Source organism: Dunckerocampus dactyliophorus, chromosome 1 (assembly GCF_027744805.1).
Source record: "Dunckerocampus dactyliophorus isolate RoL2022-P2 chromosome 1, RoL_Ddac_1.1, whole genome shotgun sequence".
Lineage (NCBI taxonomy): Eukaryota > Metazoa > Chordata > Actinopteri > Syngnathiformes > Syngnathidae > Dunckerocampus > Dunckerocampus dactyliophorus.
The window spans coordinates 23,080,985-23,219,006 of NC_072819.1; the positions used below are offsets into that span (position 1 = coordinate 23,080,985).

The following is a 138,022-nucleotide window of genomic DNA, read 5'->3' on the forward strand; positions in this document are numbered from 1 at the left end:
GATCTTGTCCATCAGAATGTAGGCCATCCTCTCGGAACTGTCCTTCACTCTGCCCAGGACCTTGCAGATCTCTTCTCCATAAATGTTGTTCCCTTGAAAAGGGGGTAGTAGAAGCCAAACACTGAGGCTTTTTTGTGATGCCACAGCAGAAGTGAACCAGAGATGGCAAATAAGAAAAGTGTGATGACAACCACAGAACCAGAAATTCAACCTATTACACTGGAAACATTGGAAAGCATCTGGCTTCTCAGCACAGTGTGAGCAATGAATTCAATATAAATTACATACACAAATAAATTTTTCCAAGCAGATGCTAACATAATAGCATGTAGCTGCTTTAACATTGTGCCTAATGACTAGCATAGTAATGACCAGAGAAGCACATTCTTGGCATCTTCAAAGAGTTTCTCTTTACAGTGAAAGCTCTGTTAGCGTGTTTTTCAGTTTACGTTGAAAATTTATGCCACAATTGCGCCTCGGCTTGCATGCATTCTACAATATGGCGTGTGTTGTTAATCAGTCCAGGGTGTACCCTGCAACGATGTGGCAGCGAGATCAACAGAAAACAGCACCTTTGTGTTTCGTCATGAGTCATTTCTTGAATTCAATGGTGTTTTTCACCTTCTTTATCAAATCATGGCAATTGCAACTTTCTTTGGCTCCATTTTGGGTTATTTAGGTGTGAAATACTACTGAGTTAAAAAAATAACTCACTGCAAAACAGGAAGGTTTTTGGGAACAGTCATGTCAAGAATCATGTCTTCAATGAAGGTAAAAGTAAACAAAATGTTCATTAACCCCTTTCATTTCCCATTTATATGTATTTATATACATTTCAAATTGTTTTCTGCATGTGAAACTATAATTGTAAAACTTTAAAAATGTGTTCTCTGTTAACATTAACGGATTACTTTGATTTACATTATTTCTTATAGGAAAAATTGATTCTGTTAGCATCCATTTGCGTTAGAGCCGGACCTTCTGGAACAACTTGACGCCAACCAAGGTTCCATTGTATTTCATTTTAATTTATTGTCATTATACGGCAGTTAGGACTTAGAAAATGTTAATAAAAACATTGCCTGTACAATTTTATGAAGGACATAGTTTGACACAACAACAGATTCATTTGACTGTACCTCCTCCTTCTCGCTGAGGTTTCAGGACAAACCGGTCTGGTGTCGCCAGAGCCATCTCAACCGTTTTGTCACCCTCTGGTCCCTTTAACACAAGAAGTGAAAGGACTTGTCATCATTATGTAACAATGACATTTGCACTCTTCCTCTAACATTGCATGGGCCGATATTATCGGACATCCCTAATATGTTCTCATAAAAACAAGTATTTAATTTTAAAAATTCATACTTCTTTCAAAATCTTGTTTTCAATATTAGTGAAATAATGGTAGATTGCATTAAAATATATATATCTTGCTGATAGCTTGCAGTTGTTTGATGACTTTGTTTCACTGATCACCCTTTTCTTTTATAAATATTAGCATCTTAGCATATTAAATATTAGCATCATAACTCATTCTGTTATTTGCTAGCTTGCGAACAACCTTTGACAAACATTTTCCAGTGGGTCACTGTCTCTCCAAGTCACTGGTGTGTGTGAGTGATAAGAAGAAATTTCTCTGAGGGAAATTTCATGTCAACAAAGTACTCCACGTTTAAGTCTGCACGCCGGGTTCTGGTTTCCCTTGGGTCACGTAATTTTATATGTTGCCTTTTCCACAGGTGATTCTGAGTTGGAATTACAGTGGCAAATGCTGCTTCCTGAGAAACATAAATATCTACATACAAGTGGACACGGTTTAAGACTTTTTTCTTTGTTATGTTGCATATAAAGAATCGCCAGGCAACAATGCTGAGTGGCAGAAAAAAAAACATTGCAAAATATGGTTACTCACCATGTCTAGAGTGTAGAGGCCGGCAAAAGTAGCCCTGAGTTGCTCCACCGCTTGGGGCTGATCAGGGAAGAACCGTTCCAGAACTCCGGGTTTGGCGAGCACCTGCTGGACCTTCTTAGTTCCAGCTAGGTGGGTGCTGATATCTGGACACTTCACGGCCAAGGAGCGCTCCATCATCAGGCGAGCCTCCCACGTCTACCAATGAGAATAAGAAGAAGCTGGTAAACTACAAGGGAAAAATTTGTCCTGTATACTGACAAACCTGTCAGTATACACGACCTATTAATATTACAGTCGTCCCTCGCTACATCACGGCCTCACCCTACAGCGATTTTCACAAATTAATTAATAAATGATCACTTTTTTGTGGTTGAATATGCCCTATTATGAGTAAAACCTTTCCATTTTCTATGCAGTCTACGCTCTCCTCCAATGAAATGGTTTTCTCAACCGAAATGCATTATGGGAACACTTCGAAATGTTGGTTTTTTTCATATAAAACTAGTACCGATTCATGTTTCTATATTTCTGAGGTACAATGTTCCCTCGTTTAACGCTGGGGCTTTGTTCCAAAAAATACCCGTGTTAAGTGAAATCCTTGAAGTAGAAGTTTATTTTTTTTTCTGTTTTTTATATACGTTTTTTCGTTTACAGGATAGGTTTTTTCGTGTACAGGATATGTTTTTTTCATTTATTATATATGTTTTTTTTGTTTACAGTGCATGTTTTTTCATTTACAGGATATTGTATGTTTTTTGTTTATTACATGTTTATTTCCATTTAAGGTGCATGTTTTTTCGTTTACAGGATATGTTTTTTGTTTATTATATATATATTTTTCATTTACAGGATATGTTTTTTCATTTTTTATATATCTTTTAAGGTTGTAAAACCCCTCACCACACACTTTATACACTTTTGTTAGACATGAGAATATATATATGTTGCACATATAGAGGGCCTTGAAAGTGCGGATCACGTCTTGGTCCATGGGCTGAATCAGCAATGTAGTGTTTAGCGGCAGAAATTCAATTTCCACACCATCATACGACAAATCATCAGCGTGGCCTCCGGCTTTGTCCACAAGCAGCAGCACTTTAAAGTCTATTTGTTTTCCTCTGAAATAACGCTTGACCTCCGTGATGAAACACTGTTTGAATCAATCCATATTGATCACTTTTGTCATTCAAGCCTTTTCGTTGTGCATCCAGTAAAGGGGCAAAGTATTCTTATTTTAAAGAAACCCTGGTTTTATCATAAAGCCTGCAGCATTTCCACACATAACCAGAGTCACACGACCTTTTTGGGCCTTAAATCCTGCGCTTTTGGCTTCGTCCTGCATTATAAAAGGTGCGAGAGGGCATTCGTTTCCAAAATAAGCTTATACACTGGTGCAGCTTGTAAAGGAAGAAATCAGTTTTTTTCCTCTAAATTTAGTGGGTGCGGCTTATACACCAGGATTTACAGTAAATGTTTATTTATCCATTTCATTGGTAATTTATTTATACTCCTGATCAAAATCTTAAGACCAGCTGAAAAATTGCTAGAATTTGCATTTTGCACATTTGGATCTTAAAGAGGTTTGAAGTAGAGCTACAAAAGTTAGAAGGGAGAGTGAGACAAAAAACATTTGGAGCTTGTAATTTAAACAAACAAACAAAAAAATGAAATAGGTTGTTTATCACCTGATCAAAACTTTAAGGCCACAGGCTATAAAAGCCAAAATCTGCTCAAAATTGTAATTTTCTGTCAGGCATTCACACTGTCATGCCCTCCTGATGGCTAAAGCTAAGAAGCTTTCTCTTTTTGAAAGTGGTCGGATTGTCGAGCTGCATAAGCAAGGCCTCTCGCAGCGTGCCATTGCTGCTGAGGTTGGGCGCAGTAAGACAGTCATTCTACATTTTTTGAAAGATCCTGAGCATTATGGAACATTATGGCATTATGGCATCTGCAGGAAATGGGGTTAAAAAAACAAAAAACTAATTCAAAGACCTCGACCTTCAACGCCACAAAACTGCCCATTTAGACTTTGCCAGGGAGCATCAAACATGGGACATTGAAAGGTGGAAAAAAGTTTTATTCTCTGATGAGAAACATTTTTACCTTGGCGGTCCAGATGGCTTCCAATGTTACTGGCATGACAAGGAGATCCCACCTGAGATGTTTTCTACCCGGCACTGGAGGGGGGTCCATCATGATCTGGGGTGCTTTTTCATTCAGTGGAACACTGGAGCTTCAGGTGGTGCAGGGTCGTCAAACGGCGACTGCTTACATGCAGATGTTGCAGCGGGCATCCCTCATGACTGAGGGCCCTCGTCTGTGTGGTAACAGCTGGGTTTTTCAACAGGACAACGCTGCAGTTCACAATGCTCGCTTGACCAAAGACTTCTTCACGGAGAATAACATCATTCTTTTGGACCATCCTACATGTTCCCCTCGTTTAAATCCCGTAAAAACATTTGGGGATGGATGGCAAAGGAAGTTTATAAAAATGGCCATCGGGTCCAGACAGTTGATGCCCTTCGTGAAGCCATTTTCACCACTTGGAGCAATGTTCCCACTAGCCTCCTGGAAACACTCACATCAAGCATGCCCAAACTAATTTTTGAAGTGATTAACAAGAACGGTGGAGCTACTCATTACTGAGTCCTACTGAGAACATTTTTTATTCTGGTTTGGAGAGTTTTTATTTTTTGAACGATGGTCTTAACCTTTTGATCAGCTGATAAACAGCCTATTTCAGTTTGTTATTTTCAATAAGTTACTTTTTTTATGCTTTTTGTCTCACTTCTCCTTCTTGCTTTTGCATATTGTTGCTCTACTTAAAACCTTATTAAGACTTAAATGTGCAAAATGAAAATTCAAGCAATTTTTTTAATTGGTCTTAAGATTTTGATCAGGACTGTATATATTTCCCTTTGTTTTCTGCATGTATAATATAAATAGAATATAATTATTATCGAAAAATATGATTTTTGTTTATATTTCTGGGTGTCTACAACAGATTAATTGGATTTACATTACCTCGTAGGGAAAAAAATTGCTTCAGATGTAGTACTTTCACAAACTGAGGTTCCACAGCATGTGACTACCTGTTCAGACGTGTAGTTCTGAGGCATGTATCCATTCCTGAAGTACACCACTGCAACCTCCTGACCATCACTAAAAACAAGGTATTGACATATTTGTGTTAAAAAAAAAAACGCTGACACCCTTCATACTGATTTTCAGAGGAGACTTACACAAACAATCTCTTATTGTCGTCAAGCTTTCCAGATTTGGAGACCTCTTCAAAACGCTTTCTTATGGTGGTAATATTCCTAAAACGCATTGAAAGCAGAAAGATGTTCATTAAAAGAAAGATGCTTGGAGTGTATTTTCATGCAAAATTGACCTTTTCCACAATTCGTTCTCTATAAATCGTTGATCCAGGATGTTCCGCTGCATCGCCTCCACCAAGAACATGACAACTGCTCTGCAATAAAAACAGACGCTTCAATCAAGCATTCTCTACCAACACATAGAGGTATTCTGCACTAAGATTCAAAATAATGTTAGTGTATCTTTTGACCAAAAACCAGTACTTTAAATATATATTAAATCAAACTACAATAATTCATATATTACAGCAGTTAATTGGTAATGAGCTGACATTTAATGAGGTTTAAGGGTGTGTACCGATCTGATCCATAGAGCTCCCAGGCCTTAGCGATACCATCAGCCAGACCCACCGCAGGCTTGTTGTCTAAGATGCGTTGGCTCTCCTCCAGTCGTCCAGCCACCTTCAGGATGTGTCTTTGTAGCAGGAAAAAAAAACATGTCTTAAGTCTAATACTGTGTGGATTTTGATACATTTTCCAATGGGAAATAATGGGGAAAAAAAAAAAAAATCAGTCCGAGCGTCAAATTATGGCCATCATAAAACCATTAATAACCATACAGGTCATGTTAAGTTATGTAATATAGGTGAACAAATTAGGTATAAACGGCAACATTGCATTATTAACATCATTAATTGTTACAAGTGTAAAAAAGTTAACTACAATAAAATGCAAAAACACACTACTTTAAAAGGAAAACTGCACTTTTTTTTTGCCGATCATCCACGATCCTGATGTGAAACATGAACACATTTCTTTCCCTTTTCTTTGCGTTCTAAAAAGAGAAAACGAGTTAGCATGAGCCAGCTGTAACATTGCCCGTCACAGGAGGCACCTATTTCGACTATGAAGCCATCTACAAAAACCTCTAACAACATTTTATTGTTTTATATACTGTACATGCTGTGATCATGCATTAACAGGTACATTTATGATAACATGTAATACTTGGTGTCTTGCTGTATTTTGATTATTTTAAACATTACTGGAACTTCTTTTCTAGGCGCATTGATTTCACAGAGCTCAATGATCTGAACTTACACTACTTTCGTCAACAATGGTAGCATCGTGTGTGTGTGACTGCTATTAGTAATCATGGCAGACTTTGTGAGAGCTGCCGTCGGCGACTCTGACGACGACGACCTTTGGACAAATGAGGAACCAGAACGTTATCTTTTTGAGGATGAATATACAGAGGATTAGCTACAGGTTTTAGAAGATGAGATGAGAAAGTGAAACATCACAGCAGACCAGGGGCGAGAGAGTCAGAACCGTCATGGCTTGGTGGTGTAAATGTGGAGCTTGCCAAACCATGCAGACAGAAATTGAGTGTTTCTGCTGCACTGAGTGGCATACAGTGTTGCCATCGATGGAAAGGCTTTGTGTATATGGCGAGGAGGACATTGTTCCAAAACACTGCATCACAACAAAGGAAGAAGATCAGCTGGACCAGACGGACAACTGTCCATCAAGTAAGTCATCATGATATTGATTGTAATACATGGAGCACATAGTGATTGATATCACAGCTATATACACAGTCCATCTAGTCGTGTACGGACAAAACATGAAATGTGGGCTAATACTTCACCCATCAGTTGTCTATTCGTAGCTGTTCCTATGCTTGTTCTTGTTTCGCAGTCAATACTTTTCGGCCTATTGCCACAACCTTCTACAATATACGTTTTCTCTTGTTAGAACACACAGAAAAGGGAAAACAAATATGTGTTCATGTATCACATATGGATTTTACTTTAACATGTGAAATAATGACTTAAGTGTCACCAAAAAAACAAAGAAAAAGCAAAAATCCTTTGATGTTGACTGAGCTAATTATGCCAAGGTCTCATGAGTGAGAATGAATGAATGAATGAATGTTAATGATTGTCATACCGGTGCACATCAGGCGTGTGTGAGGCAAGGCCTCCAAAACTGGCAGAGATTGTATTGATCTCAATCTGCTTCAGAGATGTGGAGCCGTCCTCCCTCTGGTCCAGCATGTAGTCAGATCGATTCAGACCCAACACGATCGACTGTGAAGCGAGAGACACACTGGTGAAGAGGGGGCATTTGAGTAATTCATTTGAGGGAGTGTCTGCACCGTATTATATCTTCTTAAGATATCTTCTTCTTCTTACTGGCAATACTATAGAATTTAGGGATGCTCTGATCAGGGTTTTATGCTGTCGAGTCCAAAACCGATCATCCATGAGTGAGATCGACTGATACTGGGATTAACTGTTAATTTTTAAATATATTTATGATGAGTGCTACTGACCAGGGGCGGCGTATAGGCGGGAACATTTAGGACAATTACAGTCAGGGACCCCCAAAAATACATAATGATTACAAAATAAAAAGTAGGGACCCAACGTGATTTATTTTTCCAAAAGACCCAAAATTCCTGCACTCAGCTGCAACGTGTTTTTTGGACTTTGACGAGGGGCTCACACAGCTGACGTTGGTCCTGCTCCTTGCTACCTTGTTAGCAGTGCTGTGATCACGTGGGGTCTGCATGCACTGCTGGATAAAAGTGCTGGAGAGGAGCCTGGAATGGACTCCTTGTATTGGAGCGCTTACATTGGCGATATATATTGGCCGATATAATTCCATACTCGCTTTTTGCTGATATGAGACCGATATCATTATCGGATTGGGACACCCCTAACCACCACCATGCTTGAGTGTATGCAAAACACAATTTTCTTGGTACTAACTTTTGTTTCAGTTATTTTTCAGTGGGTAGTAAATATACACTCCTGATCAGAACCTTAAGACCAGTTGAAAAATGGCTAGAATTTGAATTTTGCACATTTGGATCTTAAAGAGGTTTTAAGTAGAGCTACAAAAGTTAGAAGGGGTAGTGAGACAAAAAACATTTGGAGCTTGTAATTTAAACAAACAAACAAAAAACACTGAAACAGGTTGTTTATCACCTGCGTTGTTTATCACCTGAGTTGTTTATCACCAAAAGTTTAAGACCACAGGCTATAAAAGCCAAAATCTGCTCAAAATGTTCATTTCCTGTCAGGCATTCACACTGTCATGCCCTCCTGATGGCGAAAGCTAAGAAGCTTTCTCTTTTTGAACGTGGTCACATTGTCGAGCTGCAAAGGCAAGGCCGCTTGCAGCGTGGCATTGCTGCTGAGGTTGGGCGCAGGAAGACATTCATTCAAAATTTTTTGAAAGATCCTGATCATTATGGAACAAAAAAATTAAGTGATAGATCAAAAAAAAAAAAATCACACCTGCGCTGAGCTGGAGGATCCAATTTGCTGTCCATCAAGACACAGGGCGGTCTTCCACCCAAATTAAGGCCCTTACTGGTGCCGACTGCAGCGCAATAACCATCAGATGGCATTTGCGGGAAAAGGGGTTAAAAAAACAAAAAACTAATTCAAAGACCTCGACCTTCAAGGCCACAAAACTGCCCGTTTAGACTTTGCCAGGGAGCATCAAACATGGGACATTGAAAGGTGGAAAAAAGTTTTATTCTCTGATGAGAAAAATGTAACCTTGACGGTCCAGATGGCTTCCAACGTTACTGGCATGACAAGGAGATCCCACCTGAGATGTTTTCTACCCGGCACAGTGGAGGAGGATCCATCATGATCTGGGGTGCTTTTTCATTCATTGGAACACTGGAGCTTCATGTGGTGCAGGGTCATCAAATGCAGGCTGCTTACGTGCAGATGTTGCAGCGGGCATCCCTCATGACCGAGGACCCTCGTCTGTGTGGTAACAGCTGGGTTTTTCAACAGGACAATGCTGCAGTTCACAATGCTCGCTTGACCAAGGACTTCTTCAGGGAGAATAACATCACTCTTTTGGACCATCCTGCATGTTTCCTGATTTAAATCCCGTAGAAAACATTTGGGGATGGATTGCAAGGGAAGTTTATAAAAATGGCCATCAGTTCCAGATAGTTGATGCCCTTCGTGAAGCCATCTTCACCACTTGAAGCAATGATCCCACTGGCCTCCTGGAAAAACTCAAATCAAGCATGCCCAAACGAATTTTCGACGTGATTAACAAGAACGGTGGAGATACTTATTACTGAGTCCTACTGAGAACATTTTTTGTTTTGGTTTGGAGGGTTTTTTGTTATTTTTTGAGCGATGGTCTTACAACCTATTTGAGTTTAATTGTTGTTTTCAATCAATTACTTTTTGTAAGTGCTTTTTGTCTCACTCCCCCTTCTTGCTTTTGCATATTGTAGCTCTACTTAAAAACTCATTAAGATCCAAATGTGCAAAGTACTAATTCTAGCAATTTTTCAACTGGTCTTGAGATTTTGATCAGGAGTGTATACCTGTATACATGCTGTACATTGATTACCTGTGACCTTCCTTCCTGAAGGATCTGCTGGTGGACCTTGAAAAGCCTTGCGGTGAAATCATCCACAACAATGGTACTAAAAGATACTGTATATTAATAATCATATTATATATTTGGAAAAAAAATTCACCTATAATATGTAGTATTTCAAAAATAAGTATTTCAACACTGCAGCACACCTGGCTAGAGCTTCTTGTAAGAAGTCAGGATCCTGGCTGATCTTATCCACCAGCGTGTTGTAGTGAGTTTGCACTGCCTTGGCTTGGAGGAAAACATCTTTGGGCACAGGCGTGGGGAAGAGGGTGAAGGGAGCATATGTCACCAACTAGAATACAAAGTGTAATGCTTTAGAATGTTATAATATTGTACAACAACATTAAATGCAGTTTTAAAATGCAAAAAAACAACAATCCTAAGAATGTGTGGGTGAAGAACTAGACATATGTATGTTTTCAAGTTCTTAAAGTTAAGGGAAATTCTCACCTCTGATGAATTGGGGGATTCTTTAACCCTCATAAGGACACCCTGCACAAGTGCTGCATCTTTAGCCACTTCCACCAATTCATTAATGAGGACTGTGTTCATCAGTAAGTCCTTTGGTATCCCTTGGGCCATTCTAATACATGCAAAATCTGAAAAAACAAGAAATTAATGGAAAATTCCAATGCTGCATTTAAACATACTGTAAATTCAGGTGTATAATCCGCACCCACTAAATTTAAAGGAAAAAACAGCTTTGTACATATATAAGCCGCACATGTCCATGTCATAAAATGGCTTGCTGTGGTGCACACAAGTCCATCTGGACCAGGCAGCCCTATATTTTACAGGAGCCAATTATGAGCTATGAAAAAACTCACGACAAGCTTGTCGACCCATTGGAAGTTGCAGGAGGTCATTACTCAATAACAGTCTGACTAACTGTGTCATCTTAAAAAAAGAATGCTAAACTCATCACACAGCAACTTAACACTAAAAAAAGTGTACCTACGAAACATACAAATCAAGTACCAACACAAGTTTTAAATGAAAAAAATATATGTGCATGGCTCAGATCAAGGGTACCCAAGTGTTACATTTTGGGTAAAATTTCAAACTCGTGGATAGACCTTGGTAATGTTATAAACACAAACTTCAAACATGGCAAAACACACACCCAACATACCACAGCTCGAGACATCTTCCATTTCCCATAGCAACCCTCCGAAGTTCACTCTTTCTTAAATGTAATGCACATAACTCAGTGTCGACTTTATGCTGTTATCTCTGCATAGATTTGACTTTTGTTAGAAAAGTAACATATTTATGATACTCTCTCAAAGTAAATAAAAACAAGTGAGAAATCTAGATCTTGACTTAAAGCTCTGAAAATATGGCAAAGAAAAATTGACCTTCAGTCCTTACCATGCCATTGTTGTGAGTGGTTCTTGAATTATCATGCTAAAGACAAAATTACAAGGCGATCTTTGACCTCCCATGAGGGACACGGCAATCGCTTCCGGGTTAAATATGGAGCAATTTATCAACGAACACGCTACAATTTATTTGTTTCGGATAAATGTCAACGACATATAATACGACCGATAAAAGTAAGTAAAATCCGACTAGTAATGATTAATAATTTTGCCCACTTCGCGTGTTTTTTTCGCTGCTGTGTGCACACGACACGAACGGCAACCTACGAGAGGTAAAAAAAAAAAAACGGCTGTCAAAACGGGTTACACTGCTCGATAAACACAAAATTTGTAACTCACCCGACGAAAAAAATCCTTTCAAAGTGCATAAAGATCTTCTCCAATATATATAAAAATGAAAAAAATCTTACCATAGACTTGACAATGGTTGTTAAATCGCCGATTGCTCGTCGAATTGAATGATGCTGCCGAGGTCGTGACTGTACATTACGCTAACACAAAATGGCGGACACAGTGAAACCTCGAAGTGTACGTACATAACGGGCCGGACATGAAATTTAGGCGTGTTAGACTTTTGTTCAAATAATCTTATTTTACACTTTTATACACAAAAAATCACTTTAGTTGCACAGTTGAGTAATTATTCCATGAATACAACCCCTGGCAAAAATTATGGAATCACCAGTCTTGGAGGATGTTCATTCAGTTGTTTAAATTTGTAGAAAAAAAGCAGATCACAGACATGACACAAAACTAAAGTCATTTCAAATGGCAACTTTCAAGAAAAAAAGATGTGGTAGTCAATAACAGTTACTTTTTAGACCAATCAGAGGGAAAAAAATATGGAATCACTCAATTCTGAGGAAAAAATTATGGAATCATGAAAAAAACAACAACAAAAGAATACTTCAACACACCACTAGTGCTTTGTTGCACCACCTCTGGCTTTTATAACAGCTCGCAGTCTCAGAGGCATGGACTTAATGAGTGACAAACAGTACTCTTCATCAATCTGGCTCCAACTTTCTCTGATTGCTTTTGACAATTTTTTTTACAAAAAGTTTGATTATCAAACTTCTTAAAGGAGGTAAATCATCACGCAATGTTGCAAAAGATGTTGGTTGTTCACAGTCAGCTGTGTCTAAAATCTGGACCAAGTACAAACAACATGGGAAGGTTGTTAAAGGCAAGCATACTGGTAGATCAAGGAAGACATCAAAGCGTCAAGACAGAAAACTTAAAGCAATATGTCTTGAAAACAGAAAATGCACAGCAAAACAAATGGGAGGAAACTGGAGTCAACGTCTGTGACCGAACTGTAAGAAACTGCCTAAAGGAAATGGGATTTACATACAGGAAAGCTAAACGAAAGCCATCATTAACACCTAAACAGAAAAAACAAGGTTACAATGGGCTAAGGAAAAGCAATCGTGGACTGTGGATGACTGGATGAAAGTCATATTCAGTGATGAATCGCGAATCTGCATTGGGCAAGGTGATGATGTTGGAACTTTTGTTTGGTGCCGTTCCAATGAGATTTATGAAGACGACTGCCTGAAGAAAACATGCACATTTCCACAGTCATTGATGATATGGGGCTGCATGTCAGGTAAAGGCACTTCCTCCCATTTGTTCCTCATTTGTTTTGCTGTGCATTTTCTGTTTTCAAGACATATTGCTTTACGTTTTCTGTCTTGACGCTTTGATGTCTTCCTTGATCTACCAGTATGCTTGCCTTTAACAACCTTTCCATGTTGTTTGTACTTGGTCCAGATTTTAGACACAGCTGACTGTGAACAACCAACATCTTTTGCAACATTGCGTGATGATTTACCTTCTTTAAGACGTTTGATAATCAAACTTTTTGTAAAAAAAAATTGTCAAAAGCAATCAGAGAAAGTTGGAGCCAGATTGATGAAGAGTACTGTTTGTCACTCAGTAAGTCCATGCCTCTGAGACTGCGAGCTGTTATAAAAGCCAGAGGTGGTGCAACAAAGTAGTAGTGGTGTGTTTGAAGTATTCTTTTGTTGTTGTTTTTTTCATGATTCCATAATTTTTTCCTCAGAATTGAGTGATTCCATAATTTTTTCCTTCTGATTGGTCTAAAAAAGTAACTGTTACTGACTACCACATCTTTTTTTCTTGATTTCTTTAAGTGTTTCTTAAAGCCAGAAAGTTGCCATTTGAAATGACTTTAGTTTTGTGCCATGTCTGTGATCTGCTTTTTTTCTACAAATTTAAACAACTGAATGAACATCCTCCAAGACTGGTGATTCCATAATTTTTGCCAGGGGTTGTATATACCATTGAAATCATCATGGGGTTTGTTTTTCCAAGGAATTATGTTCTTCAAAATTTTCATCGGCAGGCGGACACGAAGGTTATGTACTTTTCACTAATGATTACACAACAGTTATTTTTTTTTTTACACTGAGAATATTTGAATAAAACACATTAGAAACCAATTTCAGACATCATTCTTTAATTCTAAGTAGAAATCATGACAAAATTATCAGAGAAAATATTGTTAATTTCACAACAAAAGTAGACATGCTTTACATGTAACATTTCAATGTCCAAATATAGACACTTTTTTACAACATAGATGTGCTAGCGCAAAATAAAAACATGAACAGGCTTAATTTATGGTTTGGTAAGCTTCTTCACTCTATAAACGTTAGAGTGATAGGGATAGTACACATTGTTAGAACAACAATTTCAAATATTACTCAAGTGAAGTTGAAGACAGCAAAGGGTACCCTTGATCTGAGCCATGCACATATATTTTAAAGTTTGCCCATAATGCATTGCGTCTGAGCAAAGCATTTAATTGGAGGACAAGCGGCATAGAAAATGGATGCATGGATGGAAGGATGGATGGCGCTGCAATGCTGCCTCTGTTCACCAGAAGGAGCCAGAGGAGCCCAGAGGGAGGCTGACAACATTGCAGCGCTCTGGCAGGCACCAATGAGTGTTTTGCTCAGATGCAAAGCATTATGGGGAAACTTTAAAATACAGTCAAACCTGTCTTAGCGGCCACCTTTATAGAACGGCCACCTGCCTATAGCAGCCACTGAAAAATCCCACGCAGCAAATTTACATGTTATAGACCCTGTATATAGCAGTCACCTGTTCAACGCGGCCAGCGGCCACCCATTTTGTCTCCCTTGGTCAATATCTGACTGCATATAGCGGCCAAATTATCAACTCAAGTAGAAGCTTCATGCACGAAAAAGTTTCGTTTTTCAATCAATGAAGCCGTCGTGTGTAGACTTTAATTACTGAGTCCTAGCTCAGTCACAATCATTCACAAGATCCACACAAACTGTCAGTTGTTCCACATAAAAAAAGCCGTCTTCTTTTGAGCTTGCTCTTTCCTGGTCAATCATGTAACTTTAAGAGCATTTGCGCCAAAACATTACCGCAAAGTAGGCTGGGAACAGGACGTGCTCCCAGCGACGCTACAATAAAAAAAACAAAAAAAAAACATACGCTAGCATGCATGCGGCAGCGGGAGCAAAACTGACTTCGGTTGTACTTAATTGAAGTATTTTAGAATGTACTCACGTTATTTTTCATCAATTCTCATCCACAAATCCATCAAAGTCCTCATCTTCTGTATTCGACACAAACAAAACAGTCTTCTTTTCCGTTCGCTACTAGTGTTATTCAGGTCCGAAGCAAAGAAGGAAACTTCTCCTGTTGCTTCTGCCAACTTTTACTGAACGCGGCCACCAGACAGCAGCTCAGAACACACACACATCTCTCAACATCGTCTCTCCTTCCTGCTTGCCTACAAGGCAAAGGTTAAACAAGCCCCACTACATAGCTGTCCAGCCAATGCCTGTAAGAAATGACACCGTTTATTTCCTGGTGTGCACTGGTCAATACTGTAATGCCGCTTGTTGTGGGGAAGGAGAGACTCACGTCGCCGATGCACTTTAATGGCTTTATTGACAGCGGAGAACACTGCAGGACTTTACACCCACGCCAACATAAACACACTTCCCAACTCTCTCGAAACTCACAGCTAGCACTGAGCCTAGCTCTCCTGCTCGGGACGCCCACCGTCACTTCCCGTCACTTCCTGATGAACTAAAGCTGTCTGCCGTATAAAAAGTAAAATATTAAAAACAAGTGTAAGACATTACTAGCACAGCTTTGTTCTGTGGGTCGTGGATATATTCTATCAGTTATTATTAAGCCTCTAGCTTCCTTTTAGTAAGTAAAAACCTTGGCTATGATTGCACTACATTGTCATGTAGACCTACAAAGTACACTTGGAAGAACAAGAGGTGAATAAATGTATTGCAACTGATGTGAAACTGATGAGGGGTAGGATTAAATAAGCTTTGCTTCTTACTACTCCTTTTTGGACATGCAAAATTGTGAATTGTACTATGTGATGTGCTACTGTTTGACTCATGCATGTTCAGGATTAAAACCATGAACCACACTTCCAGATGAGCTGAACGAGTTCTATGCCCGCTTTGACACCCAAACTCCTGATGAGCAGAGAGGGTGGCTGAACCTGGGGAGCACACAGGACTCACCTCTCATGGTGACATCAGCTGATGTGCGCAGGGTTCTAAACAAAACAAACCCACGAAAAGCAGCAGGGCCAGACAACATCTCAGGACGTGCACTTCGGGTTTGCTCATCAGAGCTAGCTGATGTGCTTGCTGACATATTTAACCTGTCGCTTGCACAAGCATCTGTACCGACATGCTTTAAGTCCACCACCATAGTGCCCATACCCAAGAAGAGCAACGTGACCTGCTTGAATGACTATCGCCCTATAGCACTCACTCCTATTGTTATGAAGTGCTTTGAAAGAATAGTCATGACCCACATCAAAAAGAGCATCCCGGTGGCAACTGTGGACCCTCTACAGTTTGCATATCGCCAGAACCGGTCCACGAATGATGCAGTCAACACTGCCATCCACACAGCCCTTTCTCACCTACAGGGCCAGGACACATACGTCAGAATGCTATTTATAGACTATAGCTCTGCTTTTAATACAGTCTGCCCCCACAAACTCACAAATAAGCTCCTCACACTTGGCCTGTCTCCCTCCCTCTGTAACTGGGTGTTTAACTTTCTCACAGGCAGACCCCAGTCAGTCAGAGTCCACAACCGCACATCCAGCTCAAGAATTGTGAGCACTGGGACCCCACAGGGGTGTGTGCTGAGTCCACTCCTCTACACGCTCTTCACCTACGATTGCGTGGCCTCCCAGAACAACACCAGCATCATTAAATTTGCGGATGACACTACAGTCATCGGACTGATCACTGGTGGTGTTGAAACATCATACAGAAGAGAGGTGGCGGACCTCATAGCTTGGTGTCGTGATAACAATCTCCTTCTCAATACAGATAAGACTAAAGAGATGATCATTGACCCAAGAACAAGGGAAAAGGAGCCACATAGACCCCTGTTTATTGATGAGACTGAGGTGGAGAGGGTGAAAACCTTCAAGTTCCTTGGCACACACATCAGCGAGGACCTCACCTGGTCTCACAACACCCAACAAATTATGAAGAAGTCCCAAAGGAGACTGTACTTCCTGAGAAGACTGAGGAAATTTGGCATGCCCACCACAATCCTGAGTTGCTTCTACAGATGCACTATCGAAAGTGTCCTTACCGCCTCCATCACTGTTTGGTACGGTAACTGTACAACACGTGATAGGAAGGCACTCCAGCGGGTGATCAAGACCTCACAGAACATTGTTGGGGCAGCCCTCCCCTCACTGCAAGACATTTATAAATCTAGAGTCCTACGCAGAACACACAACCTCATCAAGGACAGCACACATCCACAACACTCATTATTCACACTCCTACCGTCAGGCAGACGCTACAGGAGTTTGAAGTCCAGGACCACAAGGCTGGCAAACAGCTTTTACCCACAGGCCATCAGGCTCCTCAACGAAGCACTCGCACACGCCGCACGCAACACACGCACACACTCATAGCACTTTATTTATTTATTTATTTGTATTATTTACTTGTATTAATGTCTCTTCTGTTGTTGTTGCTTAATTTATTGGTATTTATGTTTATGTGTTTATGTTTCTTATGTTCTTATTCTTTCATTTGTTTTCTTTCTTTTCTTGGGAGAATGAACAGAATAAGATTTTCATTGCATGGTATAACTGCTGTTTTACTATGCACATGACAATAAAACTCTCTTGAATCTTGAATAACAAGCCTAGTAGTGCTGTACAACTTTTATCCGCAGTCCGCAGTGCCCTCTACTGGTCAACATTATTATTATTTTTTTCCCCCTTTTTGTTCTTTTTTTCCCCTCTACTGGTCAACATTCAAACTGGACGCCAACCTGTCTATAGAGGCCACCTGTCTATAGCGGCCACTTTTGCAGACTCCCTCTAGTGGCCGCTATAGACAAGTTTGACTGTAGTTATTTTTCATTTTAAACTCGTATTGGTACTTGGTTATTTGTATATTTCTTAGGTACACCTTTTGAGTGTTAGGTAGCTGTGTGATGAGCGTAGTGTTCTTTGTAAGATGACACCGTGAGTCAGACCGTTATATTGAGTGGCACAGTACAGTATTTAAACGATTATTAGTAGTTAGGGCTGAGTGATAAATATTTTTAAAATATCAATATTTACTTTAAGCACGATATCAAAACCAACCATATAGTTGATATTGATATAGACTGGATTTGCGCTGTATGTCCCTCATCCCTGCATGCAGGAGGAGGGAGGAGAGACGGAGCAGAAGCCCGGCGGCTCCAATCAAAGTGACAGCATCTGCTGTGGAAGAATTAGTCAGCAAGGAATAAGTGGTAGCACGGTAATGTGGAGGTACTTCAAATTCAGAGCATTACAAATATTTTTCACCTTCTTAAAAATTGGCACATACAAAGATGCGCTCTGTCTGCTGCGCTCCTGTTGCGTTCTTCATTAAAGGAAAAGCAAAGTAGTGTTGTATTATCAAGAGGTGTCCTATCACATTGCTAAAATATGGTCCCTGTTGCAACAGTGGAAAAAAACAGCTTTAAAAACCGGCTGAAAATGAAGAATTTGCAATGTCCTGCGAGTTGACAGGTTGGAGTTCTTGGCACGAAATAAGGACATGCTTGTGTCTTCTAAAAATGTTTACCTAAAAAAATACTACTGTTCAGTTTAAAGTATTTTTGAGTTGCGGACATTGTGAAATTTCCTCTTAAACCGGGCACTCCTTCATATTTTGTTCTTTTGTTACTAGCTGAGGATTTGAGCATTGTTAAAAGTTTTGTTATAAAAAAAGATAATATTTGACTTTTTCTATACTGTACACTAGGTCCCCAACTTACGAACACTCGACTAGCGAACATTCGCGGATACGAACACAAGCCGACTGGTCTATATTTTATTTTATTTTGCCTTGTAGTTGCTCAATCAGTATTTATACTGCTACTGTACATGCTTGACCAGAGGGCACTGTGACACTGCTAATGGGACCAACAGAGGCAGCGTTAGAGCTAATGGGACCAACAGAGGAAGAGTTAAACGCTGGGGAGATAAAGCTAAATGGAAAGCTAAATTATACAACCCGGACAGAGCGTGTGATTAAAGTTTATGAAGAGTTAATAGGCCTGCTTAATTCTACACCACCCACAGAACACTACCTCTTTTAGAAGAGTCTAACGATGACGACGATTTGTCCTTTTTTTCTCAATAACTCCTCCTCCAAATCCACCACAACGACGTATGCTCGACCACTCCTCTTCAAAGGTAAATAACATTTATCATTACGTATTATTATATCACTTTTATTATTGTTTTTTTTCATTAATTATCCTCGTTTAATATTACTACTACATCCAAACTCATATTTACATACATACACATATACTGTATATGTATACACGTACATGTAGTACCTATATCATTGGTAATATTACCTTTTCCCCTACTTAAGAACAATTCGACATAAGAATGGTTGTCTGGAACCAATTGTGTTCCTAAGTTGGGGACCTAGTGTATTTCAAAAAGAGAATGGCCTACTTTATTTTAGAGGTAATTTTTAGATAAGTAAATAGTACCTCGCATAACATAAACCTTCTTTTACAGAAATTACACTGAACATAAAGAATTTATGTAAAGTTTTTGCATCGTATTACAGAAGAAATTCCATATAACATAAAACGTCAAGTCAGTGCAAGTCTTTTTTTTTTTTCCAATCAACTTTATTAATGCCTCAAGTTGGTGCAAGTTCAGACTAACACTTGGTGACGCCTTCTGACGCATCACGCTCTCATTAGCTGAATTTCAGGGCACCGCTTCCGCTCTCATCTCATTGGCTGATTATCGGGGCACCGCCTACGCTCTCATCTCATTGGCTGAGTTATACAGCACGTACGTGAGTTTGTGTGAGAGACAGGCTTGTCCCTTCAAACTCCTTCCTCTTCGTAGTCCCCCTGAAACTAACTTAATTAAGTTAGGTTACAAATTAAAATTTTGCTCACAGCATTATCGTGTAGTGCGTGTGCGTTTGTCTGTGAGACCAGCTGACTCTTCGACTCTTTGAGTCGCGTTTCGACTAGGCTAGTCCTTCTCTTCCTTCCTTCCTCCACTTGCGCTCCTGATCAAGACATCTCGTGAACGGTAGAACTGTTTTTGTTTTTCAGTTTTATTCATGTACAGTAATCTTATTTATTACCTTATTTTATATTGGAATGTTACTGTACTATGTTTATGCTAATGTTTTCTTATATTTTCCCACCATATTTGGTGGACTTTGAATATTTTGAAGTGCCAAGGTGTGAGTTTGGGAAGATCTTGGAATGGATTAGGCTATTACATGTATTTTACGCTTCGTATAACATAAAAACCCTATAACATAAAGGTTCTTGGAACGGATTATTTACGTTGTAGGGGCGTCTACTGTATATCGATATTCAAACTAAATATATCGGGATATGACTTTTGGTCCATATCACCCAGCCCTAGTAGTAGTTCTGAAGTAAAGGACCCCTTTATAAGCCACAGCGTTCAAGGTTTAATAAAAAAGTAGCATCTTAACACCTGCAATTACGGTAGTGGTTTCAGTTCAACTGGCTTCTGTGTTAACTGGCTCCCTCTTTTTTTTTTGTTCTTGCCCACAGATTCGTCATTTCCTCATACTGCTTCATCTAAATGTGCCAATGATATAAGTGCCCAAATATTCAGTAAACACGAGGAATATACCGCCAACAACAAATACAACAAATACTTGTAGAAGTAACAGACAAAGTGATACAAGTGGATCTGGTAGGAAATATGGACCACCCATGTCAATGGCTCATGGGAAGCAATTTAACAAGGTTGCGATTATGGTGTTTATCCCTCAAATTAATGTTAATATGCCGCATTCCATTGAATAACAGTGCAGCAAAACGATGGAGGACACATACAAGAAAATATTAATGCAGACTGGCTTGGTGTAAGAACGCAGATGAACATGTTAGAAGCGCTTTTTTTTTTAATCTGCTAGATTCATTATGTCTGATGCGGAAGATAATTTTCACTGCTGTCTGATCACATTGTGTTCAACTATTTCATGTCTTGTGCAACACACCTTGCACACTCACACAATTGGAGCAAATCGTTTCAATGTTTGCTTTAGAAACTGGATAGATTACAATCCTCCAAATGATAATTTACACAACGAAAAGAGAAATTCACACGCACTTGTAGCCTATGTCACCATCCGTGAATTGTCAATTTTACATAATTGGCCATGATGTACATGTTTTTTTTGTTTTAGAACGGCTTTAAAAATCCATATATTTAAAGTCATGGTTATGGTGGTTATGGTTTAATTTTATTTGAATATGCATGCACGTTACAACGGAATACATCACATAATTCAATGTACAGTTCCACATGTCCAAAAGGAGTAGAAAGAAGCAAATCTTATTTAATCCCTCCTCCATCCGTTCCACTTTTTGTGCAGTACATTTTATTCACTTCCTGTATTCCATGTGATTTTTGAATACATAGAATAACGATAAGGTAATTTTTCACAAGTAATATAATAATCAGTATAATAATAATAAATAGAGACAAGCATAACAAACAAGTTCACGACTCTTGTGCCTTGTACTTTGCAAACATCAACTGCTTGTATTGTTTTTTGAATTTGCTCATCTTGGTACATTGTTTGAGTTCCTTACTCAATCCGTTCCCTAATTTCATTCCACATACTGAAATGCTGTGGTTTTGAAATGAACTATATAAGCAGGAATAACAAGAGTGGAGAAGGGGCTTTGTATAGAGATAAACATCTGAACTACAAAGTAGTGAAAAGCATGTTATTCACAATTGACAACATTTTGGAGTGTGTAACTATTGAAATAAGTAAAGAAAAAAAGCACAAATTTATTAGTGAGTTGTTTATATACTGTAGAACACCTAAGTCAAGCATAGAAATGTTCAAGGACTAGATCAACTCAACCTTCACAGGCATCAGCCAAAAAATGATCTTTGTATGTGGTGACTTCAATATTGATCTTCTGAAATAACCACAAGATAATAGATGACTTCGTGGATACAATGCACAGTTTGAGTCTACTTGTATATCCTAAAATCAGTAGACCAAGCAGAATTACAGAACACTGTGCCACGCTACCGGTAATTGATAATATATTTACTATATATTTAATGATTTGGATAATAGCATGACTAGTGGTCTGCTAATGAATGACATCAGTGATTTACAATTTGTGTTTATAATTTACAATGAAAACTACGTGAAGAGAAAGGTCGAAAACAAAAAGACATTTCAAAGACTACGAACAGAAGAAAGAATTAACGCTTTTAAGAAAGATCTGGAGGAGCAAAGCTGGGAGTGTGTCTTATCGTGAAAATGATGTGGATAAAGCATACATACACTTTCTCAATATTTATATGAAGCTTTACGATAAGCACCGTCCATTGACGGAATTGTCTAATAAGAAAAAAAGGAGAAATCAACCATGGATGACAAAGGAATTGCAAAATGCTTGTAAAATGAAAAACATTATATAATAAAAAACACATTATATAATAGATTTATTATACAAAAAACTAAAGAGACCTAAAAAATGTTCAATAAATACTTTGTAAACATTGGACCAAATTTAGAAGAAAGGATCCCAAATAACTTGTCAGCGGAAGAGGAGAATGTAAGTATAGACAGGAATCCCAACTCCATGTTCCTCACAAGTATGACAAAAAAAAAGAAATAATTGCTATCGTCAATAAAAGTAAGGCAAAAACCTCAATTGACTGTAACGTTATTGACATGGGAATGATATAAAAGGTCATTGCAGAGATCGCGGAACCATTGACGTACATTAGTAACTTATCATTTCAGACTGGTATATTTCTAAATAAAATGAAAATAGCTAAAGTATATTAAAGCAAATTTAATAGTGAAGTAAATTTTCAAAACAGGAGACAAACATCAATTCACTAACTACCGACCAGTTTCTCTATTGCCACAATTTTCTAAAATCATAGAAAAGCTCTTCAGCAACAGATTAGATAAATTTATAAATAAGAATGAATTGTTGACGGATAGCCAATATGCATAAAGAGCAAACATTTCAACTTCCATGCAGGCCGTGTTTTCCCAGTGTCTTTCTTATGGTGGGCTAATAAACACTGACCCTAACTGAGGCACATGAGACGTGCAGTTCTTTGAATGCTGTTGTGGGGTCATTTGTGACCTCTTGGATGAGTCGTCGCTGCACTCTTGGGTAACTGTGGTTGACCGGCCACTGCTGGGAAGGTTCACCACTGTTCCATGTTTTTGCCATTTGAGTCCCAAAGCTTTAGAAATGGCTTTATAACCTTTTCCAGACTGATAGATCTCAATTAATCTCAGTTAAGTTATGTTTTAACAGGTGGAGCAATCACTTTTCCACACAGGGCCATGCAGGCTCTTAATAATAAAAAGTTTCATTAAAAACTGCATTTTGCATTCAGTAGTGTTGTCATTGACTAATATTTAAATATGTTTGATGACCTGAAACATTTAAGTCTGACAAACATGCAAAAATAAATAAATAAAAAATTAGAAAAGGGGCAAACACTTTATCACACCCCCTTGGTGCTCACAAGATGGCGCTCAAGAGACGTGAGGATGTTAACAGGTAGGCCCAAATACAGGGTTTTAGAATTCCAATATACTGTATATAATTTACATCACATTTCTATTTCATTTTCCCGGTCCTTTATGCGTCAGCAGGGTCATAACATCTCGAGGTGGGACAGCGCAACGCTCAAGCACCCTACTCAACAAGATGTCACACCCCACGGTATTCTTGTTTGTAAAGTAAGCCATTCTTGCATAGTTATGTAAAAATGTAGCCTCGTGGTCAGTGAAATTTTTTTTCGGACGGGTCTACCACCTGACTTTTTTTGTTCCATAACCATCAGGATCTTTGAAGAAGTTTCAAATGACTAAGCAGCAATGGCACGCTGTCAGAGGCCTTGCTTATGCAGCTCAACAATCTGACCGTGTTCAAAGAGAGAAAGCTTTTTTGAGATCATGACAGTGTGGCTACCCGACAGAAAAAGACACTGAATCCACATTTTTGTCAAGATTTTGGCTTTTAAAGGCTGTGGTCTTAAACTTTTAATCAGCTGACAAACAGCCTATTCCACATGCTTGTTGGCAATACATTTCTAACTCGAGTTTTTTGTTTGTGAATCTTTGGGCATGAGTAAAACATGCTTTGTATGTTTGTGAGGTGTTGGCATGATTTTAACTCCATACGGCACATCTTGTCTAATTGTGCAAACAAAATAAAGATGCCATAAAAAAATACCTTGCATGAGCTCATTCAATCCCAGCTATTTTTCAAAATCCAACCACTTCAGTAAACTGATTTTGACTGATTTTTCAAGGCACACAGAATATTGTGTTCTATGGCTATATAGAGATGGAACCTACCAAAAGAAAGATTAGACTCTCATCTTTCATCAGAAAAAAAAGTTAGTGTCCACCTTTTTCCGTTCTTTAGTAATCAGCAGTAGAACATAGGTAAGTTTCAGGAAAATATCGGTTCCCAACAAAAAATGGGAGGAAAACCGCTTTTTGTGAAAAGATACACTTCAAGCATAACTTTCACTTTGACACAAGTATTTTGCTTTTGTGACAGCTCAGATAACTAAACAAGGGTACCACAACATAAACAATACAAAAAAGGTTGTTTTACATCAGTGGTCGCCAACCCGCTGATTGTGAGCGACTAGTTGATCTTTGGGACTTTGCCGGTCGATCACGAGAACATTTTGAAAAAAATGTATTATAATATCAGTGCCCTCACCTCCCGGACAGCGACCAACAGGCACGCATTTTGTCCACTGAATGCGCGAACCCCAGCAAGGAGCCCGGTCATCAAAACCCGGCCGGAAGTACACTAGTACACCGGCTCGCCTCCTCGCGCTAGCAAAAAGCTCGAGCAAGAGAGGGAGGGAGTGACAGAGCTGCAGCAATGTGCTTACGCACGCAACAGTAATTACTGCACGTTAATAGGGCTTAAAGTCTGCCTTTGCTACCTCAAAGATAGGCTACAAATATAACTCCATATACGTGCACCTCCAAATAAAAATCTTTAAGCCACGACGACGCCGCTCGTTAAGTGCTGACCATTGTAGCGCGTTGACCAGCTGCATCGCTCGTCCAATACACTGAGCCAACAAGCCATATAGTTGTCGTTTGCTCGTGAAGCTGACGCCACAACCCCAAGAGCCACAAAAGTAGGGGTGCCCAACGTGTGGCTAATGGCCTGCTGCCCATGGCTCATTTATCATTGCATCACTGCAGAAACAAAATAGAACTGGAAAAACAGCAAAAATGGTAAATACACAGCAAAAGCGTAACCTTCTGCACGCTCCTCCATGCTCTTCCACGTCCTCCTTGCAGTCGAGTGTGTAAGTACATGCAAAAGATCAATGCCAAGCTCTTATCAAATGCCACCTTGTGGCCGTTTTTATGGCTTACAACTGCTTCAAAAGTGACTTTGTTTAGTCTGAAGTTGGGTCATCACCTCTTTTTAACTCTCGCGCACAAAAAAAAAAAACGAAACGACATATAAATACGCCTTTATTATTGAATGAGTTGATAACAACTGGAATTGCATTGGTAACTACTGTATGTCTTCCTTACTCACAAACACGGGCATTACAATTTGTTGAGGTTTTGGAGCTGGAGGCTAACATCCCAATAGGAAAATTAGCAAAGTTACAGCTGTTTCTGAAATACTGAGCAAATTTGTCCAATGATGTATTGCATCAATAAATGTAAGGATTTTTGCATTTCATAAACAAACATTTAATTCACCGACACGAAAAGCACACGCTCCAATATGCGATATCGTATTTGTACAATATGCGAATATCAGTCCATGCCGTAGAAATGATTTGCTTCCATCGTGTGAGCGGGCAAGGTGTGTTGCATGGTGGCATGAAATAGACTCACACATGAAAATGACAAAAAATGACGAACCAGTGGACATAAACAAAGAGATGAGTTGACCAAGTTGCCACAGCTGGACTCAAGGGTCACTTCACACAGAAGCCAGTTGCACCAAAACACACGTTAGCAAAAAGTGCAGATTTGGTCAACAAAACACAGGAAAAATTGAATTGCTATATTGTTATATGGCACAATATACTGCAATTCATCAGTCAGCTCTCGTCAGTGTTTGGCAAGTGTATAAAAAAAAACAACTGACTACATGTTATTCAACTGCATTTGTCACGACTCTGTCTGCAACATATAGCAATGTTCCAAAATCTGGCATTTAGCCATGCAAAAATCTGAGACTGTGCACGCATGCTTGATTTGGAGAGTCCGTGGGGATGTCCTTAAAATGCTATTTTCTCATCGGATATCAGGTGCATTTTCATACGTATACATATTTGTTTTGAATTTTGGATCGGATTTATATTGAGTGTTGGACCACATCGAATGCTTCGAACGTGAAGTCCAACTTGAAGCCTTTCAAACTCATGCTAAAATTATGCTAAAAAGCACTGATTTTCTCAAATATGGAGTGTTATACATTATACAATATGGATGTTATACATTCCCGTCATCGACGTTAGCTAGGTATTTCTTGTGGTTCGTGTGGGGTGAAAACGAATACACAGCGTGCTGCTACACTGCGGTGTGAGGCATATAAATGAAAAATATGACACTTGATTCTCTTTCCTGGACTTTCTGATTATTAAAAAAAAACTTAAATGGCTACTCTGTTGACTTTTAAAACAGATTTTCACAGCCTATGTTATTATGTATTATGTAGTTCGGTTGTACTTAGCAAGGTCCGTGGGTCGATAACTGCTTTTGTCTTGACTCAATGTTAAAGCAATGGGAACCAAAGGCACTATTTTCCGGTATAAACTCTGTTGTAACTTATTTAATATTTGGGGTAGAGAAGTGAATGAGCTATCAAATTAAAATTTACATTATGCGTTTAATCACAAACTTGATTTAACAGATTTCATTTTTTTTACATTGCTACAACATATTGAGCAGCTATAAATTAGCCAACATGCTAACTGAAGTTTAACACGACAAACATGCGCGTGTACATTCTTCCTAGCATGTCTCACTTTGTATGGTAGAAGCTTTTTTTAAACTACAATTTCCGTGAGTGGCAAAAGATGAGTGCATTACCTTTCCGCAGCAGGTATGACGTGTGGCGTTGCTATTGCTGTCTGGATAGACGAGGAATTTTGACACACTACATCCCGTCCAAAGACCTGGGAGATCAAACCAAAGACAATTTATGAATGAGACTGCATAATTTACCAAAAATACATGTAATAGGGCGTAGTACGCAATGGCGTAGAAAAGTCCGCCATATTGGTAAGCAAGCGAGCGGGGCGGGGCTAGGCGCGCAACCGTGTGCAATGTAGTCATGTAGTGTATTTCCTGGCTCTGAAGTGAGTGTAAAAGTATAAAGTTATGCGCAGTGTGTACACTTTAATGAAATGAGCTTCCGGCGCGGGCGGGCTTCTTTCCGGTTGCGGGGGCATCTCTGGGGCTGCTGGTGTGTGGCCCAGCTGGGGTGTGATCTCTCGCCGGTCACGGGGGTTGGCTGTCCTCCGGCGCCCTGTTTCTGGTTGGGATTGCCTCTCTGCGGCCCCTTGCTGGTCTTCACGGGGGGGAGGGCTCTCTGGGCTGACTCTTGGGGGGCTGATCTTTGTGCTGCCTGCCCCTGTTGGCCCAGTGGCTTTCTGTCGGTGGGGGCTCGGCCTGGCTATTTGGGGCGGGGCTTTCTGGGCGGTGGAGGTGGCCCCTCTCCTTTCATGCATTCTCAGGACAGGGGAGAAAAATAAATGCCAATAAAAACCTGAGCAGCATTATGGAAGAAAACTTGTGCTTCTCTATTTTACTTTTTTCCCTTCCTTATTGAGAAATATACAACATAGTTGAATACAGCAGCTGTTGAAAATCATATTGTAACTATGACAGTAACTTTGTAACTATTTTCTGTCCCTTGTATGTGTGCATTTTAACTTGTACTACCTTTGAGCCAAATTATTATCAAACAAGAATATCAGTGGCCTGCAGGAGTTTGGACTAGTGTATAGTTTATGAAATGAAGTTTGCATTTGTATTTGCATGTGAAGAAACAAAGTAGCTTTGAGATCGATTGCGTGGGACTACACTTTCAATCTTTGCTACTGTCTCCTTTATTCTCAACTACCAGTGTTAGAAATCTACAACGTTTTTGTGACACATAACTGTCTTTGTTTTTGGGAAACTTGAAAAATGACAAATCTGGTTTTATGAACCGTCTATTCCCGCAATTAATTGCCGAGCAGTGTGTCGTCATTTTCAAAGTGCATTTTATCTGCGTACTGCCAACTAACATGGCGGCTAAGCCCGCACATGGTGTACTACGGAAGTAGTAGATATGATCAGAATTTAGCATTGCGCTGGATTGTCTCTGTAGCAAACTAATAGCATTCTTCCTGGCTATTGGCTAAGAGGAGTGACTCACGTGATTTATCCACTTGCACCTTGCACCATGGATATGATATAAGAAAAGAAGATCGATTATTCTTGAGAGGGGGGGGGGTTCTATATTGCTGCCGCAAAATAGATCGACGGATGGCGTGCCTAACATACGACTATCACTACAGAACACGTACCGGAAACGCAATCTGTTCTACGCACGTGCACAACAACATTTGTCCATATTAACTCTTTTCAAAATATACCAAGACTAGAAATTTAGCAAGTTCAGTGCTAACGATGGAATGGCCGCTTCCACTCCATACCACCAGAGGGAACTAGAGCCTTCTTTATATACTCACCCTTCCTGTACACGTCCTGGTTTTTTAGTCTTTGCACAACCTGATTTCAGCAAAGCTTGCCTCAGGTGATGACAGACCGGGTGGATGGGTGCAATGACAGACGTCTAAGTGGTAGTGCATGCCAGAAGGAGCACTGAACTGTGTCAAGTGGGTCATATTATATTAAATTACAGTGCTTGTGTACTTTTGTAGATGGCGAACGGACAGCTGTCAAGGGCCGAGGCATTGGCCTGCTCAGGCTGCAGACACGCGTGTCACGTGATGCTCTACTCTGACACCAAAAGTCAGCTTTTTGGGAGAATTCCCATCAGGCATATCATACTGGTGAGGGAAAAAAACAGCATGTATGGATTCAAGAGTGCTGTATGCATTAGCAATAATTCACTCCTAGTGTGTATGTTTTCTCTGCCGGTGCATGTTTTTAAGGTGGTTGGTTATACCTGTTTGGAAGCATCCATGTGTGGGCTTATAACAATCTCTGTCCTGTCACATCCTACAGATGCAGATGCGCTTTGACGGTATGCTGGGTTTCCCTGGCGGGTGAGTGTCTTCCAGTGCTGATCGTGTTTTATCCCTTCATGTGCTGAATGAAGATTTCCCTTTTTCCACACACTCGCATGCACATACACAAATACACAAGCCCTGTCAAATGATATAAGCCTTAACGGCGCAGAGCAAACATTCACACGTTGCCACCACAAACACACTGGAAGATAAACTATGCCTGGCATGCTCTACAAGGTGTCATGTCACATTAAAATGTAAATCCTGTTATGGTCACAGGCAGACTCCTTCATTAGTATTCAGCCGAATGTGATTTGCTGTGATCCCTTAGAGAATTTTAAATTATATTTAAGCCTTAACTGTATCATTTTCAATTAGGTATAGCAAATAAATAAAGGAAATATGTATAACTACAGATGCATTCAGTAGGTTTGGCAGTTCACCAGTCAAACAATTTGGAATGTGACCAAATTTTCCAGAAAAGTAGTCCACAACCTGATCCACCATCATACGTTTCATCATGCGGGACCTGGACATATATTACAAAATACTGTCAATCAAGTATGAAAGTTAATTTGAAATATTATTCTTAAAACTTAACACTAAATGATCACAACTGGACTGTTCAGGTTGTCTTAGAAGATGTTTCACCTTAGAAAACGTCTTGTAAGACAACCTGAACCGTCCAGTTGTTATTGATTTCATTCCCTGAGAATACAATGACCTGGAAAAATGAGAATATTCATAGGCATGGTAACTAAACGTTATCTAAGCGGGGCCATACCATGTCCTCACAGTCAGGAGATTGTGCATTTGAATCTCCAGTTGGGCATCTTTGTGTGGAGTTTGCATGTGGAGACACATCCTCCCACGTGCCAAAAACATGTATGTTAGGGTTAATTGGAGACTCTAAATTTAGGGTCCTAGGAAATCTGTTTTATTTTTTCCAAAATTTAGTTTTTTCCCGTTTAAATTTTTTTGAAATTCTGTTTTTTTTTGCCATTTACACTTATTTTATGAGTATAGAGTTTGTGCTTTTTTGGTTAGTGAATGAAATGTCCATTAATTACATGCAAAAATCCTTACATTTATTGATGCAATACATTATTGGACAATTTTGCCCAGTAATTCAGAAATGGATGTCAGCGTCTGCACAGAAAATCTTCAACAAACTGCCCTTACTTGTGGTTAAGGAAGATGGAGCCACCGATGCAATTCCAGTCGAGTTGTTAGCACTAGCATGATCTGCTAAACTAAGCTAACCCATCTAGCTTCCATTCATGCTCCTTAATAGAAGAGTTTCCAGGTTTTTTCCACCAACTTTTGCCATTTAGACATGTTTAGTTCAGGAGGGGGCGGTTTAGTGTTTGTGATGAGATTCCACCATGATTGACCGGTCCGCCCAGGAAATACTTCCCCCATGACATAATTTCATTCACAATTTGTTACTTTGCACAACATTCCGCGTTTAATAGTAAATTTCATTTTTATTGGCCAATTCCTCGATTCAGTTAACACGGAAATCATAAGGCCCTATAAATTGTCCACAGGTGTTAATGGTTTGTCTAAATGTGCCCTGCGATTGGCTGGAAACAGGTCCAGGATGGACCCCGTCTATTCCACAATTTCAGCTGGGATAAGCTCCAGCTCACCCCGGACCCTGATGAGGACATGCTGTAGAAAATGGATGGATGTAATGGATGGTATTCTAAATGCCACCACAAAAGGGCACCAGTGATGGGAAGCCAAAGGAAAAAAAACTGTGATGTAAAACAATTCTAGCGCCAGAGGCTTGGCCACAAAGTTTCTAGGCAGCACTAGGGCCGCAATGCAGGGTTTGGCAGAAGGAACACTGCCTTATCCTCATCCCCAAACAGAAGACGTCTCGGTCAGCCTCTGCACATATTGCTAGAAAATCTTGCAGTAATAGGAGAGAGCAGCGAGTGTTCTCACTGTCTACGCAGATGCAATGCCAATCTGAAACATGATCTTCTGACAAAGATCCAGAGGGTGTAAGGTTTCAAAACTGAGTCGGTAAAAGTTGAGGACCACCTGAAGACCTCAAGAAGGGAGCAAAAGCCTTTTTGCAGGGCACAGCGTGCAAGAACTGTGTTGCAAGTGTTGGTGCCCTAGGAGTCAACCCATCACTACGGTTATGAACGGAGGAAATGGCGGCAAGATAACCTCTGATGATGGACTCGGACCTCCCTTGGGCGATAGGTGTGAAAGGAAGGACAGACCGCACCACTGGCATATCACAGGAAAAACTGTTCTCACATTTTTCTTGACACCACTCACTTAATATCCTGCTTGTAACACAGTAAATGTGGAGGCTCGTGAGGCCTGCAAGGTGTCAACCACCTTCTTACTCAGTCCCAGAGGCTGGCAGGACTGCAGTTCAAGGGCCACACATGAGAAAGAACGGTTGGCGTCTGACCATCCAGCATCTTGTGGATCTCAGCCATCCTAGGCCTCTGTGGCCAGTTTGGACCCACCAAGAGCACCCGGCCTGAGACAACCTCAGCCTGTGGAGCAAGGCTGGGAGGAGAGCAAGTGGAGGGAATGAATAGAGAATCACCTGGGTCCAAGGGAGGACCAAGGCATCCTCCTCCAAAATGCCATGGAGGGTCAGGCATCAAGGTGTACTGCCCTATGCATCAAGGAGGTCAACTGTGACCTGGTCGAGGCGATCCCAAATCTAGCTAACCACCTGTGAGTGACGTGAAGGTCCAAAATGCCTCAAACAGATCTGCACTCCTACACAGGACCCCAGCATGTTTTGGGGGGTGTCTGTGGTCACAGTCAGGTGACTAGAACACCTTGCACTCTCCTCCCACGCGAGGACTGCGAGACAGTGTAAGTTGGCCACGTTCAAAGACGGGGGCACACACAAACGAATCGTCCAAATAGTTGAGCACTTGGATGCTTTCTGTTCTAGAGGAGCAAGTGCAGTGTTGATGCACTTTGTGAAGGTCTGTGGAGACCAGGAACACTTCATCAGCAGGAAATATTTGTGGCTGCTCTAGGGCTTCCCCTACAGTTACTGACATTTTAGCCACAGCAGTAAAAAAACAAGCAAACAGAATTTGTAAAGCAATTAAGATGTATTGAGAAGCTCTAAAACAAAACAAAGTCAAGCAGTGATGAATCTAGGAGCTAAACATTGTCTGAACATACACAGTTTTGAACAGTAACGTTAGCAGGGGCACCAATGCTAACACATCACGAGTAGGGTAATCAAGGTTTGCCATGACAATGACAGATGATATTCTCCTTAATGTCCAATATGGTTGACTTTAAGGTTAAATTACTGCATATTTTTGCTTCAAGACACTATTTTACTCCTAAGAAAATCTCAACCTTTTGGAGGATTATTTGCGTTCATTTTATCGACAGTCTCATAAGAAAAGTAATGTCATCAAATTGTTGTACAATGTTCCCTCTGACGGTGCGTCTTCGTCCTGTCGCCGTTCGGCTGGAGCATTTTTGTATCCTTGTTAAAACATATTGCTCCTGTCGTAGTATTTTACTCCTCCCCGTCGTCCTCTATGAACCAAAGATTCATTTATTCTGTAGTGGCGCCCTACTGCCGCGTAACTTCAGCCTTCCTTCAGAGTCACACTGCTAGCTGTTTGCTAGTAATCATACAACAGGAAACCCGGCAGTGCTGCACAAAGGAGATTGATTGACAATGGTCTGCAGCCAATCAAAATGCACACAATGCAACACAATGGGCGGGTTCTCCCTTAGTCCATACAGGCACATAAATACATACTGAGACGAGCTGGAGGGATGACATCTTTACTCCAACAGCACTCGTCTTCAATTCTCACATGAGTATACAACACCCTCTACTGGTAGTAGTAGTAAATGCAATAACAGACACATACAACAGAGCACCGATAGATCGCTTTAATACACCACAAGGACGCAGAACACAATGCGCGTGCGTTCATACGCTGTTAAAAAACAGAAGCTAAATTGCACTTAAAAAAAAAGTCCTCGAAAGGTGAATCGCGATGCAGCGAGAGAACATTGTATATCAAAATTATGTAAGTGTCAGTTGAACGCCTCAATCCGCTTTCCATATAGATATACACACTTGGCAGGTCATACTTATACAGTATATTCTAACCTTTAACCTCCCTCATTCGTCACTCCCCCCTTCAGGTTTGTAAACCAATCACAGGAGAGCCTGGAGGCCGGGCTCTGCAGGGAATTAGAGGAGGAGGTGGGTGTAGCTCTTTCCATATCAGAAGACGATCATATGGACGCTCAGCATGCTCCTGGTACCTCCCCCTCGTCACCCCGTCTCATCACTCACTTCTATGTAAAAAAGCTAGAGGAGGAGCAGATAAGGGAGGTGGAGAAAGCCTCTGTATCCACGGCAACAGATCACGGCCAGGAGGTACTGTACAGTATGTGTGTCACTGATTGCAGACAATCCCATGTTCCTGTATTCCCTATCACTTTTCTGAAGGTTCTGGGCATGGTCCGAGTTCCGCTCTACACCACAAAGGGTGGGGGAGGCCTCTCATCATTCCTGTCACACACATTCATTGGGAATGCTCGCTCCCAGCTGGTGAACTCTTTGCTGCGTCTCCACCTCGTTGCCCCCGAGGACCTGCGCAAAGCCCTCAAGCACTCGCTGAAGATGCACGCACGCAGCGCAGTGGATGTGCAGGCAGTGCTCGAACTGACGGAGGCCGAGAGAGAGCAGTCTTGATTCACGGTTACTCAAGACAGGGGCGTCGAAATGGAGGGAAAAGTGGGAATGTTTTACCAGCGCCCCAAGCACCTGGGAGGCCCTGGGCTTTTGTAAAGTTTTGAAGATAGTTTTCTTGTATTTAAATATGTCAAAAATCAATGTAATAAATTTCATGATAAAATACATTTTCCTGTGAAAGTTCATGAATGAGGTTGCTTTAATCAAATTAATACTACCTACACCCACCTTGCATGCACACTTACAGTAAATATGCTTGTACTCATTGCTGCTGTCAGACTTTTGCATTTTGGTTGCCTTGTTCAGCTAGCTGGCATTGCTTATGATGGGTATTTAGGCTTTCCATCTTCCCAAACTAGAAGATGATGTGATGATGAAGCAGAATCCGATGAGGCAAACCAGTTGAACAAAGAGAACTTTATTACAACCAGCAAGCATCATGAACAGGTCGGCCGCCCTGTGAGAAGGCTAGGTCAGATCAGAAGCACTTCCAACGAGAAGTCGGCAAGCAGTCACATTTACAGGATTTGCAAACCATTACGTCAACCTGTTGTCTTGAGGGTTGGCTCTTTCCTTACATGGTCAAGACACATGTTGCTTTGACATTGACTAACGACTGTCACATCTATGGAATCATGGCACCAACCAGTCTACCATCTTTGAGACTTTGGGCCTATTCCCAAACATTGCCTGCATTTGGAAAAAGGTGCAAGGGACTCACTAAGATCCTATGGGAGTTCTGGTTTGACCAACTCCCAGTGACCATTCTATATGTGTGTACGTGAGGTTTTATTGCCCTTGATTTACTCGTCTGTCTAAACCAGGGGTCTCAAACACGCGGCCCGCGGGCCATTTGTGGCCCACCAAATCATATCTTGCGGCCCGCGACTGGACATCAAAGAGTGCAGCCCGCAAAATCCGGGCAAGCTCTGTGTTACTTACATACTTACAGGGGCAAGTAAACACCAACACTGAACTAACAGTGGTGTTATCACATGGACCGTGGGAGGGATGGCCCTTTGGCATTATTGTGAGCCATGTATTGTGAATTGTATCGTATCGTGAGGTACCCTGAGATTCCCAGCCCTACTCCCAATACTTGATCCGGCCCATCCTCACCCAGAGTCTACCTCCAGTAGCCCCCAGTGAAATTGAGTTTGAGACCACTGGTCTAAACAGTCCAAACTGATATACTATTGTTTGCTATTTAGCTGCTGGTCGAACTCTCGTCACCAGAGCCTCACCTTCCTGGAACACATGCGGAGACATATAAGATATGGCATTTTATATATTACTGTATCAGATACTACACTTACACCAGCTTCATGAGGCTGGAGCATAATGAAGCTCTCAGTCTCTGTGCGTAGTGTGATGTGCACCACCAAAAAACTCTCGAGCTTCAGTAGCGCTGATCATTAAGGCTGTGATTGGTTGGCTTGTAGAGCATTATTTTGTGTGTACATACGACTTGTTGAGAGGATGGACAGACCACCACCGCAAACCCCTTCTCCTGCGATTTCGGAACTACTGACTGTTGTTACGCATCGATTTGTTCCAGCTGCCATAGTATTTCTCTGATTAATTATCATTGTTCATTGACGAGAAGCTAACAAGCTAAGGCTATGACCACGCAAACATGGATATTTTCAGAAACGCTAATTTCCCCCACTCCGATGTTTAAGATCTCCATCCACATGAGTGGAGTTTAAAAAAAAAAGTCTGTCCACATAAAAGCACTGTTTCGGACATTTTGGCCAATCGGAAGCCTGAAAAATCAACTACAGTACAGCTGGCTTGGTTGCGCATTATTACACCTCTGTTCATCAGTGTGGTGAGATATGAGATGTGCGCAGTTGGCTCGTTTTTTCTTGCCCTACTGCACATTGTAGAAATAAAATTAAAACAATTAAATGGTAAATATATTCATACCTTTTTCATGTGGTGAGGCTGTTTTTCCCCAACAACATAACAGAACACTCACGAATCGCAGGGATCTACTGCACAGGGACACCTGGTCATTGCACCTACAGGAAGTTAAACTAGAGGAAAATATGTAGCTGGCCCCAACTTTTGCAGCTACAACATCAAAAAATTTTATGTCAGAGGCCATTTTCTGCTCTAATTTACTTCAAAGGGTTTTGATGAGCTTGGTCTTCCACACCAAACTCATCCAAGCAGCAACCTTTCTTTGTACAACAAAAAAGTGTCTTCTCCAAACTTTGACCACAAAGTTAAAAATCATGCAATCGTCCAAAATGTCTTCATATGCGTCTCAATACGTTTGTCCATACAGTATAAGGTCATGTACATACATCCACTTCCTGTCAAAACAACATGTGATTACAATAATAAAAGTTCAATATTTGTCCTTTGAATTGGCAGCCCTACAACAGTAATATGTATTTTAAATCGAATTAAAAAAATATATCAATAATCAGATTTTATGAGACGCTTGGGGGGCCCCTGAAAATCTCGGGACCGAGACAATTTCCTATGTTTGACTAATGGTAAATCCACCCCTATGCCTATGATCTTGATTATAATCAGAATGAAAAGCTGTGAGCAGTGTTGAATGAATGCAACGTTAAGGTTAACACAAGTCGGCAGGCACTCAGGATGCATATTTGACGCAAGTATGTCGAGCTAGAAGAAAATTGGAGTGTCTTAAGAAGAATTTTCACACGCATACTAGTTAGCCAGTAGGCGCCAACATCGGAGTTGATGCATATACACTGTCACAAAATGAATGGCGACCTAACCACCATAAAAATGTTTGGAGAGCAGCCAACCATTTGAAAGGTCGGGAACTGAGCGGTGACCACCATATAAAATTTGGAGAAGATCAGAGCATCTGGAAGATAGTTATGATGTTTTCACCAGGTTGTTTTAGCACAATAAAGTGAATAGTGCAAAATTACTAAACAAAAGCAAACACTGTTACGATTTGGCTGCAGCCAGAGTTAGGATCCCAAAGCAGAGAGTGATACGTAGTGGTGAAAAAATGAATAGTTTAATACAAAAAGTGTCCTGGCAGAGGAAAAAGGATAACACAAAAAATACTGCACAAAAACACATTTCAAACACAATGGGCTTAGCCACATAAGGATAACAAAAACAAAAGGAAGACAGGGATAAATACACAAGTAGCTAACTGAAGACGCTGCTGGAAAAGACCAGAGCAGGAAACTAGCATAAGCACAAAAAATACTAACACTGCTGGAACTTCCTAGCAGGGAGTAAACACTTAAAGAACTCGGATAACGAGACCAGACGTAGTAGCAAGAAAAAGTGGCACAGAAAACATGTGGAGCATGAAGGGACGATCTGGCACTGAATGCTTCCCAGTGCCAAGTTTTAGTAAGGGACATCAGGTAATTGGAAGCAGGTGTGCACCGGTGGCTCCACCTCAGCCAGCTCACAAGTGCACTGCAAGACATGGCACACAGGCGGCACCAAAGCGACAGAAAAAGAACATGGACAGTATCCCCCCCTCTTATAAGCCACCCCCTGGCGGCATACCTGGCTTATTAGGATAGAGAGAGTGGAAGTCGCTAATCAGGCCTGGGTCGAGGGTACAGGAACAGGACACCCAGGAGCATTCCTCTGGTCCATATCCCTCCCAGTCGACCATGTACTGCACCCCCTCCTCCTTCTTCTGAAGTCTAAGATGGCCTTCACCATGTATGCTGGCTGACCATCGATCATGCGCGGTGGAGGAGGAGACCCAGAAGTAGGGCACAGCGAGGAAGGGTGTCCGTGGCGCTGCCTCCAGGATGGTAACTTGAGCAGAGCGAGGAAATGTGCCATCTTAGAAAAACGGTCAACCATGTTAAGTATAAGAGCTTTGCCTCTTGAGGGTGGTAGACCCGTGACGAAGTCCAATGCGATATGGGACCAAGGCCGTGATGGAATGGGTCGTGGCTGCAGGAGCCCTGCTGGTGGACGATGGGAGGACTTATTCCTGGCAGAGACAGAGCAGGCCGCAACAAACTGCTTCACATTAGCAGCCAAGGAAGGCCACTAGAATCGTTGAGCCTCCGTGAACATGGTACGCCTGATACCCGGGTGGCACGCCACTTAAGATGCGTGGCACCACTGGAGCACCTCGGGCCTGAGTTCCTTTGTCACAAACAGTCTACCGGAGGGGCACTCCTCTGGAACCTCCACTCCTTCCGCTGCTCTTCACTCTTCGCTCCACCTCCCATTGGAGCGCCCCAAGCACCTGGGCTACAGGTACGGGCTTGTTATGATCAATTACCACCAGGAAGGGCAGCACCGTGCCCTCCAAACAGTAAATATTTTTAAAAGATTAAGCAGGGACGCCCAGATTTTCCTCTCCCTGGCCACTTCGTCCAGCTCCTCCCGGCGGATCCCGAGGCGTTCCCAGGCCAGTTGGGAAACATAGTCTCTCCAACGTGTCCTGGGTCTTCCCCGAGGCCTTCTACCGGTCGGACTTGCCCTGAACACCTCCCAAGGGGGGCGTCTGGGAGGCATCCTGACCAGATGCCCAAGCCACCTCATCTGGCTCCTCTCAATGCGGAGGAGTAGCGGTTCTCCTCCGAGTCTCTCCCGGATGACAGTGCTTCTCACCCTATCTCTAAGGGAGAGCCCAGCCACCCTACGGAGAAAACTCATTTTGGCCGCTTGTACCCACGATCGTGTCTTTTCGGTCATTACCCAAAGCTCATGACCATAGGTGAGGGTAGGAACGTAGATCGACCGGTAAATTGAGAGCTTTGCCTTTTGGCTTAGCTCTTTCTTTACTACGACAGACCGATGTAGAGTCCGCATCACTGCAGACGCCGCACCAATTCGCTTATCAATCTCGTGTTCCATCCTTCCCTCACTCGTGAACAAGACCCCAAGGTACCTAAACTCCTCCACTTGGGGCAGGATGTCATCCCCGAGGTGGAGATGGCATTCCACCCTTTTCCGGGCGAGAACCATGGACTCAGACTTGGAGGTGCTGATTCTCATACCGGCCGCTTCACACTCGGCTGCGAACCGATCCAGTGAAAGTTGAAGTTCACGGCTTGATGAAGCCAGCAGGACCACATCATCTACAAAAAGCAGCCACCAATCCGGAACCCCTCAACGTCCTGGCTGTGCCTAGAAATTCTGTCCATAAAAATGATGAACAGAACTGGTGACAAAGGGCAGCCCTGACGGAGTCCAACCCTCACTGGAAACGGGTCCGACTTACTGCCGGAATTGCGAACCAAGCTCTGACACCAGTCATACAGGGAAGGAACAGCCTGAATTAGCTGGTCCGATACCCCAGACTCCCAGAGTACTCCCCACAGAATTCCTCGAGGAACACAGTCGAATGCCTTCTCCAAGTCCACAAAACACATGTAGACTGGTTGGGCAAACTCCCATGCACCCTCAAGGACCCTGCTGAGAGTGTAGAGCTGGTCCACAGTTCCACGACCAGGACGAAAACCACACTGCTCCTCCTGAATCCGAGATTCAACTATTCGGCAGATCCTCCCTGGTGTTATGTAAGGCTGAAAAAGCCAAGCCCATAAGTGGAAGAGAGTATCAGTTCCGCATTTTTTCAAGTTGCTGAAATGACACTTTTCCGGTCCGGGAGGTGCTCCTAACTCACCACACATTCATCGGGGGTCCCGGCAGGACCCAAAGATGGCAAAAAAACCCCACCATTTTTTGATTTTCACCCGTTTTTTCATTGCCGCGGCTGTTGCGAAATTGCATTTTTTCAACTTGCTCAAACCACACTTTTCCGGTCCGGAAGGTGGGCCAAACCCCTCCAAACATTCACATATTAGGTCATTGTACAGTGGGGAGGTGTTATTACAGCTGCTGCATGTAACCAGTAGAGTAACTTGTAATCTAACTAAGTTACTTTTAAAATAAAGTAATCACGAGAGTAACTAAGGCCCAGTCCACACGGAAACGTTCCTGGGATTCCTTTTTTTTTTTGGCAGGTTGAAAAAAATGGCGTTCAGACTGTGTAAAATTTGAACAGTGTGGACGCCATTTTTTTTACACTGTAAATACTAGCATCCAGATGGGTATGCATCACTGGGTGAAAACAATGTAAGACACAAGGCCCACATTGGAGTGGCGCTGTGAACAGACACGCAGACGGAACCACATGACACACCATATACTATAGAAAAAGAAAGAACACATGCGCATAGTCCGGCCGGCTTGTCTGGATTTATGACAAATGTAACAACAGAATATCAGGTCAATGTCGAATGTCGGGTGAGCCGTCGTATTCAGATATTATGTTGCCGTGTTGGCTTGTCATGTTGGGGTGGCAACGGGGCGGTGACGTCATTGTTTTCAGAAAGTTTGCTTGTCTACACAAACAAATTTTCCCTCTCTGGAAGCCGTTTTCAAAAAATACATTTCAGGGCACCAAGGACGCCATTTCCATGTGGATGAAAGGCTGAAACGATTAAATACTTGGAAGCTTTTAACTGAAAACGTTTCCGTCTGAATAAACCCTAAGTTAAATTTTAAAAGAGTAATCAGTAACAAGACTACTTGTTCAAGATAACTATGGCAACACTGATAACAACGTACTTAAATTATCAAAGAGACAATTCTAGGGTTGCAGAAGGACCTGAGAGCAGCTGGGACATGTGAACAAGATACAAAACTTTACTTTATCCTCAACACTGGCTTTTTTAATTATGTCAAATCAATCCCTATCACATAAGTATTTCCATCTGAACACTCGAGCGCTCTCTCTCCCTCTAACTTTCCAACCCGTCAACAAGAAAAAACAAACTAAGTAAATCTGTACGACACAAAGGGGGCCACAAAACTCCCTTCCTAAATGTCCCCGGTCTCACACGTATAGCACGGCAGGGTAATGTTATACAGTTCAGCAACAGTTTGCAGTGAAGCCAGTTTTACTCACAATACCATGCAAGCACCTGTTATATAGAGTACAAGCCCAGCAACATTTTTAACAACTTTACACAGAAAATAATGAAATATCCTGTAAATGTTCATTTAGCATTGGTCAAACCATGAATCAACATTTCAGTGAAATGACAATAAAGCAGAATCAGAAAAACATGGTATATTATACATGCATACTATAGTAGACAACATTTATCTATCAGGTTTTTCTTTTTTTTCTAGAAATTATTATTTTTATGTAATAGCAGTAACACTCCTCTCTTTAGACACACAATAAAAATCTTATATAAAATTTTAGTCGTATCATATTATTCATTTACTTATTTACACAATTTTAATTTTGTGATAATGGTATTTATTTAGTAATCATATTATGTTGTATAATAAATATAATATTACAGTATATTGTATAATTCTTATGGTATTTATTTGTAATTTGTGAAGCATGTCAATTGACTGACATGTTATCTTATAAATTGAAGATAATATTAAAGATAATGGTAAAAGCAATACTATTTGCCTTCTTATGTAAGTTCATGTAAACCGCCAGTGGAGGTGTGCACCATATAAAATCTTGCCTCGGGCGCCACAATGGGTAGGGTCAGCTCTGCATGGCCCCCAAGGGGGACGCACCCAATTATATGAGAAGTATTGAATAATCAAACACCATCAAAGAATATTATAATTCATTTTATAGCACTCATTTTTCAGGTTTCTGGGCCAAAACTCACACAGAAGAGAATAAAAAGACTGAGGATGAGCTGCCTGGAATTCCAAAACCCTACTTACAGCAAGAGTCTGCTTACCTCAACATCTCATCAAGGTGAGCCATTCATTCTAGATTTCTATCCTGAAGAACCACTTCCAATCTAATCTTCTGCTTGTAAGGCTTCATGATGGTGTGTAACTTTTATTTTTGACAGATGGCATCAGGACATTTAATCATTTTGCTCCTGTTTGTGTCTGGAGGAGTGTTTTTTGGAGAAGCTGTAAGTAACACACAATGTGCACATTTCTGAACACCACATTCTTAGGTGCGTTCACACTTGCAAGTGAAGTGAACTGACCACTGGACCAAAGACATGGGCCGGTTTTAAAATGACAGCAAAAAGCATGTTAGAGTAAATGCTTTGGAAGTGCTGTCTCTCTGGTTCGCTTGATCTCTCTGTGTGTGTGACAATGGTGCTCTTTAAAAATACAGTGGGACCTAGGTTAGCGTCAGATAATTAGTTCCAAATGGTCTGACTCTAACCGAAACAGATGTTAACCGAATCATTTTTTCCCATAAGAAATAATGTAGATCTAATTAATGTTGCTATGTTAACACAAAACATGTTTTTATAGTTTTACAATCATAGTTTTACATGCAGAAAACAATCTGAAATGCATGCAAGATGCAAATACATATAAATGATGAAGGAAAGCCATAAATGAACATTTAAGGTTACTTATACCTTAACTGAAGACGTGATGACTGTTCCCAAAGACACGATGTGGCAGCGAGATCAACCACCACCATCTTCCTGTTTTGCTATGAGTGATTTCTTGAATTCAGTTCAATTCAATAGTGTTTTTCACCTTCTTTATCAAAATGCTGCCCTTCCACATTATGTCTTTGGGAACAGTAGTCTTCAGTGAATGTAAATGTAACCTAAAATGTTTATTTAGCAGATGTCTGATGATCCTGTATTAAGTACTTCCACCCAGGGGTGTCGTATCAAGGGGAAAGTTAGGATAATTCCAAGAACCCCTGAAATAGAGATGTGGTGGCAAAAGCTGCGTGTAGGACCCATTGTGATTTTTTTCACGGGTCCCAGAATTCCTGGGGTTGTCGCTGCTTCCACCAGTGTGACTTTCAGTAATAAAATGTGAACATTACCCAAAGAGAAGATGTTAATGTGCACAATTTGGGATCAGTAGTAATCATGTTTGTTTTACATTTACAGGCTCAGTGTTCTCGTGGAGGTTAGTATGCCAAAGAATTGAAGGGCTTGCTCTTATCTTGTCATTTAAAAATTGTCTCACTCATGTTGTACAGCAGGGGTTACCAACCTCTCGATCACAAGCTACTAGTCAGTCTTTGGGACTTTGCCGGTCGATTGCAAGAATAATAGAAAAAAAAGTATTATTACATCAGTGCCCTCTCCTCCCGGAGAGTGACCACATTTCGACCACTGAACACGCCCGTATGCCTTGCCGCTTTCCAGGCACGCAACCCGCAGGCTCCAGCCAGAAGCCCAGTCCCCAAAACCCGGGTAGATCTTGCGCAGGTTCACGGCCGAGACCAGAGATCTTGGGGTCCAAAAGGTTGGTGACCACCAATGTTCCCTCTAAACTGCGCGCGTGCACAATCGCACACTGCTCTCTGCGCGCTGGAAACCCATGCTGCGCACAAAATACAATCCAACCTGAACTGTAAATGAAATAAACACATAACAATTTATTCAGTACCCTTTTGCAAAGCAACGAAGTAGGTGCCAGGAAACAACAAGAAGCGGAACATATAACACAATGATGAGCACTGTCCAGCCAATGATAAGATCCTGTTTGCACGTATTTACTGCCACAGCCGATCAATTTATTAACAGCACGTACATGGTACATGCCTCTGTTTATGGCAGGTTAGCATATAGCCAATGCTGTTTGCTAACCCTTCATTATGGTGAAACAAACGAACAAAGCAACAGCGCTGCTTGCTAAAACATGCTGCAAAGCCAAAGTAGCAAGCCAGTTTTCTGAGTGAAAAGTGTGGACTGAATTTGTGGCGTAACCGTGCATGTTTTACTGCAGTGCTTTTATTTTGATGGTCGGACATACCGCATACAGGAAGTGTTACGCTGAAAGGTCGGTTGTGAGTTAATTTGGTTTTATTTTACTATAGACAAAAGTAAACATATACAACAAATATGCCATCAATTTCAAGTACATTTTCAGGATGAAATAGTGCCACGATGGGCTGCTTTAAAACAGAAAGTGAAAGTCTAATAAGGAAATTAAAGTATACCTATTTAACAATATAAATGGTAAACAAGATAATACATTGAAAGTAAAATAATAAACTAGGGGTTTTCTACAAGATTCAGATGGTTAATTGTGTGACACCATGGCTTATTTTATCTGAGGTATAGAATAAAGAAAGCTACATTGTGGAATCCTCCTTGCTGTCTGTTTGAAGCCACTCATAGACAAAACATAACAGAATCCAAGTTCTCAGGTTTTTAACAAACTCAGGTTTTGCGATACTACAGTGTGCACGTCTGATGCCGCTCACAGCGGTCCAGGGAATGCTCAGGTCGTTTTTGTGTATGCTCAGGTACTTGAACAATTAGGGGGAACATTGGTGACCACTGCTGTACAGAAGATTTGTTCATCTGGATGTGGATGCACAAATAAAGCCCTCACATGTTGTGCCCTACCTTTTTAACATGGTCACTCTTCCTGCTTTCAGGGTGTGCTCAACACTGGACTAAATACGACAATAAATGTTTTGCATTTATACCTCAAAACAAGAAGTGGATCGATGCAGAGGTACTAAGCTAAACTAAAATGGACAATGCTAATTGCACAACTTTTCTTGGAGTATGAAGACTAATACTCACATGTTTTAAAGAACTTAAACTGTCACTCCCTTAAATATGTACTTCTTTCACAAGTTGAAAATTAATCTTGACTGTATGTTTCCTCATGTTTTTTTAATATCTTACACTGTGCTTTTGATTTATTCACTTGTTATTAGCTCTTCTGTCGTCATTTGGGTGGAAACTTGGCCTCCTTTCACAGCGAAGAAGGGCTCACCTGGCTCATGAATATGGTGTCTCAACCTAGATTAACTTGGGTCGGGGCCCACGATCACGCTAAGGTGGGTCAAGAGGCACATTAATTTAATACAAGTCTGATTTCATTGTTGCATCAGTTTAAATAAGCAGGATTTTTGTTTTCATCAGATTAAGATGTTGATGTCTGTTTTTTAGGTTCAACAATGATGGTTTTATTTTTTTGGAATATGCTAAAAACAAAAGTTAAGGAAAATCACAGGTTTATACTTGCATAATTCAACATGTCCAAAAAGGAGTCGGAATAAGCAGAGCTTATTTAATCCTACTCTTTCTCCATGTCTCAGCAATTGCTGATAGTTGTCAACTTCCTTTAGATAGATAGATATAGTCTGGGGACTATGCATGGGGACTACTTTATGTGTAATAATACAGTATAACCAGTGGTGGACTACAGTGGCACACTGTAGAAACAAAGTTAAACAAAAAAAAATACAGAAAATGGTAAATACAACAGGCGCAATGATAAAAAGTTGAAATGTTGACACCAGCAACCAATTTGTCTTTAAAGGGTCCCTGACATGATTTAGCAACTTTGCTTAAATCTGTATATTGTTTGTAATTATGTTCTACATTGTTCAATTTTTTAAAGCAAACTATAAATTCGCAAAAATCACATTTACTGTATAGTTCATGGCGTCACCCATGACGAGCTAAATGTCGCTGTTCAGTTTCATTTCCGGACATGATGTGATCGGAGTACTAGCACTCAGTTACATAAACATAGCAGTGCACGAGACAGGGGATATTTACAGTGATTATAGCAAAAATTTGAGTGACGTTGACATTTGGAGATGACTTCTAAACACAGAATGTTAAGTGTAAATTACTCCGGAGTTGCTTATCTTTTTATTATTGTTTTAAATCTTATTAATACTTAAAATCTTTAAAGCTAATGAGCGTAAAGGGGTCTTTATAGCCTGATTTATTTATTCATTCATGACTAACTCTGTTCTGTGGCAACTTTGACATAGTGGTCATTCTTGTCTATTTTTTTCCTGTGTACTATTCCAAATGCGTTTATACAGTACTTTCAAGCCAATTGCTTCTTGTAAAGGTGTTCCTTCAAAGCAGTCATCAGTGGAATGAACACTGCAACAAAAAAAAAGAAGGCGAGTTGGGCGTCCATCTGTCTCTCGGTCGTTGCACTTTCTTCATCCATTTTTGTCTTAAACATACCTCTTTTGGAAAACAAAACAAAGTTACAGTATCACTCGGATACTGTGAACATCCAGCAGTAAGACAACGTTTTGCCATGACTGCTATTTTGATGAAAAATATACTGAACCAAGTCAACAATCTGCCTCGAGAAGAGTTTGTTTACTCTGCTTTAGCTGAGAGGTGTCACCCTGATGATGTCACTTCTGGAAACAAGATTGAACAGCGAGAGCTAGCTCGTCATGGCTAGCGCCAGGAACTATAAATGTAATTTTTGTGAATTTACAGTTCGCTTTCAACAATCGAACATTGTCGAACATAATTACAAACAATATGTAACATATTTAATCAAAGTTGATTAATCATGTCTGGCACTATCACCTTTTATTACCACTGTTCTTGGTGACAGTATGGATAGTTACAGTGGTGTGAAAAAGTGTTTGCCCCCTTCCTGATTTCTTATTTTTTTGCATAGTAGGTCCCCTTTTTTGCATATTTTTTTTGTTTGTCACATTTAAATGTTTCAGATCATCTGGCTTAAAAGTAATGCCACATTTCAGAATAAGAACGTCATACCAACAGCAAAATATGGTGGTGGTAGTGTGATGGCCTGGTGCTGCTTTACTGCTTCATGACCTGGAAGACTTGCTGTGATAAAGGGAACCATGAATTCTTCTGTTTACCAAAAAATCCTGAAGGAGAATGTCCGGCCATCTGTTGGTGACCTCAAGCTGAAACCAACTTGGGTTCTGCAGCAGGACAATGATCCAAAACACACCAGCAAGTCCACCTCTGAATGGCTGAAGAAAAACAAAATGAAGACTTTGGAGTGACCTAGTCAAAGTCCTGACATGAATCCGATTGAGATGCTGTGGCATGACCTTAAAAAAGGTGGTTGATGTTCGAAAACCCTCTAATGTGACTAAATTACAACAATTCTGCAAAGATGAGTGGGCCAAAATTCCTCCACAGCGCTGTAAGAGACTCATTGCAAGTCATCGCAAATGCTTGATTGCAGTTGTTGCTGTTAAGGGTGGACCCACCAGTTATTAGGTTTAGGGGGCAATCACTTTTTCATATGGGGCCATGTAGTTTTTTTTTTTTTTTTTCTCCCTTTAATAATAAAAAGTTTCATTCAAAAACTGCATTTTGTGTTCAGTTGTGTTGTAATTGACTAATATTTAAATTTGTTTGATGATCGGAAACTTTTAAATGTGACAAACATGTATTAAAATAAGAAATGAGGAAGGGGGCAAACAGTTTTTAATACCACTGTATGTTTCTCGGCATGTTATGAGCATGAGACCAGTAAACGGCTCAAGTTGGAAGGTGCACTGGACACAACAGATAGCTTATGCAGACAAAGGAAAATAAAGACAAAGGAAAAAGGAAAAAAAAGAAGTCTCAAACATGAAAAAACAATAACAAATAAGTAAATAAGAAATAAATATACATAAATAAGAAGGTAAATAATAAATAAAATAAAAAATGAAAATAAAAAGCATTGTATAATGTATAAATAAATGTTTTCTATAAGCAATAGCTTATTAATTAATGATATATGACATTGTTAAAATTGGCATACATGCTTCTGCTGTTGAAATGAATGAATAATTAATAATTTGTAGATTTAAATATTTAAGTTGCTGCCGTTGTATTCCTGCTGTTGTGGTGGAAACTTTGCAATTCCACATCTTCTTGTTCAGCAGTTCTTTGCACTGTAGTGTTGTTGTCAAATGTTGATTAATCTCATGCAAATCAAACTAATCCTAAATAATTCTTATGTATTTCATTTCAGGAAGGCACTTGGTTGTGGACTGATGGTACAATGTTTTTTGACATTCTGTGGGGACAAGGGCAGCCTGACAATTGGTATAATGGAGAAAACTGCATGGAGATTCACTGGCAGGGTAAAAAAAAAAAAAAAGTGACCTTGATGGTGTTTTGTCCTGAAAATGTTGTCTTTAAATTTGTAGAATTATACTCCTGATGTATTATTATTACCTACCCCTGATTCTGTAATTATCACTGAAGCATTTTGCAGACAGTAAATGCTTTCTTCTTTCACTTGGCAGGTCGGTTCAATGATGCTGCGTGCGACCAAATGAAGCCTTTTATTTGCGAAAAGGATACTGACTTTTAGGGGATCTCCTCCACATCTTCATGTAATGTCGATCTTCCCTCAGCATGTCAAGCCTCGATGACATGATTGCTGAATTATCTACTCACAGCTCTTCCTGCTGCTTGAATAACTAAATAATCAATGAACTTGCAAAACAATCTTGTCTGTCAGTTTAATCAGTTTCCCTGTTCATCATAAGAACTGCATCATCATCATCATCATTTAACCCTAAAGAGGTTCTTTAAATGTCCTCGCTCATTTGTCTATAATGACAAAAAATGTCAGTTTCACAAAAACTGCTGTAAAAATACTATATGTTAATATTATGTCCCATTTAAATGATTCAATTTCTTAAATGAGTTAGTTTCTTAAAACTACCTTGCTCTGAAATAAAAATAAATACACATGCATACATACAAATATATATATACGGTGTGTCCCAAAATAACACACTTGAAATAATTGTAAAGTAGGTGTTTATTATGTTTCGTTCCATTTCCAAAATGTAATATAATTTACAAACATAATTTTATTGTTTTGTCAACGCCTGTTCTCCAAAATGATGTTCGTTCTGGTCCAGACACCGCTGACAACGAGAAGCAATGGAATCGCACACATCATGAAACAATTCCCTTGGTATTGGTGTCATACACCCAAAAAGCAGTGCAGATATTTTTGGTTGATTTAATTCAACAATTGTAAAATGTGTATTTTTCTCATATATACTGTGAAAATGTAAAAAAAAGAATACTATGCAGTCGGGTTAGCATTCAGAATCACGAGAGCTGTTGTGCCAAGATTGTTTTGAGCAAGGAGGCTACAGAACAGGAGGGCCGACTCGGCATCCACTTCCGTATTATGTCCTGCACGGGTTTGGCCGCCATGATGGGGAGCAGAATCCAGAAACACTGCATTGAAAACACGTCCTCAGCACACTACTTAGCCATTAATCGCTCTAATAGATGCTCCAAAAGACCAGATTTGTCATTTTTCAATAGCTAAATTTAATCTAATTTCCTAAGGCAGGCACCATAAAACACATACATTTACAAATGACACCACACATAAAACATCATAAAACCATAAAAAAGATAAAACAAAAATACATTTACAGACAACATTACACCTGTATAACTGTATAGACCAGTTACAGTAAACATAAAACAAATTGTTAAGCAATATAAACAATTATCAGCTTGGAATGGACATTACCCGTGAGCACACGACTGGTTTGCCTTTAACCACCGTTTTTAGTGTATTCTTCTGTATAAAAACCTGTAATGGTGGAGGGGCGAGTGCATTCAGAACCTTATAGACAAGACAGACATGTAAGAACATTTGATAATTGTCCAAGTCTAACATATTATACTTACCAAGATTACTACAATAATGAAACTGAAGAGGCTTTCTATCTAAAACTTCCAATGTTTTCTTGAAGAGAGACTTGATAGGTTTTAGTGTGTTCTCTTTGGCATGTGACCAAGTTGTATAGCAATAGGTTATATGAGTGAAAATCTTTGCTTGCATATACGTTTTTGCTGATTCAAACGTCAGAAAAGGTCTTACATGATTGAAATTTGGCAAGTTAAATTTGATTGTATTTCTGACTTTTTCAACATGTTGCTTAAATGTTAGGTGTGAGTCAAAGACCACGCCCAGATACTTAAATTGGTCCACCACATCTAAACTTTCACCATTCACTAAAACAGATGCTTGTTGGACATCAGCCTTGTGTCGTGAAAAAAACATACAAGCAGTTTTCTTTGTATTAAAATGTAACCAAAAATTTTGGAGCTAATGGGACACTGGCACCATGGCTCCAGAAAGTATTGCAGCAGCTTCTTGTTCAGTGTTTTAGTGTACAACACTGAGTACTGTATGTTTACATGCAGTCAATATTCGGGTTAAGGTAAATATTCCATTTTGTGAAACACTCGGAACAACTCGTTTACATGCGTGACGAAACAGGGTTATTCCTGTATACATGGTAATTGTAATCAATCAGGATATCCCAATCAAAACAGCGGCACACGGAGGTCTCGACGCATGAAGGACGTCATGATGAAATGCGTGTCATTTCCACTTCTTCTTTCTGTATCCAAAACAACAACAATACCAGCACGGCGGTTCATGAACAGCCCGGGTCAGGTGCTTCAGCAATTCCACCAGCCATCCATGCTCGATAGGACTCCTTCTTCAGCTTGACGGCAGCCCTGACCTCTGGTGTTCTCCATCGGGTTCTGGGCTTGTCGCCACGACCACGTTGTGGCCGCAGCTCCAATTGACTGCCTCAGCAATGGAGGCACGGAATACAGCCTATTAGGACTCAATATCCGCATCCTCCCACGGGACACAGGCGAAGCTCTGCCAGAGGTGAGAGTTGAAGACTCGACGAACTGGAGACTTTGCCAGACGTTCCCAGCGCACCCTCATTACACGTTTGGGTCTCTCAGGTCTGTCCGGCATCCTCCTCCGCCATCTAATACAACTCATCACTAGGTGGTGATCAGTTGACAGCTCAGCCCCTCTCTTCACACGTGTGTCCAGAACATGCGGACGCAGGTCTGATGATACAACTACAAAGTCGATCATAGACCTGCAGCCTAGTGTGTCCTGGTGCCAACTGCACTTGTGGACATCCTTATGTTCAAACATGGTGTTTGTGAACAATGTTTGTGGACAAATTGTGGTTTGCACAGAAGTCCAAAAAACATCACACTGCGCGGGTTCAGATCGGGGAGGCCGTTCCTCCCAATCACGCCCCACCAGGTCACACTGTCATTGCCTACATGTGCGTTGAAGTCTCCCAATAGAACTATGGAGTCACCAGTTGAGGTGCTCTCCAGCACCCCTCTGAGAAGGCTGGGTATTCTGAACTGCCGTTTGACGCGTACGCACAAATGACAGACAGGACCCTTACCTCAACCCAAAGGCGTAGGGAAATGACCCTCTCGTTCACCGGCGATGACTACAACACAGATGCACCGAGCCGGGGGGCTATTAATAAGCCCACACCAGCTCGCCACCTCTCCCCTGCAACAACTCCAGAGTAGAACAAGGTCCAGCCCCTCCCGAGGGGTTTGGTTCCAGAACCCAAACTGTGGGTCGAGGTGAGTCCGACTATATCTAGTCGGAATGTGTCAACCTCTCGCACAAGTTCGGGCTCCTTCCCCACCAGAGAAGTGACATTCCATGTCCCAAGAACCAAATTTGGCCCACATTGCACCAGACCCTTATGCTACGGGGGGGAGGTCCCGTGTGGCTTCTTTGGGCCGGGCCCGGTCGGGCACCACCGGTGAAGGCCCAACCACACGCTCGCCTGCGAGCCCCTTCCCCCACGTCCGGGCAAGGTGCGGTCCCTCTTGCGTTTATTTAAGGTCTTCTGAATCACTCTTGGTCTGGCCCATCACCTAGGACCTGTTTGCCTTGGGAGACGCAACCAGGGGCACATAGCCCCAGACAACATAGCTCCTAGGATCACTAGGGCACTCAAACCCCTCCACCACGATAAGGTGGTGAATCATGGAGGAGAAGTTACAGAAGTAAAATTTTTATTTGCAGTTGTTCCCATTGCTCGTGTCAGTGTGTTGCATTGTCCTAAATCAGAATTTGAGTGTTTAATGTAGACATTGCTAGCCCAGGTAACTTTGATGGTAGCCCAGGTATCTGAGATTGTGACTCCAACAGTTGTGGCGGTTGCTTAGTGTGCTGTGGTTGTGACCTAGGTAGTTGTGATGGTAGCCCAGGTTGTAGCCATGGTAGCCGTAGTAATAGCCCAGTCTGTAGCCCATGTAGCTGTGATGGGGGCCCAGATAGCCCAGGCTGGAGCTTAGGTAGCCACAATGGTGGTCCAGATAGCAGTGGTTATAGGCCAAGTTGTAGCTCTGGTAGCCATGATGGAAAGCTGTAATTGGCTGTAGTCCTGTTAGCCATGGTGGTAGCCTGGTAAACTACATCAGTAGCTGAGGCATCTGTAGTTGTTGGCCAGGCTGTAGCCCAGGTACCCATAATGGTAGCCCAGATTTATAACACTGCTTGTTGTAAATAAACAGGACATTGGACGAGACTTAAAAGGAATATTGCGCTGGACACCCACACAATATAGCTTAAAGCTAATTTGTTTCCCTGGGTGAGTAGTTGAATTAATGAGAAGTCAACTAAAAGATAATTAAAGATAATTTAGATAAAGATAATTTAGATTATGATCAAATGTATGAACAATGCCATTACTGAAATAATTGTTGCATTGTGTAAATACTTCCAGTTAAATATCCATATAATATAAGTACTTTTAAATCAAATGTAAAAAATGTGACGATATTTCTCGATTAAATGGATAAAACTATGTTGCGGGAAGACGGCAGCCAGAAGTCTATCAGAGTGTGACACGTAATATTGAAGTGCCATTGCGCCAGGCAGGATTGAAACTGCACATTAAGTGCTTTAGGCACACTATAATTCTTGCAATCCTACCTGCACTCCGCGTTTCCAGCATCACTAGTTCGCGGCATGTGACTGTTTTTTTCCATTGGAGTTCTTTTTTATTTTTTTCCCTTGACTGGGAAGGACGTGTATGGCAGGAGCTCTGTTGAAAATATTGGAAATTTTAACTATTTTGGTGCTTTCCTGACTACACTTCATGAACACAAGATCAGCACTGCTTGCTGAATCCTCCAACTTTAACTTGGATAGGCGAAAGGTACAGATTCCTTGAAATAAACTAGTTACAAGTGTCGATACCTGCTAGCAAGTCAAGCTAAGAGGTCGACTAGCGACAATTCCAAACACAAAGCAAAAAGATACTTACTCTGGATTTCCTGATAAAAAAAAAACAACTCCAGGATTTGAAGAGGACTCGGACAAAAAAAACACTCCAAGACTCTTAAGTCAAGATATTATCAAGAGCATGACACAAAACTTCGATAAAGTCGTGGATAAAAAAACAACTCCAGAATTTGATGATTTTTGCAAGACACCAGCGATTACTCTAGCACAAATAATGGGAGCAATTGAGAATCTGCTTTCAATAGCAAAGAAACATTTTACTTCATATACAACTATATATTGATTCTGGAAACCGAAATTCAATCTGAATACAGTAGCCTCTATGAAGTCATACTGGATGTCAGTAATGGTGTCACAAACATTATGGAAGAAAATAGAGCACAGAGCAAGTCTATCAAAGCACTAAGAAAAGAAGTCAAGGAGTTGCAAGATGAAAATGCAGGCAATCGGCGGACAAAACACTGGCAACCATCGTACATGTAGCCAGAGTGTTGCTGAATTGGTAGCCCTAACTGAAGCGTGTAAACTCATGAAAAGCAGGAAGGTAACCATCTACATTGATAGTCAATATGCATACGCACCTGTACACACATTTGCGCAATATTGGAAAATTAAGAGGCATGATTACATCAACAGGCAAGCCAGTTCCGCATGCTCAACTATTACAAGATTTATTGGATGCAGTTCAGCTACCACAAAAGGTTGCTTTTTGCAAATGTGTAGAACATACAAATGGCACTGATGACATCACAAAAGGTAAATGCATTTGCAGACAAGATGGCTAAAGCAGCTGCTGGCAACGAAATAACTGTATTAACAGTAGAGCAAAAACACCTAGATGATGATATTTTCAAAGACATGCAACCTCAAAGTCTGTCGTCTGAAATTGAAATTTGGAAAAGACAAGGGGCTACACTAAAAGACGGCATCTACTGTATTGAGACCAAAACTCGAAGCCTATTTTACCCAAAAATTTATATAAATGGGCGGCTATTTTGAGCCATGATGTGTCACATGTGTCAACAGGAGGGATGGTTAGTCATATACATCAATATTTTACTACCTATGGCTTTAATTCTTATTCAAAACATTTTTGTAGAGCCTGCCTAACATGCGCAAAGCACAATCCGCAAGGCAATTTGCGCCCACGACGTGGTCATTTTCCAACACCACAATACCTTATCCAAGTAAAACATATGGACTTCTTAGAGCTAAACAAAAGCGAGGGAAAGAAATTTTGTTTGGTCATCATACTGTAGATGCTTTTTCTAAATGGATAGAAGTCTTTCCAACAAAACATCCTGATGCTTTGACAGTGGCAAAAGCACTGTGTAAAGATATCATACCACAATATGGTATACCTGAAATGATTTATAGAGACAATGGCTCCCATTTTGTAAACAAGATAATACAGAAAATAGGAACAATGTTCCTTATCAACCTGAAAAATCATTGTGCTTACCACCCTCAAAGCGCAGGACTAGTGAAACGAATGAACGGCACAATAAAATATAGACTCAAAAAGTGTGTGGAGGAAACAGGGAGACCATGGACGCAATGTCTTGATTTCGTTAAAGTATACATCAATATAACTGCTTCAAATGGACTAACACCATACGAAACCTTATTTGGAAGACTATATAAACTACCGTACTTCAAAAGCCAATGGGAAACTAATGATGACTCTAATCTCGCCGACTATATGAGGCGCTTATTGGAAAGACAAAATAATATATGTGCAACTGCTGAGGATTCTTCTGTCTCCCAGCTGGAAACCCAGTTAGTTCATCCAGGCGATTGGGTCCTCTCAAAAGCATAAAAAAGAAGCACTGGCATTCACCCAAGTGGGAAGGACCGTTTCAAGTACTGTTGACCACACCTACTGCACTAAAAATAGCTGAAAGATTAACCTGGATACATTTAACATTGTAAAAAAGGGCCCCGACGGGAAAGGTGAGCAAAGTTCTGACATCAAGGTGGGTGCAGACATATAGAGTCTGAAGATACCTGACGGTCAGTGAAGAAATTACAAGACACCAATCCTACTAGAGGCGGGAATTCCTAAGGTTTTCTGCGAAATGACGGTAATAAGAGCAAAGTATTTTGTAGGGCGATGGATAACTATTATGTTCATAATGGACATAGGGCTGCTTGTATGGGATCAGACTAATAACCTCAAAAATCCAGACACAGTTGCCACCAATGTAACCCCACTGACAGATAGGCCAAAGTGAAGCACATCAAAGACAGTACATACACCATGGATTATTAGTTGGGCCTATAACAATTCCATCCAAATGACTATTGGTCCAAACACAACCACAGTGGTTAGGAGATAAGATCCTATATACACTGATGCCATTGGTGTTCCCCATGGAGTGCCTGATGAAAATAAATTAGTAAATCAAATTGCGGCAGGATGGGAATCCATTTTTCCATGGATCACCATCAACAAAACATAGACAGAATAAACTACATCCACTACAATGTTCAAAAATTGGGTAACTGGACACAGTATGGATTTGAGGCTGTCAGAGATCATCTCAAAGCTACATTCTGATGCCTTACGAAAATAGGATTGTGGTGGACATGTTGTTAACAAAGGGAGGAGATGTGTGTGCAATGTTTGGTGAACGGTGCTGTACCTTCATTCGTAACAACACTGCTGCTGATGGCAGCCTGACTCAGGCGATTGAAGGCCTCCGCACCCTGAATGGTAAGATGAAGGAACACTCTGGGGTGGATACCTCATTGTGGGACAGTTGGCTCAACACGTTTGGCAAGTACAAATCCTTGGTGTCATCTCTATTGTTATCAATTGCTGTTTTTGCAGCCATTCTGACCTTGTGTGGATGTTGTGTTATTCCCTGTGTGTGTGTGGTCTATTCAACAAATTAATAAATGCAGCTATTCTACCCATGGAAACTAAAATGGCACACATGTATTTGTTGTTGGATCCGGAAGGGAACGAAAGAGAGAGATGGAGACAGCTATAGACATGGAGGATGACCTTCACATGCCTGATCGGTTTCCAGACCAGGTGACTATGAGTACAAGTCACATTTGATGTTTGTTTTCATAAAAAATGATTTCTTGACTGAAAATTTGAAAGGAAAGGGTTATAGAATGATATGAGAATTTGAGCAAATACATGATAAACAGGAGAGAAATGTATATACATGTTATCATATATTCGCTTAAAGAATGTATCTTCCTTTGTTTGAACTGCTATAACCTCTGTGTGTGTGCACTAAGTAAGGTGATTCCTGCAGCCATAAAGAAGAAGAAACAGGAACTGCTAAAGCACAGAGATGCTTGGAATGTTCCGGTGTAACTGTTGGATTTATGATGTACTTTCATCTTATACACACAGACACACAGTTGCTGTGTCATCCTGTCCACCTGAACTTTTGAACTTCCTGTTTCTGAGCCAGCTGCACGACAGCAGTTGCACACTCTTGATTGTTTGTTTGTGCGTAAACACACACACACGTAGAGAGTTATATAGAGAATGTGCTGACACGTTGCAGCTTGTGTGCTTCCCCCTCCTTAGAGCTGCAATGTGCTCTGTGTAACTAGGGAACGCCCTAACAGAATAAAAGGGAGGAGATGGCAGAGTTTACTCAGAGCGGGTGGAGGTTGTAAACTGAGTACATCTCTGTCCGTTCTCCTCACGAGTAAAAGCAATCTTGTTTGTTTTCTGTCTTCTGTTTGATTGTGCTTTGAATGTTTTAGGTTGCTTGAACCTTACAGGCACCCTTGCAGAAAACATTAAAAGGCCGCTTTGGATGGGAAAAAGTAGCACCGTAAGCACAATAAGTAAAATAAAAATAAAATACTGGAAGCTGGTACTGTAGCTCAAATTGAAATCTGAAGGATCATCAGATTTTGTGTAGCTTTGCTGGAAAATTAAAAACACTGAATGGCATAAATTTTACCCAGGATTTCTAAAGGGTACTTTTTTTTAGGATTCTTCAAAGTCTATGGGATAGTGAGTGCAAACAAATACGGTATGAACAATAAATCCTTTTATTTTTCACCAACAAAAGAATAAATGGTGGACAGATTCATTGTGCAATAGGTTGTAAGAACGTGTGATATTAATAAAAACTACAGCTTGAAATATTGATGAAGGGCATGCACTATACCTGTATAAACAAAAGTATTTGCCCTCATGATCTACAGGATAATGGAGTTAACTCGAAAAAATAGAAATGAAAAATGTGATCATTTCTTTCCAACTTTATTTGGCTACATCAAGCTACTTGTGGGTTTTGGTTGCTACATTGACATAAAAATTTGGACAATCACATAAAACAAGTGACAAAAAATGCTGAGGTTCATTCGTATAGTCACAACACAACAGTGCGGTACATAATATTGGAGGATCCATAGTAATCTTTAACTGAAGACAAAACATGCATTAACGTTCACAGTATTGTGCCAGTATGAATAGCACGTTTGTTCTCTGTCCACAAGGCCCCAGCAGCATAAAATACAGTACAGAACAAAAACATGCCTAGAAATGCAGAAAGGTCATGTCAGCACAGCCTTTTCAGTGAACAATACATCATCTTATAAAAAATGAGTACACCCCTCATAGTTAAGCAAACGTTTTATTATATCTTCTAAAAGGACAATCCTATAGAAATTAGACTTGGATATGCAGTCGCCCCTTATTTATAGCGGTTATATTATATTATATTATATTATATTATATTATATTATATTAGTAAACAACATTTTCGTAGTTAGAGCATAGAAAACCTGTTTAAGACTTTCTAAAGATGTTTTTTAACATTACTAGAGGAAAGGCAAGTTTATTTATAGAGCACAATTCATACACAAGGTAATTCAAAGTGCTTTTATTGTTTTCAGCATGGATTAGAACATGTCATAATCGAGGATTGTTGCACATCTTCTGGAAGGCTTTTCCAGATTTTGGCAGCATAAAACTGAACGCAGACTCACTGTGTTTAGTCCTGACTCTGGGCACCCGCAGGAGACCACCCCCTGAGGTTCTCAGAGCCCAAGATGGTTTATGTGGCTCTAACATGTCAGAGATGTACTTTGGCGCAAGACCATGAAAAGACCACAAGCAGACCTGTTTTAAAGTCTATTCTCTGATCGACAGGAAGCCAGTGCAGTGACAGAGTACTGGACTCATATGCTCATATTTCTTGGTTTTAGTTAGGACTCGAGCAGCAGCATTCTGGATGTACTGCAGCTGTTTTACAGCTCATTTACAGAGCCCAGTGAGAAGGCTGTTACAGTTGTCTAGCCTGCTGGAGACAAAGGCATGGATTAGTCTCTCTACATCTGGCTTAGACACTATTCCCTTGATTTTGGCAATGTTTTTTAGGTGGTAAAAAGCTGATTATTTTATTGATTTAATGTGGCTGTTTCAGTTCAGGTCTGAGTCCATTACCCCCAGATTTCTAACCTGATGATTATGTTTTAGAGAAAGCGTCTCAAGGTTATGGTTTAATTTATTTCAAACATGCATACAGTTTACACTGAATGCTTCATTTTACAATTCACAATTCCACATGTCCGAAAAGGAGTAGGAAGAATCAGAGTTTATTTAATCCTACCCCCTCTCCGTATCACATCAATTGCTAATATATATTATTATTATTATTTTTATATAACAAAACAAACAAACAAAATCTTTCTTTTTCCCCTGTTGATATCCAGAACCACTTCTTGCTGTCTTTAGTGTTGTACTGTGAGTGTCAATGAATGTAGATACATGGGTCCCCAATTTTAGTGTTGAACAGGCCCTTGCAACGATGATATCAAAGTCAAATTATATTTAATATAATCCTTTTAACTGCATGGTTCTTCCTTTGTCAGGTTGTATCCTCTATTTTCCTTGTTATGGTAATATGATGTTTAATATGTATCCAGATCGCTGGTATCTTTGACAACAAGCACTCTTGCTTGTTTTCCTGGACCTCCACTTAGCTTGATGAAGATTTTACCGTTGGTGCTCCAAATGCTTTGTATCTTTCCCTGCTTCCTCAAGTCTCGCGCTTTCTTGGCGATGTCAGGGTGCCGTTTTGTCAGATGCTCATTCATATAGACGTTTGTGCCTTTCAGCTTTTTTCCCTGTTTCAGCAGTGCAGTTTTGAATTCCCTGTTGATGAATTTAACAATGATGACAGGTGTTGTTTCTGGTGTCAATGGTGTTGATATCTACATCCTTTGATTGTAGGAATTTCATTTTTGCTTTGTTGAAGGAACATCCATTTAATCTGGTTCTCCTCTGTTTTGGGTTGGCCTATCTTTTGACCTGGGTGTAATTCGGAGCCTTGTGAGGATACTTTTCTTCATTCGTGCATTCTGATCCATATCATCAATTATATTTCTCATTTGCTCAGTGATATTTTCCTTTGCTTCTTTCTTTTCCTCAAGAGTGGTGCGCAAGGCAGCATTATCCTTCAATAGTGCCTTAATATCATCCTGTAGAACCTTGATATCATTGCATAATGCTCTGTTCTATTGGGTTTTTAACCTTAAGAGCAATGCACAAGGCAGCATTTTCATCTTGTAACTCCTCGATTTCTTCTCTTAGCACCTTGGTATCCTTGCTCAGTGCTCTGTTTTTCTCCATAAGATTTATGACATCACCATAGACCCCAATTATCATTTCGATGAGGCTTTTGTTCTGAAATAAAATCTGTGATTGTAGACATTTAAAATCATGCCTAATTCAGCCGTGGTTGTGTGTGTCGCATGGACGTGGTTCCTGCTGGTCTGGTGGCGGTCGTGTCTGCCATAGGGAGTGTGGCTGGTCCATGGTGTTTGGCAGTTGGGGGGTGGCATTGTGGACCCTGCCTCTGGTGGGGCTCTGGTGTTGGGAGTGCTGAGTGTACCTTCTCTGGGAGGGTGGGCGGGCCGGACTGGGTGTCCTGGCGGGTAGGGCCTGTGGTGTGTCCTGCGGCCCGTAACTTGCTCGAGCCTGTGCTGTGTGAGTGGTTTGTCAGTCATGTGTCCTCGGTCCCCCCCGCTCGGTTTGGGCGGTGTTGGGGGATGGGCATGTGGGTCCCTCGTCCTTCCTGTTCCACTGCACCAGTTCACATATAGGACTTTGGGGGGTGGTCTACGGTCGGGAGTGGCGTGGAGTGGAGTTGCCTTGCGGAGGCTCCTTTGCCCCTGGCATGCCTCTGACTCTGTCGCCCCTCAATTTTAATTGCACAATAGACACTTAGGGTTTGGGGGGGCTGGGCAGGTGAGCGGTCCACCTTACTTCAGCTGTCCCCCAATTTCAATTGCATCGTTAGCTGTCATCCACATACATCCCTATCACATACATGCACACAAATACACCCCTCAGGGACACAGAAAGCTGCCCTTCAAAGCTGTCCTCTTTTATTTATTTATATTTTTAATTGCATAATAGACACAATCCCATTTTATCAAATACACGGGTGGAGTGGGCTGGATTGGGGTATCGCCTGCCTATTCCACAGTGCCTGTCCGCTGAGCGGGTTCGGGGATGTGGCTGTGGACTTGTCCGCTGGCCGTCGCGGCGCTGTGGCTCGCCTGGGGTGGCCTAGCTTGTGGGGTGTTTTTGTCTGGCTGATGCCGCGGCTTGCAGTGCTTCACTTGGTCTGACCTGGGCTGTGGGCACTTCTGCACGTTTAGGGGGAATTCGTCAGTCTCCGGGGGGCAGTGCCCATGCTACTGGTGGCCTGCATGCCGTGGTAGTTTGGGGTTGCTGTGCTGTGGTGGCTTCTGGGGGAGCCCCGGGCTGTCTGGTGGGTTGGGGCTTGGTCCTACTCATGGGGACCATAGGCCCTGGTGAGGGGCAGGGGGTGGGGAGCGTGTGACCTGAGGCTGGGTCTGCCTGTGGGGTGGTGCTCTGCCGGGCGCTTGGGCGTTTGTTGCTGCCGGTCTTTGTGCTTTGCTGGGCCGCTGTCTGCATGTGCGCCGTCGGTTCTGGGGGCGGGTGGGTGGTCCGGCTTCCGGTGGCTGGCGGGGTGCGGTGGCTGGTCTGCTGCTGGTCTCGCCTTCTCCGTTCCCTGGGGGTCGGGGGTGGGGGCGTGGGGGGCGTTTCCGCCAGTCCCCCACGGGGGCGTCTCTGGGCCTGCTAGTGTGTGGCCCCCGGTGCCCGTCTGTCCTTGTGGGGTGTGATCTCTCGTCGGTCTCAGGGGTTCGTTGTCCTCCGGCCTGCCCGCGCCCTGTTTATTGTTGGGATTGCCTCCCTGCGGCCCCTTCCTGGTCTTCCCGGGAGGGAGGGCTCTGTGGGCTGGCTCTTGGGGAGCTGGTCTTTGTGCTGCCTGCCCCTGTGGCCCCGGTGGCTTTCTGATGGTGGGGGTTCGGCCTGGCTGTGTGGGGCGGAGCTTGCTGGGTGGTGAGAGGCAGTCCCTCTCCTTTCATGCATTCTCAGTGACAATTACACACTCACACATTCGCGCACCTTTATGTACATAAAGACTTGCACACATACAAAGATACCTGTACACACGTACATATGCACACTCACAGTACATATGTACTTCCCCACATAACTCACTAAGTTAACCAAGGTGTTTTTATGTTGTTGGTTTTATTGCAGTGACGGTGATCTCGGCAATATGATTATATTTTTTAAAATTGTGTGCATTACAGTTATTGTCATTCTGATCACTACCATAGTTAATAATTTCATTACGACTATTATTACTAATATGTATGACTGTTTCAATACAGTGTTATCATTGTGGTTGTTGATATTATTTTGTCCTTTCCGTCAGGGTGTTCATAGTGGTCACAGACATTTGCTGATGTAGTCCTGTTTGTTTCTGTTGTTTTGTTATTGTTGTTGCAATTGTTGTTGTTGTTGCTGTTGTCCTTGTCTCTCTCTTTTTTGTCCCCCTATTATTCTCACACTTCCCTCTGCTTTCTTTTTTCTTCTTCCCAATCCCCTCCTGCTCCGATCCGGCCGCTCCAAATTTGAATAACAACAAAACATAAAAGTCAAATAAATTCTGTATAACAGGGGAAGTGTATTGCACACTTTTCCCTGGCAAAGCTAATCTGTTGAGCACTTAGGCATTTAGATCAACAATACTATCTGCTCAAATGGCTGGACGGGACAAAAAATAAATAAATCATGCCTTATTTTTGAGTAATTTTGCTGTTTGTGATTGCAGACACCTAATTTCTTGCATTGTTTGTAATGCAGTACGCTCTTCAACAGTATCTCATTCATTTCCTTCTTCAAGGCTTGTAATAATATAAAATTTTTGCTCTCGAGAATATTTTCGATTTCTGGAACTGTAAGTAAGTACTATCCAATCTCCTACTTTGCCTTTCTTCCCTCTCGTTTCTCACTTTTCTTTTTGAAAAATGTATTTATTTATATATCTTGTAGCTACAAAGCACCGTCACTGGTCTGTGTGCTAAGGCAGGACCAAACCATTTCATGTACATAAATATAGGGGGTGGTTTGTCAATATTAATGTTTACTTTTTGTCAATGTGGATTTAACTTTTACTGCGAAAAACAAAGAGATTGTTTTTGATTGTTTTATGGATTGTTTTATGGGTGTATTAGAAAAGAAAAATCTCAACCTAGATCATATTTTAATTTGTATCTATATTTTGGGCGATTTACGGCGCCCCTGACTGAGAGTGCAAATATATGTCAATTTTATTTAGTTTTACAGTTGTTAAAATGCTATAGGGCAGGGGTCACCACCGTTTTTCCTTGTGAGAGCTACTTTTACAAAATGAAAATGGCCATGAGCTACTCATTTTTGTAACATTTATTTTCAGAGCTTATTTTAAACCCAAACAAAGCGAATATGCGTGTTTTACCAGAACATTAACAAAATGCTGGTGTCCACAACTCACATTTTGTATTTCAGAATGCATTTCTTTCTACTGTTCTTTCATTATTAACTGTAAACCTGAATGAAAAGCAGACTTGCGGGCACCTCGTGTGGTCGTGGGGGGCTACCTGGTGCCCGCGGGCACCACGTTGGTGACCCCTGCTATAGGGAATAGTATAATGCATTAACAGTAGGAAATAATGGCTAATAATGTAATTCAAATCATACAAAAAATCATACAAAAGCAAAATAAATGGTTGGACTTGTGTTTTTCCTTTTTTTTCTTGTGTTTTTCCTTTTTTTTCTGCATCACTTCCTGTTTAGACTTTTATTTTGTCAAGACCATTTCCTGTGTTCATGCATGTTTTTGGAATGTGGGAGGAAACCGGAGTACCCGGAGAAAACCCACGCACTTACAAGGAGAACATGCAAACTTCACACAGATTCCCAAGCGGAGAGAACTTGTCTTTCAATATTTTTTGACTAATAATAGGCCATAGTCAACAACAAAACAGTGATCAACTATTAATTAATTTTGAAAAACTAGGATAGAGAGAGCAATGTTCGAACTGCGATGTAGCGAGGGATGACTGTACATCAGAATAGTCCTTGTACAGCTTGCATAGCAGTATACCATAGATGGCAACACAAGAGAGGCCAGCTCACAGTGAACATGGCCAAATTGTGTCTCATACGCTGCTTCAATATCACAGTAAGTGCTGGATTTCATGTTTCCCTCAGTGAATCACAGCTGCCCAGTGCTGGCAGCACTAATTCAGCCCCAGACCATGACTACCACCACCATGCTTGACTGGAGGAAAAACACAATTATCTTGGTACTCACTTGCGTTGCCACCTATCAAGACAATAATGGCTGTGTGTCAAGTTATTCTATACTGATATACTAGCTGTAAACTGAATATTCTAAAGTATATCCAAGTTTACTTTCTCTAGTATTGTCGGTTGAGACAATATACAGTAATAAACAATGTACTCACTTTTATGAGATGCTGTACTCCGAACGTGCCCCTGTCTATTTACTGGGAGTGATCTTGTCAAGTCCTGGCCAGGCGGGGATATAGCAGCGAGGCAAGGTGCCTTCCATGAGCCTCTCCATCCACAACCCCAAGCGGTCTAGCTTGTGGTGGATCTGTAGGGTGGACGTGCTGCGAGAGCGGGTCGACTTGCGTGACGGGTAATCATTACGTGAAGCCGACCTTGACCGACGCACTGACGTAGTAGTCCCATTGTCCTCCATGGCCTTGTTGCCCAGGTCTTCCCCAGTGTAGACGGGCTTAAAGAGACAAAAGTACTTTTTGTGTCCGTTGAGTGCCAGCACGTAGCCGGTGTAGTCCATCTTGTAGTTGCCGCCGTTGCTGCCTGCATCATCCTCGCATGTGTCGATTTGCATGCTGTCCTGCACGCTTTCTAGCAGTGTACCCATCCACTCACTGTGCTTGTCTGTATTCAGGAAGGAGAAATGCAGTGTCACGCTCCTAAAAAAGAAACAAAAAACGGATGGAAAGACATTCGTCAAAGAACATTCTGTGCTGTTTACCATGCTCCCAAAATGAATAATACCCGTCTAAAACAAGTCCAACACGTATTTGTGTTTTTGATGTAATTTTACTACATTAATGTAACATTTCCTTATCTGTTGTACCACTAAATTAACCTTTGTCTGTTGCCAGGGGCATTTTTTTGTATTATTTTGCCTTTAAATACACTCGTGATTAAAATTTTAAGACCAGTTGAAAAATAGCAAGAATTTACTGTGCACTGTTGGCTATTAAAGAGGTTTTAAGTAGAGCTTCAAAATGCAAAAAGAAGAAATGGGACTGAAAAAAAAAACATTAAAGTGAAATAGACTGTTAAACAGCTGCTGAAAAGTTTAAGACCACAGCCTTTAAAGGCCAAAATCTTGGCAAAGATGTGGATTTTCTGTCAGGTATTCACAATGTCATGATCTCTTGATGGCAAAGACAAAAAAGTTTTCTCTCTTTGAATGCGGTCGGATTGTTGAGCCGCATAAGCAAGGGGTCTCGCAGCGCGCCATTGCTGCTGAGGGTGGTCGCAGTAAGACAATAAGACAGTGTGAGTGTTATGGAACAAAAAAGTCAACAGACACATAAAAAAAAAATCAGCAGCCCTGAGCCGGAGGATCCAGTTGTCTGTCAAGACACAGGATGAGCCTCGACTCAAATGAAGGTTGTTCCTGGTGCCAAGTGTGAGGAGGTTTTATTCTCTGATGGGACAAAATATAACGTTGACAGTCCTGATGGCTTCCAACGTTACTGGCATGACAATGAGATCCCACTTGAGATGTTTTCCACACGGCACAGTGGAGGGCGCGCCATCGTGAGCTGGTGTGCGTTTTCCTTCAATGGAACAGTGGAGCTTCAGGTTGTGCAGGGGTGTTAAACGGCAGTTGGCTATGTAGAGAAGACTTCAAGGCCCTTGTCTTGGGTTGCTCTGGGTTTTTCAACCGGACAACGCTGCAGTTCACAATCCCACCTGACAAAGGACTTCTTCCAGAGGAGTAAAGTCACTCTTTTGGACCATCCTGCGTGTTCCCCTGATCTAAATCCGATTGAGAACATTTGGGGATGGATGGCAAGGAGAGTTTGCAAAAATGGACATCAGTTCCAGACAATGGATGGCCTCCATTAGGCCCTCTTCATCAACTGGAGCAACTAGCCTCCTGGACCTCTCGGTCCATTTGGCAACACCCTGGCCAATTCGGCGCAAGACTTTCTGTATCCTGTAAAGTCCAGTCTTCAAAATAAAAGCACTCCAGCCAAATATAATATGGTTAGAACATCCTGTGTGTTCTGTCAAATTTGGCGTATTTGAGAATATTGTTAAAAATATGTCAACCACAATCCTTCACAGAGATGTGAGACGCCTCGTCATCTTGATACCCGTGGAGGAGCAAGTGTAAAGGAAGCTAGTGTGACCTCCTGGCGTTCAAGAACCAGGCGGCCAAGTGGGAGGTGTTCTGTCAAAGTTGGCGTATTTAATAATATTGTTAAAAATAGGTGTCACGTCTGTATGTATATTCATCAAAGAGTATGACAATTATGATGCTGAAAGTTAGGGATGAGCGAGTGCACCACTAACTCTATCTGTATCTGTTCACCCATCTAAATTACTTACATCCGCATTTGTACTCGGAATGGGCGAGGCATAAACCGAAAGTGGGTGTTGTTTAACCGGAAACGGGTGTGGCTTAAATCGGTACATTATTTTAAGTTTGAAATTGACATGGATTGATCAGAAGTTGCTATATTTACTGTTTATTATTCAGCTAATGGATATGTGTACTGCGATGTGTGTAAGTGATCTACAACACTTAGTTTTTAGCAGGGCTGTCAAAAATAGCGCATTAATGGCGATGACTAATTCTGACTAATTAATTCCATAAAATGTTGGTCCTTAGTATTTAACTAACAACTAACAGTGTGCATCTATAAACGTGAGTAACTTGGTTATTTCCCATTCATTCAATGCTAGACGCTGTTTGGCACCGTGGTATTGTATTGTGTTGTGTTCTTTAAGCACCCAGATGCTGAGCTGGTCACTAACTGCTGAGCTAAGTTAGCCTTGTCAGCATTGCCACCAATTCATTATATTGTTAGCATGCTATTTCAATGTGTTTGGTATACTGCTGATAGGTGAGATTTTATGTTGCTGTGCATTTACAGTATGTATATGTATAGGGAGGGGTGGTCGCTGTGTGTGACTGGCCAATCACAGAGCGTGAAGAGTGAATACATAATGAGGATTTTCCATCATCACGATTACAGCTAATGACAAGCTGTACTCGTTTCATGCTCATACTCTGCAAAAATGCATTATCTGTAACGGTTACTCGTCTACAATGAGTGTCTGGCTCAACTCTACAAAAAGTATATGTCTTTCGAACCCCTGATACAAGTTATACAGCAGTTACAATGACTTTTTTAATACCTATGTGACATAACTATGACACATTATTACACATCATTAATACTAAGTGGTAGTACAAAGTAAATGGTAAGAACTTGACATCTGTGTGCCTGTGGCTTTTGAGGCTAAAATGACTTACGAGCCTGACGATTTTAGACATACAGTAGAAATACGAGGTCTGAAATATACAGAATCTCTCGCACAGACACTCTTCTGTTGTTGACCCATGATTACTGTATCTGCTTTTCCAACGCAAAGTGCAGCACTACCTACAGGCCAATCTGCGGGCTTGCTTTTAAATAGCAACTTCCAGTGACTGAATATGAAAATGTTTTTTTTTTATTTCTGTTAACTGGTGATTTTTTTGTTATATAAAATGTACAATAAAAATCAAACCATTTATGTAGATGTAGTTACTGCTTTTTGATGCTGAAAAAGAACACTTTGTATTTCTTTTTTTTCATATATCAAAATTAAATTCTAATCAACCAATCGTTTTTGTTTTTTAATTCTCAATCATAAAAAGAAAATTCATTGACTAAAAAGTTACACGGACCCAAGTTGTATTGACCCAAATATAAAATTATATTTTTTCCCTAAAAAAAGTCGGAAAAAAATACCAGTACCAGCCCCTACTTTCTTCTCAAACTTTGAACCCCCCGGCTTATACATCGGTGCGGCTAATGTGGTCATGCTCTAATCTCGTGACATCTCTTATACTTCAGAGCTACTACTAATCGTTTAAATATGTATTCCGGAAAAGGCTATTACTAAGACAGTCCATCATAATGGCAAAAAAAGTTCAGGAAACAACCAAAAAATGTAGAGAAGCCACCTTTCTCGGCTTTTGCTAAACCTGTCATTATCTTTGAGTGGAGCCGGGTATGCATTCAGATGCTGCAGTTTATAGTGAGCAACAACAAGCACAATTTATACTGAAATGTAAAACATTGTTGGACTTGGATTATTCAATAAACACCATAAATATACCGCCAAGATTGCAAAGCCTGTTATTTTGAATGAAAACAAAAAGGAAAAGTAACATATAAAAGAGGGGCCGTATTGGAATTTGTGCAGCGATCGCGTTGTTGACACATACCTGAACCCGCCATGACGCAATATGATTACTCAAAGGTGTACCATGGTATCCCTGGTCCCATTGTAATATCCAGCAATTCCCCAAGTGACCCTACATAAAACCTACATGTCATATCCACTCACAAGTTTCAAGTTAAAGGCGATGGATTTAGCTGTCAGAGAAGGAACTGTGCAACTTTTGCAGAAGTCTGTCGGTGGATCCCTGTCGGTGGCAAGCTCATCCCCTTGGAGTTTGTGTACCCAAGTGCCACGGCTGGCACACATCTCGTTTGACTCCTGCGAGGACGCCACACCATTTCCTTTCTCTGCCACATGCTCTTCCCGAGCACAAGCCCCAGGTCCAGCCTTGTACAGCCCTTCCTCAATGTGAGAACAAGTTCCAGCAGCCCTCTCATCACCTGCGCCAGTTCAGTCACATATCTCCTCAAGCTCCAGATATTTCTAGGGCTGGCGCGACGTCTTCCCGAGCCCCAGATGCACCCTATCCCAGTACCAGTTCAAGGCTGAGGTCAAGACACCTCAAACCCCGGCTCCACATCTGCTCAGGGCTAAGCATCTGCCAGTCCTGCGACTGGCGACACACAGCTCCCTTCAGTTCCTGTGCCGACAGCAGCTGGAGACGCTGCTCCCTGCTGTCTAGGCTGGAGACCTGCTTATCCGACGCTGGTCTTCCTCCTTGTCAGCCACAGAACTGGTCTTCCCACACATGACAGCTGTGCTTATCCCACGCTGGTCTTCCTGCATACAGCCACAGAGCTGTATGCAGGAAGACCATGTCTTCTCTGAGACATTTTGTACACTAGCAGCTACGTCACCCATACCGCAGGCGTCCACCCTTCTTTCCTGCGGCAGCCCCGCTGCATTCACCGTCGTCAACTTTTTTTTCCTCACCTGCTGGGATGCTGGGTGAATCTCGGGTGTCCACCCTCGCACCAGCCGCGGCGGCGCTCTATTCATCGGCACCATCTGGATCTTCTTCGCTGGCCAAGGGGACACTGAACTTGGACCCGCGGCCCCTTCTTCCAGTCATCGCAGGGGCACCCATCCGGCTTTGTGGTTAATTTTGTTTTGAACACTCCCACCCAAGGTACAATGAAACCTAAGTCACCCTTTAGAACTCATTACTGGATTCCAAAGTAACTATTTGGACCCTTTTCCATGAAGAACGTTGCCAAGCTCTAAAAGTTAATGCTACCAAAGTAGTACCACCCCAATGAAAAGCCATTGTAACCCAAAAGCAACCGTTTTTTTTGTCTAATCGTGGCCAAAGGTTTTGTTGTGACTAACCTAAATTTTGTTCAATAACCTTGCTGCTTCATTTTTCATTTTTATGATCTCCACAAAAATCGCTTAGTTTTCCAGTGTACAACATAGTTTTCTTCAATAATAAGGCTGCAGAGTTATAGAAGGACAAAATTTTAATCACTCCCAAAACTTTTGGCGACGGCTGTATAAATGCAATGTAGTAATTAATGTCAAGCAACAGCTTTAACTTACCCAGTGAAAGAGTACACCTCTTTGGCGAACTTGCTTAGCAGGATGTTCTTGGATGCATCCGTGAGCACGAGTACAATATTCATGTGTCCTGGCCTCAGCCTCACTAGATTACTTATATAGGTGATGTCTGTCAGCTCGGTCACCTCAACAAAATTCTTCTTGGGGGGCCGACTATGAGATTTAAAACAACAATAATACCAATAATACACACACTGCATGTTAAATCTTCAATATTTTTTACCTTGATGCATTTCCTGGTGACCCATTTTCTGTTTTGGGTCCATCTTTTGCTTTTGGTTTTGAGCGTTTGTCGTCACTTGCGTCACTGGACACACAAAACAAATATGACACTGATTGTTCATGGGAGGAAGAGAGTCAAAAAAGCTCACCTGAATGCTTGGATGACCACAGTTCCAAACAGGATGAATAAGGCAGAAAAGATGAGGGACAGGAGAGGCATCATCTCACGCCTGTAAATCACCAAAGACTATTCATCTGCATTTTGAACAGCATCTTCTATTACTCCAGCATCATACAATAAAGTTTTACTCAATATTAAGGAATTCATTGGAATTGTGTCACGATGTCCTGAACTCTAATAAATGTTTCAGAGAAGTTCTACCCACCAGTTGTTGTGCAGGATGTCATCAATGACTTCAGACAGGTAATCATAAAATGCAGAGATCCACTGGATAATAAACATCTACACAGAAGAAATAGTATATTACCTTCTATTTTTTTGTTTCACGTTCAAACTATTATGGCATACAGATGCAAACTCATTGTTGAGCACAGGCAGTATGGCATCATGAATCAGAATGGACGGGTCCTTCTGGAGTCGCTCCAACTCCTCCACTAGGCGCTGCTTGTCTTCTTCACTGCCGTTCCAAGTGCTCACTGGCTTGAAAAAGGCCTTTCCAGCAGTATTGCGCCTCTCCAGGATCACCACCTGAACACCAGGCAATGTCAATGCAAGGATCCTGTCATACATGTGTCAATGATCCTCTGTATGAGTGATTCTCAACTGGTAAATCATGACCGAAAAGTGGGCCGCAGAGCCCTTTTTTGTGGGTCACAGGGCTTTGCCCGGGCAAACAAATACAAAAACAATCGTGTGCTTTTATTCTGAGGGGGATTTTAAAAATTCATACTCCTTAAAGTGGTAGCAACACTCTGTACTGATATTTGAAAACTGCAGTCATAGAAGACGACCAACAATGTTGGTTAGTAGTCTCCTCCCATCAAGATAGTCCTGTATCTTATTTAGCCTTAGAAAGTGTTTAATTGTACAAAAAATGTCTTTGTTTTTGTTACACATTTTGATTATCATTCTGATACAAAACCAGGCTAATTTATGTTAAGTAAGATCTGAAAATGATGTGTGTTTAACAGAAGAACTATACCACGCGTTAATAAAAATCACCCACCCACTTCAGGTGAGGTGAGCGCTAGCATTGAATGCTAGGATGATGAAATGACGGACTTATTGACTCATAATGGCTACTGAAAAAAATCCAAACCATGGAAGTATTTTGAAAAGGGGAATGATGACCTCAAGTAAGTGAAGTACAACTTCTGTCAGCGGCTTCTTGCATATCACACAACAATATGGCGTATTATTTAAAATGGGTAAGGCTGTTACGCCAACTTCATTTTATAGCCAGACTAAATTTTGTGTACATTTTGTGGCAAGAAATTAGACTGCTAACAGAGTTTTGTCAAGTTGTTTTTCAAGTCATGTTGTTCGTATTTTATGTGCACTTTTCTGTTGTCTGCTGACAGCGGCCGTGTTTCGGTTTTGTTCATCTTGCTTTCTGTGTCCCTATATAAAATAGTACTGTTGTTGTTATCTGAGTCTTTTAGCCTTTTTGGATGTTGAAAAGTCACAAATGAGATCTGTTTATTTGTAGGGATCGCCATTATCTGTGCTGTAAAAATAAATACAACATTGTTTGATGGGAACGCAGATCGACTGGTAAATTGAGAACTTAGAGCTCAGCTCTCGCTTCACCATGACGGTCCGGTACAGCAACCGCATTACCGCAAATGCTGCGCCGATCTGTCTGTCGACCTCACGCTCCATCCTTCCCTCACTCGTGAACAAGCTTCAAAGATACTTGAACTCCTCCTCCTGAGGTAAGAACTCGCTCCCAACCTGGTGGGTGCAAGCCACCCTTTTCTGACTGAGAACCACGGCCTCGGATTTGGAGGTGCTGTGTCTCAGCCCAGAAGCGTCACACTCAGCTGCAAACCGCCCCAGTAAATGCTGAAGGTCACAGCCTGATGAGGCCAACAGGACCACATTTTTTGCAAATAGCAAAGATGTCCTAAGGCCCCCAAACTAGAAATTCTGTCCATGAAAATTATGAACAGAATGAGTTACAAAGGGCAGTCTTGGTGGTGGCCAACGTTCACTGTAAAGAAGCTCGATTTACTGCTGGCAATGCAAACCAGGCTCCTGGTTCGGATGTACAAGGACAAAATGGCAAGTAGTAGCGTGCCACCAATCCGTGTTGTTCCGTGTTGTGTCTTCGGGCTGGGCCCAGCCGGGCCCCAGGGTGAAGACCTGACCACCAGGCGCGCGCCTGCGACCCCCTCCCCCAGACCTGGCTCCAGAGTGAGGCCCCATGTCCCACGGACGGGCGAGGTGCGGTCTCTCCTCTTGTTTTTGTTCATAAGGGTCTTCTGAGTCACTCTTTGTCTGGCCTGTCAACTTGAACCTGTTTGCCTTGGGAGACCCAATCAGGGGCATATAGCCCCGGACAACATAGCTCCTAGGATCACTGGGGCACTCACGGAGGAAATACGTTAGGTTTCCTCCGTGTATATGATCAGTAAATGTGCAAATTCAGCATTTTTTTCTTGAGATTTTTTTTGAATGATTGGAGTAATACAGAAAATACATTATAATACAGTTAAGTGGACAAATAATATTTAATTTAATATTTAAATAATATTATTTTATGTTTCTTGCCTCACCTGCCTCTCTTGACTGCACGTCTCTGTTTATTTCTGTATGTTCAGTTTTACATTGCTGAAATTGATAACCTGCTGTCTCTGTCTGAGCTAGCAAGTTGAGACATTAGCGGAAGCAAAAGAGAACATCTTTACATTTTTTATTCACGTAATTTTAGGTTTGTGGATAAAAACTTATTGCTCCTGAAATGTTCATTAAACTTGTTTTGTGCTGGGGCACTTTTTTGCACTACCCCGAATTAAAATGTAAGATTTGAGAAATTTTGGTTGACAAATTTGTGTTTCTTTTTATTTTTATGGTGGGTCTTTTTATCATACATAAATGACAATAAAATTACATCACTATACAGTATTCGATTATTATAACATCTGCGAGCACCCTCAGGGGTTTGACAAAGCATGAGCCGATCCATGGGCTCTGAAAGGTTGGGGGCCGCTGCTCTATATGACAGGATTGCTCTGTTGTTTTGAAAAAGCAACTGCAAAATCGCTTGTCAAAGATCCCCTATAAAACAACAGACCTGTGGTGGCAGTGGTGGCTGTGTGCCGTCCTTGCTGGTCATCAGGATGTTACAAAGCGGTTGCTGTAGTTGTTGGTAAACATAAGCAAATCTCACGACTTCCTTCGTGTTGACCGAGGCGAAAGACAGAAAGGCTTGGTTGCCTAAAGAAAAGCTCTCGCCGTCACCTGTAATCAGCAGCACGCAGTATCTGAAAGGATGAAAAACAGTAGTAAGGTAAGACAGTTACTGTATATCATACAGTCGATCTTTTTGAAGGGTCCAGGTGAATGTATGCTGTCTTACTTCCTTCGTCTGTGGAACTGCTTGACAGGACAGAGCTCGTCAAAAAGCTTCTGATTCACCAGTCTTGGTGCCAGGAGAAATTTGTTGTTTGACATAAAGTCATCAATTATTTGCTTTTTCATTCCTTTAGTCTGCAAAGAACAACAACCATATTATATTAGATTTTGTTTCTCCAGGCACCAGTTGCAGCAATTCACCTGGATGATGTCAGCAGGCTTGTCTGTGTTCTCTTTAAAAACCAGCATAGTGGGGGCATAGGTGTTGATATTGAACTGTCTCTGCAGATTGGCTGTCTCAGAAAGGCCCTGGTCCACATAGCCAAACTGCAAGTAATCCTTGTATGCAAACGCCGTCAGCTACCAAAAGGGAGTGATTGAGTACATCATGAATGCTATTGTCGTGTCAGTCAAGTTTATCAGATGTTGTGTGAAGGCTCACCTTGTAAAGTAAAGGAACTATAGACACTTGGTCAAACAGGAGCACATGCGGCTTGTTGAGTTGGTGCCAACTGTTCAAGAACTGCTGGTCATTCTTGTCGCTGACCTAACGCAAGAAAAATTTTGTTTGAATGTATTCTTCTATTCACATTCACACGTTTCATTTGCCATATATCTGATACTACGTGTGCAGTCATGGGAGGCGTTAGTAACTGTTTTCTAATAACGTCTAATCTAATTAATTACTATTTCAAACGTTCAAACGCTGTTACCTGTTACCGTTTGCCTTATTATGCACAGTTAACAGTTGTTATCCACTCACCGGCTCACCATTGTCGCAATGTCACATATGAGTGAGCCAGTGAGCAGTCTGTTGAGTAAATGAAACATCTCTCAACGGCACTACAAATTTAAATCCCAATTGTTAGACATATTTGAAGTTTTTTTTAAAGTAACACAATAATGGCTTAACCTGGTAAATAATTACATTTATTAAGGATTCTGTTACTAATTCAATTGCTTTATGGTAAGTAACTAGTAACTATAACTAATTACATTTTTTAAGTTACACCGTTTCACCTCTAGTACTTACCCACTCCACAAGTCTCTGAGGGAGAAGGTCTTCCACAAACTGCCTCAGGTGTTCCTTTGCTACAGCATAATGGAAAAATGTCACTTTGCCATTGATGACGCCAAGGATTGATGGCGTGCGATGAGCACCGAGGTGGTTGGCCAACCGTCTCTCATAGCCGACATCCACCACACCAATTCCGACACCTGTACAAACACCCATTCACTTTAGTTACAATTTATTTATTAATCTCACAGGAACTCAACCATCTGTATTGACTCCAAACCTAGCATCTCCATCTCCTGCACCACCTCTTTCCACACAGGCTCAATGTGAATGCAGTTGAAGCACCAGTCGGAAGTGATCTTGATCAGATATGGTCTCCTGAAGCTGTCGGGCACCACGTCACTGACATACTGGTTGAAGTGCAGCAAGTACTTCCCATCAGAAAATTCCCGCTGGTTCTTGTTGTTGAATGGGAAGTTAAAGAAGGACTCCTCAAAGTTGAAATTGTGACCGTAGTGGCTATATGGTTGGGTGTCATCAGTCTGCCCGTAGTGGTCATAGTTGGCACGTTTGTCCTCACTGGATAGGATCTAGACGGTGGGTAAAACATGTCAATATGAGTAGCGTCTTGTTTTGCCGTGAACGTGGGCATACCTAAATCCATATAATCCGTAGCCGATCCTATTAAGGCCACTATTCAATTAACCGACCTACAGTCGCCAGGTGTGTGGTTTACAAAAGAAAATAACTGGCAGGGTCTCTAATGAGTCAAAAAACATTGGCAGTAACAGTTGTGTCTGTAGGCAACCTCCTGATGCGCTCCACAAGATGGCAGTATCTGCACTCAAGGTATCATTTGCAGTCAGCATCCAGCAACTTATTGAACTCTGGTTGCCCCTTACAATGTCGATTGTGCGACTCGTCTGTTGGCATAAAATTCATGTATGTTACAAGGCGAGGTAAGGCAAGTTTATTTATAGAGCACAAGTCATACACAAGGTAATTCAAAGTTACACTTGCCGTATTGTTATTTACACTGAACTCAACCGTGGTATACTGCTACACTACACTACAGTAGATCCACACTTTTTGTGGAGGTGACATTCCAAGACCACCAGTGAATGGCAAGAAAATAGAAGTAATTGATACACCCATAAAAATGTCCATCCATCCATTTTTTATGCCGCTTAGCCTCACTAGGGGTGCGGGTTTGTTGGAGCCTATCCCAGCTGACTGAGGCAGGGTACACCCTGGACTGGTCGTCAGTCAATGACAGGGCACATATAGACAAACATACATTCACACTCACATTCATACCTATGGACAATTTAGAGTTGCCAATTAACCTAACATGCATGTTTTTGGAATGTGGGAATAAACCGGAGTACCCGGAGAAAACCTACACAGAGATGCCCAACAAAGATTCGAACCCAGATCGTCCCGATCTCCTGACTGTATGGCCAACATGCTAACCAAAAAAATATACAGTATACATTATTTGCGACTTATCATGAATGACATTTTCAGAAAAAAAACAAACTTTTTGACCAACAACCCGCAAATTTTGATGGACCGTGAATGCAGAATCACGAATGTGTGTGGTATTCACTGTATTCCAACATTGGTTCCGTTGATGATGTGTTGTGCGTTGTACTTGTTAATAAATGACCATTTGGTCAAACAGAGCTGTTTTCCTTTCCACTTTCTCGTGCACTCTAAATAATTATTAAAGTTCAAATTGTCAGTTGTTATAAATAATGAAGTTTGAAATTTCTTAAATTATGCCTCCAAAATTATTGTCTGCTTCCACTTAACACCCCATCTCTTTGTGGTTTAGGTAAATAAACCTCCAGGTTATAATTAGGGCATTTACAGTCTGTATGTGCCTTTACTAGTGGGAAAAAAAATTCAGTCTCCTGATTATCCTTGGGTATAGCCTTAGTTAAAACTTTTTAAACAAAGGGCCGTATTTTTTACATTACTTTATGTACATTTATGTACATTAGTAAATAATTCACGATTAATGTGTTTTCTCTGACTTTGGACACCTCTGCCTTGGTGTTACATATACCACCTTCTATTTTGGCAAATGCTACACAGCATCCACATTTTTATCATACCAATATGTAGACGTGTACAGTACTTGCTTTTTCCTCCACAGGAAACCGTTACTAACCTCATATGATTTGGTAATCCTGATAAACATGTCCTCAGCACCAGGATTTTTGTTTTTGTCAGGATGCCTTGAAGAGAACATGTTTTTTAATACTGTTGTCAGCAAATATCTGCAGTTCATGTCTGTACTTGTACTAAGATACTCACCATTCTTTAGCCAGGCGCTTGTATACTTTCTTAATCTCAGCCTGGTTTGCATCTCTGGTGACTCCTAAGGTTTTGTACGGGTCCATCTCAGGTCCAATATGGGGGGCTCCAATCTCCAGTACAGAGAGGACCACCAGGATAGCCAGTGGTAGAGACATCTTTAAGCCTGCAGCCACTGTTACCTTTTTAAATCTGATCTGTCAACATCTAGCAAATACATGTTATTAGATTAAATAGCATGGTAGTAGCAGGCTGAGTAGCAACAACGTGCCAGTGTACCAATGTCACCATTCTGTAGTACTGTTTGGTCATCGATTGAAACATTTACTCGCATATATTTTTTTAACACAAATAGTGATTTTAATCGCGTTGCTACAAAAATCTCTGCATATATCTGAGCTGTTTCACTGCGATGCAAATACAGGCACCTGAAGCAGATGCAGTTAACCGGCACTACGCCACATTTCTATGGCAGTTGTGGATGCTCCTCCACGGCGTCTTGGTGGATGCTCGACGACTACAATCAGAGGTTGAGTTGGGCAACATTTCACAGATCCTCCGGGGAATCACTGACTACCATCGACAACGTGCTGATGTTGGTCAGAGGAACAAGCAATGAAGCGAACGTACTGTTGGGAGTTCGGTACCTCAATGGAAGCCTATTCCGCGTTTATTTATTTATTTGCAATCGGTTTATAGTCTTTTCCTATAACGCCAGGTGGGCGGTGACGCGCACCATCCGTGCGACGTCCAAATCAAACGCACCCTATTTAATATACGCTAGTGCTCTCAGTGGACCAATCAGAAGGAAGAATGATGTAAACAAGGAAGTAGCTTTTGTAATCGTAAACAAGAAGCGCGACGTGGGCAAGTGAATACGTTTTAGGATAATTTTTGGATACAGCTATTTTTTTTAATTATTCATACTCGGTGTCCCAAAAGGCTGTTTTAGCTACATAAGCGAAAGTGGACTTGGCTGGGAAGATGATAACGTGAGGGACTTAGGAAGCGTTTTTAAATGCCCTTAAATGAACATATTGTGACATCTCTGGACAAAGAGGTAGAAAGTAACGAATTACATTTCTTGCGTTACTGTAGTAGAAGTAGTAGAAGTGACTATCGTTATCTAATTGTACGATTCTCCCACGGTTTTGATGGCTGTCAGATGTGGAGGGAATTTGTGGGTATCAAAGTAGTTCAGAGAAGGAGAAGCGGCCGGTGTTGATCGAGTACTCTTGCTAGTACCGGATATTGCTAGCAATGACGATAAACTTACATACATATCCATGTAAAATGACTTTATACTTACCCGATATGTTTACTTTGTCACCGATGAGTTCCCATGCCGCTTTTGTCTTTATATCTCTGTATTCCTTTTTAGAAATGTCAAATAGCTCTGAGAAAACTGTCACGGCAAGTATACGCATACTGATTAGCATCCTGTTGGTCGATCAATGCAACTGCAGCTCATTGTTCTCGTCTGGGGGACAGCGATGAAAAGTTGAAAAATGTTCAACTTTCTGGGATCGCGTCGCAAGCCAGCGTGTGTACGATGACACGCACTAACACAAACTTTGTCACCGTCCAGCCAAGCAACACGGGATAATCGCCCTATCGCGCAGGTTCCATTGAAAATTAATGCAGTAGAGGCGATGTCCCCTCCCTTGTGTATTGTACGAGTCTCCCATGGTTTGATTGGCTGTCAAATGTGGAGGGAATTTCGGGGTATCAAAGTAGTTCAGAGGAGGAAAAGTGGCCGGTGTTGATCGAGGACTCTTGCTTGTACCCGATCTGGCTAGTATTGAAGATAAACTTACATAAATGTCCGTGTAAATCAATGTAAACATACCTGATATGTTTACTCTCTCACCGACGAGTTTCCATGCTGCTTTTTTCTTTATATATCTATATTCTTTTTTAAGAAATGTCAAATATCTCCAGGAAATCTGACACAGCAAGTATAGCGTACTGATTAGCATCCTGTCCGCTCGTTGGTTTATCAATCAAACTCCCGCTGATTGGTCCTCGTCTGGGCGACAACGATAAAAACTTGAAAAACTTTCAACTTTCTGGGATCGCGTCACAAGCCAGATCACGCGCACGATCACAAACTTTCACACGCACAAATTTCGCTTGTCGCTTGGCGGTGACACGCGCAGGTTCCATTGAAAATTAATGGAGTCGAGGCGATGTCGCCTCCCGTGTGTGGTGCCCATAACTCATTCGGAGGTGGCATCACCATTTATTGAGAACCCGGCGAATGTGGGAACAAGAATAATTCAGGCAGCACAACGACGGGAGTGGCTATAGTCAGGTAACAGTGGCGGAGCTACGGTGTGGCCAGGGTGGCCACCCCCACGGCTGGGGAACAATTTTTAGGAACAAACGCGGACCTGTGGTGCAGAACATTAGTTCAGCCTAATCGCCATTTCTGCTTGGATGCATTTCACTGCAGCACACAACTTCACTGTTTCGTGGAGGAGCTTGTCACTGCACAATACGTACCCAGAACACAATCATTCAACTGAATTCTACACATGTGCAGAACGCATCTACATCCGGTCGGCCTGTTTTTCGGCAGTCACATGTTAGGCATGTGTAATCTACGCCATCCATCAATTTATTTTACGGCAGCAAGCAATATACGTTGCCCCTCCACTTCCAAAAATGTTATTAAGATAGATAGAAATTTGAGAAATAACAACATAATTTATCTTTTTTTTTTCTTACATCATATCCATGGTGCAAGTGGACAATTTATAAGCCCTCTTTTCTTTGTTTCATAAATTATTTCACTTTTTTTTCACCACTGAAAAAAATACACACTAAAGCATTTGCTAGGAAGATATGTGTGGATGGATGGTATATCCCTGTTTAGAAAAAAAAACTGACAAAGCTGAATCCTCGAGATCAGGGGTGTCCAAACTATTTCCACTGAGGGCCGCATACTGAAAAATCAAGAGATGCAATCCGCTTTTACATTTTTTTTTACACCAACCCAAACAAAATATTTCATATAACATATATATGTATTTACACATCTAAAATATATTTATTCATTTTATCAGTGACAAATATTATTATTATTAATATTCTTCTTCTTATTATTATTAACTGTTTCTCCTTATATTACTTTTGGGTTGTTTTTTTTTTTACAAATATTTCAATGTTCTACTTGTACATTTTTTTCTCATCAATGTTCAACTTTTAATTTTTTGTTTCTCATACTAATATGACTTATTCTCATATTTTGACTTTATTACCATAACATAATAGCATTTACCCAACCTAATTTTCCTAAAATTTCAACTTAATTCTTTGTTTGATTTGTTTCCTATACTTCAACTTTTTTCCTATAATATTTCAACTTTATGCAATTTTTTTCCGTTAATATAATGACCTTCATTCCATCATATCACCTACATCCTACAGCAACTTCACCGGTTCCCGGTCCATTAGAGAATAAAGTACAAACTCCTTCTCCATACAGTACTTTCAAGGCTTCCACAGCCTCAGTCCTCCATACCTGACTGACCTGCTCCACATTGCCACTCCAGCTCGCTCCCTCAGATCCTCCTCCTCCCTTCACCTCGCTGTACCCTCTGCCCGCCTCAGCACCATGGGGAACAGAGCTTTCAGCCGCTCTGCTCCCAAACACTTTTACTATGAGTATATTTGAAATCAGTTACCTTTGAGTTACTGAAGTCATGTTTAGACCTGTACTTTTACTTGAGTAACATTTCAACAAAATAACCGTACCTTTACTTGGGTACAATTGGTGTGCGCTCTTTCCGCCTCTCCTCGTAACACAATGTCACAGTCGTAGCTATGAAAGCAGTAACACTAAGTCACCGATAGGAGGCGGAAATGTTCTCACTCTGACGGAAAACGCAGCAGAAGAAGAAACACGGCGTTCAGCCATAAAAAAAACAAGCCTCTTAACGAGGAAGTACTTATCCTCCGCAATACAATAATTGACATTAAATTAGTTTTATTAAAACCTTCTTTTAAAGTCACATTTTGTGAACGTTGGCACTAAATGGAGAATGGAGGAAAGTCACAAGAAGGTTCTTCAGCGGTACAGGATAAATATTGTCACTGGTTTGGATCCATCGGGCGTCTTAGACCGTCTATTGGAGAAAGGTGTTTTTACTCAAGACATGATCGATAAAATAAAAGTAAGTCTGCATTGCAGCTAAGTGAAGTTCCCTTAAACAAGCAACCATAAGTCATAGAATGAAGCGATAACTCCGGTAATATGAAAATATGACCACTACATTACTACAGAGCATTTGTCTTTGCACAATTAACGTAAAGTAAATAATAATTCAAATTGAAAGGGAGTTATCGTTTTTTGACTAATGCTGACTTGGCAGGTTGTTCAAACCTTCACATGAACATAAAGTCTTTTTCAGAGCTCGGGAACAAGACGGGACCAAGCCAGGCAGCTGTCCCGGGACCTGGAGACCCAAGGAAGTCGGGCCTTCCCACTGTTTTTGGAAAGTCTTCATGAGTCAGAGCAGCACGGTCTGGCAGAGCTTCTCCAAAGTGGAGCACCAGCAGTTCAGGGGTCAGCATCCAACCGCCTCGTACGCCCTGTTGTTCGGACTCTTCCAGTGTGTAAGTGTGCACTACTGAGTTACAACTAATACACATTAATTGAAGCTTATAGTTAGGCCTGTTACGATAACAAATTTTGCTGGATGATAATTGGACGGTGATTGGCAAAGGAGAAGTGCTCACTATCACAGATTTAGACAGATTTGTGAACCATATTTGAGAGAAATGGTGATATTGTGTATGTGGAAAAAGTTTTACATCTTTGAGTTCATCTCATAAAAAATGGGAGCAAAAGCGTTGCATCATATTTTTGTTGAGTGTATATGTAATCCGCGATTATGAACTACAAGCACACACATCCCTGTGATTATATGAAATGGTTCAAGAACATTACTGCTTCCTAGAAGGAAACCCCATGAACTTGCTTAATTGCAAAAGCTTAAAATGGGCAGTTTATCGCAGTACATGTGCAATCTGATGATACTTGGCCTTATTACAACCATCACTTGCGCAAGGGAAATGCATTATTTGTATTGAATAAGTTACAAAAGAAATGTTTAAAAATGAAAATTAAGCTCAGTGCTTGTAACTTTGTCGCTGCTTGTTGTCATGCATGTGCATTTGTGTCTTGTCCAGCATCTGCAATGGATTTCCAGAAGCAGATAAAGTCTATTACAGCTGTCCATCCAGTGCAGACCCCGACATTATGTAAGATACTGTGTAGTATGTGCTTCGACTGATGATTAGCTTTTTACAATTGAAATGAACACATGCTTTTGACACAGCACCTGAGAGGGAGAACCTACAATCTCAAACCCAGGCCAGAACCCGCATGCAAGGCAGGACCCGACGGGATAGCCTTCAAGTGAGTACCACACATAGGTGGCTGCCGAGGTACTGTGCGGAACAACAGCATGGCATCCCCTCATTCCCATGTTGACAAACTGTAACCAAAACTGTAATTTGCCACATTTATCACTAGGCTGTGCCCTTCACTTTCTATTATGTTTTAATCCAATTCATGCAAAAATAAAATCCATAAACTGTCTTGTTAGATACACTGATGTTTTCTACATCCATCATTTTCTATAGACTTACTGCGCAGACGTACCTCATGTTGTGACCAGTGAGTGTATACAGTACACTAGGTTCTCTACGAACATCCGATTTGCAAACATTCAGAGATACGAACGCAAGCTGACTGGTCTATATTTTCATGTATTTTGTCGAGTATCAACGACGCTCTATGGTGCTACCGTATCATCTACGAGGAGAAGAAAAGGAAGACCATACAAACTTCCATTGAAAGCTTCTTCAAACGTAGATCTGCTACTCCTGCACTGTCGTCACCAACTGACTCGCCACCAATGCCTACACCTTCGTCGCAATTCCTTCCACCTCAGTAGTTTCCCCTGAACTACCTCTTTTAGAAGTCTAACGACGATTTGTCCTTTTTTCAATAACTCCTCCACCACCACTCCCACCAACGACGTATGCTCGACCACTCCTCTTCAAAGGCAAACAACACTTATCATTACGTATTATTATATCATTTTTATTATTATTGTTTTTTTCATTAATTATCCTTGTTTAATATTACTACTACATCCAAACTCATATTTACATACATACGCATATACTGTATGTATGTATGTATACACGTACATGTAGTACCTATATAATTGGTAAATTACCTTTTGTTGGACTTACGAACAAATCGACTTGCGGACTGTTGTCTGGAACCAATTGTGTTCGTAAGTAGAAAACCTAGTGTATCTCACAAAAGTGAGTACATTTTATCAAGCTTTTTTGTTGCAGTATATCTTCTCAATCGGCAATACTATAGAAATTAAATTTGGCTGTAGAACGGCATAGTTGGTGTACAGCGTTTATAGCAGCATAGATTTTCTATCCGCTGCAAATAACACAGCCAGTATTGTCTAAATTCCTGATAAGATAATTGTATCTTGCGAACAGTCAATCATGGTGGTAGCGCCATTGTCTGGGACTCATGAGTGCTGCAGTTCATATGAGGGAAACATGAATTCCAACATGTACTGTGACATTGTGAAGCAGAAGCTGGGCCACATAGCATTTTTTCAAAATGATACGGAGCACAAACACACCTCCAGGATGCCAAGTCCCTTGCTGAGGAAGGTGAAGGAGATGGAGTGGCAAGTTTGTCTCCTCCAGATCTGGATCCAATTGAGCTCCTTTTGCGCATCCTCAAGTTGAAGGAAGATGGAGCACAAGGTGTTTTACTGTCTTCTCCATCAAAAGCTCCACTAGCTTCATGGAGGAGTGCAAGAGGATTCCAGTAACAACCTGTGCAGCTCTAGTACATTCCATTTATAACAATGATGCTCACACAAAATACACTGTGGACACAGTTTGGACACGTTCACTGTGAGGTGTATTTACTTGTGTTGCCAGCTACAGTATTTAGACAATAATGGCTGTGTTAGGGATTTAGAATCCCACTGACATACCTTCTATAGAGGAAGCAGAGTCTGAGGACAGTTCCATCTCCATGGCTGAGGTATCTGGGGTAGGCAAAACACTCCCCGGTGGCAAAGCTCCAGGGGTGGACGAGTTTGAATTCCTCAAGGCTCTGGATGTTGAGGGACTGTCTTGGCTGACACGTCTCTTCAACATTCCGTGGAAGTCGGGAACAGTACCTCTGTATTGGCAAACCAAGGTGGCTCCCCTTTTCAAGAAGGGTGACCGGAGGGTGTGTTCCAACTATATTCCAGGGTGATGGAGAGAAGGGTAGAGAAGTTTCCTCTGTAAGGTGGCTGGACTCACCCCAAGGGTGAGGAGCTCAGTCATCTGGGAGGGGCTCAGAGGAGAGCGGCTGCTCCTTCACATCGAGAGGAGCCAGTTGAGGTGTCTATGGTTCTCGCCCATACCTTTCATTATATATTTTTTTGCATGCCAGAGCTACAAAATGGATTCCAGCCCGTGCGGACACTGCCTCATCATTAACAATGTGGCTTTTGAGCCACAGAGTGAGCTGAGTGACCGCTCAGGGTCGAACATCGACTGTGACAAGCTGGAGAGAAGATTCCAAGCGCTTAACTTTATGGTGGAAGTCAGAACAAACCTGAAACAAAGGGTAAGAGTAACATCGTGTTCTTTTATAAATGCACAAAAATGCTAACAGTTCACACCACATTACAGAAAATCAAGCAAGAACTGTTAGATTTGTCAAAGAAGGACCATTCTCCATATGACTGCTGTGTGGTCATCATTCTGTCTCATGGCACCGAGGTGGGACATTTTTTAAATGGACATTTTAGCTTTACCTCATTCCATTCTTCTTATATGATAACCCAGATATTTGGTACAAATGTAATGTATTGCATGAATTACAGGTGAGTCACAACAGATTCCCCGGTGCTGTGTATGGTGTCGATGGACAGTACGTTCAAGTTCAGCATATCACAAACTACCTCGACGGGAAACACTGTTCATCCCTGCAGGGAAAACCCAAGCTTTTCTTCATCCAGGCATGCGGAGGAGGTAACTCACTAACTGGAATTTTTGGACACTATTTAGTGATAGGATTACATTCACCATTTGTTACTGCCTTTAAGGGGAAAAAGACAGAGGCTTCGAGGTGTCTGATGAGGTCGAACCATCGAATAGTGGAGAGGATGACCAGACGGATGCCATCCCTATGTCATCCAGCAGCGACTCACTGAGCATGTCTGATGAACCTGATGCCAGAGCCACACTGCCCACCCCAAGTGACATTCTGGTGTCCTACTCTACTTTTCCTGGTACTCATTATTTATGTCTAATATGTTATCTTCTGTTTGGCTGTGCTCACACTTGTGGGTCGGTACTCTGGTCTGGATCAAAATTTTGAAAAAACAAGATATTTGGTACACACTTTAGTGGGGTTTGCTTAGCGTTCACACAGACATTTTTGTCATGGGGCCATGACAAAATATGCAGACTTATATCATACTTAAACACTTCAGACTTAAATCATAGCAATTGTGAGTGGGGAAAAAAGTGAAGCTCATATTCAAGCCATTCAAACGGAAGGATACCAACGGTAGTTATGTTTAATATTTCAAGTTAATTAAGCTAAAAAAGGTTTATGTTTTAAGTGTGCAGCAGTAGGGGTACATGGCTTCAGGTCAAACGTCTGAAGGATCTGGAAAAAGTTTGGGAACCACTGGTTTATATGATTGCATTTACACTTCAACAGCCGAACCTAACCAGCAGCGCAATAACACCAGAGTTAATTTTAACCAAATCAAACACGACAAGTGTGACTGCACCCTTAAAATGCACTACTAAATTTGACATAATATCTGAATGTGAGTGTAGCAACACTGTCCACCGGGTGTCAGTAATGCACCTCTAGGCTGGTATTTTACCTCCTTTAAGAAGGTGGCAGTGGTGGTTGATCTGTTTGCATTGTTCTACTTACTATCCACAGTGTTTAACATTATTCCATTCCATTATTTAAATCACCAAAATGATATGACAGTTCGAAACAACTGCTAACTAATGTTATATTACATTATAGTAAATATTAATATTTTGGCTTTAAATCAAATTTCCTTAATTCTGATTCTAAGAAAGTCACCTCCTGTTCACATGTGCATTGTTAATGTCTGAACAATAGTATTAGACATTTCTGTGACCTATTTCCCCACACAGGCTACGTGTCTTGGAGAGACACTCAATCCGGCTCCTGGTACATCGAGACGCTGGATCGCATCCTTGAGGAAAATGCTGCTACTGATGATTTGGTCACAATGTTAATGATGGTGAGTTTCTTGTTGTTTAACTATGGTTTTTTATGAGCTCATCATTGGACATCATGATTTGAAGATACATACATCATTTAACATGTAATTTATAACTCCTCTCTGAGCTACAACGTTATCGTGGTGGAGAGTCTATTGGGTAATTCTGGAGAAGATGATCCGCAGGATAGTTGAATCTCAGTTGATGGTGGACGGAGGACCACAGTCCTTGAGGGTGCAAGGAAGTTTACTCAACCAGTCCACACATGTTTTGTGAACACGAAGAAGGCATTCGACCGTGTTCTTCAAGGAATTCTGTGGGGAGTACCTCTAGAGTATGGTGTACCGCACCACCTAATTTGGGTGGTTTGCTCCCTAAGTGACTGGTGTCAGAGCTTGGTCCACATTGCTGGCAATAAATCTGACTCGTTTCCACTAAGGGTTGGGGGGTGCGGGGTTGAGAGGGGGACAAAAAAAAAAAGAGAGTCAAGGACAACAGCAGCAACAACAACAATTGTGACAACAAGAACAGAACAGAAACATACAGAACTACATCAGCAAATAAATGTCTGTGACAACTACAAAGACGAACAAGGACATAAGGACAAAGGACAAAACAATATCAACAACCACAACGACAATGCTGTCAATGACAATCACACATAATAGCAGTCATTAAATGATGAACTATGATAGTGATCACAATGACAATACTGCATTGAAACAGTCACACATAATTGTAGTAATGAAATGATTATCTATGATAGTGAACAGAATGATAATTATTGTAATGCACATCATTGTAAAAAAAACTATAGTCATACTGCTGATATCACCGTCGCTGTAATAAAACCAACAACATAATAACACCCTGGTTAACTCAGTGAGTAATGTGGGGAAGTACGTATGTACTGTGAGTGGTCATATGTACAGGTATCTCTGTAAGTGAGGAAGACTTCATATATATCAAGGTGCAAGAATGTGTGGGTGTGTAATTGTGACCGAGAATGCATGAAAGGAAAGGGGCCGCCTTCCACCTCCCAGAGAGCCCCGCCCCAAATAGCCAGGCCGAGCCCCCGCGGCCAGAAGGCCACCAGGCCCACAGGGGCAGACAGCACAAAGATCAGTGCCCCAAGAGCCAGCCCAGAGAGCCCTCCCCCCTGGGAAGACCAGCAAGGGGCCGAAGAGAGGTAATCCCAGCCAAGGACAGGGCGCCGGCAGGCCGGAGGACTACTAACCCCTGAGACCAGCGAGAGATCACACCCCACAAAGGCAGACGAGTACCGGGGCCACAAACCGGCAGGCCCAGAGACGCCGCCCCCACAACCGGAAAGAAGCCCGCCCACGCCGGAAGCGCCAATCCCCGCCCACCCCCACCCCCAAGGAGCGGAGCCCGCCCCGGGCCAACCCCCGCCCGACCCCCGACACAGGGCCGCCCCCCCAGGGATGCAGGAGGCACACCCTCCACGCACCCGGCGGAGGCATGACCCCACGGAGCAAACCCCTGTATGCCCCCCCCCCCCCCCCCCCAAAAAAAAAATAAATAAATAAATAACTAAAATAAATAAATAAAAGTACACACACGCACGTACATACACACTCCTACGCACCCACACGCACGCACATACACAATCCTATGCACTCAAGCGCGCACACACACACACACACGCGCGCGCGCACACGCACGCACACACAGTGGTTGACTGCCCGACACCCGGAAGCCTCACCCTATTCCCCGTTGGTAACCCAAGGAGCAGAGCCGGGGACCCCGGGGGTCCCAGACATACAATCCAAAACCCAGGCGCGGAGAGCGCGCACCACCGGGATGCAGGAAGACACCAGGCCACACCCTCCCAACGGTAGGACGCCACCAGCAAGGCAGACAGAGGAGCCAGCGAGGAGGAAAGCGGGAAACTGAGCAGGCGGGCGGGAAAACGGGCGAGCAGCCAGGCGAACCACCACATAGCGCCAACCGACACCCGCGGGCCAGCAAACCCCGAAGAGGGAGCGGGAGCACCGCACCCCAAGCTGCAGGGAGGCCAAGCACCAGAGCCGAGAAGGCGAGACCAGCAGCATATCAGCCGACGGACCCCAAAAACCACCAGAAGCCAGACCAGCTACATGCCACCAGAGCCGACAGCGCACCACCCGCGCACCGGAGCCCCACCCCCGACAAGCCCACAGACAGACCGGGGGAGGCGAGGACACAGACAGCGGCCCAGCAGAGCACAAAGCGCAACGGCGACAAACGCCCAAGCGGCCAGCAGAGGACAACCCCCCCCAGCGGGCCCGGGCCAAAATTGGGGGGCAACAGGTCAGTGGCATGGCAGGAGCAAAGGAGCCCCGCAAGGCAGCTCCCCTCCCCAACCACGCCCGACCGTAGGCCACCCCTCAAAGTCCTGTATGTATGTGAGGTGGTGCAGTGGCACAGGAAGGACGGGGCCCCAAACCCCAACGCCGCCCAAACCGAGCAGGGGGGGGACCAAGGACACATGACCGACCGGCCACCCACCACAGCCCAGGCTCGGGCGAGCCACAGGCCGCAGGACGCACCACAGGCCCTACCCGGCCCGCCAGGATGCCAAGTCCGGCCCACCCAACCCCCCAGCACCCCCCAACACCGGAGCCCCACCGGAGGTAGCGTCCACAGCGCCACCCCCAAACCGCCAAACACTACCGACCAGCCACACGCCCCAAGGCAGATCCGACCACCACCAGGATAGCGGGAACCGCGCCCACGCGCCTCCCACATACCAACACGGCCGGCAAGGGAGCAACACTACGACGACCCCAAGAGCACCGGACCCCACATAGAGCGGAGCACGGCCACACCCACGAAGCACGCAAACCAGAGGCGCCAGGGAGGGACAGAGAAGCAAGCACCGCATGACAGGGCCCACGAGAGGAGCGGCCCCCCCGCCCGGCGCCCAAGCATATGCCCCCGCCCGCCCCGCCCCACGCCGCACCGCAGACTGGCCACCACTCCACCCCCCACCCATCCACCAACACGCCAAGGGAGCAACCCCGGAGGGAGGGAGACAACCGCCGGCCAGGAAGCAGAGACCAGCCAGACACCAGCAGGTAGCAGGGACCGCCCGCCAGCCCCCCGCCAACCCCACCTCCAAGCCCCCGGCCAAAGCCACCCCCCGACCGCCCCACTCCGGAGCAAGCATCCCCCCGCCAATTCCGGCCAGCGCCACGCAGAAGAACACCACGCCGCCCGCCCCCACGCGCACCGACCCGCTCACCTGCCCGCGGCCCCCAAACCCCCCGCCCACCAAGCCACAGCGGCCCCGTCCCTGAAGGGAGAAAGCAAGGGATCCCCCCCACCCCAGCACCCCCCACCCCGAGCCCAAACCGCACATCCGCGACCCCCACGTCCGCGTCCCCAGTCACCCGGGGGATAGCCACAGGCGCCGGAGGACAACATGCAGCTCCCACCTGTCACACATACACCACACACATAAATCGGTAAAATAAAATAAAATAAATAAATAAAATTAAATAAATAAATAAAAAGTGGCAACCCAAACCACCCTCCCACCCAGGGGAGATAGCTCCACAGGGGCAGCTGGGCTCAGGCACCCGCACCCGCACCCACAAAAGGGGGAGAGGCCGGCCCCCACACCCCACACTGGACGACCCCACGCGGCAGCCGAGCAGGAGGGCTCAGGGCAGACCCCGCCCCACCCCCAGAGGCAAAGGAGGCGAGGGAGAGCCAGCGCCACCAGCCGCACACGGGCCCCCCCAGCAGCAGTAGGCATCCGGCACACGCAGGATGCAGCACCCCGCCCACCCACCACCCCAGACGTCAACCAACGCCGTCCCCTGAACGGCCCCCCCACGACTCTGCCCTCGCCACATCACCCGACCCGGGTGATGTGGCTAAGTGATTGTTCTATGTCTAGCCATAAATAGTCCAGTGGGTTAGGTTTGATCCATTTTAAGATATACTGTAACCTGTTTGCAAGGAAGTAGTTGGAGAATTTGGACAGAATTTCTCGGCGCAGCCAGGGCATTAATGGGATCCGATTTGGTGCCTGCAGGATTGTGTCTCTGCTTTTTCAAGATGATTTGGTCCTGCTGCCTTCATCAGGTCGTGATCTTCAACTCTCACTGGATCAGTTCGCAGCCGAGTGTGAAGCGGCAAGGATGAGAATCAGCACCTAAAAGTCAGAGTCTATGGTTCTCGCCCAGAAAAGAGTGTAATGTCATGTCTGACATCCTGCCCCTACAGGAGGAATTTGAGGGGAGGATGGAACACAAGATCGACAGGTGGATTGGTGCGCCGTCTGCAGTGATGTGGTCCATTTTGGTGAAGAAGGAGCTGAGCTGAAAGGCAAAGCTCTCAATTTACCGGTTCATATACATTTCTACCCTTACCTATGGTCATGAGCTTTGGGTAGTGATCGAAAGGAAAGATCGCAGCCGCAATGAGTTTTCGCCGTAGGGTGGTTGGGCTTTACCTTCGAGATAAGGTGAGAAGCACCGTCATCCGGGAGCAACTCAGAGTAGAACAGCTGATCCTCCGCATTGAGAGGAGCCAGATGAGGTGGCTAGGGCATCTAATCAGGATGCCTCAATGGGGAGGTGTTCAAGACACATCCGACCGGTAGGAGGCATTGGGAAAGACCCAGGACACGTTACTCAACTGCCCTGGGAATGACTTGGGATCCGCCGTAACAAGCTGGACGAAGTAGCTATGGGCTTGCTTAAGCCCCCGCGATCCAACCTTGGATAAGCGGTAGAAGATTAATTGATGGATGGACATACATCATTTGTTTTTCTTTGTTTCCAGGTTAACCTCGTAGTCTCTCAAAACTCTGCCAAAGGGATCTACAAGCAAATGCCAGGTTCCTTTAACTTCCTCCGCAAACTTCTTTACTTTCAAACACTGAGCAAAAATTCACTTGGACAGAAAAAATAAAATACTGTGTGTGTTTTTAGCAGTGGGCAGCTCAGTGATGTAGTGGTTAGCATGTCTGCCTCAAAGTCTGGCAGTCACGTGCGGTCAGGGGAGCTGGGTGAGGCAGAGCCTCTGTATTTTCTGTATGATTCCCATCGTTTATAACATTTTCTCGAGTAAAGAGTGCTGAATTTGACCATTTCCAGATCAAATACATAAATGCAGAAACCTAAGACGAGGCGGCTGCAAACACTCTTCTCAGCTTAGTGCGCACCCCAGCTTACCATCTGAAATGAGTGCACTCAGATGGTAAGAGTTGGATCAGGGCACCTGCCAGTGCCTGTCAACATGTTTCCAATAATGTATTGTTGCAGAAACATTTATTATACGCCATGGCTTTATGCAACTTGTGTAATGTCTTTCATGTAATTGTTACATCATTATTTTTGCTAATCGGACAATAATACACACAAAAATGTCATATTTGAGGCGCTTGCAATACACTTCCCATCCTGAAGGGGTCAGGGCGTGTGTGAGCTGGAAGGTGCTTGTCACTGCCGTCCTCCTTTTTTTTGGACAGCAGCTCCAGTTGCAGCACGTCAAATGCAAGATATTTTAGGCTCTGCTGAATGAATGAATTTTACTACCAAGATGGAGGATTATATACCCAAGCTCACCAGGAGGTGATCGGACTTGCACAACAAGTATCAGATATTTTCCTGGAGAAGGATCGTGTGCATTTACATTATCGGGCAACAGTAAGACCACAAATGTGCCATGTGATTGACAGACACCCTGACAACCAGTCCAGGGTGTACCCCGTGTCTTGCCTAAAGTCAGCTGGGATAGATTCCAGCTCACCTGCAACCCTGAAGAGAATAAGCGGTATAGAAAATGGATGAATGCAACAGTGGTGTGTGATTTTTTTTATACGCTATATATTTTTTTTAATTCAAAGAATGTAAATACTGATGAGTCCAGGATGTACTGAAAATAGCTGGGATAGGCTCCAGCATACCCATGACCCTAGCGAGGACAAGCGGTATAGAAAATGGATGGATGGATGTAAGTACATATTAATGGCTGCATTTATTGATTACGACGTATTTTGTACATTTTCCAACAGTATATGGTAATACAGTAATTCCTTGAATTTATGTAACTTAAGCAGTATATTTTATGCCAGTCACACTGTACTTTGCTGATGTTGATTTTGTGAAGCAGTGTCAATTTTACCGTATGTATGTACTGTAAATATTTAGGTCTTTGATTGGACACACTTTCATATCACCATCCCAGCCAATTCAAGTGCTTTTTATGGTAACTTTTTACGGAGCTGGAATATTACAGTTCTATTGTTGGGTTCAAAATAAAAGCTCTGAAAGGATAATACCTCATGATGTTCTTTGGCATATTTGTTTTTTTCAACAGTGGCAGCTTGCGGAAGGGGGGGGGGCATCTTGTTGATAACTCGGCTTTACTTCGGCATCTTCTAATTGTGACGGCATTCACACATAAATTTAGAAATTACATTTCTGCACTTTATATATTTTTTCCTCTCCCATCAACATTTTCATCGAGGCACCCTGTTCTCTTGAACAATGTCTGAACTCACTAATTTAACTCCACGTTTATTTAGCACGTGTTTTTCCCCTTTTTTTTTTTTAATTTCCTTTCAGTCATCACTGATTAATGTGTCTATTGTCACACATTCTCTCTTCTTTTCCCTCCGTGTTGGAAAATGGTCACATTTAAACAGGATGTCAACAGACTGTCAGGAATTGTGGGGACATGGAGAAGAGAGTAAAAAATAAAATAGCTTTGCTTATTCCTACAGCTTTTTGCACATGTTGAATTATGCAAGTCAATTAATTCATTCATTCATTTTCTGCACCGCTTGTCCTCACTAGGGTGGCGGGGGTATGCTGGAGCCCGTCCCAGCTGACTTCGGGTGACAAACGGGTTACACCCTAAACTGGTGGCCAGCCAATCGCAGGGCACGTGTACACTCACATTCTATCATGCATACTTTGGAATGTGGGAGGAAGCCGCAAACATGCAAACGCCACACAAAGTCGCCCAAAACGGAGATACGAACCCAGATCTCCTGACTGTGTGGCCAACATGCTCACCACTGTGCGAGTCTAATCATATGCTTTACCTTAATATAACTTGTTAAGCATATCTGAAAAAAAATAAACCCATGATGCTGCAATTATTCAAGCAGTCAAGATGAAACCACAACATACACATTGAACTTTGATAAAATAGAGTATTTTCATAACAAATATACATAAACTTCAGTTTATCAAGCATGTTGATGCCAAGTTGTTACACAATTATTTGTCCACAACTGACGTGTTTGCCCTTATATTCTTCTTACCTGTCTATGACATTTGGTTTTATCGTATTAGGAACAAATATTGTGTCACCTTTTTACATGCAAACTAGTCCGTTTGCCCTGTACTGTATTGTTCCATAAAATTTCACTAAAAGTGCTCATACAAAGCGCCTAATGTGCTGCTGACTAACTGTCAGTGCATTTTTTATTGCACGCGCCTGCTAAATAAACTGCCATGGGGCCACAGGAAGTTGCGAGTGCCAGCAATTAGACAAAGGAGAGAAACACTATTGAACTGGATCTTGCCAGGATTTAAAGGACATCCGCATCAACAATAAGTTCCATCCTTTCGGCATTTATAATTATTTTGTATAATTTTCTGCATGTAAAACTATAATTATTGATTATATAAAATGCTTTTTTGGTAATATTTTTGTGTGTCTGAGCAGATTAATTGGATTTACATTTTTTCCTTTGGGAAAAATTGCCACTGTTTTGGTCTGACCCTTTTAAACTATTTAATCACGAAAATCGAGGTACCACTGTACATACATTTTAAAGTGCATGCAGACTTATATGACGCTGCTGGATGCTGACCACTCAAATGCAGTTATCAACACTCAAACAAGGTGTGTCAGGCCGCCGCTTCCCTCAGCTCACTGTGATTTGTTTTATCTTTGTTTTATTGTTTGTCACGAGGACCGTCGACTCTCTGCTGGCGTATTACTGTCAGGAATTACTGAAAATCCACAACAATGTGGCCGCCTGTGCAAAACACGAGTACTGGGGGCCAAACAAACCAAGTCCCTCTTACCTGACTGGCGTGCCAAAGTTCCTGCTGCGAGTGGAGGCCTTGCTTCCCCGCTGACACTTGGGAGCACGGGGTGGCTTTCTAGTGAAGCTCAAATCGTGGCTGGCACTTTCCCCCAAGGTGGTGCGGTTCCCACAAAATATTCCACGGTAACATGAGGATTGTTTTCCCCGCCACGTCTCTCGCGGCATGCTCACTGCCTGGTTGGTGCCCATCATTGGACAACACGAGGAGCGTCGTACGCTCCGCCTGCGGTGCCCTCCTGGAAATTCAGGCGGCATGAATCCCGGAAACCTCTGGCTGCTGAGCCGGGCAGCTCCGACGGCTGTTAAAGTTGCAACAAAGTGTGCGCTGGTGAATGCAAAGTCAGTCTCAAAACGTTTACGCTCCAGGACCTCTTCAAATTGCACTCTTTGGATTTACAATTTCACTGAGACCTGGATTAATGCCGGTGAGTCCGCTGCCTTCTCTGAACTGTTGCCTCCCGGTTGTGCCTTCATTAACAGGCCAAGAATTACTGGCCTTGGAGGAGGTATTGCTACTGTTTTAAAAACGTCTTTTCACCACAAGCCATTGTTGATGGTGTCTTTCTCCTCATTTGAGTTGAACTGCGACAGACTGAGCCAGTCATTTACAGACGACCCAAACACAACAAAGATTTTATTAAGGAGTTTTCTGACTTTATCGCTGCTTTGCTGATAAAGTATGACAAGTTTAATTGTGGGTGATTTTAATGTTAATGTCTGCTGCTCTTTTAAACCAATGGTGAAATACTTTTTGGAATTGGTGGAGGCCTTTAATTTGATACAGAATGTCACTAGACATACACAAATGCACGGACACACTTTAGACCTCTTATGTCTTATGGACTTCCTGTTGATAACGTCTTTTTGAGCAGTGCAGCATTGTCAGACCATAGTCCGGTCATGTTTGACTTTGATTTAAACTAGAATACAACACTACCTATTACTGTATGCCATGGCCGTTTAATCAAGCCTGGCACGGCCACTGCTTTTGCCCCTCTGTTCACAATTGCAGCGCAGGCTAAAACGACCCCTGACGCTGCTCTAAACACTGAGCAGCTCATAAACTGTTTTACTTCTACCTGTGCTGATGTCCTGGACAGTTGTCCTGGGACATCTACAGGGAAACAGGATGTGTTGTTGTCAAAACCATATACGTAGATGCCGCATCGAACGCTGAGCCTTACGTCAACGTCGCCGCCATATTGGATGTGGCAAGGCTGCGCTGTAAGTGAATACAAATAGATGTACTTACTTTCATAAAGCGCCTTTCTACAAAGACATTTCAGTTAATGCCTCTCGTTTATACATTCACACACACACTAATATACTTGGGAAGAAGTTGCAACAGTTGGAAACAATGTATTTGAGCTTCTCAGATGGCTAAGCAAAAACTTTATTGATCCCGCACAGTAGTAATTCACATTACATCAGCTATAGAGCACAAAGTACTGCGAAAAACCATACACAGTATACATACATACAATAGTTTTAATGCAATAAAATCAGAATATAAAATAAGAACATGAAAGTTATCAATCAAAATAATAATCAGCAAAATAAACAATACCCTTTTAACTAAAAATAAATTAAATCTTTCCAAGAATAACATTAATCAAGGCAAAGGAAACACACATGCATTCTTATTATGGTTGCTCCGATCGATCGGCCACCGATCAGCAATGGCCGATTTCCGTGAAAAAGCACGGTATCGACATATCCCTATACTTGATTTTAAATGCCGATCAGCTCCGCCTCCATTGCAGGAGCCAGCCTATAGCGATGTGTATGTCTCCTGCCCACTTTCCCTTCACAAAGCCGAAACAAGCATGTCTGCAAGGTGGGACTCCCTGTCCTTGTGAAAGTGATGTAAGTTTTTTTCACTGCAAAACACACCTTTTAGCAAAACTTTTTAGTTTGGTGCGGCATTTGGGGGACGGGCACTTGGCAGGGTGTGGTGAGTTTTCGTGTTTCGGGGCGTGATCGTCGGTCGGGCGGCTGCGAATTAGAACGGTTGAGGAAACCGGGTTTGCCGACTTCCTGTGGGTCCTGCTGTAGCACCATCAAGCTGCTCTTGCATCTAAAGGCTCCTTAAAGAAGGCGTCTGATCCGCGAAGTTTCACTGAAGTTTTTTGTATTAAGATGTAAACTTTGGAGCTAATGGGGCACTGGTACCATGGCTGCAGAAAGTATTGCAGCAGCTTCTTGTTTAGTTTTTAGAGTATACGACACTGTATCATCTGCTTATTTTGGTAGTTGAACACACATCTGATAAGTGATTGACATAAAGGCTGAATAAGATTGGGCCTAATATTGAGCCTTGTGGAACTCCAGCGGGGCAAGTAAGATAAGTTGACTGAAAATGTCCTATTTGTACATCTTGCTTTCTATCTCCTAGATATAATTGCGTCCAGCCACGGGCTCTTATTGAAAAGTTAAAATGAGTACATTTTGAAACAGGCACACCTTTTTCTTAGCTGCTTAATGATTTTTTGCTTTATTTTGCCAGTTTTATTTCATACTTTGTTTCTACAATGTGCCGTTCACAGGTCCAAAAAACGCCGTCCACAAATGGCCCACGGGCGGCACTTTGGACATCCCTAGTTTACATATTTCACAGGGAGGGGGACGTGTTACAAATGAGCCTGTCCGTGCTGTTTATTCGTAGCACTATCACTAAATGACCCTCACTATAAGCAAAGGGTGGATACAGGCACACACACCGGTTCGAGGAGGTAGCTCCGGCGGCAAGCCTCTTGTGAGGATTACACAGTAAATGCATGGTGAAGGAAACACTTCATTGCATCTTTTAATGCGCGGCGCGCGGGAATTCAAAGCGTTTGTTTAATTGTTTATTTTTACTAGTTTTAGTTTGTGCAGCACTTTGGAGGCTGTGTTTATAAAATGTGGTATGTAAATAAAGTGGATTGGATTGGACTGCAAGTGAACCTAATTATCAGTGCTTTTTCAATGATGCTGCAAAAATGTAGCTCAATGTTCATGTGGAGTTTTGGGAATTAACTGCAAAGAAATGGAGATACTATATGAATGAAATAAATGGTGGATTTATTTTAGTGTCTGTACTTTTGGGGGAATACTCTTTTACTCTCACCTGGGTATCTGAAAGACAAGAGGATGTCCCACCACTGGAATGGGCAGCCAGTTCGGATGCTTCTGGTGAACTACAGTATCTAAGACCAACCTCTCCAAAGACATCCCTAACTTAGCAGTCATTTTGTAGTCTTAACTAAAGATGAAAATTGCAGCACTAAAAATACATTTGCCACAAAGTAAGAATAAAATATGCATTTATGAAAGGGGAAATTAAATTAAACTGTTTTTAGTGACCCTTGACCTGTTAATGTAACTTTTTTAAACCACAAATAATTATGAAAACAATAAAACAATGAATAAATCAGTTAACCTTTTTTAACAGTTTATGTTGTCAAAACAGTAAATATAATAGAGAGGTGTACATAGCGTATTTGGTAAGTACTTCCACACCTTTCTGCTCCACCCATAGACACACATCCCATCACCACAGTAACGGTGAACTGGACCCAACATTTCATTGTTACTTCTATCAAAATGAAAATAAAGAATTGAAATTAAAACACAAAGCAAGGAAAACTCAGGTGCATGACCAACATAAAAAATGTATAGTAACCTACAGATCTCAATAGCAAACATGCTATGGAAGCTTTCCCGATACGTTTATGGAGCACTGTCGGGCAAATTCTCAGGATCTGCAAAAAACACATAAATACATTTTTACAATTGCAATATATAAATATTTTTGGTCATATATGACCAAGTGCCCCGCTATTCTGAGACCACCAGTAAATAGTGAAAAACTGCTTTTCAAAAATTCATCAGTTAATGATTGCAGTTTTGTGGTTGACTATGGCCCATCATTAGTCAAAAAATATTGGAATATAAATTATATGTAGCATTCCGGCAACTAAGCGTCAGTAATGGCACAAAATGTTGATGAGACATGACATTTCATTACATTACCATCATATTGCATGTAGTCAGCCATGGCATGTCTGACATGATTGAGTGAAAATAAGTTTTCCTCCTGGTACATGTGGAAGTGGTAGACGTTTTTGGCTTCTTACTTCTCTTACTCCGTTTGAAACCCTTTCTCAAGTTTAGAATAAATAATTTGGAGGCTAACTAGTTAGCTCACTAGCATGCTATGCAGCTGTGGCCATCTCTTGTGTCCCTGCAGTGATCCTGGATTAGCAATGTGGTGTAAACAAAGAATAATAGGGGTGTAAAGGTGACTATAGGGTGTTATTTCATGTCTACAGGGCCCAAATAATGGTAAAAAAAAGTATTTAGAAAGTCATAAACATGTTTTCTACTGTATGTTCTAACTGCAAAAATATTCCGTTTATTAATATTGAATCCTATTTCACAGATATTCACTTAAGTGATAAACAAGGGACGACTGTAACTGAGATGGCCATAAGAACGTTGATGTTGACGTTCTCCTCCAATTTCGGATCAACATTTGCAATATACTGTGACTGTTGTAATTAAGTGGGAAAATACTGTATATGTTACAAATACTGTAGTATTTGTACAGTAATTTTTGGGAAGCTGACATTTTTGATAGGCTTTCTTATCAATGTCCAATATTGTCCAGCACTTCATTACCGATAACGATATCAACCGATATCAATGTGGGCAGCAGCTCTTCCTTCTAATTAATGTTTTGTAATGAATGGACACATTATGCTTCTTTTACGATGATGCCACTGGATGCATTTCACAAATAAACGTTTGTGCAAAATAAGACAAATACTGCTATATGCAAAACAAGTTATAGAAAAAGTGCCAAAACGCTGCTTGTGATTCTGAGTGATTCGTCCTGAGGTGTGATATCAGACGCCTTACTGTCCCAGGGCTCTACTATACTGTATGTCATGTCCCACATGGCAGGTTGGACTTTAGTTTTGGTTTTCACATTGTTTCTTGGTTTGTGCTTTTATATTGGTTTACTCTTTCCTGTTTGGCACAATGTGTAGCAACTTTGTGGTCGCTGCAAAGCACGTGCAGCGCTACTATTTAGGCGGACAAAAAGCAAAACATAAAACTTTACAGTGATTACAAATTCCATATTTGCAATCTGAAACTTGAAAATAATTCCAGACCGCTGACATACTGAGAAAGCAAGCTTTGTTGCTCTGTGTAGCATGTCATCACACGTATTTCGATATCATTATCAGCAGAAAAATCGATACTGATGTGATCCAAAATCTAATTTTTATGCCGATATTGGGATAAAAATATCCCTGTTTGAGCGAGGGCATTTTATGGTGACCAGGCAGTAATTATGATGAACAGGGAAACTAATTAAACAGACAAAAAATGTTTTGCATATTCATTGATTATTTGGTTATGAAATCAAAATAACTGAAAGCAGAGCTGTCAGTAGATAATTCAGCAATGATGTCATCGAGGTTTGACATGCTGAAGGGAGAGTGACATTACGTGAAGATGTGGGGGAGATCCCCTCAATCCTACAGGCGAGGAGCCTTTGCACAAACAGGCTTCATTACGTGGCACCGGGCATCACTGACACGATCTGCAAAGTGAAAGAATTTACTGACTGCAAAATGCTTCAGTGATTTTTCCGGCATCAGGGGCTGGTAATAACACAACTGTAGTATATTTCTACAAACTTAAAGACAACATTTTCAGAACAAGACACCATCAAGATAACAAGAAAAATAATGTTTACCCTCTCAGTTAAATATGCCTCGCACACATATTAAATTATAAAATGCGTTGATACTACTGAGAATGAAAGGTGACCGATCAAACAGATCAGAGTCACGGTCTAGCCTTTAGCCTGGTCGTCAGGCTAATGCTACAAACGCGCTTTCGTTTGCTGTGTCTAGCGGTTTTACATGTCTCCACTGCTTTGCAGACTGCTGGGTCATCTTGCACTGACGTCACGTCGTAACTGTTATGTTCATACATGGGTGTGTGGGCTGTTATGGGTTACTGGTACTTTAAGGTTTGGCCTTCATGTGTAACTCTTATCTTAAAGTGTGGAAGTGACGTAAAAGCCGTTAAGCATACTCTATGTTGCGGCATGGCACCGCTGGCTGAAGTCGTTTGACAACATTTTGATGACTTTGGCAAACTCAGACTTGCCTGACGCTGTGTGTGCTGCTGTATCATTGTCTTGGTCAGGATAGCCAGCAAATTCTCGCCACGGCCACATTGCTGCAGGTGCATTTCTGCACGGGGAAGAGCCACCGAATGCCGTTTTGAGCCCAGCGCACGTGTGAGCTGTTGGCGCACATTGTCTCAGCGCTGCGCAAGCTGGTGAGACACTGTGATTTGGTGCAGCTGGAGGACAGTCTGATTTTTTACCAGATCATTGAAAAAATGTCCTGCAGCCAGCTTAGAGAGAGGCTATTACTGGAGCCAGATTCATTGACATCCATGGATGCTCTCAACATAGGAAAGCGTCTGGAGGCGGCACTGTCGGAGGCGCGCAAATTCAGCTGGGTGGTGCACGAGCGTGTGACGTAACTGCCATCGCCGCTGGTCCAGAACGTCGCCCTGTACTGCACAAATTGCGGCTCCTCTGACCATGCTATGGTACATCAGATGCGCCCTGCCCGAGAAAAGCATTGCCAGAATTGCAATAAAAGGAACCACTTCGCACGTGTGCATCTCCCTCCCCCTGCTGGCACTGACACCACTGCTGTCCCTGTCAACAGTGTCGAGCATACATACATTTTTCAAGTACCTCACATGCGAAGTAATTGGACAACCCATCCAACTGTTGGTCGACTCGGGTGCAAAGACGTCCCTTTTAAGGAAGCCCACCTTTGACCCTTTCTTCAACCACGTGTCATTGAAAGCAACAACTGAGCCCTTGTCAGGTTACGGCCATGCCCCCATCAGAGTTCTGGGCGTGGCCCATCTGTCAGTTACCTACGAGTGCCAATGTGCCCCCCACACAACGTTTCATGTCATGTCATGTCATGGGGCTGCCTCTGTTGCATGCCATAGGACAGACGCACGTAGCCAGGGGGTTCTCCAAGTGGATGCCTCATGGCCTGACCTGTGTCGCTGGCCTGTATTACCAACGTAGTTGATGGTCTTAAGCCTTCTCCCTCTCCGCTTTTTTAAGGAGGTGTGGGCAACTATTGGCCCCTATGTTTGTAACATCATCAACAGCAGCCTGTCCTCTGGTATTGTCCCTTCCTTTTGTAAAAAAGGCTGTTGTTGAACCTTTGTTTAAAAAAACGGGTCTTAATCCTTCAATTTTATCAAATAATCGGCCTATTTCTAAACTATCTTTTTACGTCAAAGATTTTAGAAAAAAGTGTTCTTGCACAGATGCAGCCTTTTTTTTAGATGAAAATGGGATTTTAGACACTTTTCAGTCAGGTTACAGGGCCTTTCATAGCACTGAGTCTGCACTTTTTTAATGACTGATTCTGGTGGTTCAGCCATTTTAGTGCTTTTAGACCCGGCTGCTGCTTTCGATACAGTGGACCATACTATTCTTTTATCTCGCTTGGAAAACTGTGTGGGTGTCAGGGGGCCTACCCTTGAGTGGTTTAGGTCTTACTTAAGATACCTTACTGTGGGACTTGGGGACTCCACCTCGTCTACCGCCCCCCTTGACTGTGGAGTCCTCCAAAGGATCAATTCTGGGGCCCATCCTATTTACTCTATACCTGATCCCACTTAGTACAATATTTAGATAGCATGGCATCTCCTATCACTTTTATGCAGATGGCTGCTAGATTTACTTACCTCTTACAAGAAATGGCCATGCCCCCCTGACAACCCTTCTTGAGTGCTTAAGCGACGTCAAGGTCTGGTTGGCTCAAAAAATTTTAAAGCTCAATGAGGGGAAGACAGAAGTTATCCTCCTTAATAATAGTGACCACCTCTTGGACTTGGGCCCCATCAAGAACCAAGTCAGTTCCACAGCCACCAGCCTTGGCGTCATAATCGACGGTGGTATTAAAATTAATAAACAAATCAACGCCATTGTAAAATCCTGTTTTTATCATCTTCAGCTTCTATCCAAAGTTAAGCCGTTTTCATCATTGTGACATTCCGAACAAGCCAGGCACACTTTTATTTTGTCACGAAGGACTACTGTAATGCACTATACTCTGGAATAAGCTATAAATTACTCTCTCACTTACAATTAGTCCAAAACTCTGCAGCATGGCTTTTAACAGGAACCAAAAAGAGGGAGCACATTACCCCAATTTTAGCCTCCCTGCACTGGTTTCCTGTGCGTTTTAGAATTGATTTTAAGATTTTATTGTTTGTTTTGAAGGCGTTGAATGGGTTGGCCCCGCAGTACATCTTGGACCTCATCCAAATTTACAGTCCAGCGCGCACATTGAGGTCCGAAGGCCAGCTCCAAGTGGTGGTGCCTAAAACGAGACTTAAGACCAGGGGAGACCAGGCCTTTTCCGTAGTTGGCCCAAAGCTGTGGAACACTCTCCCCTCTCATGTAAAAACGGCCCCCGCAATTGAAAGCTTTACGTCTCCAACTTGGTGGCGGAAATCCTGGTAATGGCCGTCACAGTCATGACACAGCGGTCAGGGTGAACCCTATCGACCCCGGAGGAAGGTCAGTACGGTGGTCACCCTGACGGAGTTGCAGCAGTCTTCAGCAGGAGGATGAGGTTATCACCAAGCTCCATACTTATGTTAGGAGGGCTGGCCGGCCAAGGTGGAGGACAGCCTACTCCCTTATCACAGAGAGCAGGGCGAACGCTCCTGTTGGGGTTGGTGTGTCTGGCCTATGTACACCGCAAGCACATTCAGGTCGGAGCACCTGCACACTCCCGGTTCTTGCTGGTTGTGCACAACGCAGGCATTTGACCCAAGCTCCGCCAGCACACCCACCATTACAAACCGACTGGATAAGCTGTTTGGTCGCTGGGGCTTGCCCAGGCCATCACAACAGACAATGGTACCCAATTCACCTCGGCCAAGTTTGAGAACTTGGAATCAAAGCCTGCCTGGAGGAGGGGCAGACATTCAGCAGAGCGTTAACCATACCCTTTTGACCTTTCGGGCATCTAAGCAACCGCTTCAGGGGAGTCAGTGGAATTGCCCATGACTAGCTGGGAACTGAGGCAACCGCTGGACTGTTTGAGGGTGGAGACAGCCCCTGCACAGAAGTGACCAGCACCACGGGCGGCCAGAGCCCAGGTCCGAGGCTCACAAGCCAAGATGAAGGCCCGTTTTCTTTGCATAGAGTTCGGCTCCCCTCCTTGTCGGCAGGGGACTGGGTGTTGGTAAAATACCCTAACCGCCAGAAGAAGCTGGGAACCTGACTGGTCGGAGCCACTCAGGGTGACTCGACGAGCTTTCAACTGGAGGATGGATCTGGTTGGTAGGCAAATCGCCTAAAGCAGGTTCCAGCTCCAGTGGACCCTCCTCCATGCCCAACTCCAGTGGCAGTTCATGAGTGGTTGGCCAGGCCCAGATGTCACCGTGACGGTGGCGGCGGGCTGCCAGCTGTGGATGACTGGCCAGGGCGCCCACAGCGATCCAGGGCCCCACTGGTCTGTCTGGAAAATGAGTGGGCGGGGTCATTGTATGTTTTCTATGGGGGGAATTTTATCTTCAGATGTGGTTGTGTGGACTGTTGTTATATTTTACTGGTCCTTTAAGGCTTGGTCACCAGGTGTAACTGTTATCGTACAGTGTGCAAGTGAAGTAAAAGGCATTCCTTATTTATTTTATTTTTTTGTATTTACTAACTGTTACCAATTTAGGGTGTATGATATGTGTTTTCTTGTGGGAAAAACGCCTATTTTTGGAGATTTAAAAAAAAAAGATAAATTAATTAATACAGTATAATTTTTTACCAGAAATCCATGAATTTGCAGAGTCGCAAATGTTGAATGGCGAATATGCGGGGAGCCACTATAAATGTAATACAATGAATTAGCATGTTGGCCACACAGTCAGGAGATCGGGAAGATCTGCGTTCGAATCTCCTTTGGGCATCTGTGTGGAGTTTGCATGTTCTCTCCGTGCGTGCGTGGGTTTTTTCCAGGTACTCCGGTTTCCTCCCACATTCCCAAAACATGCATGTTAGGTTAATTAAGTTAACTGGCGACTCTAAATTGTCCATAGGTATGAATGTGAGTGTGAACGATTGTTTGTCTTTTTGTGCTCTGCGACTGGTTGGCGACCAGTCCAGGGTGTACCCCGCCTCTCGCCCGAAATCAGCTGGGATAGGCTCCAGCATACACGCAACCCTAGTGAAGATAAGTGGCACAGAAGATGGATGGATGGATGAATTAAAAACATAAAGCTACGTACTGTATATCCCATGCAGCACAAACATAAAGTTCAATAGTCATGCAATTGTGCTTTCTCAGTTAAACAAAAATATTTATGCTAATCCAACTTAATTTTCAAATAAATCGGTCACAAGAAAACAAATATTTTGGTTCAATTGTAAATATGAGTGGTCAAACACCTGCAGCCCACGAGCCATATACGGTCCATGAGAGCACTTGATCGTGCCCACCACTGGAATAAAAGGATTAGGATCCAAGGACCCAATAAAAACTTATATGAAAAAGGTTCCTTGCCCATGATTTAAGATCATGGTGCAAAAGCAAATACCCTAAAAGGACATCTTAGTAACTTAGCACCAGTCAAAATCTAGCCGAGAGATGCTAAATACTAGTAGGCTGCAAACTACTTACTTTCACATGCATAGACAACGTCCAGGTACTTGTAGGTGCCTCCACAGGGGTCTCCAAAGACTCCATTGCTCGCTCTGATGGTGCAGCTGTTTTTCCCATTGCAACTATTGAACAAAGAGGAAATGTTGGCTTATAGGAAATTAGCACATTTCAGCAAAAGGTATTTTATAATCTTTGTTGTAATTGTTTAGCAAACATGTTATCTAGCTATTTAATTGTTTTGAAAATCATTTCAGAAGAATCTTCACTCATCATATTGAATCAGTATGTTGGCTGGTAAGAAAGTGGCAAAATAAGTTTATGTTACACATGTGAATGAAAAATATTCACCATTAAAATGTAAAAAATTAATGAAAATAGCAACTCTTTTAAATAAATACCCCTTAGCTTAACTTCTGAGAGTCTTTTGACACTGCGTTGTATTACATTGTTTCCTGAGGTCTATCACGACCTCGAGTTGGTATTTAGTAAGGATAGAGCACAGAGCCTTCCTCCTCATCGACCTTATGACTGTGCCATTAAGTTGCTTTCGGATGCGCCATTGCCTAATGCCAAATAATACCATGTTTCTGGTCCGTAGCAGCAGGCGTTAAAAGATTACATTTCCTCCTCACTCGCCGCAGGACTCACCCGCCCCTCATCCCCTCCTCTCGGGGCGGGTTTTTTCTTTGTCGAGAAGAAGGATGGGTCCTTGTGACCCTGTATAGACTCCCGGGGGTTGAACAAAATACCTGTTAAGGATCGGTATCCATTACCTCTGTGTTTTCCTCGTTACACTCTGCCAAGATATTCACCAACTTAGATTTACGGAATGCTTACCATCTTATACGCATAAGGGATGGAGACGAGTGTTACGTTACGACACTTTGATTACCTAGTCCTGCCATTCAGTCTCACCAACGCCCCAGCCGTTTTTCAGTGCCTTATAAATGATGTGTTAAGCGATATGCTTAGTCATGGTTCAAGGGATTAAAGGAAGATGATAAAGTGTAGTCTACAATGGCCACTATCTGTCACTAGTAACACGCACTAGACTTGATCTCGACTTTTATTATTTTATAATTACAGTATTCATCTCGTAACAGGCACAATTGTAACATTATAATAATAATAATAGCCATCATCATGACAATAACACGGGCTACTTTTGTAGCTGCAGTCCTCAATTCTCAATCCCCAACGTCATTTCCTGTCCACATGTCCGGAAAACATTTTTTGAAACACAAACACAAGTATGAGTCTTATTTATGTCTTAAATGTCTTATTTTCTCTGATTATATCTACTATATTGGGTAATATGAGTGTAAAGGTGACTATAGGGGTGTTATTTCATGTCTACAGGGCTCTAATAATGGTAAAAATCGGGGCTTAAATCAGTACATTATTTTAAGTCTGAAATTGACATGAATTAATCAGAAGTTGCTATATTTATAGTTTATTATTCAGCTACAGTATATGTGTATTGTGTATGTGTGTAAGTGCTCTCTAAGACTTTATTATTTATTTTTTTTTAAATGATCTGTGTGAAGTTGGTGATTCATGCAAACATCCATGGATAGCAAGGAGGGAAATAATCTGTTAGCCTTGTTCACTATATTTTTCTCAAAAGCACCACGTTCAGTACTACAAGCAAAGTTTTCCAACTTTATATCACTAGCCAAATTATAAGCAAGCAGACAAAAAAAAACAGCAGTGACTGACGCACGAGCCGTACGCAGCTGTCTTGTGAAATGCTCCGCGTACGTTACAAAACAAGTTTAAGATTGCAACGTGCATACTGCAACGTATTGAGAGGGATGTAATATTTTACCATGCTTATAATGTCGTATGTATGTACATACAGGCAGAATGTTTGATGCAGTTGTGCAGGTGTACCTAATGTTGTGGTTAGTCAATGCATGTTACTGTTACCACTGTCTGTGTCCAGCCTCCGCGAATGGAGAAGCTAGAGGTGCCAGCCTCTGAGCCAGCCAGTCATCTAAATGTAATGCATGAGAAGGGATTCATTTAAGGGAAACTGTTAGTAATAGCAAGTTTTACAATTACTGAAATGGCGGTGCTAAGTGTATTAACAGCAGATGATGTCCTAATTTGATGGTTGAGATTCACTCCGCAGTTGATCGAAAGCATGGCATTCATTCAACGTTATTGCATGCTGTGTTTATGTGTGTCTAATTTCTCATGCAATGAAACCAAACTTTTGACTCTTTATGCCGCTTAGGCGCCATGTTTCTTGCTGGCTAACTGGTGAATGGCGTCACCACTCACGCTGTGTAGCTACGCAACATGAGTGTGAGTGGTGAGGTCATTCATGCCAAGTGGAATCGATAAGGTAAGTGAAACACTGGGAACAAGTTCTCAACAAGAATTCAACAAGTTTTGATTCCCAACCCCAATTTACACATACTATATTTATCCCTGTCCCCACAAAATGTGGACTAATTTCTCACAAGATGTGATATGTGATTTTTTCCCTGAGCGTGCAATTGTACCTGTTAGCAACGGCTGGAGAAGAGCTCAAGCATTCGTCGTTTTGGACCTGAGATGAAGGTCTTTCGTATATGCATGTGGTGTTGTCACGGCGTCCAAAGTTGGACTCATGGACAGATATAACTTGTCCTTCACCTGATGAAAAGAAGAGACAATTGTGATGTAAGCAGGAAGGAAATGTGGGGCGGCCAAGACATCCAAACAAGTACCGTACTCAAGAATATTGAAAATACATAGATCAGGGGTGTCCAAACATTTTCTAAGGGCCACATGCATACAAATTGAAAGATGGGGGGGGGACGAGATTGTGGGCATTAATGATGCTAAAACCAATTCATTATCGATCAATATAAGTTCAGCTAGATCAACAAAACATTCACATCTTAGCTTTGTGTTATAGCTAACAAAGCAAATTTGTGTCATATCTAATAATAAGGGCTGTCAAAATGCGCTAATAACGAGTCAGTGGAAATTCCCTTTAAGGCCACTATTTTTTTGATGCAAGATCAACGCAGCAGCAATGCAGGTTCTGTTGAGCCACAAGCGGGAGCAAATATTGAGCAGAAATAGATAAAGAAAAGGGTATTTTGAATGATAAATTTAGCTTCAAAGCCCTGGCAGATGGCTCTCTCGCAAAGACCAAAGTTATTTTGATCTAATGTTGCTGTGAGTTCAATTGTCACCGGACTACGTCGAGTCTCAAATGCCACTTGCTGGACTCAGCTGGAGAAACTGCTGAAGCACCGCAAGTATTTTTTTATTGTCATTTGTACAGTGGCATACAAGTGTCTCAACTAATGAGTGTTTTTTTAGATACCAGCCGTGTCTCAACTGATTTTTTGGTACACTTATTATACTTCTTTCTATCTGTGATTAATTGTGATGAATTATAACTTAACTGTGGACAAAATGTGATTAATTGCGATTAAATATTTTAATCGATTGACAGCCTTACAAATAATACAAGTGACCATATTTTGTTTACTGAAAACCAGGACACTTGGTTCAGAAATTAGATACTGTTCTCACATGATACTGGAAGTTTACTCAGAGATAGGCTTAACCTCATTAGGGTTGCCTATCCCAACTGACTTATTGGCAAGAGGCGGGGTACACGCCGGACTGGTCGCCAGCAGGGCATATACAGACAAACAATCATTCACAAACACTATGGACTATTTTCGTCGCCAATTAACCTAAAATGTATGTTTTTGGAATGTGGGAGAAACTGGAGTACCCGGAGAAAACCCACACACGCATGGGGAGAACATGCAAACTCCACACAGAGATGGCCACCGGAGATTCAAACCCAGATATTCCCGATCTCCTGACTGTGTGGCCAACATGCTAACCACTAGGCCACCATGCCTTATAATATCACTACATATAAAGTATGCCTCCTCAGTATGGATGCAAATAGTTGTATTACAAAATACTAACTATAACCAAAGACACGAATTCCAAAGGAAAAACGATCAAAAACATTCAAAAATGATCCCGGCACAAAAATGATTCCAAAAACAGAACGACATAGTAACCTGACGTCAAATGCTTGTTAAGTTTTGGAATGTAACTAGGGCTGTGAAATGATTAACATTTGAAATCAGATTAATCACATTTTCAAATTAATAATCATGATTAATCACAATTTGCAACTATGTCTGAGGTATGCCAATTTTTACTGCATTTTATTGAAAGAAAGATAAATGACAGGACAAAATTATACATACTGTATTTGTATATATTAAGAGCTCCAAATGATTGATCGAAATGAAAGATAGCGCACGTCTGAAAATCTATTTACCTAACACTAGTCTCTTTAATAGTAGCAGAACATTTGAATCACAATTTAACTGTGTTATTATGAGCACTGAAGGTTTGTGTTCACAGACACTACAACATTTAAGTTGAAATCATATCTTTTGAGTGTGTTTTCTGGGATTTCCGAGCATACTTGCAGTAAATTGTGCCCCCCCCCCCACCATCGAGTTACAGAGTGAGTGATAAGAATATCCACTTGTTTTTCTTTATATTTCTGAATTAACAAATGAAATAAAATAGTTATCATGAAATAAATTATTTACCACCGTAAACACGCTATTTTTGACAGCCCTAATGTGTACACCCTGGACTGGTCGCCAGCCAATCGCATGACTACATATATTTATATTTTTATATAATATTTTCTGGAAAATATCGCAAGACATTGGGGTGATGGTTTGATGTCCCCAATTATACTTCAACTCGGCAAGTGTCAGAGGATTAACTGTGCATGTGTTGAACTTTTTCTTTGTTTTTGTGGGAGGCTGCCATGTCGGCAGCTTTTTAGCAACACTTATTCAAAAGCTGCCCACATGGCAGCCTTTCGGGGATTACGTCACATGCAGCAGCATGCCATGATACCAGTCAATTTAATGGTCCAATGAAAAAGGATGAAAACTTGGACATTTCATCACTTTCTAAAATATAAAAAGGACGGCCAGGACATGATGTGAAAACAGGACATGTCCTAGGAAAACAGGATGTTTGGTCACTCCAATTAATCTATCTAATTTAAAATTAATTTGTTTTATTTTTACAATATGGAACTGCACTTTGGACACCGCTAACATGTACAAATCAATTGTAAACTATATAAACCATAAAAACAAGTCAATCTTACCACATGACAAATGTGCCAAAGAGTTCTCACATGCCAAGACGCGAACTGATCAAATCAAATAAAACATGTTAGCCATCATGTGATCCACACTGTTTACAACTTACATGCTGGAGTTTCCACACATACTCGCTGGTATGCAGGTAAAGTTGGTCTCCAAGTATTTAAAGATGCCCCCGCAGGGATCAGAAGTTTGGAAATCATTGATGTTCATTTCACAGCTTTTCTTGCCATTACATCTGCAGAAATGATTTTACAAAAATGTGTGATACAGCAGAAGAAACACAAAAGCACTGACGGCTGACACCTCAGGTGTGCAACACAGTCATTCTTACAGGAAAATCAATCTTAGTTCCTCATTCGTAGTTGTCATCAGTTATATATCTTATTATATATCTATTTTTTCAGTTGTATAATAAAACATATAAGCACTTTATACTATTTAATGATCATGGTAATGTTTCTTTGTTTTGGAGATGCTTAACAAGTTCCATTAAATAACACATTATGTTTTCACTTGCACAATTCAACATGACCAAAAAGAAGTGGGAAGAAGCAAAGCTTCTCTATGTTTCACCAAGTACTGAAAATGTGTTCACTTCCTGTGTTTGACATGTTAAAGGGATAGTTCGGACATGAATTTGGATGACATTCCCATCAGCTGTGTAGTGCATCAACAGTGACTTACCCCCCACTTTGCCCCGTGAGCGGAGTTCTGGTCGGAATTCGGTGAGGAGGAACGTAGTTCCGGTTAGTTGATGGGGTCACCTAAGTCAAGAGTTTGGCTTCTCAAAACAATATGCGTTCAAAAGATGAATACATTTGCATCACAAAACCGTTGCGAACAAAAAAGTCAGACCTTTCAGTCGCTTAATTGGCGTTATTTTCTCTGTTCCTATTTTCTATGTTCGTATCACTACGTGTGTTCCACAGTGTTTACATGCGCAGATGAAGACCACTGTGACAGGAGACTCTTGCGTCGCGACAGTCTCCATCCACTGTGGAATATATATACAACAATGGACAGGCGAGAGGGCGTAGTGATACGAACGGAGAGAAAATAACGCCAATTAAGCGACTGAGGGGTCTGACTTTTTTGTCAGCAACGGTTTTGTGATGCAAATGTAATACTCTCTTCAACACATATTGTTTTAAAAAGCCAAACTCTTTACTTAAGTGACCCCAGCAGCTAACCGGAACTATGTTCCTCCTCACCGAAATCCTACCAGAAATCCCCTTTAAATTGTAGATAAAATGATAGAAGAGAAAAAAGATATAAATTGGTATATAAAACATTAATTAATTCATAAATAAAGAGATTAGAGTTAAATGAAAGCTAGATTATAAAATATATAATTACAGTGTACATTGGAACCTTGGATAGCGTCATTAATCCGTTCCATAAGGTCTGACTGTAACCAAGATGGATGCTAACCAAAACAATTTCTCCCCATAAGAAATAATGTAAACCCAATTATAATCATTCCAGAAAGCCAAAATGTTAACACAAAATCCATTTTTATAGATTTACAGTTATAGTTTTACATGCAGAAAACAATTCAAAATGCATATAAATGATGAATGAAACAGATAAATGAACATTTAAGGTTACTTCTACCGTTATTGAAGACGTGACTCACGATGTGGCAGGGAGATCAAAAGTTGGTGTCTGTGTTGAACTTGCTGCCACATCGTGTCTTTAGGAACAGTCACATTTTCAATAAATGTGTATGAATGCATAAAGTTGAGTTTAGATGACGTTATTATGTCTGTTTTGAGTGCTAGAGTTTGTATTTATTCAGTGTCAATAATTCATGCTAGCACACTGGCTGTCACCAACACGTCAAACAATGATTTGATAATCTTGTCTCTAACTAACTCTAGACTCGTACCAATGGTGAGTCTTTATGCATTTTGTGCTTTTAATTTGATGTTGTTAGAAGCTACTTTTCTGAAACTTTTGTTCAGTGCAGTCAGCCAAGATGGACTGCATAGCACATTTATTGTGAAGGCCATAAGTGTGTTGTTGGTAGTCGTCCTTTCTTCATGTTAAACTTTCACAGCGCGAGTGGTCATCTTAATAACACCCCTAAATATTGTGCTTCTAATTGCTAAATAAACAGCATGACACTACATTTATCCCACCAACCCCCCACCTCCACCACCCAAACAAGTACCATAAATACCTTGTCTTTAGGACGTCCACAGCGCCCGCCTGAGAGCACTGTGTGTTAGAAAGCTGCTGTGGAGGTCGGCCCTCTTTGCAGATTTCTGGGTTTGTGCGGCCGTACAAACCCTGCTGGACGCTGATCACTCCAGATTCTGTCAAACGCCAAGAGAGACGTTATTGATACGTAAGGAGGGTATGGGCAATGCTGTCTATTCTGGCCCTGTGATCATTGCAAGGTTTTGTCATACCATAACTTTTTACATCACCAAATTGGCTAATAGACAGTAGTTAGATTTAAAGTCATAAAGTCATACATTGAATCAGAAGCAGGAGCACTATGGTAGTGATACACTCTGCTACTCTGCTGCAGGGCTTGCCGCAAAAACACTCGTCAAAGATCTTCTATAATAGGGGTCTCCAACCACCGCGCCGCGAGAAACATTCAGACGGAATAAAAAAAAAATAAAAAATACATTTGTAAATAACTACATTGGACTTTGTAAATACTGGCCATTATTTTATTAAAAAAATAATATACAGTTAGAAATCCCACAGCTTTTGCGTGTTTATGTTGCTTGCTGCGAGTGGGGCATGTGCTAACTTTTTCCCATGCTGCACAGATATACAACTATACTGTATTTTTCCTATTTTTCTTTTCTCCCAAATACCGTGAGGGAATGCATATAGGTAACGTTTGATGACTTTATTGAGCGCTAATGTGCAAATTTGTTTGGTTCACAACTTCAACTTAATTCATGCTATTGCTAGCACGCTGCCCATTACCACACACATCAAACAGCGACATAAAATTGTCCATCCATCCATCTTCTATGCCGCTTCTCCTCATAAAGTTGTCTCTGAAAAACAAACTCCAGGCTTGTACTGGTGGATGGTGGGTCTGTGTTGTGTATTGTTGCTTTCAATTTGGTGCTCTTCCTGTCTTAGTTTTACACAATACACAATACGGTTGGAGATCACTGCTCTATATGATAGGAGTGCACTGAGTGCATCTTTTTGAAGAAGTAATGTTTTACAGCACCCTGCGACCCCAATGAGGATAAGCGGCATAGACAATGGATGGATGGGAGTTTTACAGCAGGCAGTGTTTAAAGTTTGGCCAGTAAAATAAACAACAAAAAAACAGGCTGTGTGCCAAAAACTGGGCCCCGTGCCGGAATTTGGACACACCTGATACAAAGGCGTAGCCACCATGACACATGCATGAAATTTGTCCCCGCAGTGGTATGCAAGTTTGCATGCTAATGAGTAAACATTCGTCGTAAACAGGTGTCAAGTACTGTATGTGTCGACTGTGCGGGGCTCTGTGCCAGTAAGCAAAGAAAAAATCTTAAATGTTCAAAATTTCTGGCACGCATAATCTCCATGCCACTTGCGAGAACTAGCCGTGAACGCAATGGTCTCCTCGTTAGCAATTACTACCCATGCTTTCCTTTTTCGAGTTAGGGTTATGCCTTCTTCTTTCTTTTTCTTCTCTCCTGGTCTACGGCAAGTACTGCAGCTGTGAAATAATATAGACAATTCTTCTTTTCTGCAATGAGAGCTTCTTCTCTGGAGTTCAGCATTTTGTAGGTAGGTCCCTTGCAAATAATGCCACGAATGTTTCATGGATGCGTTGGTGACAATGCATACCCATGCGGGAACAATGCGCGTCTTACGTACTATAGTGCGCAAACTAGTCTTGTCGCTTTTCAGGCATACCATTTAAATGACCCACACTGCCACGGCAAATTGCGGACAAAATTTGTGCAAGTGTGAGGGAAACACAGGAGTAAACCTCTCAATGTAAATTAATGTGGGAGGAAGACTGAAGTCCTACCACAGTTTAGGAGATGAACGTTCCCATTTCTTTCACAGGTGGTTGCACGCTCTGCAGAAAAAACTGTAGAAACCAATATGAATGTATGAACAAGGCAATACTTTAAATATATACATTTAAAAAAGGAGTGTGCAAACTTTTTCCACCCAATACAGAGGAACTGAAGGATTTGTGGGGGGCCACATTGATATATTGTGTGGGTTGATGATTCAAAAAACAATCCATGTACATCAATAAATGAAATATGAATATGTGAACAAGACCATGCTTTAAATGTATACATTTAAAAAAAGGAGTGTGCAAACTTTTTCCAACCAATACAGAATGTCGGGAGGGGGGGGAAATAAAGAAGTTTAACATTGCTATCAATGGGAGATTTGGCCGTGTTTCCGCTCTTCAAGGGGCAACACAAGCAAAGCCTCACACATTACATAAAAGTGGTAATATGTGATACCACTGATTTCATTTCCGATCTGATACTGAGTCAAATTCAGGTCGGTATTGGCGATACCGATCCGATACCGATACTTTGTGCAAATTCACCTAATGTGTCTGATAAATTTTTAAACATACGGTATTTCATACCATAGCATAAGGAATACAAGACATTTAATGAATGTATTAAGTAAATTATTAATTGAAATAAATTAATAATTTCAGAATTCATTTAAGTAATGTATTTATTGTGTATTTTATACCCTGAAGTATACTGAAGTAGCAGGATGGTTTACCATATAGCCAAGCTAATGTAGAACAACAGAACAATCAGAAGACAGAATCATATAAGATATGTGTAAATTATATTTTAAACAATAAAAATGTCAAATAAAACCATTATAGTAAATGATTAATTAGTAAGAACTACTAGAAGAATGAAAACTTTATTCACAATTCACTCATCGGTCAACTTTTCAACAGACAAATGACTGAAGTATCAAACGTATTAATATTTTGATTTGAGTATCGAATTTACAGCACGAAGAGCTGGTATTGGAAGTATCGATATCTCAGTATCGATCCGCACATCACTGCCTAAAAGTAACATTGTTTGAGACAGAATGAGTATTCCTCCAGGGCTGCACGGTGGCCGAGTGGTGAGCGTGTTGGCCACACAGTCAGGAGATCGGGAAGACCTCTCCGCTTGCAAGTTTGCATGTTCTCCCCATGCGTGGGTTTTCTCCGGGTACTCCGGTTTCCTCCCACATTCCAAAAACATGCATGTTAGGTTAATTGGAGACTCTAAATTGTCCATAGGTATGAATGTGAGTGTGAATGCTTCTTTGTTTATATGTGCCCTTCTGATTGGCTGGCGACCAGTCCAGGGTGTACCCCGCCTCTTGCCCAAAGTCAGCTGGGATAGGCTCCTGCATACCTCCGCGACCCCCCCTCGTGAGTATTCCTCCACCCCGCTTTCCCCCTCCCCTGGTGCAAGTCTTTGAGTTCTTATGTTGTAAAGTGTGCTTATTTGTGTCTATGTTGCCACATTTTTTTTTCTAGTCCCACACTGTACTCCCCCATAACAGCATAGTTTGGAGTTGTTGTTTTTTTTCCTCCTCCCCTCTCCTCTTTATTTGCTCACTTGCCACTACTCATCAACGCAGAGGGTCGATTGTTTGGCCACTGGATTCCGGATGCTGAGGTGCCACTGTATATATATGGTTCTGGACATGTCTAAATATGCATTTGTCTGTTTTATTCTTTGTTATTATATTTTGCTCAATTTTACCCTGTTTTTATTTTTTTTTTACCTGTTTTTCACCTTGGAGACCATTAGGTTGTAAGGTGCTTTGATTTGATTTGATTTATGCAGTGCACCAGTTCAAATCTAGCTGAGAGATGCTTAATAGCCTACTACCTACTTACCTTCACACGTGTAAGCAACTTCCAGGTACTTGTAGGTGCCCCCACAGGGGTCTCCGAAGACCGCGTTGCTTGCTCTGATGGTGCAACTGTTTTTCCCATTGCAACTGTTGAACAAAGAGGAAATGTCAGCTTACAGGAAATGCACACATTTTGTTCAAAATGTCCACCCATCACACGTGTCAAATCTTTTTCTTACACATACAAATTAAAGCTAGTTCCACAGCTAGTTCGTCATGGCTGGCCATTAACTAATTTTTGCAAATTTACTGTTCGCTTTCAAAAATCGAACAATGTAGAGCATAATTACAAACAATACTGTATACAGTATAACATACTTAAGCAAACTGGATGAATCATGTCAGGGACCCTTTAACGCCCCGCCCTCTTTACTATTTAGGTAACTAAATGCTCCGACTATAGTTACAGCATTCACGTTATATGTTTTTGCACAAAGTAACAGGAATCAAAACAAAAATATGCCCATTTCTACTACCTAATTACTTTGCATTTTTATCTCTATCCCACAAAATGTGGAGTAAATTCTTGCAAGATATGGTTTCTGCTGTCTTCCCCAAGCATGCAATAGTACCTGTTAGCAACGACTGGAGAAGAGCTCATGCATTTGTCGTTTTGGACCTGAGATGAAGGTCTTTTGTATATGCATGTGGTCTTGTCACGGCGTCCGAAGTTGGACTCATGGACAGATATAACTTGTCCTGCATCTGATGAAAAGAAGAGACAATTGTGATGTAAGCAGGAAGGAAATGAGGGGCGGCCAAGACATCCAAACAAGTACTCAAGAATATTGAAAATACGTAGATCAGGAGTGTCCAAACCGTTTCCACTGAGGGCCGCATACCGAAAAATTGAAAGATGCCCGAGGACCACTTTGACATTGTTTGTACATTAACGATGCCATAACCAAACCGATGCAGGTCAATACATGCTACGCTATCTGAATAAAACATCTGCATCTTAGCTTTGTAATTTAGATGACAAAGAAATTAATGTAATATGAAATCGTATATCTGATTAAAAACGAATTCATGTTATTTTTAGAATCTGTGGCCATACTTTGGACAACACTGACATATACAGATCAAATCAAATCTAGATAAAACATAGATATAAGTCAATCTTACCACAAGACAAATGTGCCAAAGAGTCCTCACACGCCAAGACGCTAACTGAACAAATCAAATAAAACAGGTTAGCTATCATGTCATCCACACTGTTGACTACATACGTGCTGGAGTTTCCACACATACTGGTGCTTTCTGGCACGCAGGTGAAGTTGGTCTCCAAATATTTGTAGATGCCTTGGCATGGATCAGAAGTACGGAAAACAGCCATGTTCAGTTCACAGCTTTTCTTGCCATTGCATCTGCAGACATAATCATAAAAGATATGTGATACGGCAGAAGAAACAAAAAGGCGCTGCTACAACATGTCTGGTGTGCAACACAGTCATTGTTAGAAAATAGTCATATACTATGTTTACATGCAGTCAACATTCGGGTTAAGGTCAATATTCCAGTTTCTGAAACATTCGGAATAACCCGTTTTCATGCGCGACGTGAACAAAAAAAAACTGCACAGACAGTTGATGCCCTTCGTGAAGCTATCTTCACCATTTGGAGCAATGTTCCCACTAGCCTCCTGGACACACTCACATCATGCATGCCCAAACAAATTTGGGCATGCCAGGTTGCTCCTCAGACTGTCCAGGAGCTCATTGATGCCCTGGTCCAGATCTGGGAGGAGATCCCCCCAGACACCATCCGTAGTCTCATTAGGAGCATGCCCCGACGTTGTCAGGCATGCATACAAGCACGTGGGGGCCACACAAACTACTGAGAATCATTTTGAGTTGCTACAATGACATTTTAGCCAAATGGAGCAGTGTGCTGCATCATTTTTTCACTTTCATTTTTGGGGTGTCTTTGATTTCCCCCCTCTATAGGGTGATCATTTTCATTTCTATCAAATTATGTGGCATCATTTTGTTACTAATACATCACCCACTTATTATCAGGAAAGATATTCAAGATCATTTTTCCCCCAGTTTAGATCTGATGTGTTTTCAAAGTGTTCCTTTAATTTTTTGGAGCAGTATATACATACTGGCGAACCGGATTCAAATGCTTGGCGGTCCGAATGTGGCCCCTGGGCCGTAGTTTGCTCACTCCATATATTTTGATACATATATGGGGAAATATATATGGCCGTAGTTTGCCCACCCCATATATATAGAAACATATATGGGGTGGGCAAACTACGGCCCAGGGGCCACATTCGGACCGCCGAGCATTTGAATCCGGTTCGCCAGTTGCTTCCAAAATATTTAATTTTAACTTTTAGCATAGAAGCTGGCAAAATAACTTGCAAGTAGTCAGAGTCAGTCAATGGGAGACAACCTTTTGATGGTTTAAGGAGCTTTTCACATTTTCCAAACAAACACAAGCCAACAAATATGTGACACACAACTTCATTTTCCCCAAGGCAGGCGCCCAGACCATCAATAAAGTTCTATCTAATCTAATCTAATAATGCTTTCCAAAAAAGGGCGATGTGTACCTTGTCTTGAGGACGTCCACAGCGCCTGTCTGAGAGCACTGTGTGTTAGCAAGCTGCTGTGGAGGTCGACCCTCTTTGCAGGTTTCTTGGTTTGTTCGGCCATACAAACCCTCCTGGATGCTGATCACTCCAATTGCTGTCACATGACGAGAGAGACGTTATTGATACATAAGGACTCGACCTGTGTTAGGTATTATTACTATTATACTTTAAGTTTCAGTCTAATAGCGCAGCGTATTGCTGTTCTAATAACTTTGCATAAAGGCCTTCACTACACACACACACCCACATAGCGCAATCAGAGTTGCACAACACTTACATACGACTGATGAGAAGTGGCAGATACACAACAGATGCATTGTCGTCACTCACTCACACACGCTTAACTTTCTCTTTTACACAAACTTAACGTTCACCTAATAGATACAACTGAATACAACTGTTGTATAGACTCTGTGTACTTTCATTCTGGGCTCTTTGTCGAACTTCATTGTGGGTGCTAGAGTCCAGCACAGTAACCAAACATATTGCCCTTACATTTTACTCCAATTTGAAAACCTTTTCACTTGTATGATCATTGACTTCTTCTCCGATAGCAATGCAGTCCAAAGAACCGGAAAGAAAGGCTAAAAAAAAGAAGTAGCTTTTACAAGTGCGATGCTGTCTAGTCTGGAATTCTGTCTATCCATTTGTATATTGCATCCACACAAAGTTCTGTCACGCTTAATTATTTTTACGCCACCAAATTGGCTAATATAGAAATAAAGTCATACAGTCATCCCTTGCTTCATCGCGGTTAGAATATCGCTCCCTCCGTCTATCGCGGTTTTTCAAAAATAAAAATTCTTGCACTCTGCTGTGGAGCCCGCGTACCACACACTCAAGCAGTACGTGAGTACATGCGGTAGAAGGTCAGGAGCAGCTTCTGGTCCAGATTGTTCTTCCTGAGGACACGCAGGAAGTGAAGACGCTGCTGAGCCTTCTTCACTAGGGCCTTGATGTTGGGGGTTCACGTATGGTCGGCAGACATGAGCGTGCCCGGAAATTTGAAGGTGAGGAGAGGGGTGTGAAGTCCAGTTTGAGTTCTTTTGTCTTTTGGACGTTCAGGCTCAGGTTGTTGTGCATCTGTACAACGTCTGTAATGCGTCTGTAATGTTACATTGATGAGACATGACATTAAATAAGATTATTTTCTCACTGCATGGAGTCAGCCATGGAATGTCCGACATGGCATAGTGAAAAAAAGTTCTCTTCCCATTCCATATGAAAGTGGTACATGTTTGGCTTCATTTGGTCCTTCTTCCCCACTCTGAAAGACTTTGTTCAGTTTAGAATAAGTGAGGAGAGGATAACCATTTAGTTCGGTAGCTTGCTATGCTAGCGGCTGCCGTCACTTATATCCCTGCAGTGATCCTGTAGCCTGTGGAATGTCATGTAAACTAAGAATAATAGGAGTGTAAAGGTGACTGAAGGGGTGTTATTTAATGTCTTCAGGGCTCTAATAATGTTTTAAAAACTTATTTAGAAAGTCACAAACAGGTTTTCCATGCTCTAACTATGAAAATATTCTGTTCATTAATATCGAATCCTACTTCAAAATTCACTTATTGCGGTTGGGTCCGGAACCAATTAACCGCGATAAACAAGGGGCGGCTGTACATTGAATCAGAAGCATATATGACATATTGTGTTTGTAAGGACCTAAAGCATAAACTACTTCAAGATCCTCGATGTGACAGGAGCACTATGCTGTTTTTAAAGACATAATGTTCTACAACAGGCAGTGTTTAAAAATATGTTTTTAGAATAGGCTGAAGGCCAGCATGAAAAAACCTTTCTGGACTTACCATGATCAAAAAGTCTTATGCCTTCTGAGAAGGGTGTTAAAGTTAAAGCTTTGACCTGAACTAGTTGTTCGAAAATATAATATGTAATGTGCATGTAATAAAAATGCAATAAAAACAATTACAAATACAAATACAAATACAAATCCCGTTTTTCCAGTTTAACTCGTTTGTGAAGATTGAAGTCCTACCACAGTTTAGGAGATGAACGTTGTCTCTGTCGTCACAGGTGGTTGCACGCTCAGCAGAAACACCTGTAGAGACCAATGTGTAAGTATGAACAAGGCAATGTCTTAAATATATACTGTACATTTACAAAGACCACATACAGAAAAACTGAAGGATGCAGAGGGCCACTTTGATACTTTTTATGCATTAAAATTTTAAAAGACAATGTAGATCAATAAATGTTAAGCCACACCACAAACATCCACATCTTAGCTTTGTGTTATAGGTAACAAAGCAAATTAGTGTAACATCTAATAATATATCTATAATAATTCGGCATGTTCGATAATATCCCCCACCGATATTATCGGCCCACCGATATTATAATATTGGCATAAAAATGTGATATTGGTAGATATCGGTATTGTGTTTTTTTCCCAATAATGAAAAAACAATTCGCATTCAAACAAACAACATGAACTTTGATAGTCACCTGGTTTCAAATGGAAACATGTTGCTATCAGCACTGGAAAAAGAACATAGCACTGTCAGTTTTACATTTCAACAAGACATCAGTGACGTGCAGTCAGGGGAGGCATGTGAAGCGCTTCTCTGAACCCCCCCATTAAAAAACACATTTTTAAAATAAAATAAATATTAACATTTGAGTGTTAAAATGTATTATAAATATATTTTCTGTGTGTGTCCAATCGTTGTTAACGTTTTATTAAAAATCGCGGAATTTACACATTTTCTGACCAAATACAGGGCGTCTCTTCTCGGCCTGATGTGCAATGCCTACCAGCTGCGTATACACAGTGAATGCACTGAGTTGGATGAGCAACCTGTCAGTTGTCATGAGCTGTGGTGCTGCTTTGCTGCCCTCTACCTGTCATGTGTTGCAGTACACTGCTGATTGGCCTGGGAGGAGCTCTTCACACACCTGCAAGCAATCACCTGGATTCCCTATACTCTGTCATTGCGCTCACCAGTTGCCAGATTGTTTCCTGACCCGCGCCTGTTGCCTGCGCCTCCCTGCCTTGTGTACCTTGTGCACCCGCTTTCTGGTCTACACTTCCTGTATTGTTAGTATTGCTATTCCCCTGTGTGGCTTTTTCCAGCAGTGGCGTTTTGTGTTTTTGAGTTTTGGTTCCTACCTGGTTCTCGGCAGCCACCATGTAAGTGCCCCCGTTTTCCTGCTTGAGTTCAGTTCATTTTTGCATTCTTCTCCTGCTAGTTACATGGTAGCAGCATTTTTTGTCTAGATTTTTAAAATCATTTTTCCCATCGCTAGGCCCGGTAGTTTTTGGTTGTACTTTGGCATTTTGTGTTTGCTATTTTTGTATTAACTGTATTATAATAAGTTGTTTTTTTTGTTTTTTTTTACACAGATCTCTGCTTCTCTGCATTTTGGGATTTCTACTGCTGGCGGTCCGCCAGTTCATGACAGAAGTATAGAATATGAAAATATTTTTTGCCAGAAATTTGTGCTTTTTTTCTAATAACAAGCTAAAAAACATAATTTTATTATTTTTCAACAACAGATTAAGAATATTTGTCTTAAATTCAAGAATAAAACTGGTTTCTAAACTTTATAAATTTAAGAATGGACACACACACAAAATAAATGTAAAGATTTGCTGATTTCGGACCAAAGTGAAGGCTGCACAGCATATTTCATAGAACAGACCAAGATGGTCACCCAGGCGACCGCCACCCAAAGCACAATGCACCAGACCCTTATGCTTGCCCCCACAGACCAAGAGTTATTCAGAAGACCTTATGAATAAACACAAGAGGAGGGACAGCACCTCGCCCGGATGTGGGATACCGGGGCCTGGATCCAGGCCTGGGGGAGGGGCTCGCAGGTGAGTACCCGGTGGTCGGACCCTCACCCGTGGGTCAAGCCACACGGGGTTCCCCCCTGACCCCACCCCCAAACCCCCGTAGACCCGCCACCTTCCTAACGCATGATAGCTTTATTGACTCTACAAATTGTAAGAAAATAGAATAATACCCCTACATGTAGCATCTGTAAAAACTTTTTTGCTTAAATCTTGCCTCGTGAAAGCAAATTTTATCTCAACTTAAGAATTTTCTAAGAGCATTTGGTTTACTTCTTACCTTGTAATAAGAACATTTTACTTAAATTTAGCTCTGTGACTAATTAAGAACAACTTGCTTATTTTAGGACTCATTGTATTCTTAAAAGTCACAAGAAAAAATATTCTAGTTATAAGAATTCTAGCCAAGCAAATTTTGCTTACCCCATTGGCAGAATTTTTTTTCTTGAAATAAAAGTTGTCTCATTTTAATATAATTTGGGCTTCTTTCAAGTATGGCTGTTTTTGCAGTGAAGGTACTGTATAGAATACAATAGAATACTCACACAGTGTTGAGCTGAGTTTAAGGCAGAGCATGATTCAGGTGATCCAGTCAAGGCTGATCTGCATGTGATGGAAGAAGGACCACTCTTTATATCAGCGCAGGACCCTGTACAACCTGTCAATCAAACACCACGCCCATTCACTGCTCTGCCTTGACTTGCAAAAATCCAAACTATGTAAATGATGATTTTTGAAATGGACCATATTCTTAAATGTGGTTCAGATTTTTATTTAATTTTTTTTTCAATCATATTAATGTATCACTTTAACCACAATGCAATCAGTGTGGTTTCTACAACTTACTGTGTGTTGTCACAGACAGCAGTGACTCACTACAGGTAATGCATTTTAATATCGTGCAAAATGTATTCAATTTCAGTAGTTCAAATAAGACTAAGTGACTAGTCAAAGTTTGCAGTTAATTTTTTTTTATTAGTGTGAATCAGTAGTTTACAATATTCATCTTTTTGACAATTTTTTAAAACATTTTATGAGATACTGAAATTGGGGTTTTTACTAACTGTACACTGTAATTGTCCAAATTATTAAGATTCAAGATTCAAGAGTTTTATTGTCATATGCATAGTAAAACAGGCAGTTATACCATGCAATGAAATTCTTATTCTGTTCATTCTCCCAAGAAAAGAAAGAAAACAACAAGCAACAACAACAGAAGAATTGCATTCATGTAATAAGTCATTCCGTGTGTAGTGAATCTGTAGAATATAAGAGGTTTCAGAGTTTTAGCATCAAGAGTTTCACATTTTTGAGCCGTTTTACAAACAAGAAACACCAGATCCCGGAACGCAGTCCAGCAGCAATTAAAAGTGGATGGACTCGTTTTGTCTTCAACCACCAGGGGCCTCACTGATAAAATTGTGTGTGGAAATCTGACGAAAAGTCTGCATATGCCAGAAACCCAAAATGTGCGTACAAAAATATTCAGACGTAAAAAATTTTTTTCGCAACTTGTCCACCTTGAAGAGAAGTGCATGTACGCAAATCCGCCTCAAGTTACGCCCTTTCCACGCCTGTACTTCACCATAGAAGGCCCATGCAAAGTGACTCATGAATGCAGTGTCCATATTTAAAGAGCGTTGATTGAATAGGACACACGGCTTGTGGGAAGACGACGAAGATGAAGAAGCGGACTTTCACAGAAATGGAGGTGGAAATCCTGGAAAAGGTATAATATTTGGAAGACACAGCAGTGGCAAACAAATAAAACAAAGATTGAGTGACAGCATGTCCGCTGCCATCTGTGTGAATGGAGCAGGGCCAATGAGGAGAAACAAAAACGGTCCCATTTCAAGGCACACATTTCCATTTTTAATGAGGATGTTTGTACATTTTTCCGAATTGATACCACTGTTTAGATTAATATAAACTTACCAAAATCTGTTTCATTTAAAGGTGGCCGCAAAGACTCGAAACAGGGATGAAGTTATGATATAAGTTATTGCTGTAATTCCAGACGGATATTTTATAAATATTTAACTGAATCAAACTATTAGGTAAAGTATAATTATTTTATGATGAACTAATGTGTGTTATTTCAAAGCACAGCAAAAGAAAAGCCCATCATTTGTTGAAAAGGAAAGCGCAAGTATATGCACACGGTCTACTATCCACACAAATAAAGGCAGTGCGTGGTAAGTAAATGTTGCTATTAATGACATACATTAAGTAACGAACAACTGTCTTATTTCAAATTAGGCGTATTAGCTCTGTGTTTTGTAAACTTAAACCCTATACAATCATGTAATTGACAATCTGATGTTTGTTATATTAATCAAACACAATGTTGTGATTATAAAATAAAATGATGAAGTATTCAAGCGCTGAGTTGTGTTTTTCATATGTGTTTTAGTCGTGAAACTGTATGCTCGTACGTAGTGATGTTTATTTTAAATGACAAATGATATCCATCGGTGTCATGTAAAATAACACTTTCCACAAATGTTTCAAGTCAATAACAGATGTTTTCATGCAATGACGGATAAAATTGTATTCGCTTCGATTAGCTTGCATGTTTATTTCTAACAAATTATTTCACCTCACCACTTAAAATGTGCGTCGCCTCCCAGATCCGAACCCATGCGGTGTGATGTTGTTGGCCTTCTGTGCGAACCACAGTTTGTCCATCACAAACACCATGTTCGAACTTAAGGATGTCCACAAGTGCACATGGCACCAGGACACCCTGGGCCGCAGGTCGATGATCGACTTTGTAGTCGTATCTGATGATATCTGATGATACGACTACCTCAGAAAGGGGAAGCAGTGTCCGGTCCACACTGTTTACAGTGGGGACGGGGGCCTGCTGACCTCGACTGAGGATATAGTCGGACGGTGGAAGGAATACTTTGAGGCCCTTCTCAATCCCACTGACATACCTTCCATAGAGGAAGCAGAGTCTGAAGACACAAACGTGGACAGTTTGCTGAGGTATCTGGGGTAGTCAAAACGCTCCCCAGTGGCAAAGCTCCGGGAGTGGACGAGTTTCGCCCCGAATTCCTCAAGCCTGTGGATGTTGAGGGACTGTCTTGGCTGACACATCTCCAAAAAGTGCCAACGACAAAGGTGGCGTACCGATGCACACATTCTCACATCAAGTTGTGTTTTTATAGGTAGTGTACTTTGCGTTGAATACGGCGTACGCAACTTTTCGGCCCCATTTTGTGTGTACGCAAGTGTTATAGATGAGGCCCCAGGTTGTTTAAAATTGACAACGGCTGGGCGACTTGTTTCGACAAATAGAATACATTGAGGAGGCCAATCCTGGTCCTTAAAGGGTCACCCTTTTGTTTCTCCCTTCAAAGTTCAAATAACACCATTATCAGTCGCCCTTTTTTTTACTCGCCAAGAGTCTGCTTTTAATAAAAAAATATTTCTCTGCATTTCACTCCAGCTACCTAAATTCAGGCCCGAGGGCCAAATCCTGCTCGTGCTGCAATTTCATCCGGCCCGTGCAGCTGTTTGGAAAATAGCATTGAGTTGGCCTACCTCACGGATCTCATCAAAGGGCATAATTAAGCGACTCCTCCGGTATTAACTACTCTTCAGGCATTTTAATTTTAAAAGTGGAAACAATATTGTATATAGCACAAAAATCACAACCATTCTTAATAAGGGTGCCAGATTCAGAACAAAAGTCAATAATTAACTGTACACAACTAAAAATGGCAGCACTTTAACTATTACACCCTGTCTGAACAAAATAACACTTTAAAGAGGCTTAAGACAGTCAAAAATGATCCTTTTAACGACAGCATTGTCATGTTCCACAGGACAGGAGTGAGCACTTCCTGTCCTGTGCTCTTCTTTTGGTGCGCTGCACTTCCTGCTGGGGGGAAGCTGCAACCGTTTCACCCCAGTGGTATGTTGCACAGTTGGCCACAATTGCAGTTAGTGGGGTTTAAAAGCCCAGCACTGTCTCAGGTATGGCGCTGGTTCATTGGTTCATTGCTCCTTGTCTATGTGTGCCTCGCCTGTGCGGTTACCGAGACGGTTGCTTACCTGTCTTCCGTGTGTGTTTTCACAGAGCGTTTTTCCTCTGTCGGTTTTTGTTGTTTTTTCTATACCTGCGATTAAAGTATTTTTATTTTCTACCCCCGCATTCTGTCTCCGCATCCCGGGGGTCAAGCACTCGACAGCTCATCGCCTCATGACATAATCAAGCAGCCAAGAATGACCCATGGCCACTAAATATGAGCGCATCCTGTGGGACCATGAGGCACCTGGTGGTCTCCTGGCACGTCTCCGGAAGCCAAAGGCCTGGACCACTCAGCTGTGCAAGCCTATCGGACTCAAAACCCACCTCCAGCCTTTTCTCCACCCTTCTTGCTCTCTTGAGGATGTCTGGAATCTGTACCTTGAGGGAGGGCTATGGTCAGCTGTGCTTCCCCAGCCGCACAGCTTCCGGGTCCGGCCACAGTGACAACACTTGACCGTGGCCACGTGACTGAGGTCAGGTCATCTCACCCACTACCTGTTCACGCGGGGCCGAGGTTGGATCACCTTCGGCTCTGGCTCCACCATTGGCCGAGACCAAGTCCGCACCCGCCGCAGCTCAAACCTTGGCCGAGAGCAAGCCTGCACGCGCTGCAGCTCCACCCGCGGCCATGAGCAAGCTTGCCGCGGCTCCACCCGCGGTTGAGAGCAAGCTTTCACCCACCGCAGCTCCACCCTCAGCCGAGAGCAAGCCTACACCCGCCGCAGCTCCACCCGCAGCCATGAGCAAGCTCGCCGCGGCTCCACCCGCTGTTGACAACAAGCCTTCACCCACTGAAGCTCCACCCTCGGCCGAGAGCAAGCCTTCACCCTCTGCAGCTCCACCTGCGGCCCTGAGCAAGCCTGCACCCATCAAAGCTCCACCCTCAGCCGAGAGCAAGCCTGCAACCATCGCAGCTCCACCCTCAGCTGAGAGGTCAGGTCAGGTGTTGCCGATGAGCTCTCTGGAGGTGTCATGGGCCTTTTAGTGGGCGTATCATCGAAACATGGAAAAGCTGACTAGTTTGGTTAGGGTTCATTGATAATTACAGCTGTGTGTCATCTGCATAGCAGTGGAAGTCAATAGAGTGTTTTGTAATGATACTGCCTAACGGGGATGTATAGAGGATGAAGAATACAAGTACTGGGACAGAACCCTGTGGGATGCCATGACTGACCTTCACATGTCTGGATTCCTTTTTACTAATGGATACAACCTACAGGAGATCTGACAAATAGGACTGAAACCATTTTAATGCAGGTCCTTTAATGCCAAGGGCATGCTCTTATCTCCGTATTACGATTTGGGGATCAATTGTGTTAAATGCTGCTCTAAGGTCTAATACAACTGTGACGATGTCGAGGGGTTTGGACCCCAGAAGCAGAGGCACGCAGCTTTAGGAGCAGTTCAACACTTTTAATACAAGTCTGCAGGCAAAATCCAAAGAACAACAGAAGGCGATGGTGTATAAAAGGCAAAAATAGGAGTCACCATGAAGTAGTCAAAAAAACAACAGAAGGAGCTGGCTGGGTAGCTGGGAAGCAGCTGGGCTAGCCTGGCTAAAACTGGAGACTAGGAGTGCTGTCTGGCAGCGTAGTAGGAGTCCACGTGTGTGCAGACGGCGGTAGTCAGAAACAAAGAACCAGCAGCGTCCGGCTGCAAGCAGTCATCTTAAATGGAGGACGAGTAATCAGCTACAGGTGTGCCCAGGGTCCCCGCATCCAGCCCACTCAAGGGGTAACTGCAAGAGAAAACACAAGCCAGGAGAAGACAGGGACTAGAGCCACATAGAGAGAGAGAAGGCCACTGACGAACATGGCAGTACCCCCCCCCCCCCCCCCCCCCCCTTAATGGACGCCACCCGGCGGCTTACCTGGCTTCTCTGGGAATTAGAATATAAAAGTCTGAGAGGAGAGTGGGGTCCAGAATGAGGGACCGGGAGATCCACGAGCGGTCCTCAGGGCTGTACCACTCCCAGTCCACCAAATACTGGAAACTCTGCCCCTTCTTCTCACATCCAAAATGGCCTTGACTGTAAATGCTGGGTGGCCGCCAACCAGCCTGGGAGGAGGAGGAGGCACCTCCGGAGGGCTACGGGTGCTGGAGGCGATGGGCTTCAGGAGGGAGACGTGGAATGCCGGGTGTATCCTGAGGGATTCTTGGAGGCGGAGCTGAGCAGAGGAGGGGTTCAGGACACGTTCAACGGGGTAAGGGCCGATGTATCTGGTTTGAAGCTTCTTTGATTCGGTGTGGAGAGGTAAGTCGTGGGACGATAGCCACACCCTTTGTCTCGGCTTGTACTCTGGAGCGGTCGAGCGGTGGCGGTTGGCTAAACGCTGATTGCGTTCGGAAGTCCGTGCGAGGGCTGCCCGCGTGTTGCGCCAGGTAAGGCGAACGCGGCGAAGGTGTGCAGCAACAGAGGGAACTTCCGACTCCAGCGAAGGGAACGCCGGGGTTTGGTACCCATAAGCCACGTGAAATGGCGAGAGGCCCGTGGCAGAGCTGACGAGGGTGTTGCGGGCGTATTCAATCCAGGTTAAATTGAAGGACCAAGAAGCGGGTTGTTCAAGATTCAAGATTCAAGATTCAAGCGTGTGTTGCATGCGGAGTGTGTGAGTGCTTCGTTGAGAAGCCTGATGGCCTGTGGGTAAAAGCTGTTTGCCAGTCTTGTGGTCCTGGACTTCAAACTCCTGTTGCGTCTGCCTGACAGTAGGAGTGTGAATAATGAGTGTTGTGGATGTGTGCTGTCCTTGATGAGGCTGTGTGTTCTTCGTAGGACTCTAGTTTTATAAATGTCTTGCAGTGAGGGGAGGGCTGCCCCAACAATGTTCTGTGAGGTCTTGATCACCCGCTGGACTGCCTATCACGTGTTGTACAGTTACCGTACCGACAAGTGATGGAGGCGTTAAGGACACTTTCGATAGTGCTCCTGTAGAAGCAACTAACAACTGCCAAATTTCCTCAGTCTCCTCAGGAAGTACAGTCTCCTTTGGGACGTCTTGATGATTTGTTGGGTGTTGTGAGACCAGGTGAGGTCCTCGCTGATGTATGTGCCAGGGAACTTGAAGGTTTTCACCCTCTCCACCTCAGTCTCATCAATAAACAGGGGTCTATGCGGCTCCTTTTCCCTTGTTCTTGGATCAATGATCATCTCTTTGGTCTTCTCTGTATTGAGAAGGAGATTGTTAGAAAGTTGTCATATGCTTCCTCCACATCTTTTGCACTGTAGACCCTCTTTGTTCTTCTAGATCCTTCTTTAAGGCACAGATGCTGTCCTCTGTACGCAGTCTTTGAAAGGTCTTTTTTCCTCCACCTGTCTTTTATTATAATGTTCATTGTAAATTGTAAACACTGGAAGATGATCACTGATGTCACTAATTAGCAGGCCACTGATGGTATTGTTATCAAAGTCATTGGTGAATATATTGTCGATAAGTGTGGCACAGTGGTCTGTTATTCTGCTTGGTCTAATGCTTTTAGGATATAAACTCAAACTATACATTGTGTCTGTGAAGTCGTCTATTTCCTTGCACTTGTGAGTGTTCAAAAGGTCAATATTGAAGTCTCCACATATAAAAGTAGTTTTTTGACCTATGTCTGTAAACGTTGTCTTAATCCAATCCTGAAACATTCCAATCTTTGACTTTGGAGTTCTATACACACAACTTATTCACACATTTTTGCTTTTTTCTTTACAGATTTCAATTGTTATACATTCTAAAATGTTATCAATGACAAATGACTTATTTTTTTACCATTTTGTAGTTCAGATGTTTGTCCACATATGCAGCCACACCTCCTCCATTTGAATTGTTCCTGTTTGCACACATGATTTCATACTCTTCCAGCTCGAAGTCCATTCCTTTGTTGGTATTGATCCAAGTTTCAGAGATTGCTATTACGTTGAAAGGTTCTTTGAATTAATTCAAATATTGTTTGATGTTAGTAAAGTTTGCATACATGCTTCTGCTCTTTATGTGGATGATGGATAACTTGTCGTCGTTGATGAAGCTGTTGTTTTATTGCTCCTCCGCATAATAACAGCAGTCATTTGTAATATGAGAGAAAAAATTTGAGTCCGGATCAAAGTCTTTTTCCGTATCCAATTGTTTGTGATCTGGAAAGTGAAAAGTGCCCAATTGTAGATCTTGTAGTATGTTAGAGCTGTACTCTTCCATGTGAGGAGACCTCAATATCCTTCTAGGTCCTTGATGTCTTTGACAACCAGAATTCTGGCCTCTGGTCCTCCATTTGCTTTCATCTGCACAATAATTTTATCTTTTTCTTCACATTCCTTTTTGAGAGTGGCTCTCAGTGTTGTATTACTTTCCTGTAATTCTTTATTCTCCACTATCAGACATTGCATTTCCTTCCTTAATGACCCTATATCACTTTGCAATGAGTTATTCTCCGCTCTCTGACCTTGAACTTCCTTCTTTAGGGACCCTATTTCTTTTTGCGTCTCACTATTGACCCCTCTCAGACCTTGAACTTCCTTCCTTAGGGACCCTATCTCTTTTTGCATCTCACCATTGACTCCTCTCAGACCTTGAACTTCCTCTCTCATACCTTGAATTTCTCTTTGCGTGTAGTTAGAATTCTCCACAAGACCTTGAATTTGTTTTTGCATGGAGTTGGAACTCTCCACAAGTTGCTGCAGCTGCCTTCCAAAGTCCCCCAGGATTTTCGCTACGGTAGCCTCACACAACTCCGTTAAGCCTTTTTTTTCCATTCCCGCGTGGTCATTAATCATCTGTACGGCTCTCGCTGTTGCTGAATCTATATTTCCACTCAGTTGTTTCATCTGCTTGACTGTCATCGTTGCCAGGTCTCTGCGGCGGTTGAGGTACACGGGTAGCTCCTCCGGTTGTCTCAGGAGTCAGTTCTAGATCGTCATCTTCCACATACTTGACTGAATCTGGAGTACTTCGTCCTGAACTGCTAGAACCACCGCTTAATCCGCTCCGCTTAATTCTCCCTCGAGCCTTTGACATTGTTCATGTTGCTTAGCAACGCCGTCAGTTAGCCGTTAGCTTGTGGTGTATTGCCTTCGGTGATTAATATTCGTTATAACAGCGAGTTTGTCTCTCACTAGTGTCTCACTAGTCCTCGTTGGCCGGAAAAAGCTCCACAGGATAACTCCGAATGTGTGCAGCTGTCAAACCGCGGCTAGCATGATAGCTTGCCTTTAACGGCTGTCGGCTCCAACTGTCTGTTTTGGTGAGTTTAGTCCACTCGCAAGTCCGAATTAAGGCAGAAGTGTCAGCACTCACTTGCAGAGTTGTAATCACAAGTTGTGATCACGAATTGTATTCACCAAAAGTCGCTAGTTAAGTAAAGAGTTTGGCTTCTCAAAACAATATGCGTTGAAAAGATGAAAACATTTGCATCACAAAAATGCCTTCTCAAAAAACTCAAACCTCCCAAAACGCTCGGCGTTATATCTGCCTTTCGCCGTATCCCTGCACATTGTCGCCTGTGCGTTCATGTGAATGTGACTAAGACACTCACATCTTCTTCCACTGTGGAACACATATGTAAACAAGATGGCCGCGGCGCTCCATGTGTAGGTAGGTGCATACGTGCATGTGTGTGTGTGTGTGTGTCTCTTGAGTCTCCTCTACACTGCTCCATCACAGTGCAGAAGAGAGAGAAGCATACATGTATGCATACATTCACCATTTAGTGAATTAGACCACTGTTGGTTCATTCCCATCTCTAATTCTTTGATCTATTCAGTAAATGATGGACTTGTGTTCCTCTCAGGAAGGTGTAGATACCAACCAAAGACATGAGTTGTGAGTAGAACCTCCCACATCCCCAAATACATCCCTCTGTTTCTCCTTAATGAGTTGTTCATTTGTATCCTTTTCAGGAAAACAACAAAGATGGCAGCCAAACACAAGAGGAAAGAGCAGAATCTTTCACAATGGTACAGGTGTGACAAAATGTATGCATTCACATATGAGGTCGATTACATTTTTTATAATTAATTTGTAAGTGGACAAACTGTAACATATTCTCCAGTTGATTTATGTGTGTACTTTCTATCCACCCTTTTTGTTTTTTCTTTCTTATGTGGTGTGGCTTCTGTTTATCTTCCATGCTGAGTGCGGTCTGCCAAAACAAGGTTATGAGTAGAATAAGTGACACCTGGTCAGTTTTAATGCAGTGCTTCTTTTTCTACCATTTAGGAAAACGTCTCTCAAGAAGTAGATGATGTTAGTCCCATGGACGAACAGAAGGGCAAAGCATCACCTCAATTCTCTCCTTTGCACTGAGAAAGAACACCACAGGTGTATTAACCTGCTGAAACTGCTCAAGTTGCATTCTGCTGGGACTTTGAACAACAGCATTACCGTAGAGTTTGTACTTAGTACATTGGTTCTTCGCAATCTCTAGAAGAAACACTTATATATATGTGTGTCATGTTCCTCGTTTACAACAGTGAAATCCAGTTTACAGGACATTTCTTTATTGGTATACCATTAAAAGATCAGCTGAAAGATATTCCTGAGAACCAGGGTATGCATTATCTATGTTTTCGTGCTGAAGCCAGTAGTAGGAATGTAATAATGGACATATGTGATGGCACCTTATAGACTTAGACTTTCAAATCTGACAGTAAAAAGATTTTCTGTCTCTTACATTCAATTGTGATGGTGTACCAGTTTTTCAGTCCTCCAAATCTAGTATTTGGCCAATTTTCTGTTGTGTTAATGAGATATCACCTGAGAGTAGTGATAAGCATGTACTTTTGTGTGCTTTAAAGATTGGATCCAAAAAGCCAGACGTTCTGCTTTTTTAAACCATTCGTTGAGGAGTGTGCCTATCTTTCTCAGGCTGTTTTTGAGTGGCAGGATCCCAGTGATCAGTCCAGTGTGTGTGATGCAGTAGCAAGGCCATTACTCCAGAATTTTAAGCAGTTTAATGGTAAGTATGGCTGTGGAGTCTGCCTTCACCCTGGGATGCAATCAAGGAAAGGAAAAGGAAGCACAAGGGTTTACATATGTCCAGATGAAAAGCCAAGTGACAGAAATCATAAAACCTCAGGAGAAATGACTGAAAGAGAAGGGAAGACCACATGGTATATTGGTGCACAAAAAGCAATCATGAACAGACACCTCTTGTCTATTAAACCTCTAGGTATTGTTGCTCGAGTTCCAACATATCTAAGAACACAAATTCTGGAAGGCACATGAGTGGCAGCACTGGCTTTTGTACTACGGCTTGCCAGTTCTGAAAGGCATACGCTCAAAAAAGAATCACTCTCATTGGGCATTACTGATAGAGGGCATAAGCATTCTCTGAACTAAATGCTGAGCTGATAAACGACACACATGACGCGTTAGTGTACTTTGTTGGTGGTGTGCAGTCACTGTATGGGAAAGAGCACGACATTCAATGTTCATTCATTGTGGCATTTAAGCAAAAACGTTGTACACTGGGCTCACTCAGCCTTTATGTTTGAAGATTTCAATGGGTACCTTCTGAAACAAGTAAAAAGTAGTCAAGCTGTACCACAACAAATATGCAAACGAGCGGCATTATCCTTGGTAACCAAACTGCACTCCACATAGTGAGAGAGGTTCCCACAAACTCTGTGGTGATCTGTGTTTATGTGCCGTAGGAAAATATGGTAATTGCACAGTGCAGAAGTTGGCCAGAGGTTCTCTAATCAGAACTGAACTGAGCTATATGTCCACTGTCCACGTTCCCACAGGCTTTCACGGGGCCATAAATGCAACTCAGATAGTTAGACCATGTATGTCCACAGTCCAGCTCGATTGTATGTCGCCGACTGAGCACGGATTACTCTAAATGATTGAATGTTAACTAAATGTGAAGATTGAGTTAATGATATGGGGTTTCTGAGCTGATAAGGAAACATTTGTCTGAACACTTATTAATGTAACAAAATAATAGAAAATGTCAGTGAACAAAATGTACATTTGTTATGTGAAGCATTTTGTAATGCATGGTATCAACATTTATGTATTTTGATGTGAAATCCAAAAGAACAGTTGTATCAGGATTTGCTCTACAGTCAATGTGCTGGATCCCCAATAAGCAGAGTGGAGCAAGGAGTCTGTGCAAAAAGGTTTAATAACAAAAAGAGACTCACAAGGAGTGTAATACAAAAACACAAAAGGTCAAAAGTACAACAGAAAATCATCCGGGCAAGCCACGGGAAAAATACACAAACGAAAAGCGCTGCTAGCACAGATAGCAGGATACTGAGATACAAAACAACAAAAAACTACATGTACACTGCTGGAACTACCAAGCAGGCGAAACGTACTCCCAGGCTATAACCAAAAACACTGCTGGAGGTAACCAAGCAGGAACATGAGACACAAGGTGACCAAAAGGTATGGCAAATACAGAGAGCTCGAACATGAAACGAGCAAGCAGCATGAGACAATCTGGCAACGAAGAACAGGTGTGTGGTCATTTTCAGTATGTGTTTAAAAACCTGCTTTTTGTCAGCTTGTGGTTTCCCTGTAATTTTATTTTAAGCTTATGTTGTAGTTTATTTGCATGTCTCACATTTGTGACACCACAATTACATTTACTAAGTATTTTCTACGATACTTGCAATATTTTTGTTTCACCGATGATTGTCCAACTCATATAAGTTTGATATTACAATATCCATAGTAGAAAAATGTATGCAAAATTACTGTCATATATTGTTGTGTTCCAGGGTACCCATATCATACAAGTTTTATTTTGTAAAAAAAATAATATGGATCTTATATCTGGTTTCATTGTCTGATGCATTACGTACAAGTTACAAACAAAAGAGACAACAACTTTCTAAGATTTACAGTATATATATCTTTTTCATATGGGATTGCAATATGTGACACTTTTTGTAAGCAGAGAGATCCTTTTTCTTTCCCATATTGCTTGAAATCTGTAGGATGCTTAATAATGTGGGGCAACATTTTTAAGTAGTTTTCTGTTAATTGGGCTCACCTGGTAAACTTATTACAGCTGTTCGAAATTGCTATCAGTCATCCAAAGAGCCAGAAGACACAATACCATCCACAAATTTCACTGAAAACCAAAATAAATATGTTTATGATACTAAAATCCTATTTGCATAATAATTTGAAACACACTGTATAAGTAATGAGTATGCATCTTCTTACTCATAGATGCAATTTGCTTAACATTATTATTATTAAGTGCCGCCTTTCCTATAAAGTAAATCACCTCCTTTTTCCCTAAGGGAGGTATTCTAGTTATTCTAGCCACCAACAAGGGCGGCACGGCGTTTTGCTTTGTACTGTAATTATAGTCTGCTATTTAGTTCATCGCCTCAATACCACCCCGTTTGGAAGCCATGACTACAGAGACTGATTCTGTTTCGTAAAACCCACACAAATCCTTGTGATTTATCTTGCGTATGTGCATGGCTCAGATCAAGGGTACCCAAGTGTTACATTTTGGGTAAAATTTCAAACTCGTGGATAGACCTTGGTAATGTTATAAACATAAACTTCAGACATTGCAAAACACACACCCAACATACCAGAGCTCGAGACATCTTCAATTTCCCATAGCAACCCTCCGAAGTTCAGTCTTTCTTAAATGTAATGTACATTAACTCAGTGTCCACTTTATGCTGTTATCTCTGCATAGATTTGACTTTTGTTAGAAAAGTAACTTATATTTGAGAGAGTATCATAAAGTAAATAAAAACAAGTGACAAATCTAGATCTTGAGTTAAAGATCTGAAAATATGGCAAAAATCAAATGCGGACACCGAGTTATGTACATTACATCTTCCATAGTGGCACACAAACTTTCTTGCCATTCTGTAATCTGTGAACACATTACCCCACTACTGTTTTATGTTACAGAGAACAATACAACACACATGCAGAAAGTATTTTTTTTCAACTTAAATGCATTATCATTTCTAAATAAAACATTTGTATCATTTGTAAATAAATTACCATTACAAGATTCTGTGATGTGGTGTCATTTTTTCCCCTTTTAACAAATGGCTCATTCCGGGAGGTTTGACGAAGGAACTCCAACCGCTGGACATCGGTGTAAACACGGCGTTTAAATTGAAGTTGCGAGCGGCGTGGGAGCGATAGATGACAGCTAGTGAACACAGCTTCACTAACACTGGGAGGCAGCGCCGTGCAAGTTCCACCACTATTTGTGAATGGATGTAAACACGGCGTTTAAAGTTAAGTTGCGAGCGGCGTGGGAGCGATGAATGACAGCTAGCGAACACAGCTTCACTAATGGATTGTGGATGCTTGGGCTAACGTGTCTGATGCACTGTTCGAGCTTTCACTAAAGCCAGCATCATTTCTGAGGTGCTGCACGGCAACGAGACTGACTGACAATGACGACAGGGAACCTGGCGTGTTTGATGGAGAACTTGCCCTCCTGTTCATTTGGGATGGACTTTAATGGATTTGTGGATGAGGATTGATCAAAAATAACGTGAGTGCATTGTTAAATACTTTAATAAAGTACAACCCAACTCAGTTTTGCTCTCGCTGGCTGGTAGTAATGATGAATAATTTTGCCCACTTTGCGTGTTTTTTTCGCCGCTTCGTGCACAGGACACGAACAGCTACCTACGAGGGGTAAAGACAACGGCTGTCAAAACGAGTTACACTGCTCGATAAACACAAAATTTGTAACTTACCCGACGAAAAAAATAATTTCAAAATGCATAAAGATCTTCTCCAATATATATAAAAAGGAAAAAAATCTTACCTTATACTTGACAATGGTTGTTAAACCGCCGATTGCTCGTCGAATTGAATGATGCTGCTTATCCGAGGTCGTGACTGAACGTACATAACACTGACACAAAATGGCGGACACGACGACACATTCCTCTGCTGAACGCGTATTTGGCGAATAACCGGCGGAAGGATACAAGTTTTGTTTGGCCCAAGAAGGCACTTTTTATTTTCTAATTCAATATTTACTAGCAATACGCAATTTACGCTGTGAGCTCGAAGTGTACGTACATAACTGGCTTGACACGAAATTTGGGTGTGTTAGACGTTTGTTCAAATAATCTTATTTTACTCTTTTATACGCAAAAAATCACTTTAGTTGCAGAGTTGAGTAATTATTCCATGAATATATACGATTGAAATCATCATGGGGTTTGTTTTTCCATGGAATTATGTTCTTCAAAATTTTCATAGGCAGGCGGACATGAAGGTTATGTACGTTTCACTAATGATTACACAACAGTTATTTTTTTTACATGAGAATATTTGAATAAAACACATTAGAAACCAATTTCAGACATCATTCTTTAATTCTAAGTAGAAATCGTGACAAAATTATCAGAGAAAATATTGTTTATTTCACAACAAAAGTAGACATGCTTTACATGTAACATTTCAATGTCCAAATATAGACACTTTTTTACAACATAGCCGTGCTAGCGCAAAATAAAAACATGAACAGGCTTAATTTATGGTTTGGTAAGCTTCCTCACTCTATAAACGTCAGAGTGATAGGGATAGTACACATTGTTAGAACAACAATTTCAAATACTACTCAAGTGAAGTTGAAGACAGCAAAGGGTACAATTGATCTGAGCCATGCACATATGCATTTGATGACTGTCTGTCTAGTCACGCTAATATGTAATCCTGGGGGCATTCTACCATGTAATTCCCTCCTTTTTGGGGTCCCCCAACATCTAAAACAAGCTGAAATGTCCCTAACATCTCCAGTATTCCAGTATGAGAGGACATACAAATACACACAACTGATGAAATACTGTAGATACATGAATTCAGTAAGTGCATCGACATAGTGTGCTGCAGCTCAGATCTCCTGAGTTCAAACAATTCTCTAGCCTCAGCCTCCCAGTAGCTTGGATTAAATGTGTGCACCATCGCACCTGACAAGACATACCATGAAATACTGGTAAAGTATAAAAATGTAATGACAATTTAATATGTATTTATCCCCCCTTTGATCATGTAAGTGATCATGAAACATGACCAAATAAAACATGAGTATAAAACAGACAGGTGTAAATAACGTCAAAGTTTAAGATATATAGTCCATCACATTCTTTTTTCCCAGGGAGTTATTTTAGTTATTCTAACCATCCACTAGAGCCCAACAGGGAAGTTAAGCCCTTTTTATATAGTTATAGTTTGCTATGTACTTTGTTGCCTCCCTGCACACAGACTTGGCAGACAGCCGACTTGTGTCTCTTTAACATAACACACAACAATCCTTCGCACGCACTCATTCTTCCTGGGGATACGTTTTAATAAGTGAGTCTGTAGCATAAGTATCAGGGCCACATTGAAAAAACAATGTAAATTTTGAGAATAAAGTATATAATAAAGAAAAAAAAAGCAAATTTTCAGGAAAAAAGTCAGAGTCTCCTGTCCGTGGAGTCTTCAGCTATCACCTCCGGCAGAGCTTCGCCTGCATCCCATGGGAGGACGAGGATATCGAGTCCGAATGGTTCCATCACCAGATGTGGCAGAGGTATCTTGGG

The 138,022-nt window shown here is 41.9% G+C and overlaps 4 protein-coding genes across 10 annotated transcripts in view; 2 read left to right on the plus strand and 2 right to left on the minus strand.

Annotated features, from left to right (window-relative positions):
- The window catches only part of LOC129185439 (glutathione synthetase-like), an 18,992-nt gene extending 4,360 nt beyond the window's left edge, over positions 1–14,632 (minus strand). The window contains exons 1-12 of the mRNA XM_054782524.1: positions 14,613–14,632; positions 10,114–10,262; positions 9,810–9,955; positions 9,631–9,706; positions 7,186–7,325; positions 5,591–5,707; positions 5,307–5,387; positions 5,155–5,232; positions 5,005–5,074; positions 1,913–2,107; positions 1,140–1,221; positions 1–92 (exon numbers count right to left, since the gene is read on the minus strand). The exon at positions 1–92 is cut by the window's left edge and continues 98 nt beyond it. Coding sequence (XP_054638499.1) covers positions 1–92; positions 1,140–1,221; positions 1,913–2,107; positions 5,005–5,074; positions 5,155–5,232; positions 5,307–5,387; positions 5,591–5,707; positions 7,186–7,325; positions 9,631–9,706; positions 9,810–9,955; positions 10,114–10,245 — 1,209 coding nt within the window. The 5' untranslated portion in view covers positions 10,246–10,262; positions 14,613–14,632. The remainder of the gene's footprint in view (positions 93–1,139; positions 1,222–1,912; positions 2,108–5,004; positions 5,075–5,154; positions 5,233–5,306; positions 5,388–5,590; positions 5,708–7,185; positions 7,326–9,630; positions 9,707–9,809; positions 9,956–10,113; positions 10,263–14,612) is intronic.
- An 11,220-nt stretch (positions 14,633–25,852) lies between these two features.
- LOC129185443 (U8 snoRNA-decapping enzyme-like) lies at positions 25,853–33,743 on the plus strand. 3 transcript variants are annotated; one of them, XM_054782534.1, is made up of 5 exons: positions 25,853–25,932; positions 28,558–28,689; positions 28,865–28,905; positions 33,040–33,277; positions 33,350–33,743. In XM_054782534.1, exons 1-5 carry the CDS (start codon positions 25,897–25,899, stop codon positions 33,593–33,595), a joined length of 693 nt encoding a protein of 230 aa, XP_054638509.1. In that variant the 5' UTR covers positions 25,853–25,896; the 3' UTR covers positions 33,596–33,743. The 3 variants fall into 3 exon arrangements, with proteins under 3 accessions (XP_054638509.1, XP_054638527.1, XP_054638517.1); XM_054782552.1 differs by lacking the exon at positions 25,853–25,932 and adding an exon at positions 28,373–28,430; XM_054782542.1 differs by lacking the exon at positions 25,853–25,932 and adding an exon at positions 28,428–28,476.
- Positions 33,744–48,101: 14,358 nt separating this feature from the next.
- LOC129178086 (dnaJ homolog subfamily C member 16-like) lies at positions 48,102–77,561 on the minus strand. 3 transcript variants are annotated; one of them, XM_054769873.1, is made up of 15 exons: positions 77,184–77,561; positions 75,875–76,081; positions 75,729–75,795; positions 73,833–74,142; positions 73,568–73,752; positions 72,977–73,081; positions 72,736–72,894; positions 72,539–72,669; positions 72,254–72,443; positions 69,526–69,705; positions 69,383–69,459; positions 69,146–69,226; positions 68,998–69,081; positions 68,757–68,927; positions 48,102–63,709 (listed from the first exon to the last, which is right to left on the minus strand). In XM_054769873.1, the coding sequence occupies exons 2-15, from the start codon at positions 76,030–76,032 to the stop codon at positions 63,247–63,249; spliced, it is 2,361 nt and encodes a 786-aa protein (XP_054625848.1). In that variant the 5' UTR covers positions 76,033–76,081; positions 77,184–77,561; the 3' UTR covers positions 48,102–63,246. The 3 variants fall into 3 exon arrangements, with proteins under 3 accessions (XP_054625848.1, XP_054625830.1, XP_054625838.1); XM_054769855.1 differs by lacking the exon at positions 77,184–77,561 and adding an exon at positions 76,303–77,063; XM_054769863.1 differs by lacking the exon at positions 77,184–77,561 and adding an exon at positions 76,505–76,552.
- Positions 76,703–121,448, plus strand: LOC129178098 (caspase-9-like). Of its 3 annotated transcripts, XM_054769894.1 has the most exons (11): positions 79,186–80,052; positions 80,290–80,494; positions 81,071–81,142; positions 81,220–81,299; positions 83,373–83,549; positions 83,615–83,704; positions 83,809–83,956; positions 84,031–84,216; positions 85,112–85,221; positions 119,684–119,724; positions 121,381–121,448. In XM_054769894.1, exons 1-11 carry the CDS (start codon positions 79,921–79,923, stop codon positions 121,406–121,408), a joined length of 1,269 nt encoding a protein of 422 aa, XP_054625869.1. In that variant the 5' UTR covers positions 79,186–79,920; the 3' UTR covers positions 121,409–121,448. The 3 variants fall into 3 exon arrangements, with proteins under 3 accessions (XP_054625879.1, XP_054625869.1, XP_054625859.1); XM_054769904.1 differs by lacking the exons at positions 79,186–80,052; positions 119,684–119,724; positions 121,381–121,448 and adding exons at positions 76,703–76,934; positions 89,999–110,214; XM_054769884.1 differs by lacking the exons at positions 119,684–119,724; positions 121,381–121,448 and adding an exon at positions 89,999–110,214 and having other exon boundaries at positions 79,188–80,052.
- Positions 121,449–138,022: the final 16,574 nt, after the last annotated feature.

What these genes read in the sequence shown, in the direction of transcription:
- LOC129185443 (XM_054782534.1), top strand. Translation starts at nt 25,897, where the DNA reads ATGTCCTTAAAATGCTATTTTCTCATCGGATATCAG. An exon ending in CCATCAGGCATATCATACTG is followed by an intron (nt 28,690 to 28,864) that starts GTGAGGGAAAAA and finishes CACATCCTACAG; the next exon opens with ATGCAGATGCGCTTTGACGG. An exon ending in CAACAGATCACGGCCAGGAG is followed by an intron (nt 33,278 to 33,349) that starts GTACTGTACAGT and finishes ACTTTTCTGAAG; the next exon opens with GTTCTGGGCATGGTCCGAGT.
- LOC129178086 (XM_054769873.1), bottom strand. Translation starts at nt 76,032, where the DNA reads ATGTCTCTACCACTGGCTATCCTGGTGGTCCTCTCTGTACTGGAGATT. An exon ending in GCAGGAGATGGAGATGCTAG is followed by an intron (nt 73,753 to 73,832) that starts GTTTGGAGTCAA and finishes GTGTTTGTACAG; the next exon opens with GTGTCGGAATTGGTGTGGTG. An exon ending in GAGGTGTACTCTTTCACTGG is followed by an intron (nt 63,710 to 68,756) that starts GTAAGTTAAAGC and finishes TTTCTTTTTTAG; the next exon opens with GAGCGTGACACTGCATTTCT.
- LOC129178098 (XM_054769884.1), top strand. Translation starts at nt 79,921, where the DNA reads ATGGAGGAAAGTCACAAGAAGGTTCTTCAGCGGTACAGGATAAATATT. An exon ending in TGTTCGGACTCTTCCAGTGT is followed by an intron (nt 80,495 to 81,070) that starts GTAAGTGTGCAC and finishes TGTCTTGTCCAG; the next exon opens with CATCTGCAATGGATTTCCAG. An exon ending in TTCTGTCTCATGGCACCGAG is followed by an intron (nt 83,705 to 83,808) that starts GTGGGACATTTT and finishes CATGAATTACAG; the next exon opens with GTGAGTCACAACAGATTCCC.